Below are 144179 nucleotides of genomic sequence, written 5' to 3' on the forward strand. Positions count from 1 at the left end.
CATTCTCACATATATCTGAGTGAACATGCAGCCATCGTTAAAAGTTTCAATAAAACCGCGAAAAACTATGTTTAACTCTACTAACTCATGTGCTAAACTTCCCCCCTAACGATCAGCTGATTGCTTTCCCGCGCTAGTTACAATACGGCCTGGACATCACGAAGGCAGTGGCTGTGCTATTACTGAAAAGGTTCAAGCTTGCCTCCCGATTTTGACGTCACAGTATATTCCCAGAACAGTTGTGAGGCCTTATACATCTAGGAGGTGTTGCATGCACGATCTCCCTGTCACATCAACATATGCTCTCGCGCCAATTCGCTTTGTTTTGACAACCGTTAACATGGCTGCCCCTTATCAACTTGCTTCAAGCAGGGAGCGCTGATGTCAGGTATACAGCCCCTCTATGATATTCTAGCTCGTTGGGTAGAGTCTAATATATACAGTCGCGAAGCTCAGATGATATTTTCCTCCGAGGCGGCTACAGCGCTCCAAGCGGCGAGGTAGAGGCAACTTGATAGCAGATAACGCGGAATGAATTGTCACTACAGTCTAAAATGGTCATAACTTCTGAACCATTCGTGCAAATAATGTCCTGTCAAGGTTATTGTAATCCTTATGAAATAGTGGAGGAGGTCAAACAATTTATATCGATGAGGAGTTCGAGGATAATATCGAAATATTTTTTTAACCTTAAGGAGTCATTTTTCTTTACCGCGGACTATAACATAAAATCGCTTCTAGAGGGCAACCGTTTCGAAATAGGTATATACCATCGCGAACTTTTTTTGTAGAGTTTTCTATGCTCTACAGTTCGTACGCTTACACTTGGGGTCTATCGTTGACGGTTCACGCTGCGTAAGCCAAGAAAGCAAGTGACCGACCGACCGACCGATATCGAACCTGCCACGTTGAGCTAAAAAGGCCAGCGCTCTACCATGGTCCGTCACTTGCATTTTTGGCTTACGCTGCCTGAACCGTCAACGATACACCCCAAGTGTAAGGGTGCGAATTGTAGAGCATAGAAACCTCTACAAAAAATCCGGGATGGTATATACCTGTTTTGAACCGGTTGCCCTCAAGGAGCGGTTTTATGTTATAGTCCGCGGTAAAAAAAAAAAGAAAACATAACTCCTTAAGATTAAATAAATATTTCAATGCTATCCTCAAACTCCTCATCGAAATAACTTGTTTGCCCTCCTCCACTATTTCATAGGGATTACAATAACCTTGTCAGGACATTATTTTCATGAACGGTTCAGAAGTTATGGCAATTTTAGACTGTAGTTGTAATTCGTTCCCTGTTGTCTGCTAGCAAGTTGCCTCTACCTCGCTGCTAGAGGTGCTAGTGTCGCTCCAGCTGTCAAGTGGATGATTTTCCTCTTTTTAGAGCTTCGCGACTGTATATATTAGACTGTGGGAAGAAGTTGATTCGGATCTGTTGGTAACCCTGAGTATGGGCGTTATTGCTCTCGTTTTGATTCTGTTGTTTAGATGTGTTAAAGTCAGCTGATTTGTTTGTAAATAAAATATAGGTTAATTTAAGATGATGTCAGAAAGAGATTTTTCACCTTTAAGTTCAGCCTGTGTGAGGGCGCTTAATGATAAATTATACGAGAAACGGAAAGCAGCGGCACTTGAAATCGAGAAGTGAGTAATATAATTATCTAACCTTGATTCTACCTTGAAAGTATCATAGAAGTATGTAATCACCTTGATTGAGACGATTAAAATTTTATTTTGCTCCATAAAACAATGATTATTGTTGTGTTGTTTGAGTCATCAGTCCATAGACTGGTTTGATGCAGTTCTCCATGCCACCTTATCCTGTGCTAACCTTTTCATTTCAATGTAAGTAATGCATCCTACATCTGCTCTAATCTGCTTGTCATATTCATACCTTGGTCTTCCCCTACCGTTCTTACCGCCTACACTGAACCAACTGAACAAGTCCTGGGTGTCTTAAGATGTGTCCTATCATTCTATCTCTTCTTCTCGTCAAATTTAGCCAAATCGATCTTCTCTGACCGATTCGATTCAGTATCTCTTCATTCGTGATTCGATCTATCCATCTCACCTTCAGCATTCTTCTGTAACACCACATTTCAAATCTTTTTTTCTTTCCAAGCTAGTTATCGTCCATAATTCACTTCCATATAATGCCACACTCCAGATGAATGTCTTCAGAAATATCTTTCTAATTCCTATATCAATGTTTGAAGTGAGCAAATTTCTTTTCTTAAGATAGCTCTTCCTTGATTGTGCTGGTCTGCATTTTATGTCCTCCTTACTTCTGCCATCGTTAGTTATTTTACTACCTAAGTAAGAATATTCATCGACTTCCTTTAAGACTTCTATTCCTAATCTAATATTTCCTGCATCACCTGCCTTTATTCGACTGCACTCCGTTACTTTTGTTTCCGACTTATTTATTTTCATTTTGTACTCCTTACCAAAGTGGAGCCTTCTTGGCTCAGACAGCAGCACGTCGGCCTCTCACCGCTGGATACCGTGGTTCAAATCCCGGTGACTCCGTGTGAGATTTGTGCTGGACAGGTTTTTCCCTGTCATCTTTCATTCCAGCAACACTCTCCATTCTCATTTCATATCATCTGTGTATGTTGAGTCCTCAGCCCTAAGGCTGGTTGGATCCTCAACAGCTCTGCCATCAGCTGTCATAGATGGCCTAGGCATCACTGAAGAGGCGTACTAGGGAAATGAGGAGTGAGGTAGTTTCCCGTTGCTTTCCTCACCGAGCCAGAGTTGCTATTACATATCAGTCTGCCAAGCCCACTGAAATCCATGCACCAACTGACCCTATGAGCAATATTTTCACACCATTCATAGCAGGGACAGGCTGCATAAGGATTGGCATTACTAGCATCGCTCATACCTCAGTCACTTTCATATTGTCAAAGCCAAGGATAAGACAGAGACAGATCTATGAAAGTAACAAAATTGCTCTAGCCTATACCAGAAGACATAGTGCACTGTAAACACTAGATCCTGCCAGCAAAGGCATTCATATCATCTATCAGTCATTAATAAATCACTTGGGGAGTGGCGACCCCATCGTACTAACAGCCTATATCTGATTTATTCATTAGATCCCTGACCCGGTCAATGACTGGAAAACAGGTTGTAGGTTTTCAATTTTCACTCCTTACCCAAGACTTCGTCCATACCATTCAGCAGCTTCTCGAGATTTTCTGCAATCTCAGATAAAATAACAATATCATCGGCAAATCTCAAGGTCTTGATTTCCTCTCCTTGAATTGTGATTCCCTTTCCAAATTCCTCTTTGATTTCCTTTACTGGCCTGTTCTATGTAAACATTGAAAAGGAGGGGCGGACATACTGCAGCCTTGCCTCACTCCTTTCTGGATTGCTGCTTCTTTTTCAAAGCCCTCGATTCTTATCACTGCAGACTGATTTTTATACAGATTGTAGATAATTCTTTGTTCTCAGTATCTGATCCCGGTTACGGTACACAAGCCGGCTATCGCCAGTTCACTCGTAGGCGCCGTCATATGCTGTTAAATATGTTCATTAGGGTTAAATAGCTTGGTCCAATCAACATTACCGAATGCCTTTTCTAGATCTATGAATGCCATGTCCTTCTTAATTCGATCCTCTAGGATCAGACGTAAAATCAGGATTGCTTCACGTGTTCCTACATTTCTTCTGAAGCCAAACTGATCTTCTCCCAACTCAGCTTCAACTTGTCTTTCCATTCTTCTGTAAATAATACGTGTTAAAATTTTGCAGGCATGAGATACTAAACCAATAGTGCAGTAGTTTTCACACTTGTCAGCACCAGCTTTCTTGGGAATAGGTATAACAACATTTTTCCGAAAATTGGAGGGCACTTATCCTGTCTCATACATTTTACACACTAAATGGAATAACCTTGCAATGCTGGTTTCTCCTAAGGGAGTCAGTAATTCAGAGGGAATGTCATCAATTCCAGGTGCCTTGTTCCTATTTAGGTCTCTCACAGCTCTGTCACACTCTGACCTCGAAATTGGGTCTCCCATTTCATCAGCATCAACACCCTTTTCTTATTCCAGAACCAAATCATCTACATCTTTACCTTGATACAACTGTTGGATATGTTCCTGCCATCTTTCTGCTTTGTCTTCTTTCCCTAGACCGGGCGTAGAGCTAACCACTCTACCCCATCAATTGCCGAGGTTACAGATAGTGGAAGCCTTCACCTTCCACCCCTCCAAGGGCTTTCATGGCCTTTACAGAGATGACTTCTTTCCCTAGAAGTGGCTTTCCATCTGAGCTCTTAATATTCATACACATAGATTTCCTTTCTTCAAAGCTTTCCTTGGTTTTCCTGTATGCCGCATCTACCTTTCCTAGAACAATACAACCTTCGACATCCTTGCACTTCTCCTTCAGCCATTCTTCCTTAGCTACCTTGCACTTTCTATCCACTTCAGTCTTTAATCGCCTGTATCCTTTTCTAGCATTCTTGTATTTTCGTGTTCATCAATCAGGTCTAGTGTCTCCTGAGTTATCCACTGATTCTTAGTTGATCTTTTCTTCCTTCTTAACATTTCTTCAGCAGCCCTACTGACTTCATTTTTCATGACTATCCACTCTTCCTCTATTGTGTTTCCTTCAGCCTTTTCATTTAGTCCTCGTGCAACATGTTCCTTGAAACAGTCCCTCACACACTTTTCTTTCAACCTGTCTAGATCCCATCATTTTACTTGCTTTCCTTTCTTCAGTTTCTTCAACTTCAGATGGCATTTCATGACCAACAAGTTGTGGTCAATGTCTACATCTGCTCCTGGAAAAGTTTTGCAATCCAATACCTGGTTTCTGGATATCTGACTAATTATAATGAAGTCTATTTGATACCTTCCTGTGTCTCCAGGTCTCGTCCACATATACAGCCGTCATTTGTGGTGTTTGAACCAAGTATTGGCAAGGACTAAATTATGATCAGTGCAGAATTCAACTGTTGATTTCCTCTTTTGTTCCTTGGCCTACCACTGCATTCCAGTCTCCCATCACAATTAGATTCTAGTCACCTTTTACATATTGTATTAAATCTTCTATCTCTTCATATATTCTTTCGATTTCCTCATCATCCGCTGAACTAGTAGGCATATAGACCTGCACTATCTTGGTGGGCATTGGTTTGGTGTCTATCTTGACGACAATAATTCTTTCACTATGCTGGTCGTAGTAGCTTACCTATTTTCTTATTCATTATGAAACCAACTCCTGCATTTCCCCTGTTTGATTTTGTGTTGACAATTCGGAAGTTGCCTGACCAAAAATCTTGTTCTTCCTGCCAACGTACTTCACTTATACCAACTAGACCTACATTTAACTTTAGTCTATCCATCTCCCTTTCAGATTCTCTAACCTACCACAATGATTTAAACTTCTAACATTCTACGCTCCGATTCACAGAATGTCAGTATCTATCTTCCTGAGGATCGTCCCCTCTTGTGTAGTCCCCTCCCGGAGATCCAAATGGGGGACTAGTTTACCTCCGGAATACTTTACCCGGGAGGAAGCCATCATCAGTACATCATTCATACAGAGAGAGCTGCACGTCCTCGGTAGTTAGTTACGGCTGTAGTTTCCCGTTGCTTTCAGCCGTGTAGCAGTATCAACACAGCTAAGCCATGTTGAGTATTATTACAAAGCCATATCTAGCAACTTTCGAAAGGCTGCTATCCCCCTTTCGATGAACCATTCGTTAGTCTGGTCTCTCAACAGATACCCATCCGATATGGTTGCACCTGCGGCTCGGCTGCCTGCTTCATTGGGACATGCAGGCACCGCGGCAAGGTCACATGGTTCGCAGGGGAGGAAATAAATTATTATTGTAATCATTGTGGATGATATCTCAATAGGCCTAATTCTTCTAGTGGGTCGTGTATTCAAATGAACATTTTGATGTTGTCCTCTGATTTTAAATCTCTCTTTTTTTAAATTTATGGATGGCAAAACCAGACATGGAGAGGCTTTTTCTGACTTTCAAGTGTCCCTGGGGTTATAAATTATCATAGTCTTTTCTCGGAATGTTGTCTGATTTTCTATTCTCTTTAGAAATTTTGCATACTGCTGTAAATGGATTAAAACAATTTTGACAATGAGGGAGTGGTAAATATCCAAAGGGAATATTTTCCTCATCACAATAAGATGAAGTAAGATTGTTACCTATAACCACTTTGTGCTTGTTAATTCCAATCATACAAATGGAACAAGCAGGTGTACAGATATAAAGCATTAAAGGTAGGAAGCTAAAGCTAAGAAGGAGGATTTGACATCACAAAAAGATGAAACATACAGACTAGTGCGCCAGAGAGAGGTGTAGAAATTATAGATAACAACAAAGATGGGAACATAGCGAACAAGTACAAACTCACACAGCTTCACACACTGTTGTCTTCATAGATGGACTTGCCCTCTCTTCAGTACCAAACCTGCCAGATCAATTTCTAGTCAGCTAATTTCTGCTTCGCATCTTCATCAGGAGGGCATTCATTCATACTTACTGAGGGCATTATTCTTCAGAATTCTTCTTTCTTGTGGGACGTTTGGCATAAAGAGAATCCTGATAAATACAAGAAAGAGGAAATTTAAAAGAAAAATAGGATCAATCAATCATTCAATCAATCAGTCAATACTGATCTGCATTTAGGGCAGTCGCCCAGGTGGCAGATTCCCTATCTGTTGTTTTCCTAGCCTTTTCTTAAATGATTTCAAAGAAATTGGAAATTTATTGAACATCTCCCTTGGTAAGTTATTCCAGTCCCTAATTCCCCTTCCTATAAATGAATATTTGTCCCAGTTTGTCCCCTTGCATTCCAACTTTATCTTCATATTGTGATCTTTCCTACTTTTAAAGACGCCACTCAAACTTATTCGTCTACTAATTTCATTCCACGCCATCTCTCCGCCGACAGCTCGGAACATACCACTTATTACATGTGATAAATATCAATTTTGATCCATATTGATGATATTTGATTCAAATAATAATGATAAGTTAATTTATTAATTTGTATTTGTATTGTTTAGGTGGTCAAATTAATAAATTAACTTATTGTTATTATTTGAATCACATACCACTTAGTCGAGCAACTCGTCTCCTTTTTCCCAAGTCTTCCCAGCCCAAACTTTGCAACATTTTTGTAGCGCTACTCTTTTGTCGGAAATCACCCAGAAAAAATCGACCTGCTCTTCCTTGGATTTTTTCCAGTTCTTGAATTAGGTAATCCTGGTGAGGGTCCCATACACTGGAACCATACTGTAGTTGCGGTCTTACCAGAGATTTATATGCCCTCTCTTTTACATTCTTACTACAACCCCTAAACACCCTCATAACCATGTGCAGAGATCTGGATCTTCTATCCAGCTGTAATTGTAATGTGAATCTTTATGACAAACCACACGGTTCGTATTTGTTTGAACCAGATAGTGGAAGAATACATTTAACCAAAGCTGTGAGCCATAATTTTGGTTAAGTATTTTGCATGATATATGATCGTATGAAGATATTGAAGAACTATTAAAACTAACTAAAGAAAAATATAATGTCGCAATAATGGGCCATTTTAATGCAATAGTGGGATCCCATACAGGCAATAAGGAGTAGGAAATTTTGGTCTGGGAGAAACAAATGAAAGAGGTGAAAATTTGATAGATTTCTGCAGTCAAAATGATATGGTTATTACAAACACATTTCCGGTCTAGAAAGTCAAGAATAACGGTCGAGAGGATCTGTCGTGCTGACCACACGACACCTCGTAATCTGCAGGCCTTCGGGCTGAGCAGTGGTCACTTGGTAGGCCAAGGCTCTTCAAGGGCTGTAGTGCCATGGGGTTTTTTTTGGTTTTATTACAAACACATATTTTTGAAGTTCCTCTTAGAAGAAGGTACATGTGGGAGGCACCAGATAAAAGACAATTTCAATTAGATTATATACTAATGAAGCAAAGATACAGGAATCAAATAAAATCATGCCACAGCTACCCAGATCCTGATATAGATAGTGACCATACACTTGTGTTAGCCAAGTGCAACATTAGATTTAAAAGAACTAAAAGATCTATCAAAAAGAAGTGGAGACTAGAAGGACTGAAAGAAGCAGCAACAAAGGCAGCTTTTGAAGAACGAACCAATAAAGTAGATAATGGAAGTGATGAACCAATGCAGTGGAATATCATCAAGATAAGGATAATTGAAGCAACGAATGAGCTTTTAGGAAAAAGGAAATTGGAACCCAGAAAACCTAGGATGACAGAAGAAATACTAAACCTAATTCAAGAAAGGAATAAGCTCAGGAAGGAAAACAATGTAGATGACTACAAAAGGATTAAAAATCAGATCACAACCAAATGCAGAGAAGAAAAAGAGAAATGGACCAAAACATTGCTGAAGAGATAGAATAATATATAGAAAAAGGGAAAACAGGATCAAGTTTATAAGAAAATCAGTGCCCTTCAGTACAAAAATAGAACCAAATCTGCAGTAATAAAAAACAAAGAAGGAATGTTACTGATACAACAATAAGGTATGTGCTCGATGGAAAGAATATATAGAAGAACTGTATGATGATAAGGACTTCAAGAATGACAATAAGCTAATTGAAGACATCAATGAGTGTGGAAGAGAAATTCAAGGTCCTCCAGTCATGAGACATGAATTTGAACATGCCCTTCAGAGTGTGAAAGAAGGAAAAGCAACCATTGTAGATGACATCCCAGCAGAATTACTGAAAAATTTAGGTATCAACATGAAAGACCAGTTATTCAGAGTTATAAATAAATGCTACGAAAGAGGAATCGTGCCAGAAGACTTCACACAATGCAGAACCATTATCATACCTAAAATAGGGAGGGCAGTTGACTGCACCAATTATAGAACACTATCAATATTAACACATCCCTCCAAGATACTCCTTAACTTGGTTAAGAACAGAATAAAAGGAAAACTAGATAAGTATGTTGGACAAGACCAATTTGGATTTAGAGAAGGCAGAGGAACAAGAGAAGCAATTCTGACCTTATGCATGTTATTGGAGAGAAGGATGGAAATGAATAGAACAACTTATCTTACCTTCATTAACTTAGAAAAAGCTTTTGGCAATGTGAACTGAGAACTACTGTTTAGAACTATGAGGGAAAAAAAGGCCTGGACTGGAAGGATAGAAGAATGATTAATCAACTGTATCTAAACCAAAGCACAAAAATAATCATCAGTCAGGTAGAAGAAAAGACCAGGATTAGGAAAGGAGTTAGACAAGGTTGTTCCCTATCACCATATTTATTTAATATGTTCATTGAGGAATCTATTCAGATCATGAAGAAGACAAAGGGAATAAAAGTCAATGGTGAAAGGATACATTGTATCAGATTTGCAGATGACATCGTATTAATTGCAGACTCAGAAAAAGAAATGAATAGAATGTTGAAAGTCCTCTCAGGCACTCTTAAACTATGGAAATTAAAAGTAAACAAACGGAAAACGAAAGTAATGGTAATACGGAAAAAATATGGAAGAAATTAAAACCAATATAAAAATTGATGACTTCAGAATTGATCAGGTGAAACAATTCTGTTATCTTGGTAGTATGATAACAGATGATAATAGATGCTTCCTGAAAGTAAAGAGAAGAATAGCATTGGCAAAACAGGCATTTATGAGCAAGAAAAACATTTTAACCAGCACACACTTGAATATAGGTGTCAGAAAATCCTTTGCAAAATCATTTGTATGGAGTACACTTCAGTATGGAAGTGAGAGTTGGACTCTGGGTAAATTAGAAAGGAATCGACTTGAAGCTGCTGAAATGTGGATATGGCGGAAAATTACCAGAATGAGCTGGACGGAAAGGAAAACCAACCTGGAAGTCTTAAGGGAAGTTAAAGAAGAGAGAAGATTTTTAAATGAAATGGAAAACAGGAAATTAAAATTTATTGGACCAGTTATCAGACACAATACTTTCATCACTAACATACTTGAAGGGAAAGTGCTGGGAAAGAAAGGCAGAGGAAGACTTAGGATGAAGTATTTGGACGACATCCAGAAGAGGTTAGGTTGTGTGAATTACATGGAACTGAAACGAACAGCCAATGAAAGAAAAGAGTGGTTGCATTGACGAGGCATTAGCCTTTAGAATATTGATTGATATGATCGCAATTTGTAACATTCTGTGGATTCATCATACCATAGACTGAAGAAAGAAAAGAAAGAGATAAATTTCTTTGATAGGTTGATAGTTATATCTGTATCATAATTAAATTTAAGATCAGATTTTTGTAGTAAGTACCTGCTTTGATTCTAACATACAGAATATTTGTCATTGACACCTTGTTTCATTTGATGTCTGATCTATCTATCTCACTTCCAGCATTCTTCTTTTAACACCACGTTTCAAAAGCTGCTATTTTAGTTTGTTTTTTTTTTTTTTTTTTTTTTTTTTTCACCTTGTCTGGATTTCACATCCAGATAATGCCACACTTCATACAAAAGAAGTCTACTGAGTGAATTTGCTGTACAGTTCTGGTCATGTAGCTGTCAGCATGCATTTGGGAGATGTTCAGATGGAACCCCACCATCAGCAGCCCTGAAGATGGTTTTCTGTTTTTTCCCCATTTTTACACTGGGTTGTACCTTAATTTAGGTCACACTCATTTCATTCCCAAAGTAGCCCTTTTCTATCCTTGCATCATCAAAAACTTTGCATGTGTTCTTCTTATTACTAAAGTAAACAGTGCACAAATTTGCATTAGGTTTTACAGTATTCCACTAGGGATCTTTCTCTTTTGATGCATTTGCTGAAATGCTATCGTTCACACAAGGCTTTATAAAGCTTACATACACATTGCACAGACTGTTCTTGGAAGCCTGATCGGCTACATAGCATACAGTGAAATCCATATATGGCCAACCTATTTAAAGGACTCATAATATTGTTCGGTTCTGTCCATCTCCGATCGAGCATAGCGTCTGTCGAGTAAAAGTCTGGATCTATGATGGCTCTTTTCTTCTTCCAGTTCTGTAGAAGCTCTTGTTCCTGCCTCGTAGATGGGAGTATCATTCTGGATTTTAATTCCTCCAGTAGAAACTTGTATGAAGCAAGTTCAAATGCCAATCTTGAAGGAGACTTCTTGGAAATCTCAAGAGTTCTTTTCAAAAATCTAGCTTTAACATTTTCAATAACTCATAGGTCCAATTCTGATAGATACTCCCAAATGAGTTCCAGCCCATAAGTTATTACTGGAAGGACTTTGACATAAAATAACATCATGGCCGTATTCAGAGAAAGTTTTGTGGGATCCTTGATGTTGTATATAGTTCTAATAGCTGCCAAGGATCTCTCTTACATGGCTTTTAAAAGAGGTAGCTGTAAGTTGGAGGCCCTCTCCTTCACATTGTAGTCTGTCTTTGGTTGAAATTCTTCCCCCTTTCTGAAATACCATCTGTACTGTTTTGTTTTTGTTGATTTCCAAGCTGTTATTTACAGCATAGTCCTCAAATTCATCCATTACATTTTGTAACTCTTCTCTATTGTTTGACCCTATAACTACATCATCGGCGTTACAACATTACGACTGGGGTCGTGTGGGTGATCTTCATGATATCTGCCAAAGCAATGTTGAATAAAATAGGGCTTAAGGGGTCACACAAGGCTTTACTCTGAGTTATTGATTCTGATGTTATCTTGCCATCTTGAACTGTGATCCAATTGAAAGCAAGGATGTTGTTAATTGCTACAGTCAATGGATTATCGGATCCTATCATGTCCGCTAATTTCCTAAGGAACATTTCTTTGCTTAGGTGGTCAAACGCCTTTCTGAAGTCAGTGAAGATTGCATAGAAAGAGAGTAAGAGAAAAGCCAAAAATTAAATTTTGTCGTAGAGGAGACGAGGTCCCTGATACTGAATCTACTATTGGGTTTTTTGGTCTGTAATACCCTTTTAAGCAGGGCAATGCCCCCATCTGTAGATTGGGTAAGCAAGATCCGAGATTTCATCGTCTTTACGAGTTTCAGAATCTGCTGATAAAGTGTAGGGATATGTAAGTCCTTGTGAATTTTGATGTTGGACTTTTACCACGGTGTGCGAGACATGTGGCAAAGTACCTTGTTTTGCAGGTTTTGATTGTTGTTGCCAAGTCCATATCAACGCCAAACCACAAGAAACTTGGTGAACAGAATTTAATTAAAATCAGTATGTAAAGTATCGGAATGATGTACTGCAATCTAGGCTATAAATAATTTTATTCACAATGGATGAAATTGGAGTTGAGGGGATGGTGCCTAAAATATAATTTTTGTAATACCTACGTTATTGGTCCTATCGAAAAGTACTACATAACAAAAGTTATAGAGGATACAATTTCTGATCATTTATATCTTATACAGTTTTACCATACCGACTGTGATAATAGAATTCATGAATTTAGACTGTTGTTGCTTAGCCCATATCAATGCCAAGCATTGTTAAAAAGGAAATATTGTTAAATTTTGTTAACTGGCAATGGTTTTTGTCATGATTGCCTTAAGGTGTAAAATCACGTGGTCATCAGTCCATATCGACAAGGAAAATTGTGAAGATGATTATAAATAGTGAGAAAAAATCATAAAGGAGCGATTGCTTGCAAAATAAGACACAAGAGAGTCATGGACTCCCTTTACACTAGATACCGTAATATCAGAGAGTCGTAAGAAAATTAAATGTGAAGGCCTACAGCATCAAAAGCTGAAAAGACTGATCAAGAATAACATTACATTGACCATTGTTGTGATGTGATTTGTCTCTTCTGCTGCGACTCATCTCCAATAGATGGGATTACTGCTGTGTCCTGAGTAAAACAGCATGCCTAATTATTGGCAGAAATTAGTTGCAGAGTTAGATAGATGCTGTATGATTGTCCCGTCAATTACGGGTACCACAGCTAATATAATATATTGATAACAAAGAGAAGTGGTCCAAGTACTGAACCCTGTTGCCCTCCTGAATATTTCGTCACCCATTCAGATGACCTACATTGAAGAATTACGCATTGCCTACGATCAGTAAGATATGAGATAAAGAATCCTAGAGCTGTCTGTCCAAGGTGAAGTGAATTCAATTTCACCAACAGTATTTCTATATTTATGTGTCAGAGGCACTGTTAAAATCAAGAAGTGCAAGTAGCATCACCTGACGTTTGTCCATAACACATCTCGTGTCATCTGTAACCTTCAATAGGAGAATGGCTGTACTGTGTCCTGTTTTGATACCTGACTGTAAAGGATTAAATAGCGAGTATTTATTTAAATAGTTAATTCCACATGTACTGTGCGTTTGCAAGGCTGAGAGAGAGATGCAATTATACATTTTCTGTATCTATATATAAAGCAGAATGTCCATATGTCTGTTCTTTATACAAATCCATACCGTTCCATCAATCTGAACCAAATTTTGAATATTTACCTTTTAGGACCCTACAGGTAACCCCATATACAAGAAATTTTAACAGCCTCTCCATTTCCTAGATTTAGGCCCTTTGGCACATTAATATAGGTTAATATAGCCTAGAAATCAAATTTGTTGTACAAGGATGAGACAAAGCTCATTTTAACCTCATGGCACGAAGAACAAAACTCGGTAAGGTCTGAAAATCATAATTTAAGGGCCTAAAACCAACCGCTGAGGAGATATTGGAATTACACTACCCCTCTATAGGAAACGGATGAAGAAGTGACCAGCCATAACCATGGCAACGTTAACTCAAGGATTCTAACAGTAGAATACAGGCCTGGTGTTGAAAGTATGCACTGCGTGAATATAGGCTAGGCCAAGGAGAGATTCTGCTACACATGACTGTTCGGAGAAAAGCACTGTGGGGATAAGCCACCCCTAGAGGTGGAGATGGGGAGCGGGTGGCATATTAAAAAAAATTGAAAAAGTGTCAAATCCATAGGTTACAGGTCGCTGAGATGAACATCGACACCCTGCATGTCATTTAAGTCCAAGTTAAGGCCCCATCGGCATGGGGGTGAGAAGGGGTGGAAAAAGTACAAAATGGCCGAGACTATGAATGTATTTGTGTGCACCTTTCTGGGCAGGGGTGGAAGGGGGGGTGAAATATAAAAATAATAGAAAATGACTAATATTAATGTAGAATCCATAGTTTTCGAGGTCGCCGAGATTAATAGTGACATTCCAGATGTCATTTAAGTCCATGTTCAGCCCCATCGGCATGGGGGTGAGAAGGGGTGAGAAAGAAAATATTCAAAATGACTGAGATTACGGATGAATATGTGTATATTCCAATATAGCTCTCAACCAAATATAGTACACATATGGCTTACTATCTGGAAAAATAACTGTGGGGGCAGAACTTCCCTAACACCTTGACACTCTGGATGCCATTTAAGTTTTAATTCAGCCCCAGGCGGAATGGAGGTTGAGAAGGGGTGAAAAACAATGTCCAGAATGATAGAGATTATGGATGTATGTATTTGAGTATGTTCCAGAACAGTAAGATGCCCATAGCACCTCTTGGGGAAAGGGTGACATATAAAATAATCAAAAACGGCCATATTAGTCTCAAATTTGTAGTTTTCGGGGTCACTGAGATGAATAGTGACACTTCGGATGTCATTTAATTCCAAGTTCAGCACCCATCGGCATGGTGATTCAGAAGGGGTGGAAAAGAAAATGTCCAAACAGACAGAGATTAGTATTGATTCCATAGTTTTCGGGGCCCCTCAGCTGTTTGGTGACAGTGCCAGTGACAGTTGGAATCATTTACATAATATCTATAATGTGACACGTAAATACATAATAGTCTACTGTAACTTATTTTTATTATTTGTTTGAAAAGGATCAACTACTTCCCAGACAATCTGGGCTACCACAAAGAAATACTTCAATGCAAAACTAAATAATCTCAAGCTAAAACGTAAAAATATACAGATAACAATATTTCTAAATCTACAAGAGAGTTCATAAAATATCCTCAATGTCACAGTAAAGAAAAAAGAATCACTTCAAACAGGTAATACAAATCCTAAAATTAAAAGGAGTAAAAAAAGTAAATGACCGAGAATGTGTATAGTACGCAAACCGTTTCTTGAGCCCTAGTTCGCATTCAGCACTATGGAGCTCAGGGCTCAAGAAAAGGTTCGCATACTATATGTATATGTGTACAGTATCTTCCAGAATAGCTCTAAACCAAACTTTGTACAAATACGAATTACTATCTCGAAAAGATACTGGAGGGGTAAGACACCTCTAGCAACCTTACGGGAGGGAAAGACATACAAGAATTATCAAAAATTTCCAATATTAGCAACAAATCCTTAGTTTCCGTGGTCACTGAGATGAATCGTAACACTGTTGATGCCATTCAAGTACCAGTTCAGCTGCATAGCCACGGTGAGAAGTTGTGATGAAGAAAATGTCCAAACTGACCAAGATTAGTTTAATTAACAAGAAACAAAATAATCTATAACTAAAACTTGAAATTAAACACATACCAATAACTTTTAAACTGCAAACTAGTTCTTAAAACATCAATCAATGTCGCAATGAAGAAATCTACAAAAATTTGCTTCACACATAATTAACAAGTAATAAAATACCTAAAAGTAAACAATCAATAAATTGCCTGGGCAACGCTGGGTAATATAGCTTGTTATAAATGCAGCTGAGGAAGTTTTGGAAATAGGTTTTATAACACTTTTCCATATTGTAGGAAAGAGGCCACATGTGGGGCAGGTGTTGTATATATGAGTAATGACAGGAAGACTAGTGCTAATGATGTGTTTTGTTACGAATATGGATATTTTATCAGGCTGATTGTGTGATTTATAGTAGTTCATGTTTCACATCAACCTCTATGACTGAAAAATTCAAAGAATCGCTAATCTGGTGGTGATTGGTTCAGAAGAGAATTTACAATCTGAGATATTGTTTGCAGTTCAGGTTTAATTTTATTTTTAAAAAATTAGCATTTAATCTCTCCAGAGAGATGTCTGGATTACATGGCTGGAGCAATACTTTTCCCAGTTTCAATGGAACAAAGTTGTTTCCAAGTGCTTGCCACATTAAAAATTTCCAGCCAGGTGTCAGTAAAAAGAATATTTCTTATTTCAGATTATTACTTTAATTCCATTCCAAAGTGTCCGATACTGTTCTAGCACATTGCGAGAGAGAGTATGCATCTGTAGAGCTGACGTAATGCGTTGTGCTGATAAACTTAAGCTTAATCCTGTATTGATTTGTCTAAATCTATTTAAAAAACTATTTAAAGTAGTTTGTGTTGATGTGATGAACAAGTTACACTTAGATACAAAATTAGTAGAACATTATTCAATATGATAGAACATGATGTAGAGAACCATAAGGAGTTGAATAAGAATATTAAATTATTGAAGAAGAAGAAGAAGAAGAGGAGGAAGAAGAAGAAGAAGAAGAAGAAGAAGAAGAAGAAGAAGAAGAAGAAGAAGAAGAAGAAGAAGAAGAAGAAGAAGATGAGGAGGAGGAGGATAATAATAATATTATGACAAAAGCTGATAAACGTAATACTATTGTGTTGACAAAAAGACAAGATTATATTGAAAAGACTAAAAATTTCTAACCAGCAATAATTTTGAATTGGTAAAAAATGATCCCACGTCATCTATGCAGAAAAAACTTAAACGAATTCTTAATAACATAACTTTTATATTAGACTCCAAGGATACTTTAAGGGTGCTACCAAAACTTCATAAGCAAGAAATTCCTATTAAACCAATAGTTAATTTTAGAAATAGTCTGGTATATAAGATGGCCAAATTTATACAAAGATTTTCAAAATAAAACTATAAGTTTAATAGCCAGATGCACCTAATTAATAGGCCTACTATTGACTTTCGTAACAGAATCAAAAACATTGAGCTAACAGACAATTACACAATACATAGTTTGGATATCAAAGATATGTACTCCAAATTTCCTATCGCAGATACTATAAAAATAGTACAAAAGAATTTAATGCAACACAGCAGATTAGTTAAGGTGGAAATTGAAAAATTTTTAAGATTACTAGAATTTACTTTAGAAAATAACTATTTCATTTTTGACAACAAAATTTACAAACAGTGTAAAGGCCTAGCAATGGGTTCACTGGCTTCAGGTATTTTAGCGACCATATTCATGGATTACATGGAATATAATAAAATAATGGTAAAATAGATGGATTGATTACATGGTTAACACATGTTGATATATTAGTTATTATCAATAAACAAAAGGTAAAACGTTATGGACTATTAGAGTAGGCTTTGGATAAACAAGTGCCTTTTATGATGTGATCTGAAAATGATTTAGATTTAACAGTTACTAGAAATTCTGATCATTTCGATTTTCAAATTTTCAGAAAGGCTACTCGAACAGATACTATTATAAAAAACTACTCCAATCACCCAGGTCAGCGTAAAAAGGCAGCCTGTTTACAGCTTAAATAATAGAGCTATGTCTAAGAAGAATTATAATAGAGAGATAAATATAATCCACCAAATTGCTCGTAGCAATGGATACTCGAGAAAATTTATTAATAGAATGATACATAAAATGAAAAATGAACCCAAAACGACTTTAGTTACAGATCGAAAGGAGAAAAAAATTTGCAGTTCTAACTTTTCAAAATAAGCACTCTCATCAACTGGGTAAAATTTTCAGAAAAGGATACATCAATGTCGCATACAAAACTGATAATAATACTAAAAAGATAATTTTCAATTTAGATAAAATTGAGAATAAATGTATATTTGATAAGACAGGAATTTACAAATTGACATGCCAAACATGTAGGCAGCGATACATAGGACAGTCTGGAAGAAATTTGGTTTTAGGGTACAAAGAACATTTTAAGGCAGTCAAACATAAATGATATTCGGCAATTGTTGGTACATAAAAGTTACACATTATTATTAATATGTAACAGGTGCTTGGATGTTGTCATATATGGGTAGGTTGCCCATTCTGGATGGTTGCTTTATAGTTATTAGGCATGTGGCTTTCCAGGACACGATGGTTAATCAAAGAGAGAAACAGGAGGAATTCATTTGCCGTATTCTTGACGATTTGGATGAAGATGAGAGTGGGGAAGACAACTGTTTAGAAAACTAAATCTGACTCCATTGATGATCTGACTAATCACCCAATGATGATGGTTCCGAAGATAATCTCGACTGTGATCCTGATTTACGAGCTTCTGTTGAAAGTCAGCAAAATGAGCAGCCATCGAAAGGGAAGTCTCAAAAAGGAACTAGGAAAATAATAGCAGAAGTGACTACTTCAAACAACTCAGCTTCAGCCTCTCAACCTCTAGAACCGCTTTTTGTTGATTGTGAAGTGGATAAGCTCTTTGGTAAGGATGGACATACATGGAAAACAACAACTCATTCAAACACAGAAAAATACCAACAAAAAAAAAAAACAAAAAAAAAAAAAAAAACCAACAATGTAGTTTCTATCTGACCAGGACCTACATCAGAGGTAGAAGCTGATCCACTTAGGTGTTTATTATTGTTTACTAACAACATAATGCAAACTATTCTTCTAAGAACGAATGAAGAAGAGCTATACAGTCCATGGCCCGAGGAGTATTGTTACATTTCTATGGAAAATCTAAGAACTCTCATTGGTCTCTTCATATTTGCAGCAACTCTCAAGCACAATCATTTGCCCTTACGCATGAATGATGTTGGATGACCCACTGTGTACCGAGGTACCATGTCCAAGAAGAGATTAATTTTTTTATTCAGCTGTTTATGTTTTGATGTACAAGCGACCAGGCAAGAGTGAAAACAAGCAAGCTTGCTCTAGTGAAAGAGATTGGGGATATGTTTGTGGAGAAGTGCAGGTATGTACTATACGAAAGATGAACAGGATGTACGCGTGCATGGAAAGTGCCTATTCAAGGTTTACATTCCTACCCAAAACCTAATAAGTATGGAATTAAAATCGTAATGATGTGTAATAGTGGGACTTATTACATGATAGACAGTATACCTTAGCTGGGGAAAGATAGTACTCCAACGGGAGAAGCCGTGGCTTCCTACTATGTCGAACAGTTAGTACAAATAATAGAAAGAACTCTTAGAAATATCTCCATAGACAACTGGTTTATCGGTGTACCTCTGGTGAAGAAGCTTCTGGATGACTGCCAGCTCACGGTCATGGCGATGATAAAGAACAAGAAAGAGCTACCTCCAGAATTTGTTAACTTGAAGTACATAAATCGAGCTTCAGGAACATCTTTATTTCTACATTCAGAGAAATATATGACATGTATTTCCTTCAAGTCAAGGAGAAACAAGCTTTTAGCCATTGTATCAATCATACATGATGGCAAAAGCATCTGCAGTTCCTCAAGGAAACCGAAAATGGTACATACGTACAATGACACAATGGGAGTTGTCGACACATATGATCAAATATGTCAACCCAGGGTCTGTGGCAAGAAAACCAGACGATGGCCACTGTGCTTCTTTCATATTATGCTAAACATAGCTGGAATCAATGCTTTTGTAGTTTACATGCACCAGTTTTACAAACACAATCCTGGTGGGAAGGTAAATCCCATGAGCAGATTGCAGTTCCTGACCGACCAACATAGGATGGTTGTAACACCCTGGCAACAGAGAATAATTTCCGGATCTGGTGTGGGGATGTTTCAGCATCTTTAAGAGTATTATAAACACTGCCCTTGGTCAGGAATGAGCCACTGCAACAGTTGAACAACAGACAGGGAAGAGGAAATACTGCTCTGTCTGCAGTTACAAGATAAGATCCATGACTACAACCTACTGCTGCAAATGTGATAAGCCAGTGTGCAGGGAACACCAGAAAAAAGAAAATGTGTCCACAGTATTAGGTGTAACATTTCTGAAGACATCATTCGCTCATAAATTTAGTGAAGTGTTAAATCGTATGCTTTGTCCCAGGAAATTTTTGTATAGTAGTGATTTTTGAGTTATAAATTTAATGTTGAACAAAGAAAGTTTGGCTATGATATCAATCTTTTTTTTTTATTACAGTAGAAAAAAATTGTAGACATCAGTTGTTATATGAAATGTAAACATTGGTAATTCTTAAATAATATATTGCTTCTGGCAACATTGTGGAGTTTGCTTATTTTTTTTTAGCGTAGATATGCACATGCACGTAAATTTTATGTAAGTATTGGGCAACTAGGGAGTAATGTTAGTATTCTAGGGTTAAAACTTTCTAATCACCTCTGTTGGCAGGGTTGATCACTACAGCTGCATCCCCACTTCATCTGATCATCATATCTGTTTCATGTTTGGCCTGTTCTGTATCAACTGCATGTATCACGAATGACACAGTGATCTGTCTGGTGCTGTTCGTGCTAGGAATTTTTCTTTCACTTTGACATCAAAGGGTAGATATATGGTACAGATAAAACAATGTATATAGGGGTATTTCACAAATCTGTTATTTATACATGTACTGCACAGCCACCCAACTCCCTTCATATACTACCATAAAGCAGGTCTGTAAATTCCCATACGATTCTCTTGTTATCATAAAGTGCAGTACTATCATTAACATTTCCTGCAGCTGAATCAGTTTTCTTGGTGTTAACCTTTCCAGCCAAGGTTAATAGGTATTTGAATTCGGTCACTGACATATCAGTAATATTCTGGTACTGTCCGTTTACTTGTTGGAATTTCAAGTCACTTAAACCCTATGTCTTTCTTTGTTGACAAATACATGTTTCATCTATAATCTCTGTAATCCTTAATGATTCATTTTGTAGTGTGTAACGTATGAAGATATAACTGACAACAGCCAACATTCTTTGCCAGAGTTAACTTGTGGGTGGAAAACTGAAAGATAGCATAGAAGGTACAGAAACATGGTCTAATAGAAACATGGGTGTAGGCTAGCTTGTGGTTCAGAAATTCAGTTTGTCCTTTCTTAATTTTTTAAAAAAAATTTTATAGGATATCGGGGAAATAAATTAAGACAGTCCAGTTCTGCTGGACAGGCTCTCACAGCTGTGTTTTAGACATACCAAGTTTCTGTCCATGGCTTTTATAAATTTAAAATTCCAATTCATTTCATCCATTTATTAGTGTGGAGAGTGTACAGCAAATTACAGTACTGCTTGTAGCAAAAGTAGGTTAATTGGGGTGTGTATTTGTTGCTTTTTATTGCTTTAAGGACACTCACCACATTGTATGGTAGGAGGATAGCTAAAAGTCTGCTAAAACCAAGAAAATTATTCTTTAATCATGTTACCACCTTCATATGTTGTTCAGCTTCCAGGTTTGTCAAATTATTTAATGCCATTTTGCTTGAAAATTTGATATGTCTCTTTTACAGGATGGTCAAAGAATTTGCTGCAGTTGACAATACTGTCCAGATTAGAAGGCTCCTTAAGGTCCTCGGCCAAGACTTTGCTACATCACAGAATGCTCACACGAGGAAAGGTGGACTCATTGGATTAGCTGCTATTGCTGTAGCATTAGGAAAGGTAACTACAAATGCAGTTGCACAATGTGACAGAAAACTTCAGTATTAGTGAAGTTCTACGCAGTTCTTATTGTACATAAATTAATTCCAAATACAGTATAATTATTTGAAAGAATCATTGCAGTTCATATAGTAGGCACATTACACTAACATTTGTTGTAAAATGTTAAAATATAGAATACTTAGAATACATAACACATGGAATTTTCCAAAGTCATTTCTAAACTCCTAAAGATACAAAAGCCTATCAATGAGTTAGCACATTGAAATGGGTAGTTGTGTTATATAAATGTATCAGTCATGTGTAAATAAATCATATGTAACTTCAAGAGTCAAGAACATGGTATCTTCTAGAGATCATACTACAATTCATTCTAAGGGTTAATATTATTATAAATGGTCTTTAAGGGTGGATTCAGTTTGACATAAAACAATTGTGTAGAAAAGTGGGTTTAAGATAGCACACTCAGCCATCTTGGAAGGTTTTACACTGGTTGCCTGCCAGGTTGAGTAGCTCATATGGTAGATCCCTGGCCTACTGAGCCCAACTTGGCAGGTTTGATGCAGAGGTATTTGAAGTTGCTCAAATGTATCAACCTCATGTCAGTAGATTTATTGGCAGTTCAAAGAACTCCTGCTGAATGAAATTCTGGCACCTTAGCATATCCAAAACCCGTAAAAGTACTGTAGTGAGACATAAAATCAGTAACAGTATTATTACACTGGTAGCCCATTTCTATATCCAGACAGATGGTATTTAACATTGGCTTTTCCCTTCTATTTCTAGCCCCAGTTTTTTGTAACTGTACTGTATGTATTAGAGACATTATAACAGCACAGGTTATCAGAGAGATTTCACACTCATCTAACAAGGCTGTTAACTGTGATCTCGCTAGCCTCGTACATTCAACAAAAGCAACTTCTCGGATACTCATAGATGGCCTATGAAATACTGACCCAAAGTGAAGCGGTCGTCGGATGAGCCCCTTTAATACTAACACACATTAACATGCCTACTTTGCATGGTGTATTCCTTGAGTACAAACATTCACTTCCTGTAGCTGCAGCCTGAAGTATATATTGTTGGCTGCAGTCAATCAAGAAATGGCAGAAATGTTGTCAAAACCGTTTTTGATTTATAAAATTGATACATCACTCTCCACTTCTTAAGCATTGTTCCACCTCAGAATGCAGGGTCTAGTACTTTAATCTTGGAACTCCATTTATCACAGTCATGAGCATCCTCGGGGCAATGACCAATAATAGATTTCATATCTGCATCGACTGTGTTAATCCAGTGCTGTTTTGGTCGACCATTGGGGCACCGATCATTGACTTTGAAGTGATGAGCAGGACAGATGACAGTGGTTGGTGCAGCGTGAATTACGTGACCAAACCAATGAAGTGTCCTTTCTCGCATCTTGTCAGTGATCAGTACAATGCCCATCTGCTTCCTTATTTAATTGTTCCATATGTTGTTGAGTAGCGGGACTCCATCCGTATAAATGTAAAAGCACATTTTCATCAGAAGGATTTCCATGCTAATCTGTATATACACATTGAGTTTCTCTCATCAGTCGCCCGGCAGGCGTGCGGAGCCTCATCACTGCCTCCTCCATGGCATAGCAACAAGCATGGCGATTCCTTCACTTTCTGAGTTGTGCTCCGTGCTTACAACGTTGATCTGTTGCTCCAACTGTTCTCGAATACCTTCACGTGTGTACACAATACAGGAAAGGCTATTTATGTACGTTAGTTGTGTGGAAACAGAGTCTTTCAGGGAAGTCCTTAGATGATTTTTAACACAATCTCCCGATCTACGCCCTCCACATTAGAGATACCAATATAATTCCAATATAATTGGTCCATTATTGTAAATTATATATATTTTCCAGCTGGCTCATTCTTGGTTGCTAGTGTTTCCCCCTCCCTCCTTGTGCCAGTTTGGGTTTATCAGTTGGTAACTAGCACACATACTGAGACACATGGCTAGTGCATGCAGTGGAGCCCACTGATCAGGCTACTTGGAGCCTTAGGCAGTGCCAGTGCACTATGAGTGACCTGGTCTCTTTTACAAAAATTGAAGGCCAGCAGATGATACAGATTTCTGTTCCGATGGGGAACTTGAAATACTTGTCCTGAATGAGTAAATTCATAATTCCAGATGACATAGATTTTGATTTTCTTATAGGACTTGGAATACTTCATAAATACCATAAATACCAAATTGAGAGGAAAAGTTTTTTTACTCTAAAAGAAGTGAAGGGTAAGAAGAAACGTGATTAATAAAGAGAAAGTAAATGAAATCGCAAATAAATTAGAACATACGCCTACAAAATCCCTATGCAGGCTTGGACAAGGAACCAGGATTTCAAAGAGCTCAGCATGGTGAGCTACAAAACATATCAGTAGAGACGCAGCCTCAGTTACGGAAGACGAGTTAAGGCACATGAATCAAAATCCCTAACACACTGCCAAAAATGTGTGGATGCAGGAGGAGAATATTTCCAATATCTTATTTCATAATGTACATGCTTATTTTCATCATTTTAATTATTATGTCATGTCATGCACAAAGTGAGGAAAATGCCATGCTTGTTGCTGTGCCACAGAGCAGGGAGTGATGAGTCAATGGCAGGCACCACATGCCCACTGGCCAGCCGATGAGAGAAACTCTCTGTAATAAAACTGTATTGTTTTTCATTTTTGTATGTAATGTATGTTCCACCATAACTCTTAAAACTGCTTACATGATATATATGTATATTTTTCTTTGCTGGATATCACTTCTTTTTTTTTCTAAAATTTTATATTCCAGAATTCATGAACAACTTGATAGTGAATTTGGTGAATATCAGGGTGGTTTTCGTCCAGGACAAAGCTGTCCAGATCAAAATTATCAGTCTCAAATGGATTATAAAACATCAAAGGATTAGGAGCAAAAATTTAGTGTTCACTTTTGTTGATTTTCAAAAAGCTTATGATAGTATCCATCATGAATCATTATTGCATATCTTTGCTGAATTTGGTTTACATTGGAAACTTGTTAATGTTTTTGTGGTCACTCTTAGAAATACAAAAACTAAAGTTAGGTTCAGAAATAAAATCTCTGAGCCATTTGAAACTCATACTGGTCTTCAACAGCGAGATGCATTATCCAGGGATTGTTGTTTAATTGTGTGCTGGAATTTTTTTTGCGTGAATGGAATGTGGTACGTCCACAGACTGTTAAGATTGGAAAAAATATTTGACTAAATTGTCTCGCATTTGCTGATGATCTAGCATTATTAGCAAATAGTATTAAAAGAAGCTAAATTGGAACAATTAGCAGCGAAAGTTGGGTTGAAAGTTTATTTTGAGAAAACAGAAATGATGCCGTCTTTTCAAGTTGACACTTCACTTATTATGTTAAATAATACTCAGAAAATAAAGGTTGTAAACAAATTTAAATATCTTCATGATATTATAACTTGGAATGCTAACGAAAAAGTATCCATAGATAGTAGAACTCAAAGATTGAGATGAGCACAACAAATTACCTGGTCAAGTTACAAGAAACAGCCTCTTTCGATTAATGCTAAATTTCGACATTATTACTTCATCATTAAGCCAGAAGCAACATTTGCATGTGAAACATTATTTAAACTGAATACTCACTCAACGACGGACAAACTGCATAAAGTTGATAGAAGAATTCATCGGACAATTAATAATTTTAAAAAACAGTTTTATCATGCTAAGATAAGACTCCTGTACAAATTATCAACAAAACTTCTCTTTTTAAAAAAATATAAAATATACAGTGGGAATACAGCAAGAATTTATTTTAGTTAATTCATAGGTTCAACAATGTGCAATAATTACACCTGCAATGCATGTTATTATTGCTGTTATGTTTGGTAGTAATTTTATACATGGTTAGGATTTGGCGCATGGAACGAGGAGCACATTGGTAGTCGACAGTCGACATAGAAAACCATTGTCCTCATACATTTCCAGGATTTCATCATTTCGATTGAAAGGAATTGTTTGAATCAGTACGGTCTTCCGAAGCTGCAGACCCCAAAAGATACGGTATTGAATAAAGAGTATGCAGCTGAAACAAGCTACAGTGCTTCAGAAATGCATAATTTCATCTAAGAAAATTAACCAAAACTAACTATGGAGAAGAAAAATATAATCTCTCAGGTTGTAAATAAAGTTTGGTAAAATGGTTCTCATTAATGGGCACTGGATTTTCTTTTTTTTAATCTGATTTTGGCCAAGATTCGAGGCTCAAAATACCTGTTGATCTTGACCACATTGAGTGTTCTGTGCAGATTCTCAAAAAAAAAAAAAAAAGTGACATAGCAGAAGTGCTGCAAGATTGAATTCTCATTATGTAGAATGAGTACATTGTGGCAAACAGAAAAGGAGTAGAAGAGTTAATCACACGTTACAAGACATATGAAGCAATACCATATCAATGGGTGGAGTCACTTTCCTGTTTTCTGGTGACTTCTGCCATACTCTCCCTTACCAGAGGCTTGCGCACTGACAAGCTAAATACCGACCTGAAGGAGTCCAGTCCATCTTCTGGTCTCAAGTTTAAAAAAAAAATCTCTCGCTTCCCACAAATGAAAGAGCTCGTCTGGACATGGGTGATTCTCTTGCACTAGAGTACTTCGAACTATTTTAAGGCTGGGGAGGGTACACTTACAGAGGTCAGTGGTGACGTCTGGCTGCCACCTTTACTGAGCATGGCTCTCCCCCGGTCACTTAGCTGATCATTCAAGTGTATTACAACATAGACCATCGGTCAACCAAAGGAAACGGTCGGTCTTGCAAATGAGCTGTCCTCGCACCTAAAATTGACCAGGTACAATTAGTAACACCAGGGCCTGTTCAAGGTCACCGAGATGGTGTTCACATCGATCAATAGAGTCATCAATGAGGACAAAATTACCAGTTACCTGATCAGATTTTTAATCACTCTGAATGCTCCTGAATTTCATGACTTTTAAAGTTTGCACTCCTAAAATGTTGTTGCATAACCTGAGTGCTACCAAGCTTTGTCATGGGACACAGCTGTTGGTGAAGTGACTACAAAGAATTGTGATGGAGGCAACCATGCTGACAGGCAGCAGCCGAGGAGAGATCGTGTTCATCCTGTGTTTCTTAAACAATTGTACAAAAACTATTTTAATCTCCCTAGTCAATACAATTTTGTAAGAAGTTCAACCATCAGTATGGATTTAACATGAGATTCATAGTCTGTAATTCATCCTGTGTATTCATCTCGTCCCCAGCAACTATCCGTTCCTGTTCAAGTGTCCGCAGTTCCCTGTGAGCGTCTGTTAATCTATGACTATTAGCAATTCTCAGGGCAAATGCTCCACTCTGCAGGCTTCGTTGATCTACTAAGAAGCTGTTTCTCCCATAGACAGTTTTTTAATGTTGCTCAAGGGTGAGCAGCAGCAGCATTCTGTATGTCTGCATTTCTGGAAACAAGACACATAACAACGTGCACAAAGAAAATATACTGTATGGTAAAAATAGGGGGATCTGAGAGACTTCACAGCTAGGTGAGACGACAACATAAAGTGAGTAGCAGGCAAACAAAAGGAGGATCTGAGAGACGTCACAGCTAGGTGGGACGACATAAAGTGTGTAGCAGGCAAACGAAGGTGTCAGAACGTTAAAGACAGGCAGGATTGGAGATAGATGGGAGAGGTATGCACCGTGCATGGGATCAAAAGGCTGAATGGAGGGAAGTTTGGCATACATAGTGTGTAAAGTTGCGCTTAAGATTTTCGAAAAAGTTCTTCTATCACTCTGATATAAATTTATAAATTCTAAAAACCGAATTTCACATGGACCGAGTTGCAGGCATTGCTGGTTCTATAATAAATTAATTGAATCTTGATTGGCCTATGAATACAGAACTAAGAAACAAGGTATCTGTTGCAAATTAATGTTAATAAGTTTACAATCTATGCTAGTTAATGCAATCATTTTCTAGGTTTTTCCCTGATGATGAATACAAAAATAATTATATTTCTTTCAAGTATCTTTAATCTATGTTAGGACACTGTACTATGTTCACATTCTTAATAGCTCATGTCAGTAACTTTGCACTATGTATTCTGTTATGTTCTGTAACTGTTGTCTCTCTGTCAAACAAGTTTGCTTTTATCTTGATGCTGCACCAGATTCTTCTTTTGACTCTGTGGAAACTTACTCCCATTAAGCCACCTACACCTTGTCATTTGCTGTGTTACAGGAATCTACATATTGAATTAGTTGAAGCATTAATTATTTTGTCTTCTCCTTCATATACCCTATCATCAGTAGATATTGGCAATCATCTTGTTCCATAAGACTTGTACATGTTTTTTTTCTGAATAACTCAGCTGATTTATATATTCTTCAGCCATGAAGTGTACCTTCTGGGTCCTCTACTGTGTTGGACTTTCCCTTCATTGATGAACTGAAGAAATGGGTAATTCTCATTCCACATTATATTGTCAAGATGTCTCATCTTTCTTTTATTTGAAACTTGCCTTTTACATTATTTCTTCAAAAAAGCTTTGAATTATGGGTTTCCAACCTTATTGCTTTGATTCTAATTGCAGTCTGCTTCATATATTTTGGGCAAATATTTTTACCGTATTATTTGTTGGTAAGTACATGTTTAAGAAGAGCTATTCATTGGTATTTCTTCTGCTTGGGAGGTCCTGTATTAAAATTTACAATTTACTTGAAAAGAAACTCATAGTAGAATGCTGTTTTATTTCATTACATGATTACTCAACAGCATTCATACAAAAAGCCACTTCAAACTGTATTGTTTCCAAATCATAATTTATAGGAGTTGACATTCTCAAACAGATTGCTTTATAAATTATGGAAGGAAAGGTGCTTTCTGGTGAGGGTAGGCAATTGGATATATGACTTAAATTTTGGATGTATTGCTCACCAATTATTAGGAACATAATTTTTGTATTTCTTAATGAGCAATGTTACTATTTAGATTAACTTACAGGAATTACTGCTTAATGTGTTCATTCTACTAAATGGAAACTCCAATTATTTCAGTATTGACTTCTGTTGTTTTCATAATGATGTAAACATTTTTCAGTAATAAATACAGAAGAGAACTTATTGATTTTAATTGTTTAATCGTGCTAAGCCAGATTCTTCAAACCTCAATAGAAGTACTTTCAGAAGTTCAACAATACATTGTCATCTACCTGTTGAAGAAAATCATAATTGCAATTTGTTACAGATTTAATGCCTATCTTGTATTTAACTGTATTGTATTTTCTCTTCCAGGACACTTCACAATATACAGAGGAATTAATTAACCCCATTTTGGCCTGCTTTTCTGACTCTGACCTGCGGGTGAGATACTATGCTTGTGAGTCTTTGTATAATGTTGTGAAAGTGGCAAGAGGCTCTGTTTTAGTTCACTTCACAGATATCTTCAATGCACTTAGCCATCTTGCTGCGGATCCTGACCAGAATGTCAAGAACGGCTCTGAACTCCTTGATAGACTTATGAAGGTCAGGAACCTACTCTTTTATTTTATACATAATGATAGCATTTGAGGAAAATCTGCATTTCTCATATGATTAAAGTATTCTGACAACATTTTATGTTCTTATGTTGTAGGATATTGTCACGGAAAGCCCGTCGTTTGATCTAGTTGCCTTCATGCCTCTTCTGAGAGAGAGGATTTATACAAAGAATGCCTTTGCTCGTCAGTTTATTATCTCTTGGGTGTCCGTTCTAGATGCAGTTCCTGACATTGATCTCATCCTCTTTCTTCCTGAAATTCTAGATGGGTTATTCAGAATTTTGGAAGATCCAACACTGGAAATAAAGAAAATGTAAGTTTATTAGTTCACGTATCAGTTGGAAATGATTGACTTACAAGTATCATTTAACATCCTTATTAAAAATGCACTGTTATATCATCTTAGAAACACTGTCTTGAGGTCCCTGTATGAATTCATATGGAATGTGAGACATCACAAGGTAAGATGCATCAAGGTATGTCCTGAGAGATTCGTGGGGTGTTGGCAAATGGAAGCATTTATATGGTCAGTGAATTGGCCTTCAAAACTATTGTGAAGGTTTTATCCTACCTTCAGCTTTGAATCCAGTATCAATCAGCAGGTGAAATTAAAAAAAAATGAAAAAAGAGAGAGAGAAAGAGAAAGATCATTGAGTGTGCTATTGCTAGATGAATAAAATAAATATTATACTAGGGCAGGCTTTTACGGCCAGTGTAAACTAATAAGCTTTGATGGATTTCTGGGATATTAGACAATGTAGACATTTTAAAAGTATCAACAATTCAGCTATACTATGGTTGATGCAGGTCGTTGGGCGCCTGTTCTTGTATAGCATCTGAAGGCTAGGTGGTAGCACCATCATTGACTTCCCTTTCTCTCGAATTGGTGCTATTAACACCTGCACAGTTTGCCCCAATGTATTCGATCTTTTGTCGTCTGGCAGCGAGTAATAGTCACCTAACTCTCCTAATCTGCAGGCCCTCTTCTTTCCTGTTGAAATAGTTGTTGTGCTTCATTATCTCCACAGTTTCTTGGTAGAAACAAGAATGATACTGATGGGTGGTAGCCAGAACCAAGGTTTCCTCAAATTTCGCTTCATGATCAAGGGAAGTGAACAATATGAACTTGTACAACTCATCATCAAGGGGAAAATTGATCTTTGGGGAGATGAAGAAATTCCTTGCTTAAGACTTGTGCCCTGGTACGGACAGACTTCTGTCAAAATCTTTTGAGCTGTTGTTTTGCAAGTAATCATAGTCAGTTAGATTGCCGACCTTCATAGGGAGATGGTGTCCTAAGAAAAAGATCAAGGGAAGAGAGAGCTTGTTCCGTCACTGTAGATTTTCTACTTGAATGAGATGTCAGTGACACTTATGTCCTTTCAGCCTGGTGTTATGCACCCTGTGGTGGGAGTTAGTAGAATAACATCCACGGTATTTCCTGCCTGTCTTAAAAGGTGACTAAAAGGGTCCCCAGGATCTCTCAACTTGGGAGTGTGGGTTGATGACTACGGAGCCCTAAGTTGAGACCTGGCATTGCTTCCACTTACTTGTGCTAAGCTCCTCCCTTTCATCTATCCTGTCCAACCTTCCTTGGTAATCTCTTGTTCTTTTCTGACCTCAGTGCTATTGGGTTCTGACGGATGTTCATGCCCTTCGTGGCCCTTGCTTTCTTTGGCTGATAACTTTGTTTTTTGTTTTGTTTTTAAGTGTTAGACCCCTTGAATTTTTTCTCCCTGATTAGTGTTATATAGAGGTTGGTAGCCTAGTTGTACTTTCTTTTAAAACAATAATCACCACCACCTGTGTCAGCCAGATCTGTACCAGAGCAAAGTGGAGCATCTCTTATTGGCTTTACAAGCTAATCAAATCAAATCAAAATCTCTTTATTTGCAAATGAGGTGTCTACCTCGGTGGCAAATGGTACACTAAAATACATTATTGTCAAGCACTAAATTTTAAATTAACAAGAGACGAAGAAAATTTTCCTAGAATACAATTATATACAATTTACGCTAATAATTTGTTCTATTAAACACACACATCATCCTTAATAAATTTATATTGTTTACAAAATTCTACTTATAATATCTTACAAACATAGTCAACTCATATACAGTATGTGAAATTACTTCTAATAATAATATACAACTGGTATAAGATTAAAATTAACATTGAATTTATTTACATATTTATATTTTACCCATTTTGGAACCTAAGTAGCATAATGACCTGCTGCGTCTTAACCAGAGCCCCTTTTGCCACCACTTTTCAGAGTTCCTGAAGGGCCTTCACAGCTACCGTAGCGGTCCCAGGGCCCTCGAAGTCCCCACTGTACTTCACCCCTACAGGCAGTCCCCTACTTGGGCTGTCCAAACTCCATAGACCAGGGGATGGAATTAATTTAATCACACACATTTTTTATTTACAATATCCTGCACTGGTCGAATGCCCTCTAACATTTCATTTATTTTCTCTGTTGTTGTTTATTCTCTTCTTGAATATCTGTACAGATTTTGGAAAAGGATCAAACACTCTCCCTGGTAAACTGTTCCACTCCTTCACGCCCTTCCCAATGAATGAAAATTTACCCCAATCGCTTCTGCTAAAATTCCTTCTAATTTTGTACTTGTGGTCAGTTCTACCAATATAATTATTTTCCAACTGAAGCCTCTCACGGATATCTCTCCATGCTTCTTCTCCTGTATAGGCTCTATATAATCCTATAAGTCTAGTTTTCTCCCTTCTCTTACTTAAAGTTTCCCAACCAAGTTCCTTTAACATTTCTGATACACTACTCTTTCTCCTGAAATCCCCTGTTACAAACCTTGCTGCACCGGGCGAGTTGGCCGTGCGCGTAGAGGCGCGCGGCTGTGAGCTTGCATCCGGGAGATAGTAGGTTCGAATCCCACTATCGGCAGCCCTGAAGATGGTTTTCCGTGGTTTCCCATTTTCACACCAGGCAAATGCTGGGGCTGTACCTTAATTAAGGCCACGGCCGCTTCCTTCCAACTCCTAGGCCTTTCCCATCCCATCGTCGCCATAAGACCTATCTGTGTCGGTGCGACGTAAAGCCCCTAACAAAAAAAAAAAAAAAAAAAAAAAAAACCTTGCTGCTTTCCTCTGCACACCATCTAGTTCTTTTATTAGGTATTCTTGGTGAGGATCCCAAACACTGTTTGCATATTCCAATAATGGACGAACCATACTTAAGTAACTTTTTTCTTTTAATTCTTTGTTGCATCCTTTAAGTAGCCTCATTATGACATGTAACGATCTGTATGCTTTCCCAACAATGTCATCAACATGATCCTTCCAGTGCAACTTACTTTCAAATCTCACACCTAAGTATTTGCTCTTGCCATCTTTAGGGATAACTACCTCATCCAAAGTATATTCAAATTCAGTTTTAAAGCTCCTGTTTGTAAATGTTGTAACAGTTGATTTGCCTCCATTAATCTTCATATTATTTTCTTCAACCCATTCTTGGATACTGTCAAGGTCCCTTTGTAATTCTGAGCAATCCTCAATGTTATTTATTTCCCTATAAACAATTATGTCATCTGCATACAATCTTATTTTCGATGTTATATTGTTCCCTAAATCATTTGCATATATTAAGAAAAGTAACGGACCGATTATACTACCCTGTGCAATTCCCTTCCAAACTTTCTCTTCCTGTGATATATTATTTCCTACTTTGACTTTCTGAACCCTTGAATTTAGAAATGTTCTTATCCAACGTATAACCCTTGCGTCCAATCCTATTCCCTCCAATTTCTTTAATAATATTCCATGTTCCACTCTATCAAAGGCTTTGGAAAGATCTATGGCTATGCAATCTAACTGGCCTCCTGAATCCAACTGATCTGATATGTCCTGCTGAAATCCCACCAGTTGTGCCTCGCAAGAAAATTTCTTTCTAAATCCATACTGGCTCCTCATGAACCAATTTTTATCATCACATATCCCTCTGATGTACTTTGCTATTAAACTCTCCAGTATTTTACAAACTATACTGGTCAGGCTGATTGGTCTGTAGTTCTCTGGTTTCCTTTTATCACCCTTTCCTTTATAAATTGGTATTATTATAGATTCCTTCCATTCCTTTGGTATTACACTATTATTTATGACATAGTCAAAGAGAAATTTTAAATAAGGCACTATATACCACCCCATTGTCTTTAATACCTCCCCAGTAATTTGATCACTTCCTGCTGCTTTTCCTTAATGGACTAAGCATGTATGTAGCTGAGCGGTTTGGGTCACACAGTTATCAACTGGCATTTGGGAGATAGTGGGTTCAAACCCCACTGTCAGCAGCCCTGCAGATGTCTTTTCGTGGTTTCCCATTTTTGCACCAGGCAAATGCTGGGGCTGTACCTTAATTAAAGCCGTGGTCGCTTCCTTCCCACTCCTAGACCTTTCCTATCCCATCCTCATCGCTATAGGACCTATCTCTGTCATTGTGATGTAAAGCAAATTGTAATAATAATAAATAAAAATTTTAAAAACCAATGGGCTAATTGATACAGCAATAACAAGAAGCTTGTTGAATCTCTTCCACCATCTGAGGAGAAACAAAAAGAGACACATGAGAGAAAGTTAGTCTTTCCATACATCCCAGTGATTATAGATAGGGTTGGTAAGGTTTTAAAGCATCACTACCTCAAGACTAGCTTTACAACCACAAAGAAAATATTCCAGCAGTTATGCTCAGCTAAGGACCCTTGAGACCCTCTTTCCAGCACAGGTGTGTACCATATTCCTGTTCACATGGGAAGATACATATCAGGACCATCAAACACAGCAGTAACACCAGTGTTGAGAATAGAGAATCTATTTTTGTGACGTTCCCAACAACCAGGCTGAATGATCACTGTCATCTCATCTAAGCGGAAAAATATATGGGGGCAGAACACATTCTCTTTTACCTTGATCGTGAAATGGAATTTGAGGAAACCACGGCTCTAGTCACCACTCGCCAATATCATTCTCGTCTCTACTGAGAAGCTGTGGAGATAATGACCCTTGACAACTGTTTCAACAGGAAAGAAGAGAGCCTACAGATTGATAGGGTTTGGCAACTGTTACTCTCTGCCAAACGACAGAAGATTGAATGCACTGGGACACACTGCACAGTTCTTGATGTCATCAGTCTGAGAGAAAGGGAAGTCGATGATGGCTCTACCACCTAGCCTTCAGATGCTGTAAAAGTACAGCCACCCACCAGCCTGCATCATTTTGTCTTGACAAGGGTTACCATATTGCAGCTGATATGTCTACACTTTTTTAAGTGTCTGCATGGCCTAATATCCCAGAAAAGCTTGCAAGTACTTTTTTCCTTCCATAACATTGTGCCCAGCTAAGGAGCATGATTGAACCTATTTAGAAGATTGCTTTCTTTTCCCAGAATCTCTTAACCCTCGCTATGATTTTTCTTCTGTTTGTCCATCCATGCAGTGTTGGTTCCCTTCTTAGGATTTTGACAAAATGATGTTTGTTCATCAGTGTTCTGAAACTAGTCCTGCCCCATATAATTTCATCTGTTGTGTTGATTTCTTGAAGATCTTTTTTTTTTCTTTCAGTTTTGATGATCCAATTATTCTTGACTTTTAGTGAGGAGGCATGATTAAATATCCTGTTAATGTCTTTCATATTCCATTCTTTTTTTTTCGAATGGCACCCGACATTTTCTCAGAATGTTGGTATCAAGTAAATAATAATAATAATAATAATAATAATAATAATAATAATAATAATAATAATAATAATGTTGTTGGTTTGTTGAGTGGTGTCAGGGAAACTATGCTCAAATAACTATTTTCAGCACCAACAACAAATGTAATTTTAAACCTTTCTTAAAATTTATAGGTAATACATATATAATTTGTAAAACATGTTTGTGTGTAATTCAGTATTCACAGAGTCATCATTCTCCTCCTCCATTGCGCGCGCGCGCATGCAGTCAGCTGGCTTTATCATCTTTGTTCGTAAAGATGAGCACTGAAACACTTGTCACCCAGTCAATGGGATCAGTGACCATCATCTACCATTCAGCTGCAGTGTCATGGAGTTCTTTCACTTTCCACATATCTGGTGATAGATTGTTTGAGCTTGGTATTTTTGAGTTCTTCATACTGCTGATAGTATAGATGACTTCATCAGTTGTAACTTTCCTCACTGGCCATGAGGAAGAAAAGCCATAAGGGATTGAAGGATGTGGAAACTTATAATTTGAAATTTCATCAAAGTGCTGCTAGCACTGCAGGATCTGGTCACTGTCGTGCAGTCCACACCCGTGGTTGTCTTTTATGCTCATGAAGTGTTTAATATCTTTTATTACATTAATACATGCTTTTGCTAGTTCATAAATTCTCTCTTGCTTTAGTGTGCAGCTCACTGTGTAAATTCCAGCACTGGTCACTTTTGGCCATATTGACGACTGCCTTCCTGGTTACTCGTCATCTGCAAAAATGTTATTATTCAGGGAAGATTCATTCAAGGACAATTTCCATTTCTGCCTATTCTCCTACTGTTCCCCTCTGGCCAGTCTACACCTCTTCTTTCTAATAGTACTTCTAGTTCAATAATCCTCCTTTCACATAAAACTTGATGTGTGTTGCATGAAAGCTCTGAGCTGGCTTTATCATCTTTGTTCCTCTGAGCAACATGGCTGAGTAGTGGGTGTGTGACGGTAGTGCTCCTCAATATCTTGTGATTTTGGTTGTACGTAGTTTGAATAACGAAGTGAAACCGTGTGCCTCTGGATTACTAAGGTTTGAAGAATTGATGTACGTGTTACATTTTTATTAGATCTTAATTAGTGATGTATTACGAGCCAAGTTTAAGTTATTTGAGGAAGAATCTGTTAATGTAAACATTGAGGTGAAGTGCTACCAACTTGAACATATTTCCAAAGAGTAGTGAAGAGCAGTTACCGTCAACTTACACAATCGATTCTTATATTGATCGTGATACCATTCTTCGCCACCATGAGCTCTTGTGTAGCATGTCAGAAGGCTATTTCTAGGCAAGATATAAATTCTAAGATTCAGTGCAGTAACTGTCAAGGTTGGTTCCATTGCAAATGTGTTAATATAGGAGACGTTGAATTAAATTTCTTAAAATCTGAAAATCAAGTTTGGAGGTGTGCTCGTTGTGAAAAGGAAAGACAAAATAGTGTACATGGCTTGGAAATAGCAACAGCACCATCTATTGGCGACATCTATCAGCTCTTACTTGAGTTGAAGAAAGAAATTGCAGAGGTTAAGAAATCAAGTATAGAGGCTGAGCGAGTGTTAGGCAAAAGTTTGGAGTTAGCTCATGTAAAATTGGATGAGAATGCAACATTCATTAAAAAGCAGTCGGAAGTAATAAATCAGTGCATGGAGAAAATGGAAAAATTGAGAGAAGAAAATTTAAATCTTAAGAAGCAACTAAAAGACACACAAATACAGCTAGATGAACTTGATCAGTATGGTCATCGTAACACGGTTGAAATTTTAGGCATACCTGAACGAGTTAATGAGGATGTTTATGAAATTGTTAAGCATGTAGGTCGAGTATTAAATGTGGAGATCAAGAATGAATCGATTGATGCATGTCATAGGTTGAAGAGGCAATTGCATCAAGCTTCAGGTGCCATTGTAGTGAAGTTTGTACACCGTAGTGTCAAGAATGAACTCATTCAAAAACGCAAGGTTAAAAGGGATTTAAATGCGTCTCATCTCGGATTTTCTGAGTATGAGACGGTGTATATAAACCACAGTTTGACGTCCCTACGAAGAAAGGTCCTTGGCCAAGCTCGAAAAATTAAGAAGGAGAGAAGTTATGCTTTTCTATGGGTAGATCATGGAGGTAACATTAAACTCCGAAAAAGAGAGGGTGATCGACAGGTGTTTAATCTAAAAACCCTGGACGATGTGAATGGATTAAATGAGATTGTGTAACTTTTGTGTTTTGAGAAAAATTATTTTTAATGCAATTAATATTTACTACCAGAATGTAAGAGGGTTAAACACTAAAATTTCGGAGTTTTATGTTAACAATAGTGAATCAGAATATGATATTCTGTTGATTACGGAAACATGGTTACAATCTCATGTTGCTAACAGCGAACTGTTTAGTAGGGATTTTAATGTGTATAGAAAAGATCATGGAGGTACAAGGAAAGGAGGAGGCGCATTAATAGCTGTTAAAGGTTCTATAGTATCAAGACAAATAACGTTAGATTTTGCTAAAACTGAAGCAGTTTGTGTAAAAATTATAGTTAATGGTCACAGTTATGTAATAATGTCAGTGTATTTTCCACCTGCAACCATATTGGAAGCATATTTGGACTTCTGTAGATTGTTTGAAGTTAATAAGGACCTTTCCAATTTAGATCTTATTATAGCTGGTGACTTTAATTTGCCATTAATTACTGGTGAGCAAAGTAATCTTGTAAATTTTGGATCTGCATATAGATCCTTAGCTGAGTTTATGTCACTCTATCAGTTGCACTTGGTCAATAATATTCTTAATGCAAATGGAAATACACTTGATCTTATTATTACGAATGTTAACACATTAACAGTATATAGAGATGAGTGCCCCTTAATTAAGGAGGATACTTATCCTGCAATTGCAGTCACGCTACTGTTAAACAGAGAGCGTATCCATGTTTCACTACAACCTGAACAACCTAAACAGTTATTTGACTTTAGAAGGGCTAATTTCTTTCAAATGTATACAATGTTCGAGCGAATGGATTGGTCTAGGATTGTAGAATTTACAGACGCTGACCAGGGTGTTGAGTATGCTCAGGTACACTCTGTATTTTGTGAAACGGTACCAATTAAGAATTTTCATACAAAGAAAAAGTATCCTCCATGGTTTACTAAAGACATAATAAATAACTTGAAACTGAAGGAAATCCACAGAAAGTGAAGGAAACATTCAGAGTATAGTAGGGTAATATTTAACCAGTTAAGGAGAGAAACGAAACATATGATCAGTAAAGCGTATAAGAATTATATTTCTAGACTTGAAGAGAATATCAAAAGTGATGTTAATCAGTTCTCGAGCTAAATGAAATGCAAAATAAATACCAAGGAGGGTCTGCAACAGGGCATAAAATTTAACAATATCTTACTTAATAATAATAAAAGTATTGCTGATGGCTTTGCCACCTTTTTTGGATCGGTATATTCCAAACCTCCACCAACCTATGATATTCCTGATTCATCTGATGTATATGTTAATTATCCATTATCTTTAGAATTAGTGGATGAAAAGGAATATATGTTAGCTATTAAAAAATTAAAACCTAAAAGGTCATGTGGTGTTGATGGAATACCGCCATACGTACTCAAAGCATGCTCTAATGTGTTGGATTTTCCCTTACGAGCCTTATATAACATTGTGGTAAAAACGCAAACCTTTCCAAAAGTATGGAAGATAGCGGAAGTGTGTCCAGTTTTTAAATGTGGGGACAGTAAAAATATTGAAAACTATCGCCCTATCTGTATTTTGTGTGCACCGGCTAAAGTATTTGATCAAATAATGTACACGCGTATATTTAATCATGCGAGGGTCGGTATACATATCAATCAGCATGGTTTTATGCCAGGTAGATCAACTACGACTAATCTATTAAAATTTATACAATATGCGTATGCCGTTTTGAATAATCAAGGACAGGTCGACGTAATATACACAGATTTTTCCAAAGCCTTCGACAAATTAGATCACGGCATTTTAACGAAAAAATTGTCATGCTTTGATCTGACCCCTCCTTGGTTAAAACTGCTTGCATCTTATCTTAGTGCACGGAAACACTATGTTTACTATCATCAACATGAGTCTTTCACATACAATGTTACTTCTGGTGTACCACAAGGGTCTAACCTTGGTCCTTTATTCTTATTTTATATATTAATGATTTGCCCACTAGAATTAGGTTTTCTCAGTGTTTATTATATGCTGATGTCAAACTTTATAAAGAGATAAAAAATGTTGATGATATGTTGAAATTACAATATGATTTGGATTACTTATACGCATGGAGTATTGAAAACTGTTTGCAACTTAATATAAATAAATGTTTCCTTCAGATTTCAGATAAGAAAAATACATTGAATTATAAATATAAAATTAATAGAAGCCTCCATGGCTCAGGCGGCAGCGCGCCGGCCTCTCACTGCTGGATACCGTGGGTCAAATCCCGGTCACTCCATGTGAGATTTGTGCTGGACAAAGCAGAGGCGGGACAGGTTTTTCTCCGGGTACTCCGGTTTTCCCTGTCATCTTTCATTCCAGCAACACTCTCCATTCACATTTCATTTCATCTATCAGTCATTTATCATTGCCCCAGAGGAGTGTGACAGGCTTCGGCAGCCGGCACATTTCCTATCCTCGCCGCTAGATGGGGGCTTCATTCATTCCATCCCTGACCTGGTCAAATGACTGGAAACAGGCTGTGGATTTTCATAAATATAAAATTAATAATGAAGAACTCAAAGTTGTTCACTCTGTTAATGACTTAGGGGTAATTGTTACAAGAAATTTATCTTTCAAGGACCATATTAATACAATGGTTAATGATTCCTATAAGAAATTGGGTTTTATAATTAGAAATTCAACAGATTTTTCTAACACATATGCACTCACCTTATTATTCAATAGTATTGTCCGATCAAAACTTGAGTATTCATGTATAATTTGGTCTCCATGTTATAAATCTTATCAAAATCAAATTGAAAGGGTGCAGAAACACTTTTTAAGATATATTTATTATAAAAAATATAAGATATTCCCCTTTAGAAATTATGTTTCATATGGATTTTTGTTGAATGAATTTAAATATGTATCGCTAGCCAGTAGGCGTGTAATAGCTCAACAAATTTATCTCTATAAGATGGTTAATGCATTAATTGACGATAATAGTTCGCTTCACGAGTTATGCTTTAATGTTAGAAAAGGAAATTTAAGATTTCGGCAATTGTTTATTACTCCAGTCTCCAAAGCTGTATTTTTTAAGAACTCTCCGTTTATCAGTATGTGTGAAACATACAATAACTTAATTAATAAGTATCATATAGATCTTGACTTTGCTTATGAATATGACACATATGTAAATATAATAAAAGAATTTTTCTCGTCAAAGTGATTTGTTTATATGTATAATATTTACATGATTTTGTTACAATTTTTTTGTTTGATTTATTAGCAGGCTTCTGTATATGATATATTGTTTCATCCATTTCATACAGAGCATTATCATCTCATTTACATAGCGTTTTCACATTTTCTTCTTTTTGGTATTTGTTATTTGTTCAAATAATTTGTAAAAGCCACCTATAATTGGAGTGTGTCTCTGTTGGTGGCACATTTATTAAATAAATTATTTCTGATTACATTAGACATGTTTGTGAAATTACTAACTGGTTTGATAGAAGGCAGTTTAGGGTTACTAAAGGTTATTCCTGTGATGCTCAATTTCACAGAATTAAAGAAAAAGATTCAGGAGGTTAAATGCCTGTGTCACTATTGACCTATCCAATGCCTCTGACAAGGTAGATCATGGAAAATTATTGACAAATTTGAGGGTTATTGGACTAGACAGAAGAGTGGCTAAATTAGAGGGGAGGGTTATTGTACTAGACAAAAGAGTAGCTAAATTAGAGGGGAAGGGGGGTCCTGCAATGCAGTGTTATTGGAGCTATGTGTTTTCTTATATGTATTATGATATGAGTAAATAAATGCAGTGACAGATAAAGCTTTTTGTGGATGATGTAATGCTGTTTAGTGTAATAAATAAGTTTCAGAATTGTGAGTGACTGTAAAGAGACCTTGACAAGGTTGTAAGATGGACAGCAGACCAAGATATGATGGTAAACGGAGTGAAATGACAGGTTGTAAGTTTCACCAAGGGAAGAACTTCTCACAGTTGTAAATACTGTGTTGATGGGTTGACAGTAACTCTTGGGGATCACTGTAGGTACTTATGTGTTAATATAAGGAAAAATCTTTATTGGGGTAATCACATAAATGGGATTGTAAATAAGGATCTCTTCATATTGTTATAAGGGTGTTTAGGGATTGTAGCAAGCATGTAAAGGAGAGTGCTTAAAAGTCACTGGTAAGACCCCAATTAGTATATGGTTCTAGTGAATGGAACCCTCACCAGGATTACATGATTCAGTAACTGGAAAAGGTCCAAAGGAAAGCAGCACAATTTATTCTGGATGATTTCTGACGAACAAGTAGTGTTACGAAAATGTTGCAAACTTTGGCCTGGGAAGCCTTGGGAGTAACGAGATTAAGCAGAAGTTCCAAGGAATGGCATTAGTACACAAGTGAGCTTGAGTGGAGTTTTTAAAAGTAGGAAGGATCATAATATGAAGATGAAGTTGGTATTCAAGAGAAAATACTTGTTTATAGGATGAGGAAATAATGTTTGGAATAATTGATCAAGGGAGATGTTTGATAAATTTCCAACTTCTTTGATATCATTTAAGAATGGACTAAGTAAACAACCTATAAGGAATCTGCCATGTGGCCAACAGCCCTAAATGCAGATCAGTGATTTGATTGATTGATTGATTGATTGATTGATTGATTGATTGATTGATTGATTGATTGATTGATTGATTGATTGATTGATTGATTGATTGATTGATTGATTGATTGATTGATTTCTTTTAACATGACTAGACCACTTCAGGCTTCTGCTGATCTCTACTGTGACCTTTACTTCAGTATTATTTATTTCTCTCCCCCTCTCTGAAATGATTCCAATAATATCCTTTGTATAAGAGTACTGTATTAGTACCAGGTGAGTTGGCCGTGTGGTTAGGGGCACGCAGTTGTGAGCTTGCATCCAGGAGATAGTGGATTCGAATCCCACTGTCGGCAGCCTTGAAGATGGTTTTCCATGTTTCCCATTTTCACACCAGGCAAATGCTGGGGCTGCACCTTAACTAAGGCCACGGCCGCTTCCTTACCAACTCCTAGGACTTTCCTATCCCATCGTCACCATAAGACCTATCTATGTCGGTGCAACGTTTAAAAAAAAAAAGTGGTTGTGTGGGCCACTTTCACGAAGCTGTTTTTGTTGTAGTTAAAAATAAATGTAATAGGAAGGTTGTAAAAGTAGGGCTATTAGACAGTACCATATGGCTGATAAAACAGGCATGAGGGAGTTTAAAAAAAGTAACTATGATCGCTGGAAAATCGTAAATAAAAATGTAAACTGACTCTGGGATGGGTTTAAAGCAATTGTTGAGGAATGTGAAAATAAGTTTGTTCTTTTAAAGGTGGTATATTATAACAGAGAAGTAAAGAGACTAAGAAGGAGGTGCAGACTGGAAAGAAATAGAGTTAGAAATGGCTGTGGAAGTAAGGAGAAATTGAAGGAACTTACTAGGAAATTGAATCTAGCGAAGAAGTCAGCTAAGGATAACATGATGGGAAGCATAATTGGCAGTCATACAAATTTTAGTGAAAAATGGAAGGGTTTGTATAGGTACTTTAAGGCAGAAACAGGTTCCAAGAAGTAAATTCCAGGAATTATTAATGAACGTGTATGCAACGATGCACAGAGGGCAGAAATGCAAAGATTGTTGGTTACAAGGAAAATGTCCAGATAAAGTGGTGCCTAATACTAATGAAGTATTGAAATTTATGTACGATAACAAAGAATTTACAGTAAGATAGAAAAGTTAAAAACTAGAAAAGCAGCTGGAATTGGTAAGATTTCTGGGGATATACTAAAGGCAATGGGTTGGGATATAGTACCATATCTGAAGTACTTTTTTGATTATTGTTTGCATTAAGGAACTATACCAAATGAATGGAGAGTTGCTATAGTAGCCCCTGTGCATAAAGGAAAGGGTGGTAGACATAAAGCTGAAAATTACAGGCCAGTCATTTTGACATGGTCGCCTGAGTCGTAAAAATTTTAACAAAACCGGAATCTTGGTTAAAGTCGTTCATGTTAGGGTTTGAAACAGTTTGAATATTCCTTTAGAAAGAAGCATGGTTATGTTTTAAGGTCAAAGCGTGTAAGTAGGATACATATTGTTGATTTCATTCATTGCTTATCAGATAAAAATATTTGGAAAATTCCGTCATTCTTGTTGATGGAGTGAAATTTCCTTATGGGGATCATTGTAAGTACTTAGATGTTAATATAATGAAAGATCTTCATTGGGGTAATCACATACACAGTATTGTAAATAAAGGGTAATTACAGATCTGTGCAGATGGTTATGAGGGTATTTAGGGGTTTTAGTAAGGATATAAATGAGTGGGCATACAAGTCTCTGGTAAGACTCCAACTAGAGTATGGTTCCAGTGTATGGGACCTTCACCAGGATTACTTGATTTGAGAACTGGAAAAAATCCAAAGAAAAGCAGCTTGATTTGTTCTGGGTGATTTCTGACAAAAAAGTAGGGTTACAAAAAGATTACAAAGTTTGGGCAGATCAGTGGTGATTGAGTTGAGATCATGAATTCAAGTCTGGCTGAAGTAGCCTGGTTTTTGAAGGTTGTTAAAAAATTCCATTTGACACTTCATGTCTAATGATGACAGCATGTAAAAGATATGGTAACACATTTGATGTTTACCCAACAAATTAATTTAAGCTCAGTCATAGATTGTCCAGTAGAGATCTGGTGTATTAAACCATCTGGTAGACTAAACAAAACAGCAGTATTGACATGCAGGATGCCTAAATGACATCAGTGTAAAATGCCTGCACATGGTAGCTGATGCTAGAGGATTATCATTATCATTCCACTTCTGTTTCCTTGTCACTACCATTAATTTACTCTTGTCCTTGCTCATTTTTGTACTGTAACTATTATTATTAGGGAGCGGATTTTTATGTGCTAAAAATGTGAAAAATATTTATTTTTTATGTGATGAAAAACTTTAAAATATGTGATTAAAAATTGAAATTATTTTCCTTTAAATATCACATAACTACTCGCGCTCAAGAAATAAATAAGTATAATGTTTTGTATTAGAATATGGTGCTACCAAACGTGCTCCTTAAGGCAAAATGGTGTCTGTGTATGGAAACGTGCTGTATGGTATATTAATTTTTGATATGCCAGAGTAGATATTATGAATGGTTATTTTTTTAAAGGTAATGTTTTGTTTAAATATGGCAAAAGCAACCTATCATCTTTGAAAAAATAGTACCAGTTCGTACTCACCCATCACACGCTGGAATATTAGTTGCTAGAAGTAGTCTCAGAATGCAGTGAACAACAAAGGTCATCTCCAAATTGTCCATCACAAATGCATGCCGATTATCTCTAAAGAACGCCTCATACTGCGAAAACGATCGCTCCACATCACAGGATGTCAGACGAGCGTAGTTAAAGAGAGGAATGTCACCAACAATAACGCCATCAATTTCGCCAACATGAGCACCCTCTAATACACTAGAAATTTGGCACATTGTTTGAAATCCTCTGTTTTTCCTGAACAAATTTTGATATTTGACCTTTAACAGTCCCTGTACCTGCGAAGCCGGGAGTGAATCTAATTTATTTTCAACAGCGCGCGCTTCCTTCACTGTTTCGGACAACAGGTTAGTGGATTTTTCAAGTATGTCTATAGTTTTACACAAGAAGCTTAGATTGGCAGATATAAACGCCAAATCATTTTTCAAAGAGCTGTCTTTTAGTATCTCTTGAAGAATCTCAATTGACGACGCGTCGTTTTTATCTAGCACGTTCACAACGGATGCAAAACTTTCGAAATTGTCTGCGTAGTATACCACAGCACTAAGCCAGGTACCCCACCGCGTAACAATAGGCAGAGGAGGAAGCGCAAGATCCGGGTTTTTCTCTTTAAAGAGGTCGATTCTTGAGGGTGCTTTTACGAAGACCTTTTTGCCATTAGACACTAATTTATCCACTTGAGGATACTGAGCCCGCACAGTTTCACATAACCTGTGTAGAGCATGAACAACGCAAGTTACGTGTATCATTTTCGGAAAGCTCACAGAAAGGCCTTCGGCTGCCTTTTTCATGTAAGCTGCACTGTCAGTAAGGAAAAGCAATACATGGTCGTATTTTATACCTTTTGGCCAAAGTAAGTGCATGGCTTCATTGAATAACCTAGCTACAGTGATATGGTTTGCAGCAAGCATTTCTTTACACGCTAGCAAATAAAAACGTTCACAAGCAGTTTTGTCATTCTTCAACACACCAACTACAACATTTCCTACTTTTCTGCCACTTGAATCAGTGGTTTCGTCAATGCTCACCCACAGTTTTTCGCCATCACATATTGCCCGAATTCTCTGTAAAGTTTCTTCGTAACATTTTGGGAGATAGTTTTTCCTTAATGTGGATTCGTCTGGAGGCTCAAAATGAATGTACTTTGTTAGGAAATTTCTCAGTCCCGGATTATTTATTTTACCAAGAGGAATGTCGGCGCAAACAAATGCTCTGCACACATCTAAATAATACTGGGAATATTTAGATGGGCCTGCATTTGAAGTAGCTGGTTCAGCTATTAGTAATTGTCGCGAACGCACACGCGAAGCAGCCGCAGTATGCTTATTTCCAGACAAATGCTGGATTACTTGAGAACGTTGATCTGCACGTACTGTTTTACCACACGGTTGGCAAAATAATACTTTTCCGTCGGTAGTGAAAATGCTTTTAAATTCCACTACATATTGTTGAAGACGCGACCTTGTACTCGACTTCGCTTTTGGCATTATTTTGCAGGTTACGACACACGCATTTACGGTGAATCACTGTTTCAATAAAAAGAATAGCAGCGTACACTGAAGGAAATATTTCTTATAAGTCCATACAAAATCACACAACCACAGGAATGATATATGGACCCGAACAGCTAACCTTACTCTTAGGAGTGATGAAATTCCACTACCTAATGGTGGGGCAATATTCGTCCGAGTTTCCCATGTCGTAACGGAATTACGTCACCTTATCTCTCCGTGATTGCCTTTCGCTGATATTCTATAAACAAAATCTGAGAGCGTTGACTCATAAAGAGTTGGAATGACATCATGCAAGGAAACATCTTGTGCAGCAAATCAAATCGCTGTTTAAATGTAACGACGTAGCCAGAGACCAGCAAGTTTTAGAACTTATGGAGGGAAGTCCATAAATAGCCGAAACATTCAGATACATTATGTTAAATACACTGTTAAAAACAATACCGTAATCGTAAAATGAAAATATGAGCATTGTTTTATAACACAGAAGCATTTTAAATTTTATTGATCAACAAATATTGCCGATTTATGTGCTTATTATAGATTTTCTTAAAATATGTATTTACATTTAAAAGATGTGAAAATATGTGTTTTTATGTGAAATAAGATTCAGTTTTTACACTTGGGGATGCACAATAGGAATAATGAACTTCGTAACTTGCGTTAAAACTTACGCAAAAAAAATATGTAATTACATAAAAATCCGCTCCCTAATTATTATTACTGGCACTTTACATGTATTCATGCCAGTTTTACGGCCCGACGCCTTTCCTTACGCCGACTCTCTGTGGATGGATACATTTACTATTACTTGTTTCTGTGGTGGTTTGTAGTGTGGTATGTATGTATTGAGACAAGCATAAATATCCAGTCCCTGAACCAGAGGAATGAACTTTATCCAGTTCAAATTCTTAACCCTTGCGGGAATCAAACCCAGCATCATCTGAACTGAAGACCAGTACACTGACCATTCGACCAAGTAGCTGGGCATACTCTATTCTTTTATTATTTCCCTTAAAATAACTAGCTGAATCTATACTTTTTTCCTACTTTTGCCACCATATTACAGTATCGCCACAAACAACCAAGATCTCATGACTCAAACTCCAATTTCTTTTTCACCACTTTCTGAATTTCTTCCATTACAGTAACAAATAATGAAGGTGATAACACACATACTTTATATATCTCATTAGAGAGTGGGGTGGTTTTTTTTCCAGGTGTGATACGGTATTGGGTGAATTTCTTCGTAGCATCAAGAATGATCCATCAAGAGTAGATTTTGCTGGGATGATTAATATACTGACCATGCATGCCCAAGCTTCTGACGAGTTGCTGCAGGTAAGTATAAGATGTTCTTAACATGTAATTTTAAAGTCACAAGTTGTTGAAATATTGTTAAACTGTTCTGTGAACTGCATGTAGTGTGTATTATAATTTTAGTTTACAGCTATCACATGGATAAAAGAATTTGTGCAACTTTCTTCAAGGATGATGCTTCCATTTGCTTCTGGAATCCTTACAGCAGTCCTCCCATGCCTGTCGTATGACTGTGACTCAAGAAAAAGTATCCTTTCAAGATGTGTGAAAAGGTCAATTTACAGTTATAAATGTGATATTCATGGTACAGGATTTGTGGGGAGAAAGAATGTATATAAAACCCTCTGTCATTTTTAAGAGCAAAATTAAATTTACCTTTTTTTTTATCTCTGAGAATGTGTGTATAATAGTGTACTAAAATACATAGGTTTTCAGTGACTGTATGAATGTACTGTAGAATGATTCTTTTGGCACCCCGTTCAATAGGTCTAGGACCATATGGAAAGCTGTAGTAATATGCAATTATTCCAGTAATTTTAACAAGGATAATGACTATCAGCTAACCAATACCTGGTTGTCAGCTATTAAAGATCTGAGTAGATAGTTCTTTTTCATGCCCTTCATTGTCTGCATTTTGCTTTGCAAAATTTGTTTGCTCGTGACTACTAGATGGTTGATTCAGTGTGTCTGTACATTGGTATGTAAAGCAGTTCCTGAAGCTATATTCCAAGAAATGGACACAATTCATAAATCTGTATCTGTATATACTGGGTACTTAATTTTCTTTCTCTTTCATCTCAACTTTTTATCTTTTCTGACCCTCTCTCTTAATCTTGATCTTACTTCTGTTCTTCTTCATCTTATATACCTGCCTCTCGTTCTTGATTTTCATGAGATATTTGCCTTTTATTAGTCTGACAGTTGACTGTCAAAAAGAGTCAGACATTGGTGGAAAGATGGCAACATGAACTGCTTTTCCGAACCTAATAGCGCATCACGTGTTGTCTGGTGACCAACATTTCATCAACAGAAATTTGGTGTGATACAGTATTGGGTGAATTTCTTTGTAGCATCAATTGAATTCTAACCTTTTGACGGATTCACAGTGTATATGCACGTAGTGTCATAGACATTGTGACAGATACCATGCCCTTAGATGCAAGAAATTTTAGTTTTCTTTGACTGAACTAAGCACAGATGAAATATGTGCACATGTATCTGAACATGTGTTAATTTTTCATAGTTCATTGTTTCACTGAACACTCTATTATATAAGGCAACTGGCTGCAGTAACTTAATGAAAAATTGTTCTTCCACTACCACATTTTACTCAGTTTCTTCTTCCATCTCTTCCTCTGAAACAGCTCTCTTCCTCTTCCTAGATTCTCCCCTTGGTCTGTACATTATTTTACCAACCTGTTTATTATATCAACCTCAGTTTGCAGTGCAAATCATCTTCAGATATTTGGTCATTGTCATTACTCACAGGTCCTCTTTATAAGTTCAATATTGCATTTACTGTATGACCTACTATTATCAGTATCACTATCTTTTACAGAAAATAAATCACTTCCCTATTCTAAAATACTCAAAATAGTAGCACTACTATCCAGTACATCTACTCTCTTAGCTGTCATCTCTGGTTACTAAATATTGTATTGTCTTGCCTGTGTCATTCTATGGACAGAATAATATCACAGGAGTTAAGTACAGAACCAACGTTCTCTTTGTAATCTCTCTGATGAAGTAGTTCCGTAAGATTGTCGACAGTTGCACTGGCTGTCTGAAATTATGCTTTTATCTGCAGTCAGTTTCTTGATGCTAGCAGTACAGAAACAAAAAGTGGGTCAACATTTCCAACTGTTAAAATAAAATAATATTATGCTTACTATATTACCATCATGCATTATACTTTGAATAAAGCTGGGCTGTGTGGCTCAGATGGTTGAGGCGCTGCTGGCCTTCTGACTCCAACTTGGCAGATTCCATTGTGGCTCAGTCCGGTGGTATTTGAAGTGCTCAAATACATCAGCCTCGTGCCGGTATATTTATTGAGATGGAAAAGAACTCCTGTGGGGCAAAATTCCAGCACCTCAACATTTCCAAAAACTGTCAAAAGCAGGTAGTTAGTGGATCGTAAAAACAATAACATTATTATTACTTTGATAAAATAAATAATATAACTCCACGATAGCTGTATGCGTGCACGCCTACCCCTTGGTACAGTTTCTTGTTACGGGGTCAGGGAACCACGATAGCAATAATATAATGTGGCAATAACTTGACATACATAAAAATAAATAATTAAATATTACACACACAAATATAATTAAATAAATAAAAATAACTGAATGTGTGTTTCTGTACACATTCCTACTCCAGATATTTCTGGATGAACACCTCCCCCCCCCACCCCCCTCTTGTTTTCAGTTACACTTCAAAAATAATTTCTAATATTTTGCTCTACTTGACAGTTGGTTTAGGAAGTTTTGTTCTGCTTTCTAAACCAAATTCTTTTTCCTTGGTCAGGGTTCCTTCAGATGAAGGACTAGGATTTGAATAATTACTCTCCTCTTTCTGGTGTTTGGTTCATGAACTTCACGACCAGCTAACCACAGTCGAAAAAGGAAAGTTATGGTTATATTATGATTATCACATTTTTTATGCATGGACACACAACACTCACAGTATATGTTTCCTACTTCACATCCAAACAACCTGTAAACTCTGACAGTACACCCTCCCAATGGGGGTTGTACCATTACTGATCTTTGTTCACTGTCACTATACGTCAAGACAACTAAGTAGGGGGTGGAGAGGTCCTTTACAACTTCTTGGAAACAGCTATGTCTTAACAAATCCAGAAGTATACACCATATTCTCGTGCATGAAATGACAGAAAAGATTGTTTTTGTGACCATATTGTGCCATTTCACCGTTCTATAGTTGCAGTATTAGGAACAAAAATGGCGTTCCAGCCATTAAAGAATTAAAATAAAAGCAATTAGCAGCGGTACGAGCCGAAGAGACAATAAATTCAACCGGCAATCACGAAAAGAACCACTTTTAGAAGGCGGTGCGAAAGAATGACGAGAGCGGATTATTTAAACCGATTATTGAAAAAAAAATCTTCCATTAGAACAAATCTCAATTCAGCACTGCATCGAAGAAAGGACGGAGTCGAGTAAAGAAACCAGTACTTATCAGATTCTTTAATCAATTATTGGAGAAAAGATCAAATCTACGATAACCCGCTTAACATCAGCTGTGGTTGACACGTATACGTGAGATTATAGACCAGCTGTTAGGAAACGTCAAGTTGGATCTGTACTACGTCACAGTTGGGCTCAGAACATTGTATTTGCCCGATACTGCACAACGTCAAGAGAGCTGGATTAAACGGAAAATAAAGTGCAATTCTAAAAGCACGTAAAATTCACACCGTTTCGGCGAGCAAGGCAGTGGAAATAAGACTATATTTAGAGCTGTTATAAGCAAATTAGACGGACCAAAATACATATATACTTTTCGCATTAGCACTACTAAGCAGATTACAGCATGTATAAATCAACTAATGCCTTGTGTTATTCTGTCCTTGACGCAATGAAGACCACTATGATGTTCTAAGAAGCTGAGGCAGAGACTACTCCGGCTATGGTCGCGCTTCACGAGATTGATGACCCAGGAGGGCGGTAATCAGCTGTGAGGACGAGATGGACCCGATTACCTAAGCCGAACCATGGAGCGAGGCCTACCATCCCATGACGATTAACAGCGAGATGGAAGTCAATACCCAATAAGCAAAGCTAAGTCCCCATTTGAGTCGTGTCGTAAGTAGAAACCTTTATTCTTTTGGTTAATATATAATGTGCATTATGACATTGTGTGTGCGTAGTTAATATACGAGTGTACTTATAAGGAAATAGGTATTCATCTGAAGTTACCGTAAATCCCACACATAGGTGTAAAATACCAGTGAATGCCGTTCGTAAGTTTGTCAATATGGTAGTGGAGAAGTGATTGATATTTTTCTTAATTCGTTGTCAGTGAAGTGTTAGAGTATTAAGAGGAAGCTAATATTTATATGCGTGATGGCTTTAACAAAATAACATGCGTAAAGATCGTATTTAGGGAATGTTACAATAAAATATAGTGGCACAGTTTTAAGGTTACGATGTGCTGTTCTTTGATACTATGACAGTAATGATAATGATTTATATATGTGTAGGTTATGGCACATATGTTGCGTATTTTGATGAAACGAGTGCTTTGATTATGAATGCTACGCGATAATTGAATTGTTAAATGGTGAATGTAATAAGCATATGAGTTGATAGTATATTTTGATGGTGATAGTTATTGTTATTTAGGAAGTTGGTCATAGTATTCTTCGAGAGATGGTAGTATGTGTAGGTTGCACATGCTAAGGTATATGTATTGAAACGTACTGTTTCCGATCGCTATTTTATTCCCTAATATATATATAATACAGATTAGGATACGATCTCAATGCCATCAGTATGGAATTAATTGAGTATGTAGGATCATCAGAAGAGCCAAGAGGCCACCTACGTCAATATTTAGGCCTTCACTGACATACCTATGATTGTTTTCATGTATTCTCACAGACGGCAATTTAACTTGTGATTTTATGGGAGCAGTTTAACACATCACTGGTAACTTAGTCTTTCATATGTGGATTTTAGATGAAGATAGAGTCTTCATATGTGTCAATTTTTCCACCTATGGTATTATTTCGTTGGAAGTTAATTAATTACACTTGGTAATGCTATATTAAGTCATATACACACTTTAATTGAATTTCAACCATGAATTAAAATAATAATTGAATGATTTAGCCACATAAGCCTTACAATGGAATTAATTTGAGATTGCTTACGACTTAAAGTGGACTTAGATTTGCTTATATGGAGGTCAGTTGAAATGAAATATGAAACATACAAAAATTTGAAACCTCAACTAGAGAAAATCCCTAATGGACAGACATTAATTTTCTCACACGATTTTTCTACTGTGCGTGGACATTGATGTGAAGTGTTCAGCCGAGTGATATGCATTTCTTTAATTGCATGTGAATTTAGGTTCAGACGATTGAATTTTGGTAATTTTAAGAAGCAACCCAGCTTGAATTGGAAAGATTCCAGATCTTAATTAATTAATTAATTAATTGATTGATTAATTATTAGCCACCTTCTTTGCGTTTTCACATTTTCAATTGAAACTCAATTTGAACATTGTATATAGTAGGGAGTATAGTTTGTTTTACTTAAACCATTTGGATGCATCCAATTATTACAATTATGTTGAATAATTTTACTTAATTATATAATTTATTTTTTTTTCTTTTCATTTAATTTCCTTGGATACTACTTAATTATGATACAGTTCTTCGACAGGCCAGGATTAGGATATAGATGAATGAGGCCTAATTTCATTTATTTATTAGAGGTTTCTCTAAACCTGTTTTCTCCAATGCTACATAATTACATTATTTAGAGATGCTGATTGCGTAAGAAACCAGCCACAGTGTATAAATAATTTTTCAAGATATTCTACCTTTATCTCAAGTCATACTTAGACCAATTTATTAATAAAAGCTGAGTAGTGAAAACATTAAAATTCTTTCAATGTCTACTTAGAATAAGTACTAGATATAAGCTTATAATGACCAATTCTGATTGCGATTATGATGATGACATGTATGGAATTCTTGACAAGCCATGATAATCTGATTTTTATGATAAATTTCGGTATCATACAAGTACGGTATCCGACTGATAGCGTGTTGAAGACGTTCATCTACGTAGGTTGGGATTTACCGTAGACCATCGGTGTACCTTCTCACGCGGAACTCACAACCCAGCAATATTTGGCAGATGGAATTATTATTAAGAGCTAGTCTGGAACTCGTGTATCCCCACCTGGACGCGGGAGTGGTGCAATATCTTTGCATTTTTTAATTTAAATACTTTTTTTAAATTTCTCTATACTTCAAATATATTATAACAGAGTTAAAAATAGAACAGATTAATATTTTTTTAAAATGTTGCTATACACTAGAGTCCCATTAATCCGAACACCGTTAATCCAAACTGAAATATTCTTTTTTTTTTTTTTAAGTTCTCCTTATTAAAATGAAAGAACATATTATAGAATGAAGATTTACTTGCATTTTTAGTCATATTTTACTAAAATAACGTAATGTAAACATAATTACACTTCATAAACCATCAATCACTGGGCGTTCATCTTTACAAAGTCTGTTAGTTTCTTTTGCCGTTGTGATTGGGACCTACTCGAAGATGCAGTGTTAAACCAGAATCTCATAAACATCACATCAATGGGTGTAGTAGCGGAGTGTTGCTCGACATAGCGTATGGCAAGTTCTAGGCAGCCGCGGCATCTGAATATGAGACTAGTGTAAACCGTTACCTATTTTAGCAGATTTAAGAGACAAGTTTTAACCTAGTTTTAGTCGTTTTCCCCTCTACGGGTTCTTAACTACCGTACTGTAATTTTATACAGTATGTTATTAATGTAACTCCTAAATAATGGGCATTTGAAATTACAGTATGTACTGTCCTGTATTGAAGAAACTATTTTCCTCAAATGGTTGAGGCGCTGGCCTTCTGACCCCAACTTAGCAGGTTCGATCCTGGCTCAGTCCGGTGGTATTTGAAGGTGCTCAAATACGTCAGCCTCATGTAAGTAGATTTACTGGCACGTAAAAGAACACCTGCGGGAGAAAATCCTGGCACCTAGGCATCTCCGGAAATCGTAAGAGTAGTTAGTGGGACATAAAAACAATAACATTATTATTAGTAAATATTTTCCGGTTAATCCGAAAATTTCATAAACCGAACAGACTCCGGTCCCAGTTAGTTCAGATTAACGAGACTCTACTGTATTTTTTTCTGTATTCAGTCAATCAATCAATCAATCAATCAAAGATCTGCATTTAGGGCGGTTGTCCAGGTTGCACATATCATACTTTCAGAAATTTTCCAGTTCAGTGGAGGTATAGGAAACCATTCAGTCCACATATATCATTTAGATATTAATTAAGGCTCACTCAAAGTCAAATTTATATCTAATTTTGGTAAAATATATAATGCTTTTGAATTATTTTTTTTTTTTGTAACTTGTGGTTTTCCTGTTGTAACATAGTCATTAAGTTCACATAAGAATTGTGCTTCACATTATTATTTCATAATATTTTTGTGTTGAAGTGTGTCTTGTAGTGCTATTTCCTTAACACCGTTTTAGATATAAAGGAAACTGCTAAAATTGTTAATTTTAGCTTCATGAAACTGATATCATCAGAGGACGATTGTGATGTTCCGGATAATTGTAAGGAAGAGAAGTCATCTGAACGTCCAGAGTTAGATGTGCCTTCAGTTGTCGATGTTCTCATTAAACATTTGCTCCACACCTCAGTTCCTACCAAAGTAGCAGTACTGCAATGGATTCATCATCTGCATATAAAGATACCAAATAAAGTAAGATGTAAGGAATTTCTGAAACACTTGGGTAATCATATCTTATGACATTAAGGAATTTAAAGGTTTTCAAAATATTTTTTTTTTTTTTTTTTTTTTTTTTTTTTTTTAGAGGAATGTACCGAGGCTCAATGCTATTAGAGGGTGTAAGAATCATGGAAATATCTTTAAGTTAATATTTATGAGGATGGTTTGGGGTATATTATCATTTCTTTGAAAAGATATAATATGGAGTTGTTCCCAAAGTAACTGTTGGTTTAAATATTTGAAAAATGGAAGTAAGGAAACAGATCTGCACAAAACCTGTGAATACTGAATTAATTAGAGAGACTTGTTTTTTATGTCTAAGAAGATGGATGGAATCTTATGAAGCTACTACAGCAAGTAGAGACATCTTTAGCGTAGCTTTTGACAGTATGCAGTGATTGCTGGACAAGCAGGAAACATACAGCACTTGAGGATTTCATGGCCTGCGTTATGAAGAATGTCTGTATTTTCCGGGCTTGTAGGCATATGATGGTCCCGACGTTTCACCGAAGACTGCGTTCAGCATCTTCAAGGGTTCCGAATGACTTGGATGGCTACGAACTCATTGGAATGGAGTGGTGTCAGAATCCACGTCGATATATAGTGCAAGCTGTGGTCCGTCATGGTTGGAGCAGTCTCTGATTGGCTGTTCTTTGGCCAATGGTAGTGCAGGCCATGGTGCACTGCTCACTTATTGGTCCACCATGGTGGGGGTGCAGTCGCTGATTGGCTGTTCTTTGTCCAATGTTTAAAGCAGTGTGCAGCCCAGTGTTGGTCGAGCTGCCGTGGCGGAGACAGGCAACTGATCGCCCCATTGCTGGGCTAGGATTGTGTGCCATATTCAGCACTGGAATTCATCATAGGTGTCTGTAAGGTGTCAACTCGAAAGACCTGCACCAGGCCTACCTGGAGGCCACACACCATTATTATTAATGGCAGATACATTTCCTACCTCTTCTTTTTCTGCCACTTGGGAGTTTTCCCATATTACTCATAATAATCTTAAACATCCCACTGTCGGCAGCCCTGAAGATGGTTTTCCTTCACTTTTGCTTTGTGGTGTAGTTATACCATTTCAGAAGTCGGTAAAAAATCTTGGAATTATCATAAGTGACGCACTAGATTGGAGTGAGCACATAACAAGCATCTGTAGGAAAATTCACTCGTCACTTCACCCTCTCAAAACTCGCCAATCACTTCTTCCACTAAGCTTGAAAATTAAACTTATCCAGACCCTCATATTTCCCATACTTAATTATTGTGATATTGTAATGATAGATGCCACCATGGAACAGACACTAAAATTACAGAGGGCAATGAACTCATGCATTAGGTTTATATTTTCAATTAAATTTTCAACTCATATCTCCCCCTATTATGAACTTCTCTCCTGGTTAAAAATCGATAAACTACAACATCTTCACGTTGCTACTCTCGTATTTCGTCTGCTGAATGAATCTAAACCCCAGTATTTATCCTCAAAGTTTAATTTACTCTCTTCCTCTCATGAACACAACACACGATCGACTACGACACTCTCAATTCCTGTGCATCGCTCATCTTCATTTAACCGCTCCTTTCAAGTGTCTGGTGCAAGGCTATGGAATTCCCTTCCAGTTAGTGTTAGGAATTGCACTTCCTTAGCTTCTTTCAAGCGGTCTTGCCGAGATTACCTATTAAATGTATAACCAGCTTGTATGAATGGAAGAATGAATGAGGTTAGGATTTATATTTTGTTAAATTATTTCATATTCTGTTTTATAAAGTTTATTAGATATGTAGTTAAGTGTAAGAGAGGGCCGTGAGCCTTAACTTTGCCACAAATGAAGGCATGAAATAAATAAATAAATAAATAAATATTAATGGAAGTGTAGTTGCTTAGCAACCTGCTAAGTACAGAATGTATTGCGAGTTAGGGTAAGCCTTCGCCTGCAATTATTGGAGAGATCATTTAATGAATAGATTTTATGATTACGTTGGTTGAACTTAAGAGACCTATCAATGTCTCATAATCACCGCCAGGTAATTCCGGAGAGAATAAAATAAAAATGAAGCAAATCGGTCCAGTAGAATGGACAGACGGATTTGCCAAAGCTGTTTTTTGTAAACTTTTTAATATATAGATATTTACATTGAAATATTGAATTGGAGTTAACTCGCCTGATGTCCACAATCATTAAGATGTCAAGTTTTTATTGTCTGGTACCATGATTAGTTGATTCGAGTCCTATTGGCGGAAAAAATCACAGTCAGAATGTGTTGGCCAGCAGGCTAAGTATACAATTCTTAAATCACTAGATTGCATGCCAAATGCCAGGGTTCATTTCCAAACTCCTCTGCAGTGTTCATGTGGATTGAGGGCATGTGTTGCTGTTGATGGTGATTTCTCCGTAGGGTGGAGACGCTGATCAAAGATGTTGCATATAAATAAATGAAGATTGCAAAATGCCTATCATCACAGCTAGTGCCTGGGCATTAGTACACACAACCACACTTATTCAGCTGGAATGTGACATCAGTATTGCTTGTTTTATAAACGTATTTTACCAAGCAAGTGGCTGTGCGGTTTGGGTCACGCAGCTATCAGCTTGCATTCATGAGATAGTGGGTTCAAACCCCACTGACAGCAACCCTGAAGATGGTTTTCTGTTGTTTCCCATTTTCGCACCAGGTAAATGCTAGGGCTGTATCTTAACACTCCAGTGGTCGCGCGGATCACAGTAGTGATCCAGCCGTTTAGTTTTTTCGCTCCTGGATTTTGGTATGACTGTTGACCTTGAGCATCTGTGTACCTTCCTCGCACCCCATCCCCTCTTTGATAATGCAGTAGTCTGCTAACCTTGACTGAAGGTTGTTGCGTTATAAAGCAAATTAATTATTGTGGAACACAACTGTGATCCGTGCGATGACTGGCGTGACTTCTTTTGACTTTGTTTGTTTTCTTATTACAGTGTCTAATCTCAGTTCATGTGCATATATCTACTTCGCTTTATGAGTTTATATCAATTGTTGATATATCAGTACAAAATGGATGACTATGAGAATATAAATCGATGACTGAATGAACCAGACAGTGAGGTACGGTACCTCGAAAACATTATGGAGGAAGTAAGTGAGACAAATCACAATGTCCAGTAATTTTTCAAGTATTTTTTATAAATGCATGCATAATTATATTGTACAGAAAATAAAGTTCTTTTCACAATGCATAATCATATTCATTGAATAAATTGTATAGAATAGACTTATATTACAAAGAAAGTACGGATCACAATTGTGATTCACGTGACCAGTGACATGACTTTTCTTCACGCAACCACTGGAGTGTTAATTAAGACCACGGTCGCTTCCTTCCCACTCGTAGCCCCTTCCCATCCCATTGTTGCCATAAGACCTTTCTGTGTCTGTGTGACAAAGAAAATTGTAAACAAAAAAATTTAAAATATTTTAGCGGATTATCTTTTCATCCTATATTTATTTTTAATAATAATGGTTAGATAATAATAAAATACCTATGTTCCCAGATGTTCCATCATGTGGATGAACTCTTCCCAGTTCTTCTGCGTGTACTGTCTGATACTTCAGATGAGGTTGTTCAGCAAGACTTGGTGGTGCTTGCAGAGATCATTTCTTCTCCAGCTGGTAGAAATACTGACGGCAAAATTGATGGTTTATCAGGTAAGCATATTCTTCTAGAAAGTTATTCAACCTTTCTTAGTCATGTTTCCTATTTCATTCAGATGTTATGTTGTATTAAACATATTGTTTTTGCCTTTGCTTTTATGTTGCATAATCAGTTAAAGGAATATTGCCAAGTTACAATGTCTTTGAACAAAGAGGAAATGAAAATTAGAAAGTTTGCATAAAAGTGTGTGTATGTTATTGAAGACAAAAGTTTGTATTTCATTACTCAGATTGTGCATATGTAGCAATACCTCTTTTCTAATGGATTCCTTCTTACTCCCTATTATGTGTTTCCTGTATTAAGCTCCTTGGCTGAATGGTGAGGATAGCAGCCTTCGGTTTAGAGGATCTCCTGATACACTCCAATTGAAATCATCTTGCCCTTTCCACAGAATCGGAGTTTATTTTAACCTCTCATCTGGTTGTCTCCTGTTTATTCTCCACAAATTTTTGTTTTGTTTTAAAGACTTAAACACATAATCCAGTAATAAGTTGCCAAACTTTGTCTTAGCTACAGAGAAGCATCATCATCATCATCATCATCATCATCACCACCACCATCATCTTCCAACTTTTAATTCCCAGGTATGGTACACAATCACTTGACACCACCACCACCACCACAACTTCTTCTTCTTCTTCCTCTTCTTCCTCTTCTTCTTCCTATTCTTCTTCTTCTTCTTCTTCTGCTTCTTCTTCTTCTTCTTCTTCCTCTTCTTCTTCTTCTTCTTCTTCTTCTTCTTCTTCTTCTTCTTTTCCTTCTCATTTTTTGTTCTTGGACATCTTGCCATGTGAGCCCCTTTTCCTCCACCTCCAACTTCACTATCTCTAACATTTCTTTGGTCTTCCCCTGGGTATTTTTCCTTCCACTTTGAGGTTGAAGTATTTCCTTGCATTCCTCACATTGTCTATTCTCATTACATTTAGGCCTACTGAAGTCTACACCAACCCCACTGTCGGCAGTCCTGCAGATGGTTTTCCGTGGTTTCCCATTTTCACCACCACGCAAATGCTGGGGCTGTACCTTAATTAAGGCCATGGCAGCTTCCTTCCCACTCCTAGCCCTTTCCTATCCCATCATCGCCATAAGACCTATCTGTGTCTGCGCGACGTAAAGCCAATTGTAAAAAATTGAAGTCTACACTTATTTATAACACTGACAATAGGCACCTTTCATTCCTGTCCACTTTATTTCTGATCTTATCCCTTCTGGTATTTTGATTCATAGTCCTGATGAATCTCATTTCTGTTGCTTGGATTGTACTGAGATCTTTGTTTAGTAGAGTACATGTTTCCAAACCATAAAAGGGAGTTGGTAAAAAATAGGTGTGAGGCATAATTATTTTGGTTTTCTGGGGTATTTTGCAGTCCTAAAGTAGGTTTCTGACTTGATTGTTAAAATTAGATGCCTTCTGGGTCTTGTTGAGTATTCTCTGCTTGACTATGTTATCTTTTGAGATTATAATTCTGAGGTACTTGAAGTGGGAAGCAGATTCTAATTCGGCTTCCTCCAAATGGATGTTTGAAGTTGTTCCTTTTATGTTCTAGTTATTTCTACACACTTTGTTCTTCTCACTTTCAGTTCAAATTCTTTGAACATGTTCTGAGTTGCTAGTTTTTCTTGTACTTCTGCTTCTACCCATATCAATACATTATCAGCAAATACCAGGGTGTTTGGTTTATTGTCCTTTTCCTTTATAGATTTTATGATACTGTCCTTTACAGCGATGAACACAGGTGGTAATAAGGCAGTTGGATTACTCTCTCTGCCTCAAACCACTCAGATATTCCATTGCCTACCTGATACAGCTGTAACAATTCCTGTAAAGTATCTTTACTTTGTCAGTCAAGAATTTTGGAACCTAAAGACCTTCAAGGTATCCCCAGATATTATTTCTAGGAACAGTCATAGTAGATCTTTTCAATGTCCAAAAATACCATCAGAGAATTTTTACCGTGTTCCCAGTATTTTTCTGTCATTCACACCACAAAAACAACATCGAGTGTGCTTCATTCATTCCTGAAACCACATTGTTCTTCCAATAAAGGTTTCATTATCATTGTAAATCCCTTTCCTGTTATCTTTTCTAACAGCCTCAGGGAGTTTAACACCAGAGTGATGCCCCTGTAGTTTCTGCATATCTTTCTTATTTTGCTTTTTGAACAGTAGAATGATGAATCTTTTGTCTAATTTTCTGAGATCTTATTCTCTTCCCAAATGACTGAGAACACTCTGTATATCCAATTTAGGCCTGGTGTTATGGCTGCTTTCATCATGTCTGAATTGAGCTCATCGTAACCTGAAGACTTCCCGTTTAGCAAGCTCTTCAGTGCCGTCTCCAATTCCAGCCGTATTAAAGGATGTTGGACCTCATGATTTTCGTCTCCTCTACAATCATTGGTACTGTTCATCAACCTCCATTTAATATGTTGAAATATTTCTTCATTTCTTCCCTTAATTCTTTTCTCTGTTCTTACCTGGTGGTCATAATCGTTATAGAGTCAGGTCTTACATGGTCTGACACTGTGGTTAGCCAGTTCGAGTCCCGTTGGTCAAAAAGAATTCATCACCAGAATGTTGGCCGGCAGGGTAGGAGAGGTGGTGGTATACAATTTATAACCATTATGTAGCAAAATACTCTGCAGTGTTCATATGGAGTGAGGGCATATGACGCTGTTGGTGGTTATTCATCCATTGGATGGGGCCTTTAAGTCTTAAGCAGGCCCCTTGGTGCTGTTCGACAAGAATGGGCTATTTGCCGGCACCGTGTTTCACCCTCTCCCTCCCTACTATCATATATCATGTGCGACTCCATGGCTAAATGGTTAGCTTGCTGGCCTTTGGTCATAGCGGTCCTGGATTCGATTCCCGGCAGCGTCGGGAATTTTAACCATAATTGGTTATTTACCTTGGCATGGGGACTGAGTGTATGTGCCGTCTTCATCATCATTTCATCCTTACCACGATGTGCAGGTCCCCTATGGGCGTCAAATCAAAAGATCTGCTCCAGGCCTCTCCGGAGGCCACGTACCATTTATATCATATTTCACGTCACTGATTTCATCTCATTAACTGCTCTGATGAAGCTAACATCAGGAAGGGCATCCAGTCATAAAAGGTCACTATGAAGATTCATCGCACTTCACACCCGATTCCGTAGAGAAACGGGACAAAGGGTGGATTACTATCCGCTGTTTCCAGTGCATGGATATTTCCATGTTATGTTTATGTAATAGCTTCATATTTCCTTGACAGTCTTTTATTCTCTTTCTGAATCCATTTTCTGGTTTCAGTATTCCTGTGCCACATATTTAATTTTAGCTTCATTTTGTATGTCATCCATTTCTTTTTTCAATCTAATTTCCTTTTCAGCACTCCTTCTTTCACTGCTGTCTTCATCCTTTCATTCAGCCATGGTGTTTCCGTCTCCCTCTATATAGCATTTGTCTTTCCACAAATTTTCTTGGCTTCTGATAATAATAACTTCATATGGCTATTGCTAGCCTGGTGCGCTGTTGTAAGGCAGACCTCCAAGGAGGTTGGGCAGCATTTGCCACATTTAGGGAACTGGGTTTTGTGGTGGAGGATAGTGTTGTGTGTGGTATCTGAGTTGCAAGATTGTTGGGGACAGTACAGACATGTAGTTCTAGGGCTGAGGAAATTAACCATTTAAGATTAAGATCCCCAACCTGGCCAGGAATTGAACCCTGGGCCCTCTGAACCAAACGCCACTGCTCTGTTCATTCAGCCAAGGAGCTGGGCTAGGCTTTAGATGTTAGGTTCTTTGAATAGATTCCACTCTTCTTCAACTCTTCTTTTCTTGTCTAATGCTCTCTTTTCTTTGGGGGGGGCACTTCAGCAGTTAGATTTTGATCTCTGGCTTTTTCTTATGCCACTATCAAGATTTTCATGTGGAATAACTTTGACATCTGACTGATTAGCTTGTTTATCAGTGATTATCTCCTGTCACAGTTTTGAGCTTTTTGTCCCAGCAGTATTGTGTTATTTTATGACTCTCTTTTCTGATACCATGTGTTCTGTGTGGTTAGGTTATTTCACATACAGAAGTCTATCGGATAATCTCTTTCAGCTTTTCCATTGATATTTTCAAGACCCTGTCTCTCTTTACCAACTTGAGCATTCAGATGACCCATAATGGTAGTATTGTTGTCTATTATTTAGTCTTCCATATCTATCAGGAACTGTTCTTTCTCCTCTATGGTACATCCTGCTTGTGGCACATATATTTGGAAGAAGGAGTGGCATACATTATAAATATGTAAACTCATTTGAATGATCCTATTGCTCACATAGTTGACATCTGTCTGTATGCCTGTGTCTTTGTGAAGGAGTGGTGCAACTCCAATTTTGACTTCCTTCAGGTTTGCAGGAACTTCTTAGCAGGAACTTTCCACTTTATTTCACGCGATAGCAGAGCCTATAAAATATAGAGCAGTTATAGCAGTTTGTTTTTAAGGTTTAGGTGGTCTTACCAGTTACGTATTATCTAAAATTATGTTTTTTAAAAATTTTTAGACATCCTTCAAATCAAGCATTTTATAATTTAACCTTTATAGAAATCATCATCATCAGTGTTTAAAGGCAATGCCTTATCTATGCAACCATTCTTTCCTGTCCTCAGCTCCTCATTTCATTTCATAATAAGAGCCATAATGGAAACTCTGTGCTAAGTCTTGAAGGAATTTTTTCCTCAGTCCTCAGCCTTTCTTCCCCGTGATTTTTCCTTCCAGCAGATTGGAAAGAAAGGTGTTGTGTCGCAAGATGTGGCCAGTTCTCTCTTACCTTGAATTTCTTCTAGAACGCTTTTGTTTGTTCTCTTTGCAATCCATTTAATCCTGAGCATTCTTCTCCAGACCCACATCTCGAACGCTTGCAGTCGTTTCCAATCCTGATCTCTGATTGTCCAAGATTCACAGCCATACAATAGCACACTCCATACAAATGAAAAGAACTTATATAACTAACTGGTGATAATCATTAGTGCCCACCATTGAGAAAAAGACTATCTGACAATATATCACCAATGGCCGCTCTAGCTTTAAAAAGACCAGCTTGTGAGAGATAATTGGAAAATGTTCCCTGTTTTGCATTTCATGCAAAAAAGGTAGTTTTCCTCAACATTTTGGGAAAATATTATATTGAAACCTTTCTCAGTTTCTCGAAGCAAACATTTCCTCCCTTGAAGCAAAAAATACTGTATAACTCGAAATTTGTGCAACAATAACTGTGCAATTCGGCATTTGTGGTTTGTGAGGAACAGTTAACAAGTCAAGAAAGAATTACAATAATGCTGGGAGCTAATATGAGGGGAACAGAAAAACTAAAACTTCTAGTAATCGGAAAATAGGCGAAGCCTCGCTGTTTCTCGGGTGTGAAATAATGATATAAATGTTGATTCCCATAGGGAACCTGAAATTACCGGTCACGTACGAAAGCAACCCCCAAAGTCGCGGATGACAAACTCCCTTTATGAATCTCGGCTACCGAGTGAGTTAGCCATGCGGTTAGGGGCACGCAGCTGTGAGCTCGCATCCGGGAGATAGTGGGTTCGAATCGCACTGTCGGCAGCCCTGAAAATGGTTTTCCGTGGTTTTCCATTTTCACACCAGGCAAATGCTGGGGCTGTACCTTAATTAAGGCCACGGCCGCTTCTTTCCCATTCCTAGGCCTTTCCTGTCCCATCGTTGCCATAAGACCTACCTGTATCGGTGCGACGTAAAGCAAAATAGCAACAACAACAACAACAACAACAACAGAATCTCGGCTAGGTGTATTGACGAGAAGTTTCAACGTGAAGGGAGGAAAGGTTAACAGTTAACAAACAGAAGAGACTAACAGATTTTTTCCAAAGGTGTTAACGGAGGTATGTTTCTTGTTTCACTACTGTATGTACTGTATCCTGTCTTCTAAAACGTTACTATAATAACAGTTATAATTAAAGTGATGCCGTAAAATAGAGTTTGTTTGTATAATTTTAAATACTGTTAAATGTAATATATTCAGTACAAGCTCGCAGATACATATGATTCAATTATGTGCTATACATGTTCAAGAACGGTACTCTCTATATTTTGAAATTTTGATAACTCAAATTAAAATTTAGCTCCCGAGATGATTCGAAATATTAAGGTTCCACTGTAAATTGGCTTCTCCCCCTCCCCCTTTTGTTATCTCTTTCTGTTTCTCTCTTGGAACTGATGATCTAGATGTTACACCCCTTTAAACAAGAAGCATCATCATCATCATCATCATCATCATCAACATCATATTTCTCTCCCATCTCACAGTAACCTGTTGGTGTATTATATGCTCCTTTTGATATTCTTATCTTGTATATTTATTTATTTTAATTTTTTAGCCAAGATAGGACTACTTTAGTCAGGTTTATGGAGGGTTTTCTTCTTTTTGTCAGCCCAATACTGTTTCATCCTTTCTGAATGTAATTTTCTTTCTGTTTCTGGAATCACTCTTTCTATTCTCTGCATGTTGATTTTCATCTGTAGTCTAGTGTGTTTATCTTTCAATATCTTGAGTGTATTTTGTTTTGTATTTTAAATCTTCTATTGTAATATGTAACTCTCTGATGTCTTCTTTAAGTTCTGTGATCCATCTAATATTACTCTTACTTCTTCCATAATTTTTCTATTATTTTTCTACGGATTGTATTTTCTGATATCCGTATTATAGATGCCCATTGTTTATCTTGTACAAGGTGTACAACTTTGCTTCCGCCGTTTGCCGATGGATGGCGACAACGGTACGTAGCGGTCGAACGAAACAGATCGCAGATGTCAGGCAGTTAGCTTGGACCTCGGTCAACATAACCCCATTCAAACTTAGTTGAAGTGTGTCTGCATCATAAAGTTGTTCTCGATTGAGCATGGTAGTGTATAAGCCAAATTCTCGGCATTTGCGGGAGATGTTACTGTTTTGTTTCAGTACGAAGAAAACAGCAGCTGAGTCTCATCGAATGCTCTTACGTACGTATGGTGAGGACGTTATTACTGGAAGAATGTGTCGTAAGTGGTTTCAACGCTTCAAGAACGGTGATTTTAACGTCGAAGACTGGCATAGTGGTGGAAGGGAGAAAGTTTTCGAAGATGCAGTATTGGAGACATTGCTGAGTGAAGACTCGCGTCAAACTCAAGAAGAATTGGCACGATCAGTGGGAGTGACCCAGCAAGCCATTTTAAAACATCTCAAGACCGTGGGCATGATTCAGAAAGAAGGAACTTGGGTCCCGTATGAGTTGAAACCAAGAGACGTTGAACGGGGACGAAAAATGGGTTCATTACGGTAACCCTAAAAGCAAAAAATCATGGGGATATCCCGGCCATGCTTCAGCGTCAACGGCAAAACCGAATATTCATGGCTCCAAGATCATGCTCTGCATTTGATGGGACCAGCACGGCATCATGTACTATGAGGTGTTAAAACCTGGTGAAACAATCACAGGTGCTCGTTATCGAATGCAATTGATGTGTTTGAGCAGAGCATTGAAAGACAAACAGTCGCAATACAGCGAGAGGCACGATAAAGTGATTTTGCAACACGACAACGCTCGACCCCACGTTGCAAAAGAGGTCAAAACATGCCTGCGAATGTTAAAATAGGACGTCCTACCCCACCCGCTGTATTCTCCAGACATTGCTCCCTCTGATTATCACCTGTTTCAATCAATGGCGCATGGCCTGGCTGACCGACACTTCCGATCTCATGAAGAAGTCGCAAATTGGATTGATTTGTGGATCGCTTCAAAAGATGAACAATTTTTTCGACATGGGATTCGAACACTGCCTGAAAGATGGGAGAAAGTTGTGGCCAGCGATGGACACTACTTTGAATGATACATGTGTAAGTAATCTGTTTCATTAAAGCCTCCAATGTTGGGGACAAAACGGCGGAAGCAAAGTTGTACACCTTGTATATATGACTTGATTTGCACCTTTTTTTTGTTCTTTTCCATTAACTATTCTTTTAAGATGCTTTTAAATAAGTCCAGCTCTAAAAGGTTCAAATAAAATATCTTGTGATAATCTGATCCCCAATGGATTAAATAAAGGATTGTATTTTTTTAAAATTGATTGATTAATGTATAGAGTATACATGAGTATATATGAGTGTTAGAGAGTTGGTCATACTGATAAATAACTTGAAAAATGTATTCGATATTTCACGGATGAAATCAGATGGACTTTGCTAGATGATATTGCTAAATCTGCACGTGGTTTAACCCTTTCCACTCAGCCTATATGCAGGGGTTTGTTCAAAGAAGTTCAAAATAATTTCTATGATTTTCCAACCAAATCACAAAAAATCAACACGTAAACAGTTTAACACATAAAATCACACTAATACAGGAAACAATGAGCATTTCAGAAATGAATATACCTTGGACATATTATTATTATTATTGGTGAAATGAAAAACCTACAACCTGTTTTCCAGTCATTGACCGGGTCAGGGATGTAATGAATGTAACATATATATAGGCTGTTATTACAATGGGGTCGCCACTCCCAAGGTGATTTATTAATGAGTGATAAATGCTATGAAATGATAATGGAGAGTGTTGCTGGAATGAAAGATGACAGGGAAAACCGGAGTACCCGGAGAAAAACCTGTCCCGCCTCCGCTTTGTCCAGCACAAATCTCACATGGAGTGACCGTGATTTGAACCACGGTATCCAGCGGTGAGAGGCCAACGTGCTGCCGTCTGAGCCACGGAGGCTCTTATTATTATTGGTAAAGCCGAAAAAAAAATTATTAAACTTTGAAAATATATTTTTTTAAATAAATTATGTTTTTCAATGACAGCAAGATCAGACATTATTGAGTCTTTCTTCTTTGCTCTTAGACCTGAATGAACATTTGATTCTGAATAATTTGATATCAATATGAAGTGTGTGCTACAATTCACTCATGAAGCATGGCACAAAGATATTCACTGTACAAGTAACTGCCATCGATGTCAGGTCCTCGCGCTCTGATGCATGGTGAACAACTGTGACTGTGTCACTTTCCACACAACGGGAATCACTTTCGGCAAAAGAAGGTCGTTATTACTGTCTAAATCATCTGAAAATTCAAGTATATTAGCCTCATTCGGCCTTTACGATAAAAAGATGACGCAAGCACGTGCAACGACGGAGTAATGAGAAAGTGTAAAATTATAGTTTGCGAAGTACAGCGAACACACGATATACCAAAGAAACGCAATAAACTCTAAACTAAACTGATAGCAAGATCAAGTTTTTGTATTCATAAGCCAACCAAAATACATCCACGCAATAACAATTTTGAATAATCACAACATAAATATTCACAGTCAACAGATTTAATTTGTCGGAAATAAAAATATTTTGTAGGGCTGGTGGATATATCTGTAGAATAAAATGCAAATTCAATGCTTTAAGTTACTGTCACAATCAACTGTTACCATTTAACAGCCACGCAAATTACCGAAATCCCTAAATGGAACAGAGCCGATGTATCGGCACCGTGAGTGTTCTCATCATAACCTCTCGTGCCGATGGATCGGCGTGCTGAGTGTGAAAGGGTTAAGACCGTCTTGAGAGCCATGCTGAGAAATCAGCATCAAACAGAAACGCACCGTTGGTTCCTGTCGGTGACACCATAGTGATCTTACTATGACGCAATCCTGTCAGCTCAGAGGTCCGTATTTAAATTCCTCCCCTAGAAAATTTCATTTCTTCGATTGGTGCTCTCAAGGCGGTCTTAAGCCACGTGCAGATTTAGCAACACCACCTAGCAAACCCCGTTTGAATTCTCCCGCGAACTGATATGATTGGCTAACTTCAGCAGCCAATAAAATGACAACAGGACAGGATATCAGATTATTTTTGTCAGATTATTTATCAGTATAACCAACTCTCTAACGCTTTTATATCCTGTTCACAATATTTCCGACGTTCCTATATATATATATATATGTGTGGAATATTGGAGTTTAAGTTTGAATTTGGTGCTAATACTTAACATTTTGCTAATGCCTAATTGTAATATTGAAATTTCTCTTTCAAGTGCCAAGTAAACTTGAAAAGATCCTTGACAAAAACCAAGAAACAAAACACACCATGAATCCATACTTCTCAAAATTTATTGTGAGCCTATTGAAATTATTCTGCACAGACAAGCATCTCCTTGAAGATAGAGGTTCTTTTATAATAAGGTAAGATGTCCATTTATTCCATTTGAAGGCTGAAGAATGTCGCCAACAATACTAACATCCTTTTTATAAAATAAAATGTAAAATCTGAAACACAAAAGCAACCAACAAACCCCATGGCACTACAGCCCAGATGGTTCTTGATGTACCAAGCGACTGTGGCTCATCTCAAAGGCCTGCAGATTATTGACGTCCGAAACGGGGGAGGAGCTTACGGTCAGCTGTTTCCAATATGGCGGCGAGATAGTGACGGGAAGTAAACATGACAGTGATCGGGTGTGCGTCTGTAGGATTTATTAAGTATTCAAAATGTCTTTGGTGTCGTATACGCAACTGTTGAGAGTTGTCGGAGATTTCACGCGTCCATTGGTGGAAGGGGAAGAAATATTCAAGCGTAATTACTTGATATGTGTAGGTAAAAAGTTTGAAACGGAAGATGAAAATGGTGTTGTAGCGTTGTGTTTACAATCATCCCACATCGATTCAAAACCGCACAAAGTTAATGTTGTCTTGAACAAGGGGGTGAAAATGTGAAGTGCAACTGTATATGTAAAGCGGGTTTGTCAGAGAAATGTTACCGTTGACACGCTGATTCACCTTAACAGTTAAGCTACTGTAATTTTCCACTATTAGAGGTTATGGAGTAATTTCTTGTTGATTTGGTCCATGCCAAAGCCTTAGCCAGGTGACGGGGGAGTTACCTGTTTTGTGAACTGTAATCTTGGGGAAGAAAGAAAATAATAATTCCACTAAGTAAATGTTGTAAAGCAAATAAATCCTAGGCTTTATACAGGTTTGTGTTGGAACAGCCCACATAAACTTAATGTTCGTCCATTTTTACCATCAGCACAAAATTTAGAACTTAGAACCGACAATAATAAGTATAAAAATTATAACTACCTACAGAATATGCAGACCAAAGTTGGAAAATTATAATTTAAGAGTACTATAACCTCTACAGTCACAGCTGTTTGGGGTTGAAGAATACTTGGTTTGTGCAATTCTACCAAATAATTAGGTTATGGCTTCTAATTTAAGATGACCGGGCGAGTTGGCCGTGCGGTTAGGATCGTGAAGCTGTGAGCTCGCATCCGGGAGATAGTGGGTTCGAACCCCACTGTCGGCAGCCCTGAAGGTGGTTTTCCGTGGTTTCCCATTTTCACACCAGGCAAATGCTGGGGCTGTACCTTAATTAAGGCCACGGCCGCTTCCTTCCCATTCCTAGACCTTTCCTTTCCCATCGTCGCCATAAGACCTATCTGTGTCGGTGTGACGTAAAACAAATAGCAAGAAAAGTTAATTTATGATGGAAAAATACTACATATTTTCTTTCATTGTTAGAAGTATTTTATAGGCATTTTTAATGCAGCGCTTAATTACTACCAGTTAAAGATATTACTCACATGTAGATAGTTAATTTACTGTCTGCTGTTACACATATGAAGAAGTTTACAAAGAGCGGATTACATTCTATGTGCGGCACAGAAGTATTAGGCTACAAGTTTATTAGTATTTTTGATGTAGCTAAATCTTTGTGAATACAAATTACAGACAATAACTATCAATGAGTACAATGAACAGTACCGGTACCTACGCTGTGGAAAGAAGTCGTCTTCACGAGAATGCAGACTGCACACTGTCATGTATCGCGTAACGCGTTTTCCAATTAACAGCGCGGAAGCCCATCTTTCTCTCTGAACTTTTTGTACAGGAAAGTAGTGAAGAGATTTCGCATCCGTTTTATACGATTTGCAACCGCATACAGAGCAGTACCTCCTCAAATTTGACAATTTTCTTTCTGTTTCCATCACGACGTCAATGCTTCGCCATGTAAATAAATCTCACCAGTCACTATGTTGCAGCTTCAACATTCTACCGCGTGGCTGCGCCATCCAACTTTTCTGACGTCAATAAGGTGACATGTGGTGAATCCCCTTGGCTGATATTCTTGACTTTCTAGAGCAGGAGCGCTATCTCACCGTCAAATAATTCCTCAGTTGGATGGTGTTATGCATCATTTGACCAAGTGTAAACATGTATTTTTTTAGATTACCTTGCTCCATCTAGTAGCTAAAGATGTAAACTTTATATAAGTGTCTTGTTTGTAATTTGTTTTATCAACATGATTTTGCAGAAACTGAGTTTTGAGGAAAATTAATTTTGATCAGACGTCAACCTCTCGATGATTAAATTACAGTTTTGTATCAAGTGACTAACTACTATTTCAATAGAGTAAAATAATATATTATTATTGGTCCACCTTTTCAATACAAAATGAAAATTACATAGGGACTAGTTTCGACCTAGTAATAGGTCATCATCAGCCTGAAGTAAGTCAAAGATCGAAGAAAACATAAACAATGTAAACACAAGTACAGTCTCTTTAAAGGTACATACCAAGTGGGAAGTTGAGTAGAGATATATGAAAAATAATAACTCATCCAAATTGACGAAGCACTGAGCGGAATTTATGTAAAGTTCGGTGCGACGTATATTATAAAAGACCACTGTGCACTAAATGATGCAATAAAGAAGAATAGTAGGTTGAATGCTGGCTTCTTCTTAGCTGTTGTATAATCGAAGAAATTTACGTCGTGTTTTATAAGGTATTGATAGACGTCAAAATACATGGATGTTGGAAGGCTCTTCAGTTTTTTTTTTTTTTTGAACATGGCAATAGTTGCGTGTGGAGGCTTAGGAAACCAGAGAAGCGTTATATTATGTTAAAAAATAGAGATCCTTAAAAGAGTCCCGTGCGTTGTATAAATTGTGGAAATGGAAATCGAAAAAACTTGGTTCTTAAGCGATAATGTTGTTCATTCAGAGATCGATTGAAAATAAAGAATCGTAACATAGTCTTCTCAAGATGTTCATAAACCAGAATTAATAGACGATGCGAAGTATGATGCTAGGAGAAAGCTCTTCTGCTTCTGGAATCTTGAAGGACGATGGATGTTTCAAGAGGTGGAGCAACATATATGGAGTTAAATAAAGGTGGAAATAAATTCGCAGTTCAATGCGGACCATAAATTTGATTCTGAATAAAAGACAGTAAGATTTTTTTTTAATATGTCAAAAGGAAAACACAAGCGTGATGTGATGAGCTGAAGAGAGAAACGGAGGTAGGAAAGGATCAAAGGAAATTTTGAGGAGGTGAGGGAAGAAAAATGAAGGCAGGAGAAGAATATATATATTTATTTATTTTTTTTTTTTTTTTTATAGCTGAAGAGAGAAACGGAGGTAGGTAAGGATCAAAGGAATTTTTTTTTTTTTTTTTTGAGGTGAAGGAAGGAAAATAAAGGTCTGAGGGTTTTTTTTTTGTTTTTTTTTGTTTTTTTTTAGCTGAAGAGTGAAACGGAGGTAGGTAAGGATCAACGGAATTTTTTTTTTGAGGTGAAGGAAGGAAAATAAAGGTCTGAGATTTTTTTTTTTTTTTTTTGAGGTGAAGGAAGGAAAATAAAGGTCTGAGAATTTTTTTTTTTAAGGTGGGGCTGAGGGATGTGGGAATATGGAAGAATGATTAAGAAAAGTGCTAAAAATAGAATGAACAATCGGACCTTTAATATTAGATTTTGATTGTCTGAAAAGTTGAATTAGCAGGTCAAAAAGAATGTTTGATTTTTCGGAAATGTCATTGAGATTGAAATTGGGATTGAAATATTGGTCTAAATTTATAAAGCAATTTTCTGTTATGTTAAGGAGGGGTCCTTTATTCATAATTTTGAGAATTGTCATATCTTGTTTAATGTCAGTAAATTTATGATTACAATCATTCATGTGCTGACCAACTGCAGAAAATTTATTGTGTTTTTGGGCATTGACATGTTCAAGGTATCGAATTTTAAAGTTTCTTCCTGTTTGTCCGATATAAGAAGAATTGCAGCTGTTGCATTTGAACCTATATACACCAATTCTTATATTCTTCTTATATCGGACAAACAGGAAGAAACTTTAAAATACGATACCTTGAACATGTCAATGCCCAAAAACACAATAAATTTTCTGCAGTTGGTCAGCACATGAATGATTGTAATCATAAATTTACTGACATTAAACAAGATATGACAATTCTCAAAATTATGAATAAAGGACCCCTCCTTAACATAACAGAAAATTGCTTTATAAATTTAGACCAATATTTCAATCCCAATTTCAATCTCAATGACATTTCCGAAAAATCAAACATTCTTTTTGACCTGCTAATTCAACTTTTCAGACAATCAAAATCTAATATTAAAGGTCCGATTGTTCATTCTATTTTTAGCACTTTTCTTAATCATTCTTCCATATTCCCACATCCCTCAGCCCCACCTTAAAAAAAAAAATTCTCAGACCTTTATTTTCCTTCCTTCACCTCAAAAAAAAAAAAAAAAATCTCAGACCTTTATTTTCCTTCCTTCACCTCAAAAAAAAAATTCCGTTGATCCTTACCTACCTCCGTTTCACTCTTCAGCTAAAAAAAAACAAAAAAAACAAAAAAAACCAAAAAAAAACCCTCAGACCTTTATTTTCCTTCCTTCACCTCAAAAAAAAAAAAAAATTCCTTTGATCCTTACCTACCTCCGTTTCTCTCTTCAGCTATAAAAAAAAAAAAAAAATAAATAAATAAATATATATATTCTTCTCCTGCCTTCATTTTTCTTCCCTCACCTCCTCAAAATTTCCTTTGATCCTTTCCTACCTCCGTTTCTCTCTTCAGCTCATCACATCACGCTTGTGTTTTCCTTTTGACATATTAAAAAAAAATCTTACTGTCTTTTATTCAGAATCAAATTTATGGTCCGCATTGAACTGCGAATTTATTTCCACCTTTATTTAACTCCATATATGTTGCTCCACCTCGTGAAACATCCATCGTCCTTCAAGATTCCAGAAGCAGAAGAGCTTTCTCCTAGCATCATACTTCGCATCGTCTATTAATTCTGGTTTATGAACATCTTGAGAAGACTATGTTACGATTCTTTATTTTCAATCGATCTCTGAATGAACAACATTATCGCTTAAGAACCAAGTTTTTTCGATTTCCATTTCCACAATTTATACAACGCACGGGACTCTTTTAAGGATCTCTATTTTTTAACATAATATAACGCTTCTCTGGTTTCCTAAGCCTCCACACGCAACTATTGCCATGTTCAAAAAAAAAAAAAAACTGAAGAGCCTTCCAACATCCATGTATTTTGACGTCTATCAATACCTTATAAAACACGACGTAAATTTCTTCGATTATACAACAGCTAAGAAGAAGCCAGCATTCAACCTACTATTCTTCTTTATTGCATCATTTAGTGCACAGTGGTCTTTTATAATATACGTCGCACCGAACTTTACATAAATTCCGCTCAGTGCTTCGTCAATTTGGATGAGTTATTATTTTTCATATATCTCTACTCAACTTCCCACTTGGTATGTACCTTTAAAGAGACTGTACTTGTGTTTACATTGTTTATGTTTTCTTCGATCTTTGACTTACTTCAGGCTGATGATGACCTATTACTAGGTCGAAACTAGTCCCTATGTAATTTTCATTTTGTATTGAAAAGGTGGACCAATAATAATATATTATTTTACTCTATTGTAATCACAGTTCAATACGGATCTATCATTATGAAACTTATTTCTTTTAATAACTACTATTTCTGAACTGAATTGCTCTATTTCAAGTTATATGCTGTTGTCAGGTAGAATTGTTTTAGAACATTTTATATGACTAATTTATCGTGTAAATCTAATGTTTAAAAGCTTCTGTTCTGTTTAGCCATACAATTGTAAAGGTGCTCAAATACGACAGCCCCGTGTCGGTAGATTTACTGGCACGTAAAAGAACTCCTGCGGGACTAAATTCCGGCACCTCAGCATCTCCGAAGACCTTAAAAAGTAGTTAGTGGGGCGTAAAGCAAATAACATTTTTATTATTACAATTGTAATAATTTGTAAAAGAGGTCCATAGAATAATATGTTAAGTACAACACACAGTGTGGTATTTGACAGAATATAATCCTGTACTTAAATCTATATATTAAAAGAGTTTACTAAAAACAGCTTTGGAAAATCTGTCCGTACGTTCTACTGGACCGATTTGCTTCATTTTTGTTTTATTTTCTCTGGAATTACCTGCTGGTGAATCATGAGACACTGATAGGTCTCTAAGTTCAGCCAACTGTAAATAATCATAAAATCAAGTCATTAAATGATCACACCAACAATTGCGGGTGAAGGCTTACCCTAACCCGCAATACATTCTGTACTTAGTAGTTTGCTAAGCGACCAACACTTTCATTAATATTCAGATACTCTTTGATTCTCTAACATTTCACAGCTTTCAAATATATTCAAGAGATGGCAGAGCGTTCCTAATAACTTACATGCAGCTAAGAGGAAAAAGTCTACGTACAAACAGATCCCATCATGACATAGGCTATGCCTTAGACATTATCTGGGAACACCTATTTAAAAATAACCTAGCTACACTAAAAAGAGCGAAGGCCATGTATCTTAAAAAAGTTCTCTGCCTGGCAAAAGCGCTCCTTCAAGATTAACCTATGAGCTCACAAGACAACCGTTCTATATAGAAGAACTGCGATTAAAAATACCATTGCCTTCTATGACACAATACCAACTTTACATCAAGAAATGCAGGATAAAAAAAGCAAATATATGGAAATATTTTTTATCAAACAGACCACATGATGACATCAGAATGGATGAACTCTGACTACGAACTGCAGCATACCACAACGCACTTCTTGTTAAATGTTCATAAAATCATTGAAAATGGCAGACAATACAATACGACTATGTCGTGTATATCAAGATGAGTTATCTGATCTATTTATAATGAATGCTGAGGAGCAGCACGGGTCCTCCAGTGAGCAATAAAATGTGTTAAAAAGTACCATATTCTACACTGCACTGAATTTTTAAAAGTCAAATGGAATCACTAAATGACAATTTTATTGGTTATTCAAGTGAAGCAAAACAAAAAACTAAAGGAACTACGTGAAAGACATCTCATTGCAAGAAGAACTGCAGTCTTTGGACTATTGATCCCAACACAGTTTGAAGTATGTTATCAACAGCATGACAGGACCTTGACCTACAGGAGCTAAGTAGTAGTCTTCACAAAGAATGGGTATGCTGCCCACTGCAATCATCAGCAACCTTATGTTGAATATGGATTGCTCTTGTAGGATTTGTGTATCATATCCTATATAAAGTGCAACCTTCACGCTTTGTTACTTAGAAGGTCGTCTGCATCAGCTAACATTTTTCGCTAAAGGTACATTTTCCCCCTTTATTATGATTTATTTTTTCATGTCAGAGCATTGATACAACATGAACATTACAAATATACATAAGCCATAAATTACATGTTACATTATATAAAATACACGGCACACCAAGCTACAGATGTGATTGGTACATTCACGTTGAATCCATGGATAGGGCATAGTTGACAGATTTTTCTCCTGTTTCTTTGTTATGCATATCTGCTTTACTGGTGTCAAAATGATTGTTTTGTAGTATGTGTCGTATGGTATTCACAACAAAAATACTCTGCTTTCATTTTACCCTTTTATGTTTGCACGTCAGTCTAATTTTGCGCTTAGACCCATTCTCTTATACTGTCTGCTGACTAACTTTCCACTTCCACTTGCTACCTTAGAATATGGAGGAATGTGATGAAATATCTGATCAGCATTGTTAATTTACTAATTATAATTGACAGCCAAAACTTCTGTAATAAGTTAACCAACATGATCAATAAGTATACAGTAGAACCTTGATTATACGTTCCCGGAAACTATGTTTTCCCATATTATTTGTTCATGTTACGTGGTCCCACGAGCATCCTAATTAAATCACGTTGTAAAAATCCCGCATTTTCCATTCCTTGAAGAAACTATTTCCTGGATCAACCGTCCAGAAATTTCAGTTCCATCAACGCTAAATCCTCAATCACGTGCTTCTCAAGAAACTTCATCTTACAAAAGGATGGATATGGCATACTTAAGAATCTTGGTGTTGACGTCCCGTCATTGCGGTAATTTGAAGTATAATAGTACTGTACCTACTGGAAAAGCGATCGGCGGTGAACTTGCGTAAGAGATCATCTTAGCATCGCGTTCGGGTAGCACTGTTTAGAGAATCCTAGGAAATCATAAAGCAGAGAGGGCCCACGACGATTGGAAGGAGACAGAGCGCACTTCGACAGCTCTATTTGAAGATGGAACGAGTTTCGTCAAATGTTCGTACTTGCAAAACGTCTGCATTATGTCCAGGGTTAGATGTTTATCTTTTTACATTTTTTGAGTGTACCGCCGAACAGGTTTTCGGCATTACCCTAAGGGCACTGTATAGTCACTGGGCTTTCGGGCAGGAATTGAAACTGCTCCTTCTTAAGTAACACAAATTTAGTATTTTAATATTATCGTATACGATTATGTCATCGAGACCAGAACAGATGTTGCACCTTACATACATAAAGCCATGGGAGGTTTTGGGATTACCTATTACTGTTTTCATACTAATATAAGACTGGGAATTTCGTGTTTTTGTGTTAAAATGTTATAAAGGCCGCAGTCATTTTATTTGCGCACGTTACATTAAAAAATTGTGTATCATTTCGCACTCATACCGACTTCTACAGCAAGCGCGCTTTCCAGCTCCTTTTCCAATTCGATTGTGGTTAGTGATGGGCAGAACTAAATATAATGCATTTGAGAACTTGAGGATTGATACTTTCGAAATCATATTCTCGAGTTCAACATAACCTTTAAAAGTTGATGTAGGCCTAATTTACGCGGTACAAGATTTCCATAAACTGTCTAGGTACAGTATACCAGTGACCAAATTGCAATGGAAGATTTAAAAAAAGGATTTTGCTATCATGTTGGATAAAAGTAAACTCGTGTCCTCATCCCGAGGTGGTGCAGCTCTTTTCACGCACACCCCCATTGGAGGTGAGCTGCATGTACCATTTCAACCACATACCAGCCCTCCTGCCATTCTTAAATTTCTGGCAGTACTGGGAATCGAACCCAGGCCCCCGAGGACGGCAGCTAATAACACGAACCGTTACGCTACGGGGGCGGACATCATGTTGGATGCTTTTGTATCTAATGTGCTTTATTTTATTAGATTAGAGAATGAAAAACTACTTGTGGTCGATTGTTGTTTGGCTTGGCGTTACGGGTATTAGATTTTTCGAAGAGTTTGGCTGATCGAAGTTGCTGAACTGAAAGTTTTCATTGGAATATGATGAAGTTTTCAGAGGAAACTGACGAAGTTTCCCCGTTAAAACTGAATGTAAAGTTTCGAGATTTTTAAGTCGCGTACTGGTAATAAATGTTTCAAGCCAGCCCCGCGGTCCAACTTGCCTGCCTCTCACCCGGAGGGCCCGGGTTCGATTACTGGCCAGGTCAGGCATTTTTACCAGGATATGAGGGGTGGTTTCAGGTTCAGTCATTCTACGATTACGGTACCTTTAATTGAGGAGCTATTTAATGGTGATATGGTGACCCCGGTCTAGAGAGCGAGGAATAACGGCCGAGAGGATTCATCACACTGACCATGCGTCACCTCATAATCTGCAGGCCTTCAGGTTGAGCAGCGGTCGCTTGGTAGGCCAAAGCCCTTCAAGGGTTGTAGTGCCATGGGGTTTGGTTTTGGTCTGGGTGTTTAGCCATATTGTTGATGGTTCATTCATTCCCGGATTTTCCGTTTTCCCGTGTTGTATGGTGTTTTTTTTTCCGTGGTTCCTCCAAAAACAGAGAATCGAGGTTTCACTGTAGTGGAAAAACAAACTATCTAAGGCATTCATGGTATTGCAGATGTTAACAGAACATGTGAGTTGCAAAAGAATAAACAGTATATATTCTGCAGTATTTTTATAATTAATATAAGTTTAAGTACCATCTGGAATGAAAACATTTCATTATTTATAATCTATTTTCCACTCACTAGGTAAGTGAATCATATTGCACATTGAATACAGTCTTGTAGATCTGATTTGTCATTGCATTTATACTACTTTTAACTGCTGCTACTACTTCTACTGTTCATTCTCATTTTCAGGCAGTTGTGTGTATTGCTAAATTCTGAAGATATATACAAAACACTAGCAGAAATTCTTCTTTATGAAGAAAACTTGAGATTTGCCAGTATTATGGTTGAAACTCTCAATACTATTCTATTAACATCATCTGAATTGTTTGAACTAAGGACAAAACTGAAGGATATAAAGACTGAAGTAAGTACGTTATTTTTGCAGTTCTAAAATAGCATATAATAATAATAATGTGTTTGTTTTATTTTGTTTTATTTTTGTAACATAGTGAGTGATTTTGATTATAATAATTCAAAATGATTTCTGTTCGGAAGTAATTGCTTCTGGTGAACTTGGTTAATGTCACATCCATAACTTTTTTCTTATGATGCTTGTCTATACTGACATAACTTCAGATTTATTTTCTATTATTATAACTGAACTTCCCGATCAGCTTCATGGCTGAATGGTCAGCATACTGGCCTTTGATTGTGATGACCCCGGGTATGATTCCCAGCCAAGTCAGGGATTTTAACTGCATATGGTTAATTCCTCTGGCTTGGGAACTGAGTGTTTGTGTTTGTCTTAATACACTCTCACCGAGCTCGATAGCTGCAGTCGCTTAAGTGCGCCCAGTATCCAGTATTCGGGAGGTAGTGTGTTCGAACCCCACTGTCGGCAGCCCTGAAGATGGTTTTCCGTGGTTTCCCATTTTCACACCAGGCAAATGCTGGGGCTGTACCTTAATTAAGGCCACGGCTGCTTCCTTCCCACTCCTAGCCCCTCCCTGTCCCATCGCCGCCATAAGACCTATCTGTGTCGGTGCAACGTAAAGCAACTAGCAAAAAAAATAAAAATAATACACTCTCTTTATTTTCACACATCACACTACCAACCACCACAGAAACATGCAATAGTGAATACATTCCTCCAGATGTGATTGGCTTCAGCAAGGGCGTCCGGTCATAAAATGGCCAAATCCATATCGGTTGCCAATGAAATTAACAAGAAGGAAAAGAAGAATTATAATAACCTCTCCACTAAAGGTCGGCAATTTTTTTACAGGGTTGCGGCTTGGGTCACGTAGCTATCAGCTTGTATTCAGGAGATAGCGTGTTGGAACCCCGCTGTCGGTAGGCCTGAAGGTGGTTTTCTGTGTTTGCCCATTTTTACACCAGGCAAATGCTGGGGTTATACCTTAATTAAGGCTGCAGTCACTTCCTTTCACTTCTACCCTTTTCCTACTCCATTGTCTCCATAAGACCTATCTGTGTTGGTGCGATATAAAGCAAATTGTAAAAAAAAAAAAAAAAAAAAAAAAAAAAAAAAAAAAAAAAGTAAATAAATACAGGGTTGCTGTGATGTTAGCAACAGAACATTTATGAAAGAATGCAAATTTTGTTTTCTAAAACTGTATTACTCAGTTTATTAATACTATTTAGTTTAATCATTTATTTTACATGTTATTTTACAAACCGGGCTATTGAAACCATTGTATTGGGCATATGACATACTGGCACCGTTCATATAATAATACAATAATTTCGTGTGGCTATCTCTAGCCGAGTGCAGCCCTTGTAAGGCAGACCTTCCGATGAGGGTGGGCGGCATCTGCCATGTGTAGGTAACTGCATGTTGTTGTGGTGGAGGGTAGTGTTATGTGTGATGTGTGAGTTGCAGGGATGTTGGGGACAGTACAAACACCCAGCCCCCGGGCCATTGGAAGTAACCAATGAAGGTTAAAATCCCCAACCCAGCCGGGAATCGAACCTGGGACCCTCTGAACAGAAGGCCAGTATGCTGACCATTCAGCCAACGAGTTGGACACCGTTCATATGAGTGACTTAAATAGTAGACTGCAATAATCTTTTGAATTATCTTCTAGAACTGAAAATCACAGCAAGGATAACAACTATAAAACAACTTGCCCATACTGGAGTGAATATACATGTAAGCTTTTCTCATCCAGAAGTACATAGACCTAACACTTTTCACACTTTCTAGGCTACCCAGAACCTGTACAACATGCATCTCATGATGATTTCTTAAACCTGGTTTCTGAAAAAACAATTCAAAATAATGCTCCTACTAGAGTCAGAGTTAAATAGATAAATGGAAAGGTATTGTACCAGTAAAAGAGCCCGACTCTCAGATTATATTTTAAAGTAAGCAAGTATATAGTTCTCAGGGCAAAAACTGGGTGACTAGTAGCTAGGGCTCGGTACAGGAGGTAGGGTCCTATCTACAAGAAAACTTTGACTGAACATGAGTTTATTCATATAAGACATGAAATTGCACATCACCTCCAGGTAGATATAAGTTGTCTTCCACATAGTCCTATAATATGGCTCGGATTCTCCAGTTCACCAAGCCGAGCAGGTTGGAACACGTTCCAGAAGATTCCAGGGACTCCGTACAGAAGCGGCTGGACTGTCTGGGTTGGTAGAAGGTAGAAATGCCTCGAACTTTCGAGGCCCAGGCTGAACCCCGATGATCCTGGTGATGTTGCAGATAATCATTTGCTACCTCAGTCCAATGTGACTGAGAGGGTTGATGTCTCCAAGGTCACTCGCAGTACTGATAAATCTGAGTTCATAAAAACCTTGGGTGATTAACCTATTAGTGAAGTCACTGGTTATTATTCTTCAAGACTTTCAAAATTTAACACTCGTAAAATGATATGTCTCTGTATACGAGGGTTATGAATACTTTCAAAGTTCACCACTAGCAAAAGTCTTCGTCTCTGAATAAATACTGGCAAAAATAACACAAGTCCCTTCTCATGAAATTATGACCAAATTTAAAGTTCATCACTGGCGAAGGTACAAGTCTTTGAATGAACACGGACGAAAAACACAAGTCCATCCACATGAATAAATTTACAGTCTATCACTGGCAAAATTTATAAGTCTTTGAATCAACACTGGCGAATGTACAAGTCTTTGAGTGAACATGTACGAAAACACAAGTCCATCCACATGAATAAATTTACAGTCTATCATTGGCGAAATTTATAAGTCTTTGAATAAACACAGGTGAAATCCTAAATTTATGTTTTAAAGACGTTGAATGAAGTTAGAGTTCATCACCGGCAAAGTTTATAAGTCTTTGATCCAGTACCAGCAAAATCACAAATTTATGCTTACGGGAACTTAAAGCACATTCAGAGATCATCACTAGCAAAGTTTATAAATCACTGTTTATTAGAGGAATGAGTCTCTTAACACTCGCAAATATTGCAGGTTCAATTTATGAAGAATTCGTTCTTTAACACACATAAATAATACAAGTCCAATTATGAATTTAGCACACGTAAATAATACAAGTCCATTTCATGAATAATTGGAAAAATTCCAATCTCGAACACCCGTAAATATTGTCAGTTCAATTATGAAGACTTAGAAAATGTTCTTTAACACTCGAAATATTGCAAGTCCACTTGAGAATACTTGGAAGAATTCGTTCTCCTACACTCGAAGAAAATACAAGTTCACTTTATGAATACTTAGAAAATTACAGAGTTCCTTGTCGGGACTGTCACTACACGACGAAAGTAGCAGCGAGAGTGTCCACGCTGACTACTCGGCTGTAACTGAGTGAACAGGCTACAGTGGGCCCTCCTTTTATTTGATCCGGGGCGTCTACGTCACAATACGGCTTGACTGAATATCTCCTGAATCCCTTGATGGATTTACTTGAAACTCGAGCATTGCGGCGTTCAGGTGATCCCAAACAAGATGACATATCGCTCAAGCCGCTAGCATAATTATTACGGGAGTTACAAAATTTTCCTCGTCAAACAATCTGGAAGATGTGACGTGGAATCTAGAATATACGAGTCCAGGCTGGGAACACGTGGTGTGACGGGCGGGCGGTCTAGCTAGCCCCTGTGGCTACGTCACAGCTGTCCTTCACTCGCTTGCTTGCCCCGCTGACGGTAAACAAACCAGGCGTGCTCAGAACATTACGCGTGATAATTAAATGTCATTTATACTCATGTACAGGTCGTAACCGGTACAGTATATGATGAGGACAAAAATTTTGAAAGTGATATGATCGACAGTTCAGTAAATCAATACATGACTTGAAGTTCCTTATCTATTGTTACTCATCTGTATGCTCACATACATCCAGCAAAAGTATATTTGGAAGCCAACAAAACAAACGATGATGATGATGATGATGATGATGATGATAATAATAAAACAAGAAGAAGAAGAAAAGTTTATTGGCACGAACTAGCCACCATACACAGAGGACTAATGAAAATCGTCCACTAATAATTTTGACTGTTTATATATAGTAAATATCTCATAAATATCTGTCAAGTCTATTTGTCAAGAATGTTAAGTACTTATCAATGTGTATGAAAGCATATGTGCGTATGTACTAAATAGTACTTCTTCCATGTACATTGTCCCGAAGAAGCTCATAAACCCAATTATAAAATTGTGAATTATATATAATGAAATATAATAATAATAATAAGAAGAAGTTACTGTGATTTCTGTGGAGCAGAAGGGGAAAGAAGCGTGAATGGCTAGACAAAGCATGAACCAAAGTTTAAGTTTTGATAACGAGATCTACTGGAAAATTTATTTTCTTTCTTTTCTTATCTTTTCAAGCGTGAACAACAAAGATTAGACAACAGAGAAACCTTGACAATAAATATAGGGTAGCTTATAAGCTCAGAAAATTTGCAATATGGGGAGAATGGACTCCCATTTCATACAAGTCATCAGAGAACTCAGACTAGTAGGTCTCCTGCTCCCTCTTTGGACTTTATTTCATTTTTCTTAGTCACCAAGTACTATGGCTTATCCACGTCTTTGAGCCACGTGCCCTGTTAGGTGTTATTTTTCGTATTGTTCTCGGCCTAGTGAGAAGTAGTGGCATCGCTTGGCTATCATGACATCCTAAAGAAAAGTCATCCAAAACGTTAAACAGAAGACTGCTTCATTATAAAAACACCTATTGACACCCATAATCACTTTACAGAGGTCCTCTCAAAGGAAAATGAAATATCCTCAAACCTAGTGAGGAAGAGGGCCCACATAAGTGAACCAATATTTTTGAAATTCACGAACCAATTGATTAATTTTACTTGAAATCTTATCAGTTGGATTGGATCAAAGTGGTGTGATTTGTGATAGACGCTCATGGAACTATCCAAAAGCAACACGCCGCATGCTTCAGAACACTAAGTTTACTGGGCGAGTTGCCCGTGCGGTTTTGGGAGCACGACTGTGAGCTTGCATCTGGGAGATAGAGGGTTCAAACCCCACTTGTCAGCAGCTCTGAAGATGGTTTTCCATCGTTTCCCGTTTTCACATCAGGCAAATGCTGGGACCCTCTTGCACTATACTGTCTTTATTTTTGACTGTGACTACTTCATTACTCAGTTCTTTATAAAACTTATCTACATCATATCAACTGCTTCTTCACATGGTGAATACACTGAGACAGTCCTGGTCCTCATACTTACAACCAACCTATCTACCTACATCATTCGTTAAATTACGTGCCTAACAGAAAACCTATGGCATGATTTTCCTAATGGACAATCCCACTCCACATTCTCTCCCTCCCCATATCTGAATATCCTCAGTCCAAATGGGCTCTCTTTGCTAACTCAGCCAGTTTCATTGCAGGTGAAAGAGAAAAACTAAAATAATTTTATTTTTATAGTTTAGAACATCATAACATATTATAATTACAATGATTAACATGGTTTTCTGTTGTTATTATTAAGGTTCGATGATGTAGATGTTAGGTTCCTTTAAACAACAAGCTTCATCATCATCATCATGTTATGATTAAAATTGTTTGATTTAAATTTCATTCAGAATTGTGCTTCCTTCTGCTCTTATTCTTACAGTGAGTGAAAAAATGGAACAGTTCTCTGTAATATACTATTCCCCTCCATTTCTGCATAATATGAGTGATATTTAATCTAGGTTTTTCTTCATTTTTTAATACAGAAATGTTTGCAAAATTTGGTAAAAATTCATTCAGGACAGGTTTTTACTTAATGTACATGTCATTCTAATTAGACTTTAACTCCATCTATTTATTATTTCTGCCTCTGATGATACAAAATTTGAGTGACCCCAACCATGGAACAGTAACTTCCAGAGAGTGTGGTGTTGTAACAACCATGCCAGAAAAATGCTGGAATATACCCTACTCCAGGGTATACCCTACACATACTACCTCAGAAATCACAATCGCAGATTATTCAAACTGACTGCCATTGTGTTCGTCCTATTACGTGTATTCCCCTCTCCGTCTCTCCAACTTGATTTGACACCTGTTTGTTCCATTCTTATACTTACAAGGAGAGGCCAGACCCTGCATCCAACTGATTTCAACGAGTTTCAATGTACCTGTTGGCGGACATTCAACAGTAACTCACGTATAAGGATTTAGATCAATACGTTTTTGAAAAAACTGAGGACAAAATGGGGATGCAGAGTCCGCTTCAGACCAAGCGGAGGTGATAGAACACTAAAAGGCAAACATATTTTACTTAAACGTGTCAGATCCACAACCTATTAATTTCCGAAAAATTGATGAATCCCCGATTCCAATGCAGTACATAATTATATACTTGGAGAGTTACAACACAGTCGAGCGAAGCGGTGGCCAAGTGGTCACTGTACTTGTCTACAAACCTTGACAATGTGAGTTCTAGTCTCTCAGTGATTATACTTTTTATACAAAATTATGATTTGAAGGAACGTGAAAATAAAAATACGAATAAAAATATTAGGCAAACTGCAGTCAACTTTATTTTCTACCTCAAATTAATATATACAGTATTATGTATTGTATCGGGAAAAGATATGGAATAAACAGTAAGGGCATGATATTCAACAAAGAGGGTGAGCGATCTTTATGGAGCAGGTACAGAGAGAGGTATATGCTGATCAAAATAATAGTTGATTTTTTTAAAGACAAAATATATTCATTTCATTGAGTAGGACTTGCATTTTCCCTATTATTTGCTTGATCAAAAGAAATATTTTAATAAACGGACTTACTTTCGTCTTGAAGTTTTAATATCAAATTAATTGTGACGAATGTTTGTCATTCCAAAATGAATTTCATTTCAACGTACAATCTCTTCTATTAAAGTTCTTAAAGTTCTTTCTTGAACTCATTTGAATTATGGGAAAAGAGAAAATAATGTAATTTAAATTAAATTTCCTTCACTTGAAAATATGGAAATTTTCCCTAGAGTCTTTTCTAAATATTTAGCACTTGAAATTGTGAAAATCTCCTCTAGAGTCTTTAAATGATTAACACTTAAAACTTCACAAAATATCGGAAAATAATTCGTCTTACAAAGTTCGGTCGTATTGTTTCTTTACGAATTGAAGTTTAAACACTATGATAATACTGTTAGAATATAATGATTCCCAGTAAGAGTCAATAAATTGTTTGTTGAACTGCCATTCAAAATCACTGATTCTAATATTCCACCAATGAAAAGTTAGTCTTGTGGAATTTTAAAGAGAGTCTAAAAAAAACACTCATACGACCTCTAATCTGGAACTCAGGACTGCATTGTGAAGATATGCGGTTCAGCAGCCGGTGTTGTGATGTCATTACCCATGGTACCACGTTCAACTTTGTCGTTGAGACCACGTCCCACGTCCCTCGTTGAGACTTCGTCCGATGTCTCGCGTTGAAACCACATCTTCAATCCCACGTTGACAGGTAGACATGATTATAATAGGCACTCGTCAGGTTTTAATGTGTTTTTGTTGGATTTAAAAGCACAAAGAAGTTCAACTGACTAGTAATGATTATTGAGTGTCCTATCTAACCTATTTCAGATTTATGAATCACACGACGAACACAGCATCATGTTAAGTGCACACGTACAAAGTGTAGCAGTAAATTGTTAATGATTGTGGCTCTGGAAATCGCCATTTATGAAAGCACAGTTTGAGAATATTTACAAGTGTTTTTGCACGTAGATCACAGTTATATCTCGTGAATGTTTACAATTCTTATTGCGGTACAATATCACGCACTCGCAACGAAAGATTAAATACGTTGATAGTTCAAAATTGCTGGACTTCTATGCTAGTATGGTTTTAGCAGTTACGAATACATTCTTCAAGCATAAGGCTATTCACCGCTACACATGGGAGGCTAGAGGTACCAGATCCATAATAGACTATATCTTAACCGACTTTGAATTCAGGAAATCTGTTACGAATGTACCAGTTTTCGGGGGATTTTTCGATGATACAGACCACTATCTGATCTGTAGTGAACTAAGTATCTCTAGGCCTAAGGTAGAAAAAGTGAAATCTGTCTGCAAACGAATAAGGGTAGAAAATCTCCAGGACGAGGAAATTAGACAGAAGTACATGGATATGATTAGAGAGAAATTTCGAACATTCGACAGTAAGCAGGTTCAGGATATAGAAAGTGAATGGGTGGCATACAGGGATGCTGTAGTAGAAACAGCAAGGGAATGCCTAGGAACAACTGTGTGTAAAGATGGGAAAAGGTGAACATCTTGGTGGAATGATGAAGTGAGAGCAGCTTGTAAACATAAAAAGAAGGCTTATCAGAAGTGGCTCCAAACAAGGGCCGAGGCAGACAGGGATTTGTACATAGATGAAAGAAACAGAGCGAAACAAATAGTTGTTGAATCTAAAAAGAAGTCTTGGGAAGATTTTTGTAAAAACCTGGAAACGCTACGTCAAGCAGCAGGGAAACCTTTCTGGACGGTTATAAAGAATCTTAGGAAGGGAGGGAAAAAGGAAATGAACAGTGTTTTGAGTAATTCAGGTGAACTCATAATAGATCCCAGGGAATCACTGGAGAGGTGGAGAGAATATTTTGAACATCTTCTCAATGTAAAAGGAAATCATCCTGGTGGTGTTGCGAACAGCCAAGCTCATGGGGAGGAGGAAAATGATGTTGGTGAAATTACGCTTGAGGAAGTGGAAAGGATGGTAAATAAACTCTATTGTCATAAAGCAGCAGGAATAATAGATGAAATTAGACCTGAAATGGTGAAGTATAGTGGGAATGCATAGAGTAATAAAATTAGCATGGAGTGTTGGGAAGGTACCTTCAGATTGGACAAAAGCAGTAATTGCACCTATCTATAAGCAAGGGAACAGGAAGGATTGCAACAACTATTGAAGTATCTCATTGATAAGTATACCAGGCAAAGTATTCACTGGCATCTTGAAAGGGAGGGTGCGATCAATCGTTGAGAGGAAGTTGGATGAAAACCAGTGTGGTTTCAGACCACAGAGAGGCTGTCAGGATCAGATTTTCAGTATACGCCAGGTAATTGAAAAATGCTACGAGAGGAATAGGCAATTGTGTTTATGTTTCGTAGATCTAGAGAAAGCATATGACAGGGTACTGAGGGATAAGATGTTCACTATATTGGGGGACTATGGAATTAAAGGTATATTATTAAAATCAATCAAAGGCATTGATGTTGACAATTGAGCTTCAGTGAGAATTGATGGTAGAATGAGTTCTTGGTTCAGGGTACATACAGGGGTTAGACAAGGCTGCAATCTTTCAACTCTGCTGTTCGTAGTTTACATGGATCATCTGCTGAAAGATATAAAATGGCAGGGAGGGATTCAGTTAGGTGGAAATGTAGTAAGCAGTCTGGCGTATGCTGACGACTTGGTCTTAATGGCAGATTGTGCCGAAAGCCTGCAGTCTAATATCTTGGAACTTGAAAATAGGTGCAATGAGTATGGTATGAAAATTAGCCTCTCGAAGACTAAATTGATGTCGGTAGGTAAGAAATTCAACAGAATTGAATGTCAGATTGGTGGTACAAAGCCAGAACAGATCGATAATTTCAAGTATTTAGGTTGTGTGTTCTCCCAGGATGGTAATATAGTAAGTGAGATTGAATCAAGGTGTCGCAAAGCTAATGCAGTGAGCTCGCAGTTGCGATCAACAGTATTCTGTAAGAAGGAAGTCAGCTCCCAGACGAAACTATCTTTACATCGGTCTGTTTTCAGACCACCTTTGCTTTATGGGAGTTAAAGCTGGGTGGACTCAGGATATCTTATTCATAAGTTAGAAGTAACAGACATGAAAGTAGCAAGAATGATTGCTCGTACAAACAGGTGGGAACAATGGCAGAAGGGTACTCGGAATGAGGAGATAAAGGCTAATTTAGGAATGAACTCGATGGATGAAGCTGTACGCATAAACTGGCTTTGGTGGTGGGGTCATGTGAGGCGAATGGAGGAGGATAGGTTACCTAAGAGAATAATGGCCTCCGTTGTGGAGGGTAAGAGAAATAGAGGTAGACCAAGACAACGATGGTTAACTCGGTTTCTAACTTTTTAAAGATAAGAGGTATAGAACTAAATGAGGCCACAACACTAGTTGCAAATCAAGGATTTTGGCGATGTTTAGTAAATTCACAGAGGCTTGCAAACTGAACGCTGAAAGGCATAACAGTCTATAATGATAATGTATGTATGTATGTATGTATGTATGTATGTATGTATGTATGTATGTATGTATGTATGTATGTTCAAAATTGTCACTAGACGTGTATTTTAAAGCACTATTATAAGATAGTCTGCTTCAGTAAACGAAATATTATTTCACAAGAAAATGTCCTTAACTTGCACACGTTTACCAGTTGTAAATGTTTTAAGTTATTCTGTCTCGAAGAAAATCACAAGTTTTGAAAATTCAAGTTTAGTTGAGTTAAAGTAAGTTACTATCACCAGTACTGTTAATCACTTTAAAAATGGTGAGATTACCAAGTTTTTGTAGTAATAATTGAAAAGTTTCCAAGTCCGACACTGTTCACTGGACTACAAGTCCGAAGGTAATTGAAGCAGAGTACTGCTACGCGATAACTAAGTTTGACTTTCGACGTGTATCTCCGCGTTCAGCAGTATGCTTACACAATTGCTGTGAGTTGAGAACTGTCTAACCAGGACAAATGCCTGCTCTTTTATATCATGCAGCTGTGTTAGCTTTCCTCCCCTTCTGATGAAATTGCATTTCTTTACTGTGGAATAACTTTTAACTTCGTGGGCAGATTTTAATGAAATTTACACATGTTGATATTTAAGTCATGGGCTACAAAATGGTGTAGGTCATTATTTGATATCACAGGATAAAAAGTTAATAAAAATACTTCTCGTATGTTCTAAAGCAATCCTGCGTTGTTCACATGATCATTACGTCAGTTAGAGCATGGAAGTTCTGACGTAGATAGCTCGCTCTTTGCCTGCCTGAGCCATGCCATTGCAGTTCCTCGCACGTTAGGCCGTGTCGTTGCATCTGATTGACATTACAAAATAATGTTCCAGGCCATTAATGGTTCCTGGTACAATATATATATAGAAAGAGAGAGAGAGAGCGAGCGAGCAAGCAGTAACTGTGAGAATATTTAGGCCTATATTAATTTCAGGTAGAAAATAAAGTGTATTTCATTTGCATAATATTTTTGTTCCCATTTTTATCTTCGTGTTCCCTCAAATATTAATTTATTTTGTACAAGAAATATAGCTGCAACAACACTCGAACTCACGTCTTTGAGATTCACAGACTAATACAGTGACCATCAGGCCACCTCTCCGGTTGACTGCAATGTAACTCTCCAAGTATATATGCGTTGCATTGGAATCAGGGATTTATCTATTTTTAAGAAATTATTAGGTTGCGGACCTGACATGTTTAAATAAAATTTGTTTGCCTTTTAGTGTTCTATCATGTCCACTTTGTCCGAAGCGGATCCTGCCTCGTGACATTTGACCTCATATTTTTCAAAAACAAAAGCATATTGACCTAAACCCTTACTGGTATACACAAGTTACTGTTAAGTGTCCCCCCCACAGGTACATCAAAGCTCAGTGAAATCGGTTGGACACAGGGTCTGACCTCTCCTTGTTATTCAAATAGTTTCTACCCACTGGTCATATTAAGAGTAATCACTTCATTTTACCGTATGTATATGATTTCTAGGAATAGAGTAATGGATCAGTGATGGCATTAGACACATTGTCTGTACATTTATTTTTTTGTTTCAGGAGAGCTGCAAGTTATTTCACTGTTTATACGAATCCTGGTGCCACAATCCTGTGGCCACTGTTGCTTTGTGTCTCCTGACTCAGAACTACAGTCATGTCTGTGATCTCATCCGTATTTTGTATCCTTCATGAAAGATGATGTAATATATTTTAATTATTCCATCATATAGAAAGGTAGATCCACTCACCAGGACAATTTCTAATATACGAATCAGCAGTGGCCAGTCCAAATGGCAGGTTTTTATAGTGCCACAACACCAAAGGCGCACCTTGGTGTTCTCTCACTAATATATGCTTCAAGGGAACACCCGTCGATGTTACCCAGACTTGATTCCTCCCAGTCTGTTGGCAAACTACTGCCACAGATTGGGATCTTTAAGGTGAACTTGAGAATATTCTTCCATTTTCACTTAGGTATTTCAAGTTCTATAATATTACGATAAATATTGCATATCCTACCACTACCTCTACAGTCCTAAATCCACTGTAAAATGCTTCAGTAATGAGTACCATATGTTCTAAATTTCAATCAGTAACCATAACAGTGCATGTTTTATCTTTAGTTTTATACCCTTGGCATGAAGTCTTGAGAGTGCTAGGACTCTAACGTTGCCAGGCTCTTGATGTGATCTGTATCGATTACTAGAATGGAATGCTTGCAATTTCATTTCAAGAAGTAAATTATAAGTAAAAATTATATTTAGTGAAAAATAACAGTTACAGTTAAAAAATTCTTTGAAACCTGGCCAGTCTGTGGGTTTTACTTCTGGACCAAGGAGTGGAATGGGATTCACTCAGCCTCATGAGACAAACCAGCTGTCTGACATAAGAAGCAACAGACCTGGTCAAGAAAGCCAATCAAAACGGCTGAGGACGTCGCCACACTAACCACATAGCACTCCAGTATCTGCAGGCCGTTAGGTTGGGTAGCAGTAAATCAGCTAACCCTCAATGTGTCAAATACTTTGACCCATCGGTGTACTTTGAGTATAGGAACAATAAAAAATCCTGGGTGAACACTGTCAAATCGATGATTGGATCAAAGTTTTCAAAAATGACATGAGAATAAAGGCTGTAATGTGTTTCTCATCCTTGAAAATGTGCCATGTCACAAAATTCCAGTTAATTTAAGCAAAATTAGGATGGAATTTCTTCCATTTCAGTGCACTGGATATCTTCAGCCTTTGGATGCAGGAATAATCAAAAGTTTTTACAGCACATTGTGGATGGCATCAAGTGGGGAAAAGAAAAGTCATTCAAGCGATTGATGATGACAATTCTGTTATGTTTGTCGTTAAAGGATGCCCTGCTCTACATTGAGGAAATTTTGACTATAACAATAAGGAACTGCTGATCCCACACTAGAATCATTGCAAGGGATGATGCATCTGAAGAAGACCAATCATTTCAAGTATTAGAGAAAACCCTTGATCTTCTTTCTAACAGACCAGATGGAGCAACCATCACAGCAACCACTGTCAGGAACTGTATTCTACTGAAATCATTTTCAGGCTTGAATCCATGTACTTTACTGTGCAAAATATACATACAGTTTTAAATTAGTTGTTGGATTAATACTATTCAAGAAACTCGTGGTACATCATAGTCCATGAAAAGTGATATTGATTTAATGCTACAGTCTTTATTGCACCAACTGCCTTTGGGCTGAGCAGTGGTCACTTGGTAGGCCCTTCAGGGCTGTAGTGTCATGGGGTTAGTTAGTTAGTTAGCAAGTTAGTTAGCTATTACCTGTTGGTATAACATCCCATCCCATTAGGCCCTTGGGCTGCTAACACGACTGCTACCCAACCTAACGGCCTGCAGATACTGGAGTGCTATGTGGTTAGTGTGGCGACGTCCTCAGCCGTTTTGATTGGCTTTCTTGACCAGGTCTGCTGCTTCTTATGTCAGACAGCTGGTTTGTCTCATGAGGCTGAGTGAATCCCATTCCACTCCTTGGTCCAGAAGTAAAACCCACAGACTGGCCAGGTTTCAAGCTGGGGGCTTTGCAGAGCAGATCTGGCATATTTTTACTATTGGGCAATATAAAATCTCCTTTACACCCTTTTTAAGTCATTGTGTTTTTTTTTTTTTTTTAATGTTCTGTAATACCAATGAAATGTCATGTATTACAATGAGAATTTTTGTGATAGTATTTGAAAACATTTGAAAGCAAATAGTAGCCTGAGATAGTGACTACTTTTTTCATTTTTTGATCCATGTCTTTATTTATTATGTCCTCTACCTCCACCTTTCTTAAGCAGTTTAAATCTGTCATGTGCCATTTAAAATGTTGGTAAACCATAACGCTGCTCATGTTCGAAGAATCGGTGGTTATGGATGTGCTGTTGTACCATACATACTCAGAACTATATTATGAACTGTATAATATCCTTCATTGTAAAATGGTACTATAGTGGGCGATTTTCTACTGCTGGCTTTTTCCTCTTATAATAATTATTTTATTCTAATATTTCTCATTGACATAGATAATGTTCTTAACTCCATCTCAGTGGCAACATTGAAGTGACTGTAGAGTTCCTTACAGAGATAGATAAATTAGTGCAACTTATTGAATCTCCTATATTTACATGTGAGTATGACTGCATCGTTTCTTAATAATTCCAATGTTTGTTCTTTTGAATATTTTGCTTTGTTACGATTTGTTTAGATTATAGCATCTACATATAGTACAATTATAACACATAAGAAGTAAACCCAAAAAAGAAAATATTTTAAAGTATATTTCATGCTTCTGTGGTTATCCGGATATGTTTGTGTTCCTGTCTTTACAAGTGCACTGTAAGGTTTCATCTTATTCCTCCTTTCTCTCTTATGCTGAAGCACTGACATAACATAATTTCCTTTTCTTTTATTTCACCTGCTACAGATCTTAGGTTGGAATTATTGGATGTCCCCCAAAGTCAGCCTCTCATCCAAGCCCTGTACGGTCTTCTAATGCTGTTACCACAGACCGAAGCATTTCATACATTGCGTCAACGTCTAGATTGTGTCCCAAGTCTGCACTTGCATTGTAATAACATGTGAGTAACATAGTACCATTCTCTTTGTACTTCATATATAAAGATTTTATTTTCAAAACTTCACTCAGAGATTAATGTCATGCTGTTTGGAATTCTTTATGTTATTTCCATTTGTAATACAAAGATAAGAAATAAGTGCATGGTACACTTCCTGGCCTGTTGACTGGTGAGGTTTGTAGATTACGGTATTACAGTAAAACCTCGTTAATTCTAAGTTGTTGGGATGCAACAATCAGACTTTGAATTACGTGATTTCGAATTAACCGCCAACTCGTAATTCAGAAATGCCAACCCTTGCCGCATCAAAAAATATTCTAAGACCCATTACTGCACACAATTAACCTTGATTCTCAGTGTAAACCTTTCAAATGCCATGGAAAAAACTATTTCCAAAATGTATCCAACAAGGTGCATTTACAGTATTCAAATAATGCACTTGAATAACTCACTGACAAACATAACCCCATGCAACGAAAGAAAAATAAAGCATGATTCAAAGACGAGGGGAAATCTATGCTGGATCCCCTGTGCAAGTCCTGTATTCATTGGAGTACTGTGGTACTGAATGCATTTTAGATGTCCTGTACTTGCACGGAAAATACCCAATGCCCTTAAAACATCATGGTTTAACAAACTTTCTTGTGACGAGGGGAGAAAGTCTCTCACATCCATCTGCATTACAACACAGTACAGTGACTATCCTTGTACTATTTCCCACCACGGTACTTATCTCGTAATTCAGAAATGCGAAACCTTGCTGCGTCATAAAGTATTCTAAGACCCATTAATGCATGCAGTCATCTTGATTCACAGTTTAAACCTTTCAAATGCCATGGAAAAAACTATTTCCGAAGTGTATCCAACAAGGTGCATTTACATTATTCAAATAATGCACTTGGATAAATCACTGGTAAACATAACCTCACGCATCGAAAGAAAAAAACACACGATTCAAAGACGAGGACAAATTATGATGGCTCCCCTGTGCAAATGTTTTATTTTTTGGATTATTGTACTATTTGTATTTTTTAGATGCCTTGTACTTGTACAGATACCCGGCTGGCACTTCCCTCCTATAAAACTGTAAGTTTGTTCTCTTTGGTTTGGGCTCAGCATTAAAAAAAAAAAACTGTTGCGTGATACTATGGCGTTCCTTAAAACACTGAATACAAACCTCTATATCATCACACTGTAGACACACCGAAGTGAGTGAAAGTACTGAAAGCTACCCCAGCAAGTTTTGGAAGGCGCGTTCTGTCATGACGCGGATAAATTTTGATATTAACCCAGATCTGCCCACTGTCCTATTTTAAGGACAGAAGACATACCCACCATATTTTACTACTGCCTAAGCCGTCAGGCAAAAATTGGTGCTAATTGTTATGTTGGTAGCACACTAAAGATATAAACTGTCATTTGTTTTGGTTTCAAGTAGTTTAAAGAATTTTCTGTACATTGTTGATAGCTTTATAACAACCAGACTTTGGCATAATGGAAAAGCTTCGTGCCCCGGAAGAATGAAAGGTAAGTTACGCAGTACCTTTTGTTGATATTTATAACGCAATTGATGTGATATGTTGGTCAAGGTACAAGTAATGAATATATGAACTCTCCATTCTTGGTGGCGAATAATTGACTATGTGATTTATATTTATATTTGAGTATCCTCTTTATAGGACAGTGGGCATAAGAGGTACTATTATATAGTTTCTTTCTCCTCTATTCCAGCTTGTCTCTGAACGAGATTTTGTCAATTCTGGAGGAAGAATCAGACTGCAATGTGGCATCTGTTGCTGTGTTACCACCTAGTTCCATAGATGACATCGTCACTGACGAGGAATCTCGTGAAGAGGACGATTTGAATGAGAATCATTTTCCTAGATCACAGTTATGTGCTTATGTTGAAATGATGTAACATGAAAAAGTCGATGTAGTAGATGAAGAAGTTGTAAATAACACTTCCTACTGCGACATTACTGAGGAAAACCACCCGAAATTGGCCATGTCTTCTAAAATTGCATACGTGTGGACAACACACGACTTGGAACCTGAAACGGCAAAAAAGCGCAGTCGTCCATCGCGCTAGAAAATGCTGATTCCCGATATGGCCGCGTAGATCACATGATTGAATCCCAATGGAAGCAAACAAGGTGCAGGGTAAGGGATAAAAAATTGTCTGTGAGGTGCAAAAAGTGCAACAATACGCTACATGTGAAGTGTTTTGAGAAGTACCACCATGCCGTGTAGAAACACCAAGGTCCTTTGAAGCCTTACATTTTACTGTATCCCCTTCAGTTCAAACTCTAACAGTTCATTCTGTAATCAGACTGTTTGTATTAGATTTGAATTAAGAATAAAATGACATTAGAATGACACACATATGTTTCTTATTATCATACCCCTTTTGTCCACTGTCCTTTTTATAGGACACCCCCTCCTGTCCATGCAGCGTACCTGGTACTGAAATACTTAACATTGGGAATCATCATACAACCTATAGGTCAGTTATATACCATTAATCTTCAAATTCAAGCAACAAAATTTTTTTGGGCATATCTGGGTTAAATTACTCTGAAAAAATACTATTTTTTTATTTAATGTAAAGGCAGTTTTAAATTAAAAGTCTGAATTTCAGTAATGAGACCGACATTGTTCTTCATATTACAAATTAGTTGACTTAAACATGTAAATAACATGCAAAACCGTACCTCATGTTTCTGGGCTTCGAATTAGGCGGGATTTTGAATTAACTGATTTTGAATGATCGAGGTTCTACTGTATATTCTAATGAGTATGTAAGCCTGTCTTCGACAGTCAAAATAAGTATGTAAGATGTAATTGGAAAATTGAAATGAATCTGTTAATGTTTATATTTTATGAAAAAATTTACACTTTCCATGCTACATACGTTGTATAGAATCATGGCAGGTATTGTGAAATTTCCTTATGAACCATACTGAGTGTAGTTGTAGATGGCAGTTGTGTTCTGATGTATTAGGATCTGCAAACTCTTAAGAAAGTTGCATATACTGTAGTAGTTAATGCTAAACACCAGAATGGAGAGATATATCTCACTGAACTAGTTGGTCATGCAGTTAGGGCGCTCAGCTGTGAGCTTGCATTCGGGAGATAGTGGGCTCGAAACCCACTGTTGGCAGCGCTGAAGATGGTTTTCCATGGTTTCCCATTTTCAGGCCAAGAAAATGCTGGGGCTGTACCTTACTTTAGGCCATGGCCGCTTCCTTCCCATTCCTAGCCCTTTCCTATCCCATTGTCGCCATAAGACCTATCTGTGTCAGGGCGACATAAAGCAGCTTGTAAAAGTAATAATAATCTCAACTCTACGTAAAGTCTGTACCTGTTGATTGTGACAGAAAAGGCTGAATTTAGAGCAAATTATCTCCATTTCAGGATAAATGATATGTCAGAATTTCCAGATCTATTCTTGGAATAAAACATGTTCTTCTTAAAGTTGAGTCCATTAGAATTTTTTGCATGAAAAATATTTTTGTCTATATCTCGGTCAATCTCATTCCATTTCATAAACCAGCATTAGTATTTACCGGGCGAGTTGGCCATGCAGTTAGGGGCGCGCAGCTGTGAACTTCCATCCGGGAGATAGTGGGTTTGAATTCCACTATCGCCAGCCCTGAAGATGGTTTTCCACGGTTTCCCATTTTTACACAAGGCAAATGCTAGGGCAGATGCCACAACCGCTTCCTTCCCACTCCTAGGCCTTTCCTATCCAATCATTGCCATAAGACCTATCTGTGTCAGTGCAAAAGCAAAAAGCAAAAATCATCTCCATATAGGCCATGAAGGCCCTTGGAGGGGTGGAAGGTAGGCTTCCACCGTTCGTAACCTCGGCACATGATGGGGTGGAGTGGTTAGCTCTACGCCCGGCTGTCTTTGCCCCCAGGAATTAACCTGGTACTCATTTTTGGTGTAGGCTGAGTGAACCTCAGGGTCATATGCACCTCCAGAAGTGGAAATCTCGTTTTTTAAATTTTACGACTTCCTGGCAGGGATTGGAACCCACATCCTTCCGGGCAAACCGAGCACGCCTCTACCGCCTCGGCCAGGCTGTGTCGGTGCAACGTAAAGTAAAAAAAAGGTAGCCTTAGTATTTAGATTTTGAAGAAGAATATTATGTCACATCCAACTTTTATGTCTAACTTGTTTGGTGGCATGCCTAAAGGATGGCGAAGTTTGAGGAATTTAGTAGCATAATGTACCACTTCATAAAACATTGCATTTTACGGAAGCAATTGTAATGTATACAGTAGTCGCTCAAAAAAAAAAAAAAAGGAGCGCATGGTATTGTATATCCTTTGCATTTAATTGTTACAAAAATATGATTCACACACTCCCCTCCCCTACCAATGCGTTACTTTAGACTGTCATTAGACATTTGCATTTTAAGTGCATTTTACTATGTTTGTTAATGTTTTAATTGTTTATATAATTTTAACAAATAGTTCAACACATATTTCATATCATCTGATATAATTATTGTCAATACGAACGTAATATTAATTACTATATATGTGCCAACTAAGCATATCTCATACAAGACCCAAACATCTTTGTGTTAATACAACACTCTTTTTTTTAACTGACAAGGCACAACGCCTATCGCAACTATCACAAAGCTGAGCTCAAGCATACTCTTTGTATGCATAAGATATAAGATAGATGACGAACTCATTCAGTTATACTTGTTTGCTAATTTCATAACAAGATAAATGTATATTGTGTCATATTTTATCATGTATCTTGAGCATTTTAAATTGTCTATACATTCAACTGTTTATAGATAAGCTATAGAATTTAAACATTCTTAAGCAAAGCATAAGCACAACTACAATGATATTAAATTTTAGGGTTTATCACTTTAATTGGTGAGGCAGAATATAAAAGATGCAAATAATGTAAGATTCTAATGAGGCTGAAGATGACCTTGCAAGAGGTCGAAACCGGTCCTGTTATATATGTTATAATAAATGTGTATTGATTAGGTGGAACTTTTCTTTCTTTCATGACAAATTTAGCCAAATCGATCTTCTCTCGCCAATTCGATTCAGTATCTCTTCATTTGTGATTCGATCTATCCATCTCACCTTCAGCATTCTTGTGTAACACCACATTTCAAAAGCTTCTATTCTCTTTCTTTCTGAGCTAGCTATCGTCCATGTTTCACTTCCATACAATGCCACGCTCCACACAAAAGTCTTCAAAAACATCTTTCTAATTCCTATATCAATGTTTGAAGGGAGCAAATTTCTTTTCTTAAGAAAGCTCTTCCTTGCTTGTGCTAATCTACATTTTATATCCTCCTTACTTCTGCCATTGTTAGTTATTCTACTACCCAAGTAACAATATTCATCTACTTCCTTTAAGACTTCATTTCCTAATTTAATATGTCCTGCATCACCTGCCTTCATTCGACTGCACTCCATTACTTTTGTTTTGGACTTATTTATTTTCATCTTGTACTCCTTATCCAAGACCTCGTCCATACCATTCAGCAGCTTCTCAAGATCTTCTGCAGTCTCAATAAAATAACAATATCATCGGCAAATCTCAAGGTTTTGATTTCCTCTCCTTGGATTGTGATTTCCTTTCGAAGTTCTTCTTTGATTTCCTTTACTGCCTGTTCTGTATAAACATTGAAAAGGAGGGGGGACAAACTGCACCCTTGCCTTACTCCTTTCTGGATTGCTGCTTCTTTTTCAAAGCCCTCGATTCTTATCACTGCACACTGATTTTTATACAGATTGTAGATAATTCTTTGTTCTCTATGTTTGATCCCAATCACCTTCAGAATCTTAAATAGCTTGGTCCAATCAACATTGTCGAATGCCTTTTCTAGATCTATGAATGCCATGTACGTGAGCTTGTCCTTCTTGATTCGATCCTCTAAGATCAGACGTAAAGTCAGGATTGCTTCACGTGTTCCTACATTTCTTCTGAAGCCAAATTGTTCTTCTCCCAACTCAGCTTCAACTTGTTTTTCCATTCTTCTGTAAATAATATGTGTTAAAATTTTGCAGGCATGAGATACTAAACTAATGGTGCGATAGTTTTCACACCTGTCAGCACCGGCTTTCTTGTGAATAGGTATAACAACATTCTGCTGAAAATCGGATGGGACTTCTCCTGTCTCATACATCTTACACACTAAATGGAATAGCCTTGCCATGCTGGTTTCTCCTAAGGCAGTCAGTAATTCAGAGGGAATGTCATCAATTCCAGGTGCCTTGTTCCTATTTAGGTCACTCACAGCTCTGTCAAACTCTGACCTCAAAATTGGGTCTCCCATTTCATCAGCATCAACAGCCTATTCTTGTTCCAGAACCAAATTATCTACATCTTCACCTTGATACAACTGTTGGATATGTTCCTGCCATCTTTCTGCTTTGTCTTCTTTCCCTAGAAGTAGCTTTCCATCTGAGCTCTTAATATTCATACACCTAGATTTCCTTTCTCCAAGGGTTTCCTTGATTTTCCTGTATGCAGCATCTACCTTTCCTAGGACCATACAACCTTCGACATCCTTGCACTTCTCATTCAGCCAGTCTTCCTTAGCTACCTTGCACTTTCTATCCACTTCATTTTTTAATCGCCTGTATTATTTTCTGCCCTCTTCATTTCTAGCATTCTCGAGTTTTCGTCGTTCATCAATCAGGTCTAGTATCTCCTGAGTTATCCACTGATTCTTAGTTGATCTTTTCTTTCTTCCTAACATTTCTTCAGCAGCCCTGCTGACTTCATTTTTCATGACTATCCACTCTTCCTCTATCGTGTTTCCTTCAGCCTTTTCATTTAGTCCTTTTGCAACATGTTCCTTGAAACAATCCCTCACGCTCTTTTTTTTTTCAAATTGTCTAGATCCCATCTTTTTGCATTCTTTCCTTTTTTCAATTTCTTCAGCTTCAGATGGCATTTCATGACCAACAAGTTGTGGTTAGAGTCCACGTCTGCTCCTGGGAAGGTTTTGCAATCCAACACCTGGTTTCTGAATCTCTGCCTAATCATAATGAAGTCTATTTGATACCTTCCAGTGTCTCTAGGTCTCGTCCACGTATAAAGCCGTCGTTTGTGGTGTTTGAACCAAGTATTGGCAAGGACTAAATTATGATCAGTGCAGAATTCAACCAGCCAACTTCCTCTTTCGTTCCTTTGTCCTAATCTGAATTCTCCTACTGTATTACCTTCTCTTCCTTGGCCTACATCTGCATTCCAGTCTCCCATCACAATTAGATTCTTGTCACCTTTTACATATTGTATTAAACCTATCTCTTCATATGTTCTTTCAATTTCCTCATCATCCGCTGAGTTAGTAGGCATATAGACCTGCACTATTGTGATGGGCATTGGTTTGGTGTCTATCTTGACGACAATAATTCTTTCACTATGCTGGTCGTAGTAACTTACCCGCTGCCCTATTTTCTTATTCATTATTAAAGCAACTCCTGCATTTCCTCTGTTTGATTTTGTGTTGATACTTCGGTAGTCGCCTGACCATAAATCCTGTTCTTCCTGCCAACGTACTTCACTTATACCAACTATATCTTAGTCTATCCATCTCCCTTTTCAGATTCTCTAATCTACCACAACGTTTCAAACTTCTAACATTCCACGCTCCGACTTGCAGAATGTCAGTATCCATCTTCCTGATGATCGCCCCCTCTCGTGTAGTCCCCACCCGGAGATCCGAATGGGGGACTAGTTTACCTCTGGAATATTTTACCCGGGAGGAAGCCATCATCAGTACATCATTCATACAGAGAGAGCTGCATGTCCTCGGGAGTTAGTTACGGCTGTAGTTTCCCGTTGCTTTCAGCTGTGTAGCAGTATCAACACAGCTAAGCCATGTTGAGTATTATTACAAGGCCATATCAGTTAATCATCTAGACTGCCGCCCTTGCAACTACCGAAAGGCATCTCTTATTATTGCGGTTGTTACATTTCAATGACAACAACAGTCAGCCTGAAGGTTACCGGCTGTATAAAATAAAGCCTATTATTGACCATCTCAGAAACAAGTTCAGAAAACGTTTACCCCGTTTGAAAACATTTGCATTGATGAAAGTTTGACGCTTTTCAAAGGCAGGCTTTCATTCATACAGTTTATCCCATCTAAGAGACACAGATTTGGAATAAAGACATTTGTTATCTGCAATTGTGAGACCGGATATGTGCTGGATTTTATTGTTTACACAGAGTCAACTACAGAAATAATTCCTGAACGTGAATTTGGGGTATCAGGTACAGTTGTCTTGACGCTAATTGAAAGGTACTTGCAGAAATGCCATACATTGTGGATAGATAACTGGTATTCAAGTCCACAACTGTAAGATCACCTACAAAAAAACAAAACCAACACATGTGGTACCATCAGGAGAAACAGGAGGGGTATGCCGAAATTTACTACAAAATTGAACAAAGGACAAACTGAATCAAAAGCGACAGATAACATGATTGCCATCAGGTGGTTCAGTCGTAGGGAAGTTTGTATGTTGACCACACGACATACAGACAACATGATACCTACAGTGAAGACGGACAGACAGACAAGACTGCCTGTAGAGAAACCCCATTGTGTTGTTGACTGTGCGGAAGTCAATGAAATGGTACCGAAAGTTCTGTTTCCACCAGCTGGACATCACTGTTTTAAATTCTCATGCCCTCTTCAATGTCAATACTGGACAGAACATATCTCTAGCAGATTTCAGCTACAGATCACAAGGGAACTCATCCAGAAGTACCACATATCTAGACAAACCAGTAAAAGACGACGTCCTACATCTGGTGACCAACCATTCAGACTGACAGAGAGACATTTCCCATCCCCTGTACAACCTACTCCAAAGAAGAAATTTCCTACAAGATGCTGCCATGTCTGCTCCAACACAACAACTGGCGAAAAGAAGAGGCGAGAAACCCAGTACATGTGCATCAAATGTGACGTAGCCCTCTGTGTTCACCCCTGCTTCAAAATATACCACACATTAGTGAAGTTTTGAAGACGGGCACATTGGAGTGTCTCTTGTAAATTATGAAACAATTCGATGTAAATGAGGTGAGTTGATATTTTAGAACTTCTTGTTTTCACTACATTTCTTATTTTGGCCAACCCTGGCTTAAATTTAATTTTTTTAACATTACTGTAATAGTGAAATGTTCTTTGATTGCTTTTTATTAGGAAATGATTAGTCATAACCGATCTATTCAAGGCGATGACCAGTGAGTACTTTGACTATTATGGACAACCCTGATTTGAAAAATAGCTAAAATGTCTCACATTCGTAACTGTTGAAAGAGGGTTGTCCAATTTGGTGAGAATTTAGCACTTGTGAAAGAGGAATATAGAATTTTTTATAGGAAAGTGTATTTTTGGCTCACATGGACAACCCTGACTTTTTTCTGTTAATTTTTGTGAAAAAAATAAAACTGAAAGCTGTTCTGAAATTTTTTGCCAGTTCATGTGAAATATCTTGCAAAATTTTCATATTTTTCATGTATTTTGAGGCATTATATTTTTTTTAAATAATTCAGCACGGAGGGTTCAGATAGTCGCTCACAATATTAGCAGCAAAAAGGTTAATTAAGGCCACTGCTGCTTCCTTCCACTCCTAGCCCTTTCCTATCCCGTTGTTGCCAAAAGTCCTATCTGTGTTGGTGCAACATAAAGCAGATTAGGTTTTTTGTTCTTTTTTTAAAATCAAAGCAGATATCAAGTTGCTGTAGACTCATACAGTATCAGAAAGAACTTAATTTAATACGGAACTCCGTCATAAAATGTTAAATATCTTATATTCTCATCTTGTCAATTTATTTCGCTATTGATTTATTCACTTGTGTGTGCATTTTTTTTTTTCCCCCTTGTTTCCTTACACAGAACATTAACCCTCCTTCCTATGTGACCCAGGAGACAAATTTGTGTGAATGGAATGGATTCAGATTTCTTTGATTGCCAGATTCATCAATAATCTTTACGAGATGAATACAGGACAGTCTCATGTGACATGGTGATTTCATAGGTAATGTTATCTGGTATAATTATATTTTAAATTTAGTTTTTGTAGAAGATCATTGTTGGAAACAAAATGTAGTCAAGATACCTATTATGTATCATATTATTATAACTACTAGAGTAACTGCCATGGTCAGCATGCGCAATAGCAGGCAGGCTAAAAGTGGCTAAGCTAGTAGGTTGTTACAGATATCTGGAGCCATGCCATGTGCAGAGTATCCAACAACTGCTGGAGGACCTGTAGTGCAAACATGATGGTCAAGGTGGTACCTGTGATGCTTAATTGGGTTCAGGCATGGGGAATTAGGAGGGCAGGGAAGTACTTGAAAGCATCGGTTGTGCTCTTTCAATCACCGTCAGATATTTCTAGCCATATGAGATACTGCATTGTGTTGTTGGAAGATCCTATATGCTCCAGGGAAGACTCAGAGTGTATTGTTCATGATCTACAAGGATAAATTCATTACCAAATTGGTTGAAGGTGCCTTTCAGATCAATAAGTGCCCCAAGGGAACACTTCAAACCATAATGCTGCCACCACTAGGTTATGTTCTTCCAACACCGGGCAAGTTAGCCGTGCGGTTAGGGGCGCGCAGCTGTGAGCTTGCATCTGGGAGATAGTAGGTTCAAATCCCACTGTCGGCAGCCCTGAAGATGGTTTTCCATGGTTTCCCATTTTCACACCAGGCAAATGCTGGAGCTGTACTTTAATTAAGGCCATGGTCACTTCCTTCCCACTCCTAGCCCTTTCTTATCCCATCGTCGCTGTACCGGGCGGTACACCTCCACGTCGCTAATTCAAACTTTGCGCCAGTTGAAACTCCCCTACTGGAAGAAGTCTGAACTTTATCTAAGGTGTTAATTTTCAAGTTTCTCAGAAGATGTCACTACTTGGAAATTTTGAAGTTTCTGAACTGGGTCGTTTTCGATGTATTTTTGTTTTGCCTGTAGTAAGAAGTGTGAACTTTCTCTTCTAGAGGACACTACTGAAGAACTACAATGGTGCACCCTAGTGCGAAGTGAAAGAACTGTTTTTTGGAGAAAATTTGAATTCATAAGTTTGTTCTTTGTTAAATTTCTTGCAGTCATGGTTTAAGTTGGCAATATTAACCCTTTCTTTCCCCTTGTTTTGAATTTAGCCAATCCCGAATTTCTTTAATTAATTTATAACCAATCAGGTGTATCTTCCCCAAAGGGGATATGTTGCTTAACCCTAGCCAATAAAATGATTGTGGGCGGGTGTACTCATTCCTGAAACGCCTCGAACTTTCCGCGAGAGTATATAAACTGCTGATTTTCGGGTCTCCGCGCCACTCCAGTAACATCTTTTGGTGTGTAAAGTACATAGCAGGGGGCGGGAAGCGCCTCTTTCTTCGGGCAGCAGTTCAACAACCAGGTAATGGCCGTTTAATAACTTCTTTTCTTGCTAGCTCAGCAGTTTAACTCTCGGGGCAGGTCCGATGCTTTTCCACCATGTAACCTTTCCCTAAAATGTAAAGACTCTTAGTATCTATTCTCTCTTAAGCTGCATTTTGGGATAGAGAGTGCTTAACCCTCTCGAGCTCCCACTCATATTGCATTGAGGTGAACTTATTTTTTTCTCAACCGTTTCTTCCTTAACGTAATGTAAATTGTTTCATTCTAAAGTCACCTCTTTAGTATGGGATTAGCCCTTGCATTAGCGGCCTAGAGCCAGATTAGGTTTTAAACAAAATGTATTAGGAGTGCAGATCGCCTCCTCTCAAATTGGTATTTTAGAGGCCATGTAATTAACCTTTTCTCTCTTAATAGGCCTCAGTAGGTTGGGTATTTTACCCCTGTGTTTATGTCCTTAGAGGACAACTTGAAGTTGGAGTTTGGTGTGGCCTTTTATAGGCTTGAACGTTGAGAGCGGTTTGCTCTTTTGAAATTTGGTTCTGCGTGCCTCGAGGAGACTTTCCTGTGTAATTTGGAGCAAGTGCTCCTGGGCATGAATGGGGTTTTCTGCCCCTCTGTTGAAACTTGTTTTGGGGTAAAGCTGGGCTAATTGCTCAAGTATTGTGAGTTCGGGGCTCGAAGCCCAAATCCTGTAAATACTGTAATTGTACTTTTGTTGCCTTGCTACTCTGTACCTGCCATGCTTATTATTTCTTGATTTTGCAAAGAAAATATAACCTTGTTAAATTTTAAATTAGCTTTAATTTCGCAGCCTGAGACCTGTTCACCCCCGCACCTTCTTTCACCTCTGCTGTTCCACAGATACCTCGGAACAGTCGCCATAAGACCTACCTGTGTCGGTGCAACGTAAAGCCACTAGCAAAAAAAAAGTTCTTCCAACAGTAGTTGCATGGTGTTTGTTATCCACTGTGACTCACACTATATGCTAACTTCTATCCATAAATAAAGCAGAAAACTATACTCATTGCCTCACTAATCGGCAGCAGTCTGATTCTAATTTTTACTGTGCAAATTAATGTTAACATAGATACAATTTCCATCTGTTTGCTTTGGAGTAATGTAACTGTCAGTTTAGACTCACATCTGGTACCCTCATGGTTCATTTTGATGGTTAGCTGTGCTACTGTAGTGTGTTGGTTGACCCTCTTGTACCTTTGTAGCCAACATTCAGCTGTTGGCACGTGGTACTGCAGTTTCCACATCAGTTATTCGTAATGGTGCTTTTTGTTCACTCATAATACACTTGCACCACATCAACATGGAAACAGTTCACAGACTGTTTCAGAAATACTACCACCATTGGCTCGAAAGCCGATAACCCATCCCCATTTTGTAAAACAGATAAATCATCCCTTTGACTTATGACAGGAACATGTGATATGTGTACAGACAGCCAGTCACACACCTTATAAGAGGTAGTAATTTCTGAGGTAGATCTTATAGCAACAATGGGATTGAAAAGGGTGAGAAGCGGAAAGGAAGTGACTGTGGCCTTAATTAAGCAAATTTTTTGCAAGTTGCTTTATGTCACACTGACACAGATAGGTCTTATGGCGACATGGGACAGGAAAGGGCTAGGAATGGGAAGGTACAGTCCCAGCATTTGCTTGGTGTGAAAATGGGAAACCACGGAAAACCATCTTCAGGGCTGCCGACAGTGGGGTTCAAACCCACTATTTCCCAAATACTGGATACTGGCTGCACTTAAGCAACTGCAGCTATCGAGCTCGGTGCCTTGATTACTGGTTATCCACTGTGACTCACACTATATGCTAACTTCTATCCATAAATAAAGCAGAAAACTATACTCATCGCCTCACTAATCGGCAGCAGTCTGGTTCTAATTTTTACTGTGCAAATTAATGTTAACATAGAGACAATTTCCATCTGTTTGCTTTGGAGTAACGTACTTAGCAAGGTTTGTTAAACTGTCATTTTAGACTCGCAGGTACAGCCTGGTGTGAACATGGGAAAGCACGGAAAACCATATTCAGGGCTATCGATAAGACGAGTTCGAACCTACTATCTCCCGAATGCAAGCTGATAGTTACGCGACCCAAACTATGCAGCCACTTGCTCGGTACGGGAAGAATTAAAAGTTCAAGAGATAAGTCACGAAATGGAGAAAAATTTAATGAGATGGCGTAGACATATTAAGCCAAGGATACAGCAATGCTAAAGAAATAACGTACAAGGTATATTACTGTATATATCTGAAAATGAAAACCTACAACCTGTTTTCCAGTCATTGACCGGGTCAGGAATGGAATGAATGAAGCAGATATAGGCTATTAGTACGATGGGGTTGCCACTCCCAAAGTGATTTATTAATGACTGATAGATGCTATGAAATGAGAATGGAGAGTGTTGCTGGAATGAAAGATGACAGGGAAAACCGGAGTACCGGAGAAAAACCTGTCCCGCCTCCGCTTTGTCCAGCACAAATCTCACATGGAGTGACCGGGATTTGAACCACGGTATCCAGCGGTGAGAGGCCGACGCGCTGCCGTCTGAGCCATGGAGGCTCACTGTATATATCTCTTATGCAATATAAAGCAAGGACATGGTGAATGATGAAGAAAGTTGAAAATCAAAAACAGGCAACAGAAATTAATTTACTGAAAAATGTGGTAGAGAAAGTGAGAAATGAAGACATGGAAAGAATAAAAATTGAAGAGAGGAGTGATTGACTGGAGAAAAATAAACTGAGATATTATAGATTTATTAAACAACTGAATGAAAAACAAAGAATACATAAGCAATGGTATTACGAATGAAGGACAAGCAGAGGAAGAAATTACAGTGATTACACCCAGTTAAGAACAATATAAAGCAACAGTGCTTGGATCAGAACACTGTAATGGATGAATGGTTGTGAAAGGAGGAAATGTATCTGCCTTTACCCACCTGCATCTGTATAAGGGGAGATGATGATAAATGATAATAACAATAATTATTGCTTATTTTTAAACAGTATTCCCATGTTGAAAGTATTTTTTTTTCTGTGTTTTTTCCAACTGCACAGTACAGTAGAAGAATCACCTCTAACACTGTATAATTTATATGCACAAAAATAATAAATACTGTAGTTTGCAAAATTATTTCGTGTACATCATATTCAGATATGGTGACTGACATTCTGAAGAGTTCTTGTTAGAGTGATATTATTTTCATAAAGTGTATTTTTAATTTAAGAAACAACACTTTCTTTTCCTTATGTCGGTCATTAACAGCAAGATTCTCATATATTTTTTCTCTTAATTTTGCAGAAAGCCAGGAGCAACGAAAGATGTGCGGAATAAACTCGACAAGCACATTGACTTTCACCAACTATTGCAGCATTTTGTTAAAGTTCAGGAGAGACATAAACTACAAAAACAAACTAGTAGGGCAGTAGCAATTCTGGAGAAAGGAATGGCAAACCTTGATACGTAATAATTGTTGTTGTGTTATTGTAGAAAAGACTGCATATAGCTTCTGGTTTGTATCCTTGGTGGAGGTTGGAGGACATTGCTTCAGATCCAAGTAGCATTTCTCTCTGGGGGTTTTTCAGTGAATCATCATGGAACTGACGTGTTTTTACTGCAAAAAAACTATTTTACACATAATCGCTTCAAGAAGCCCTAAAAAATATCCATTTGATAAAGAAAGTAAGGTTGTTTTTCTCAGGTTTAACTTCTCCTTTTGTTATGTTATATGTGACAGTATTCAATTTTTGTCATGGACTCTTAATTGTAGGTTGGAAAATATCTACTTCTTAGTGGTATGTTAAATGTCTCATGTCAGTGATACAACTCTGAAACATATTATAAAAGTTTGGGATTTTAAATGGGATAATTTGGCAATTTCAACAATTCAAGCACTCTCAAAAGAAAATGAACCAAGGTTATGCATGGACACCTGCATTATTACCATATGCAGAGATACTTCTAAACACAACCTTCGTGTTGTGCCTATGCCTTGAATGAATATAGCTCCTATCCTGTCAGATTTCTCAATCTTCTGTCATTCTGCATAGCATATGAAAATCCAACCTTGACAGTCTTGTAAGACTTTACCTATGAGTAATTTGTCAATTTTAGCTCTGACTGTCCATATTACCTAATAATATCAGCCATAGGAACCTGTCCTAGAAGAGATGTCTTCTATTTTTGACAATATTAGTCAGTAATTCTTACACCTTGCACACTCCAAATGATCCACACGTCAAATAGTATAGCCCTGTGTCATTTTTCAGTGTCCTTATTGCATTGTCATGGAGGAATGATTGACAGGCCTATATGAAGCTAAAGGCATAAAAACAAAGAATGTCAATTTGTAGTTATTTCACAGCATATGTTCATTCTGTTGGTTTCAACTGGCTCTATAATACTGTAAAGGTTCTGGTGAAGGGTTACAAAGTAGAACTGTGAACATAATTTAACACTGAAATTTCTACTTGAATTTTAAAAAAATAATGTCTTTCAACCTGTATTATTTTTATTGTGGTTAGTTTGCATTATTTCAGCAGTTATGTTGCCTATAAGTAATAAAGCAACCCTCCATTTAGGCTAGACTGCTTTTGTTGAAGTCTGATTTATTGTGACAAAATGGAGCATTATTTCACACCCTTCTCAAAAATGGTTGAAGAGAATTTAATTGAAGCAAGAGTCAAAAGAAAACAGGAAGAGACAGAGGACATGCAAATGACATACATTATGAAATGAAGTGCTCAATAATTGCAGTGCCTCTGGCATTGGGGTTGAACCTGCAGTCTTGGGAGCAGAAGGACAATTAACTGGGAGGGCCAACATTTTCTACAAAGATTTTTTATTGCGAGTCGGGATACAATCTCCAGAGCATGTTCAAAAATCTGTTAGAAGTGATGGAGTTTCTCCCATGTTTTGTTTTTAAGATATTAACACTCCACAAAACATGCTCAATTTACTGAAAATACACAGTATAAAATTCAGGAGCAAATTACTTCATCCAACGAAGGTTATGGCCATACTGTTCATGTAATTCATTAGAGAAGAGTTGAAAGTTGTTTGAATTTTTTTTTAAGATACTTTATATTCAGTACAGAGGTGAATAATGTTTTCTTTAGATAATTTAAAAGAATAACATTGATACTATTGAAGATATCATACAAATGTAGAGAATTAACTGCTGATTCAGTGAAGCCTTCAGCTCAGTACAAGGGCATAAATACTGACACTGAGGCATCACCATAGGCTTTTCAAGGTAACATCTCAATATCTAACATACTCACACTCACTCACTCACTCACTCACTCCGTAGGCTTCTGAGGGACGTGAAGTTCCCGTGCCGATCTCACAATCCTCTTCCATCCTTTTTGATCTTGAGCCTGCTCTTCCCAGTTATCAATTTGCAGGGCCCGGCATACCTTGTTGATCTCCTTCCCGGTGCTACGGGGTCTTCCTGAAGGTCTTTTTCCATTAAGAGATTACTTGTATAGATCTACTAGTGCTCTGTTATCCTGCATCCTCAGTACATGTCCAACCCAGTGCAGTCTGTTGGATTCTATCACATATCTATCATCATAGTCAATATTTATTGCTGAAAATAGCTCTTACGGTACTCACGCAATGTTCATATATTTACCTCTGACTATATTTTGTTCCCATGCAGAGTTTGAAAGACTCATTCAGATGAAGTCTCTTGATTTTTATACTGTTTTCAAGTAACTTGCCCCACTACTTTGTATTTCAGCTGATGGTTAGAATTAGAATTTCATTCTTGTTCGAATAATACTTTTTTGCAAGTTCCACAGGAAATGGAACTCCATTTTAATTTCACCATGTAAGGTCCTTTGTATTCAGAATGATGATAATAACCATATGAGAAACGTATAGGATAGAGTTGCTATAAATCAGCTTGGTCAATGTACAGAAATATGATAGAAAGGAGATCGAATTCTCTGTAGTTGTATGCTGTATGGTTGTTTATTGAGTAGTTTTACTGCTTTTCAGAAAGGGAAAAATGTGATAAAACTCTAAAAATAGACTTGAAACAAAATTGTAAAGAAGAGTTCAGATTTTCAAAACACTGGTCTCAGAATTAAAAAAAGTGTTAATTTTACTATATTTTGTCTCACAGATAAATGGGTTAAAAATCAGTGCACCTTAGTATTAATAAATTGAGCAGATAAATTTTGAGACCAGGAAAGCATTCATTGTACTTGTCGCTCTCACACATCTGCTTTAAAGAGCTATTATGTTGACGGTAAAAGGAAATACTGTAGAGATTTTTTAAAAAAAGGACTGCAAGAGTATTGGTTCAGGCACTTGTATAACAGACTAACATCTGCAGGTTATCTGTACATTTAGCTGATCACTTCCTACTAACTATATAATTATACAGAGTAGTTGTACCAGCCCCTTATAATTCTTGAATATATGTAACCCATCTAACACCATTAGTCGTTAGGGTCAACATTGGTCTGTGAACTGTCTGTATCTCAGCAACATAAAATGTCCTAACTCCGCACTAGTTAAATGGCTGTATACAATCTTTGTGCCAAAAGGAAAGGATTATTCCACAAACATGCTGTTAGTTTACATGTATCAGTAATAATAATAGTGGTGGTGGTGGTGATTATTGTTTTAAGAAGAAGTAAAAGTAGGCAAGCATCCTCTATTAACACTAATTAAAGGGGGGGGGGGGGAATAGAAGGGACCTAACACTTCAAAAAATCAAGGTATTCACCAAAGAATGGCAAGGGCCACGGAGGGTGTGAAAATTAAAAACTCCCTAGGCCTCGAATGCTCTAATACCATCGGGTCAGTAAAGAACAAGGGTTGACTGAGGGAGATCAGATAGGATGGATGAAAGTGAGGAGCCTAGCACAAGTAAGTAGAAGCAATGCCAGCACTTAGCTAAGGCCCCCGTGGTCACCAGCCCACGCTCCCAAGTTAAAAGCCCCTGGGGCTGTATCAGTAATATGAACAAATAATAGGTAATACTGGTAGGTTATACAGAGTGAAGTTTTGTAGAATGCTAAATGAATGCTGTAAGCCATGAACTTCGGAGATAAGTCATGGTAATTAAGTATCAAGGTGGTAGTGCATATGATGAGAACAAGTAGGGCATTGTCTTTGTAGCTGACTCAGTAAGGCACAGATCATCTTATAAAATGGTATGGAGAGTTCAAATCTTATCCTATGCAGATATTTTTGGAGGTATTCATAGCTTCATTGTACGTTTGTATGGCAGAGCATGTTGCTTTGGAACAATGACACAGTGTTAAACTTCCTGAACTTCACACACGTGAATAAAAATCACAACACAAAGCTTATTCATTCACTCATTTAGTGCAAGCAAACAAAATAATGTTGTTATTAATGTATACTCGCAGTTTATTCCAATGATGCATTCGTTGATATGTTACTCATCTGTGGAGAAACAAGACAGAACTCATTACAGTCTCAATGTCTGTGTCACAAGTCACAAGCAATTTCCAGAAAGAAGATAATGGACAGGCAATATATTCTGGAGCCTTGAATGACACTTGTGTACAACTGAGATACTTGGAAGGACACTTGTTGTTGGAGATGTTTCTGTAACATCTGATTGTAATGAAGAGGTCTTTTAGATATCTGGAAAGGCCCTCGTATTGGTTCACGCACTTGTATAACATGTATAAGATCCACAAACATGGAGTAAATTTGACAACACCAGCAGAAATTACAAACAGATAGGAGGAACGTTTTAGTGACTTGTTAAGTGTAAGAATGTGCAGTATTGAAACAAAGGGGGATACTCAGTTGTTTTGAGAAGACACTAATACAGAAATTGCAATAGCAGAGCTCATACTTGCCAACCCTTCCGATTTACCAAGAAACTTTCCATTTTTTAACTCGTCTTCCAATTTTCTGATTTCTTTTTAATTCTTCCTATTTTTGACCAATATAACCTCCAGTACAGTCAATACTCTTCCCCTAGGATAAAGGCTAAATTCTTATGTGCTTGTGTAATTTACCCAACCTCATTTTCAAGCTTATTTATTTGATGCTTTATTTTGCGAGTGTATTGTCCATCGCCTTCGTGTATCATGCTCCCTGCTTGCTACAGCAGCACATGTGCTTTACGGCTGGGGATTTGGGATAGCAATCATCCTACAAGCATGTGCTAGCAACTAAGTTAATCGGGACAAAAGAATGAGTTTCTTAATGTGTGGTTCACGCACTGTTAACATCATTTCTATGTCTAATTTCGTTGGAGCTGTAGGCCACGTGTTTTTTCTAGCAGTTCTGTGCTTTTCCCCGTGTCAGAGTTGCATGTTAATAATGTATGAGACATACCGATCTGTTTTGTATGTGGTAGTTTCACATATTTCAGTGCATTTTTGTTCATTCTTACTTCATAATTTTAATGAGTTGAATGAATTTCACGGAGTTGTGTCTGTGACAGTTTCTGCTATTTTCTCGTCAAGTTATGGCCAAAAAACATAACAAACGTTATCTCAAAGTGTTCAGAGATACCTATAAAATTGAATTTCCATTCAGTTTACAGTCTAATAAAGGAAACTATTATGCATTTTGTTGCATGTGTCAGTGTGATATAAATACAGTAGAATCTCGATATCTCGAATCACCTTGGGAGATAAATTTTATTTCAAGTTATCAAAATTTTGAGATATAGAGAATACCGTTTTTGAGCATGTATAGCACATAATTGAATCATATGTATCTACGGTCTTTTACTGAATACGTTATTTTTAACAGTACTTAAAAATATACGAAGAAACTCTATTTTACCGCATCACTTTAATTACACCACTTTTTATAGTAACGTTTTAGAAGACAGGATACAGTACATACAGTAGAGAAACAAGAAATATAGCTCCGTTAACACCTTTGGAAAAAAATCCGTTAGTCTCTTCTGTTTGTTGCGGTTAACCTTTCCTCCCTTCGCGTTGAAACTTCTCGTCAATACCACGCAGCCGAGTTTCGTAAATGAAGCTTGTCATCCACGACTTCTGGGCTTGCTTTCGTACGTGATCGGTAATTAATTGACACCTGAGAAACAGCGAGGCTTTGCCGATTTTCCGATCACTAGAAGTTCGAGTTTTTCGGTTCCCATCATATTAGTTCCCAGCTTCACTGTAACCCTTTCTTTACTTGTTAACTGTTCCTCACAAACCACAAATACCATACTGCACAGTTAATGTTGCACAAAATTAGAGTTAGAGTATTTTTTGCTTCAACGGAGGAAATGTTGCTTCAAGAAATCGAGTAATTTGTGCTACCGAATTTCGAGTAATAGAGAAATAAATAAATGTGAAGAATAGGACAGATGGCCGAGAAATGTATGTTACTTCGAGATACTGAAAATTTGAGTAATGGAGGTTTGAGATATCGAAGTTTGACTGTATTACTATTTGTATGTATATGTCATAAATGAGAGTGATTTTTTGTGCATTTTTTAGTTTAAGATTTTAAATTTAATGGTCAATTCACATTGTAACTGTAGATATGTGTGCCTTTTATCCTGTCCTTTTTTCACTTAGACTGTGATGCAATATATGTGATGAAATCCAAGAATTAAACAATCTTCCTATTTTTTATTTCTAAAAGTTGGCAACTATGCAGAGGTAGAACTGATAATTAAAATGATGGAAAACTGTTGAAATAATATAGGCTGCTGGACCTTTGGGACTGCAGTGATCAAAGGTGTAGAGGAAGAGAACCAAATACCAGTAGATTGACAAAAGCAAATTATAAAACCTACTTTTTAAGAGAAGATAAGTATAGAGGAATCACAATATTCTATGATTCCAAGATAAGGGAAATAATGAAAAGAATCCAAGAAAAGGTTCAATTGCAACTGCAAGAACAATTCAAAAGTGGAGGATCAAGAGTGGAGCCCTTTTTCAATATGAACAAAATATGGAGGAGCTTGTGAATCTGGGAAAATATGATAATGACATTTAGTGATTTAGAAAAGAACAAGAACGGTTTGATGCTGTGTTGATGGTGGTGGTAGTGGTTGGTACTGTTTTAAGGAAAGTAGAACTAGACAATCCTCTCTTCCTAATACTTAGAAGAGATTCAACTCCATGAAGAACGTAAAGTATTGGTAAAAGAGGGAAGGGCTATAAATGGCTGAAATGGAAAGATTCCCTTGGCTCACAAACCTAATACTGCTAGTGTCAGAAGAGAGCAAGAGAACAAGGCAGGTCAGAAGGGACAGATAGAGAGAGGAGCCTGGCACAAATTAGTGGAAGCAGTGCCAGGCCCAACTAAGGTCCCTGTGGTTGCTAATCTACACTCCCAAGTTGAGAGTAAACCCCTTGTCATTTCCTATAAACTGGCAGGGGATACTGTGTACAGTATATACAGGATGTAAGGTAAAGTTATACCAGAAACATGGGGGGTGGGTGATGATTATGTCATCTGTTGAGTCAACTCCAACCTTAGACAGTACCATGAATCAGTGCTCTCCAAGTTGTTTTGTTCCGCGTTGTCTCCTTTAGCACTTTAATAGCATCTATCCAACATATCCTCTGGCGGCCAGGTCTTCTTGTTCTGCTGATCGTTCCAAGCATGATTGCTTTTTCCAAGGAACCTGATTGCATTACATGACCAAGTCTGAACTGAATCATCTTACCAATCTGTGACATTTGTGGTTTTACAACCTCTGAAACTGCCTTGTTGGCGACTTTTGCAGTCCATAATATTCGTAAGAGCCTTTGCCAACACCAGACCCCAAAAGCGTAATCTTTCTCTTGTCTTCTTATTTCAACACCCAGCTCTCACATCCATACATGAATAATGAAGATGATCACATGGACTAATCTGTATTTTATAGCTAATGTGATAATGCTACTCTTCCAGATTGGGGACATATTTGTCATAGCGCTTCGACCAAGCAAAATTTGTCTTTTAATTTCAGGACTGCAGTCTCCACTTTGATTGATTTTGGGCTCATAGAAAAGTGAGGTCTTCTACATTGAGCTTTATACAAGTTGAACCATATTCATCTGTAGTCAAAACTTTTGTCATTTTAAATTTTATATAAAGGTCTATTTTTTCACTTTCATCTTTAAGGCAAGAGATTATGAGCTTTAAAGCTCCTGTTTCTTCTAATAGGGTTGTATAGCTCTTCCTCGAGTCTTCACACCAATGTTTAATTCCTCTAAATTTAGCTCATAATCATTTCTACATACAGATAGAAAAGGAACAGAAATAGAATGCAGCCTTTACAGATGTATAAGAAGTGTATTTGTTATAACATGGTACAGCTGTCAACATCCTGTTATTGTCGAGAAGGACAAAAATTAATGTTCTACATTTTTGCGCTACGTCGCGCGTGTGGCGTGTGTTTGTAAACACCTACGTACTCATTGTACGTGGGTAACTGTCAGACAACCCTGGTATTGATGTCTGTGTCTATGACATACAGTGAGTGCTTGTAAACATCAGGTTACATAACCAGTTTGTGTGCTTGTTGTGATTCAGTCTACTGCTCTGACCCGTCATCCAGGTGTGTTGTGTTTATCACTTGCCCTGGCGACTTACCTGTTGCATTACCTTACATAGAAGTATTGTTTTTTTACAACGTACCATCACAGAAGCTACAGCATGTCCGAAAAATAAAAATAGTATATGCCTTGCAAATATCATTGTATGTTATCCCGAATATCGTGGTACAGTATTCCCTTTCACCCTATATATTATGCCCCCGCCCACAGGAGTGACTTTATGCAGTAAATAGGAAGATGAATGGGAAATGAGAATCAGTGTGGAAAGAAGTAAAACATGTTGATGAGAGGAGGAAAGAGACAAAGGTATTGAAGTTAGTGCACAACTTGGAAAGTACTTGGAAAGTGAATTTAAGCCTAGATGTGGTAAGTGACAGATTTTCTATAAAAGAGTACAAAATATACTATGGAACAAAGGATTAATAGTGAAATCTAAGAAGTAATGTACAATACATATTCAGTTCCCATTATGAAAAGAGGAAAACAAAACTTCTCAGTCTAACATGAAGTAAATTATTTCTGGAACAATTCATTATCAGCGACGGCGGTGGCTTAGCTCATTTCCGAGTAGTTATCTTCTTGCAATAAATTCACTTCTGTCTGTGGATGTACTTTCAGTGATTGAACAGACCAATTCTAGCATGGAACAAGCATCCACACAGATTGCACAGAATTGGTGGAGGAGGGTGTGGTTGTGTTGCACAGAGTTTTCTTCACATCTGTATTATTCCCCTTCAAACTGATTGACAGCAGTAGGGATGATGATCCGGTGCCAAACTGAATGGTCTTGAGCAAGTGTGTCCCAGGTTTGTGGATTGAGTCCTGACATCTTCATAGTATGCTTAAAGTGGTCCTTGTAGCACCTCACATTGGATCTATGAGGTCTGATGCCAGAACGAAGTTCGCCATACAGAATTTGGCATGGAAATCTTGTACCACTCATCCGACAGGCATGGCCGACTCATCTAAGCTGATGACCAGTGATGGCATGGGCTTTCTCATGAACAGCAATGTTGGTGACATAATCTTACTTTCGATCCTAAGAATGAATTGAAGTTTTTGTTGGTAGAAGCGCTCAAGCTTTCTCAAATCACACCAGTAAATCCAAGTTTTGTGATATCAACAGCATGGTACACAATGAGCTTCATGTTCACGGTCAAGTTTTTATTCATGAATACCCGGTGTGATGGGCAGCACCAAATATCATCTCCACATCTTACTCACAATTACAGCGCACAGATAGGATATCTCCTAAGTACAAAAAGTGGTCAACCTGCTCCAGTGAAGTATCTGAGATAGAGACATTGAAATGTGGAAGAGTTGTGCCTGGTGAAGGTTGTGTATCACTGTACAAACAATCTTATCGCATGGTACGATAGCTGACATAATGAGACATTTATACTCTAATTAATACTTTAGCCCGGCTGTCAAGATTTTCACACCTGCGCAACGATTGTCATTTGACATTCACACCTGCGTAACGATTGTCGTTTGTTTACACGCTTGTGGCCTTCTAGGGAAGGATGTTGTTAAATGGTGCTCAGTGCTGACAACCTCTGTACATAGGAACTAGTCATATTGACAAAGATAATAAGAATTCACAGACATAGCACTCCTATTCGTCGGAGCTAGCCCTGGACCTCAAGAAAGTTCTTGCCTTGCGGTCGGTTAAGAATAGGATCTGGACAAGACCTATTCTTGTGCTTTTATTGTGCTGGGGTTGGTAACGGATTATGATTAACATAATTGACTGCAACGACATCACGTTGCACTTCACATTAGCCAATAGGGATGCAAATAGCTACTTCTGAAATGAAAATGGCATGTAACAGTCTTCATTAGTTTATAAAAGTAAATATACTTCTTCGGGTGGGATGGTGGGTTCCTGGACTTCGCAGTGATCACATCTCTTCTCTGAGATGCTCTCCAAGCAAGATTTCAATATTTTCCATTTAATATAACATTACAAATAACATGACAGCCGGGTTACATTTTTACCATACACTATTTTTGTACTATCTAAACAGCATAATACCCTAATTTTATGTCTTAATTATATAAATATTAAGAAGTCTTCATCAGATAGCAAATTAATCATTTACCTTGTCATGACCATCACATATAAATCCAGTATAGACTATTCTGGACCATGTGGTATAAATGTTGTCCAGCTCCTTGGCTGAATGATCTGCTTAGTGGCCTTTGATTCAAAGGACAATAGGTTTGATTCCCAGCCAGGATGGAAACTTTTAGCTGCATACAGTTAGTTCATTACTCTGACTCGGGGACTGAGTGTCTATGTTCATCTTAATACCTATCTCTTCATACTGTATATACACAACACAGCACACTACCAACCACCACAGAAACACACAATAGTAAACGTATGGTGATAAACTATTATCACTGGCATTTTCTTTCAGACAAGTCAATACAGAATTAATATGGTTCACTTGTTTTCTTGTCCTCCTTAAATAAGCTGTACCGTATGTGGTCTATTGTTCTGTTATTGTTTGATCCTATGACAGGAGATATTCTACCATTTACAGAACAACACAATACATGAGTTCTCTAATCCCTTCCATATATGTAAATGTATCTCTCAGAATTTGTTGGTTGGTTAAAAACTTGTTGATTTTTGTATGGATTGCTACATATTGCAAAATTCAAAATACATTATCCCATTCCCATCAGCCAACACATTTTGAAGTGTTCTTTTCTACAAGTCATTTCAAACTGTACTCCAGGTCTATACTGGGACAGCATTATCCTTCCATTTGGGTACTTTGAGAAATGTGCATGCCATAAAATGTCTTGTCACTCAAAATGATCACATTCATTACTTCAAGAAACATTTACATTATCTTATTTATTTTCGTAAGTTTTATGATTTGCAGAACTATTACAGGTGGATTTTTCCATAATTGTTATTGCCAAGTGGATGCACTGGATCAGAATTCAAAGGCTTTGTTGTTTGATTTCACCTAGGGGGCTGGATCGATTAGAATATATGAAGTTATCTTCATTATGATTGGAATTAAAAATGAAAACTCATATTTCTTTCTTTCAAAACCTTGGTCAAATTTTATATAGGTATATAACTTGTGACAATAAAAGTCTGAATTGTATAAACCTAAAAGCATGTGTGATATTGCATATATTCCTTTTCATTTCTTGTAAATAGTCAAATTTATCAACCTTACTTTTTTATTTATTTCATAATTTTTAGAGGAATAGACATGAGGAATTACAAAATCATAAAATTAACCCCATTATCTCTTCTGTGTAGCAGGAAATAAGAACAATGATATAGGAATTAATAATCTTGTTTTCTCATTAAGATTTTGAATTGTATTTTTTTCTCAGCACCTTTCTCTGTCAGAAGTCTCAGAAGCCACTGTCCAGTCACTGAAGCGCAGATTACCTGGGTGTAAGGTTTAATGGTATCTGATAACACAGAAACGCACTTACATGTCTGGGCTAGACCATACACTGAATCTAGAGAGAGCAGAAATGGAACATTCATATATTTCTGGCAAATGTATTGGCAGTATATTTCTAAAACTTTCCATAAAACTAGGAAAAGAAATCATCATCCTCTTCTTCTTGCTGACCTTTTCCCCCAGTTAACTCAGGTTGGACACTTTAAATGGATTTAGCTGAGTTTTATGGCTGGATACCTTTCATGGCGCCAACCTTATGTGGAGGGACGTATTCACTATTGTGTATTACCAAGCGATTTGGCCATGCAGTTAGGGTCTCACAGCTGTGAGCTTGCATTTGGAAGGTAGTAGCTTTGAATCCTACCATTGCCAGCCCTGAAAAATATTTTCCGTAGTTTCCCATTTTCACACTGGGCACTTTAAGTAAGGCCACCACTGGTACCTTCCCATTTCTAGCCCTTTCCCATTTTTCCATCGCCAAAAGCCTTCAATGTGTGCAATGCTAAACAAGTAGCAAAAGAATTGCATTTTGCTGTGGTGGCTGGTAGTGTAATGTATTGTATGTAGATGAAGAGAAGTGTATTAAGACAAACACAAACACAGAGTCCTCAAGCAGGAGGAATTAACCATACGCAGTTAATATCCTCAGCCCGGCCGGGAATTGGATCCAGGGCCCTCTGAACTGAAGGCTAGGACACTGCCATTCAGCCAAAGAATTGGACCCAAACCAGAAATGTCCTTAATGAACTGAAATCTTGTGAGGTAGTAGTCGGCATTTAAAATGTATACTAATGATTAGAAATTATATCGTTAACAAATTGCTGCATTGTTTCATACCTTCTGTTTTCAGTTTTGTGAGCACCACAACAGCTACTTGCTCCTTTCGTTCTCTTACCTCACATAAATAATAGTGCACAGGCTTGTGCTATCAGATAGTAATCAAGCTCTAATTGCAACTTGAATAAGTCAACATGTGTTGTCCCTTTTCAGTTTCGTTTCCATGTTTATTGCAAATTAAATTTTTACATTGTAGTATGTTTTTAAATCTGGAATATTTGTGTGTGACTTTGATTGTTCCTATCTGTACTTATATTCATTATTATGTTGTTAATATTAAATTTTTCAAAACATAAACTTGTATATAAATGTTTAAGTAAAGCCATGACATTCAAAATGTATTATACAGTTGTAAATATTTATGTAAATATACAAAATTAAAATTGACTTAATTTCATTCAAATATGCATAATATGTATTCTTTGTATACTGAAGTATCTTTCTTTTATAATTTTTTTTATTTTTTTTTTATTTGCCAGGATGAGTGACTCAGACTGTAGATCCTGGCTTTCTGAGCCAAAGTTGGCAGGTTTGTTCCAACCTCAGTCTGATAGTATGTGAAGGTGCTCAGATATGTCTGCCTAGTGTTAGTAGATTTACTGATGTGCGTAAGAACTCCTGTGGGACAAAAATCTGACACTTGGCATTTCCAAAAGCTATAAAAGAGCTAGTGGGACATAACCACAATCATATACAGTACTGTAATTATTTTACGAGTTTAGGTTTCAGCACCTACAAATGAATTATAAATATTCAAAGGAGTCCAAAAATGAAGCATAATCAATTCACATGCTCATTTGTTGTAAAGTATTTGTCAGAATGATATAAATTTCATGAATCTATATCCAGAGTTGGGAAGAAATTGAGTGAAAATAAATAACTTGTAATGGGTGCCTCTTTAGTAATCTTTACTTGCAATTGTGACCTTTTACCAAATGTAATTTTTATTCATAATTTACTTCCTGAAATAAATTGTAATTGTTACATTCTAATAACTGATATACATTGCATTGAGAGTTGGTCAACGTTGGAGCCCTAGCTCTTGCAAGGTGTTATTTCAAGGACATAAACTGTACAGCCAAGGATACATAGGGGCATTGCAATACCACGTATGATACAAAATTTTGATATCGATACTCAAGGCACAAAAATATTGATACTCGAATAATAAAACAAATATTGATACCAATACTATCTGTACCGGGCGGTACACCTCCGCGCCGCTAATTCAAACATTGCGCCAGTTGAAACTCCTCTACTGGAGGAAGCCTGAACTTTAACAACCATGTTAATTCTAAAGTTTCTCAGAAGATGTCTCTACTGTAAATTTTGAAGTGTTCTGAACTATGTCAATTTCGATTCGTGTTTGTCTGCCCCATAGCAAGAACTTTGAACATTCTCTAACAGATGTCTCTACCAAAACTGATAACGCTCTCTGGTGTAAAGGAATGAACTGTCCGGAAGAAATTTAACATAAGTTTTGTTTTTGCTAAATTTTGTTCTGTGGTTTGAGAGTTGGCAATATAATCCTTTCTTTCCACCTGTTTCGAATGTAGCCAATCAGGAATTTCTGTAATTAATTTTCCACCAATAAGGTGTTTCTTCTTCGTCTGGTGTATTAGTTTTTGCTGTTATCCAATAAAATTTTGTGGGCGGGTTGTAATCATTCATGAAACGTCTCGAATTTTCCGCGAGGGTATATAAACTGCTGATTTTCTGGTCTCCTCGCCACTTCAGTAACATCTTTCCTAGTGTGATTATATAGCAGGGGGTGGGAAGCGCCCCTTTCTTCAGGCGGCAGTTCATCCATCAGGTATTGGCCTTTTAATAACTTCTTTGTTTGCTAGCTCAGCAGTTTAACCCTCGGGGCAGGTTCAAAAACTTTTATTATGTAACCTTCCTTTAAAATGTAAAAGATACTTGGTATAAATTCCGTCTCTTTAACTACAAATCGGGATAGAGAGTGCCTAACCCTCTCGAGCTCCCTGTCATATTATTTTTGAGGTGACTACATTTTCATAACTGTTTTTCTTCGCTTCATAATGTAATTAATTTTCCTATCGTGTCACCTCCGTAGTATTGGATTAGCTCTTGCATAAGCGGCCTAAGAGCCAAATAGGTTTTAAAAAGGTGTATTAGGAGTGCAAGTTACGCCTCCATTCAACTCAGAATTTTGGGCCATGTAATTGACCTGTTTCTTTCCTTAATAGGCCTCAGTAGATTGGGTATTATTACCACTGTTCTTGTGTGCCTGGAGGGCAGCTTGAAGGTGGAGTTTGGTGTGGCCTTTGATGGGCTTGAACTTTGAGAGCGGGTTTGCTCTTTCTTAAAAGTAGATTTTCTGTGTGCCTCGAGGAGGCTTTACTGGGTAATTGGGAGCTAGTGCTCCTTGGTATGATTGGGGTTTTCTGCCCCTTTGTTGAACCTTATACATAAGTAATGTTGGGCTCATTGCTCAAGGATTGTGTGTCTGGGGGCTCGAAGCCCAAAACCATTAACAAATTGTAATTGTACATTCTTAATTTGTTGATATACAACTGAGTTACTGTTATACTTGTTATTTCTTGATCTCGAAAAGAAAATATAACCTTTGTTAAATTTTAAATTAACTTTAATTTCATAAGTTGAGACCTATTCATCCCAGCACCTTCTTTCACGGATAACTCTGTAACACTATCATTTGATATTGGCAGTTTTAAGCCTTGTGAAAATGAAAGAGCAGTTATGAATTAACGATCAATAAATCCTTCAAAACTCTATTATCATATGCAGAGGCATTGTTGTAAATATTACAAACAACAGAATACTGACACAAAATAAAAGTATAAATAAACTAGTAGAATGTACTCATCGTCGATGGGCCAAAAGTCTTTTTTTTTTTTTTTTCTTTTTTTTTTTTTTTTTTTTTTTTTTTTTTTTTTTTTTTTTTTTTTTTTTCCCTGGCAATGAAATGAGTTTGGTTAACAACTCTGTGAATTAGTTTCCATAGGCCCCTTTGTACCCTTTGTAGACTATACATCAATCCGCCTGGAGCAAGAACCCAGCCAAATAGCATTAAGCCTGCTGTTGCTCTGGAACGTATGCACATAAAAAGCATAATTTCCTGGAAAACCATTAGTTACGAAGAAAATGTGTATGCCCTTTAGTTTTGTAAGAAACAGAATTTTTAAATCACATCGATACTTGAGTCACAAAAATGTTGATACTCTGATAATATCTTAAATATTGATACCATTAGTATAGTTCAAAATTAGCAGTTTTAACCCTTGAAAGAACGAAAGAGCAGTTATGAATTAACGATCAATAATTTATTGAATCCATTTACCCTCCAGGGTTGGTTTTCCCCCTGGGCTCAGCAGAGGATTCCACCTCTACTGCCTCAGGGCAGTGTCCTGAAACATGAGACATTTGGTCAGGAATACATCTGGGGAGGAACACAAGTATCTTGCTCAGGCGGCCTCACCTGCTATGCCACCTTATGGCGGATGGGAAGATTGGAAGGGATAGGCAAAGAAGAGGGAAGGAAGCGGCCGTGGTCTTAAGTTAGGTACCATCCCGGCATTTTCCTGGAGAAGAAGTGGGAAACTACGGAAAACCACTTCAACGATGACTGAGGTGGGAATCGAACCGCCCCTCCACTCAGTTGACCTCCCGAGGCTGAGTAGACCTGTTCCAGTCCTCGTACCATGTTTCAGATTTTATGGCAGAGCCAGGAAGTGAACCCGGGCCTCCAGGGGTGGCAGCTAAACACAATAACCACTACACCACAGAGGTGGACTGAATTAATGATCAATAAATCCTTCAAAACTCTCGTATTATAAGCAAATGCATTATGTGAATGTTATGAACATTATTTTGTGATAGGGCTAACCTTGTCTTGGATTTTAGTGGATGAAACATTTGCAAGTTCAGTAACTATGTACAAATTAATGGATCAATAAATCCTTCAAAACTCTCTTATTATATGTAAATGTTATGAGCATTATTTTGTGATAGGACTATCCTTGTCTTGGATTTTAGTGGATGAAACATTCGCAAGTTCAGTAACTATGTACAAATTAATGGGTAACATCTCTAGAACCCATGCTTTAACACGTATAAGTGTAATTTCCTGGAGAACCCTTTGCTTAGGGTGAGAATTTTAAGAACTAATTATTTTACGAAGTAAATGGCAAATTATTTGAAATGCTAAAAGTCACTAATTAAAATAAAAATTATGAGTGTCAAATGGAAAAAACCAGTACCAAGCAGCATTAAAAGCCAAATAAATAAAAATAAATGGGAAAGAATTATTTTGAAAGTTTCACAGTATTATATCATGTTTGGTCTCACTTAGTGATGACAGCCACTTAAAGTTTCTATGATAAGTTGCTTTACATCGCATCAAGACAGATAGTTCTTGTGGTGACAATGGTACAGGAAAGGGCTAGGAGTGGGAAGGGAGTGGCCATGGCCTAATTAAGGTGTGAAAATGGGAAACCACGGAAAACCATTTTCAGGGCTGCTGACAGTGGGGTTCGAACCCACTATCTCCCGAATACTGGATACTGGCTGCACTTTAGCGACTGCAGCTCTCAAGCTCGGTTTTCTGGGATGAACATAAAATGAAGTAATATCTTTTTCCTTGCAAACTCTGAAATCATTTCAGCCCCATGCAGAAAAAAAAGTCGATTTCCTTAAGACTGGTGTTCTCTGAAGTACTTTTATTGATACTTGTTGAAAAAGTAATTTTAACCGAGTAAAATATTTCTCAGGTAACTGTCAGCCCAATTACTTTTTCTTTGTACTTTTCCCATCACTCCCTCTATCACAAACTGTCCCCAACACAAAAAAAAATTAATTCAGGGTAGTCAAGAGCATTGCAACTGGAACTGAAACAGCAAAGAATCATAGTTTAGTTTACAACCTGAAGAAGGATTTTTAAAACCTCAGTAGTGTCATGAAAAGTGGCTGGTGGGGTGGTTTGTGTGTGTGTTTCATGTTCTCTGCATAATGCTGGGGCTGTACAAAGGCCACGGTCGCTTCCTTTCCATTCCTAACCCTTTCCTCTCTCATCGTCGTCATGAGACCTATCTGTGTCGGTGCGACATAAAGCAAATTTTAGAAGATTTAATGTTTTGTGTGAAAACTGAGCTGCTTATCTCTGCTAGAAAAGTGACATATAGAGTTTCTTCATATACAAAGTTTTCATTCAGTTGATGCATTAACTAAGACTGTTCAGAAGATTCAGTTGTAGCAAAATTTCCTTAGAGAAGGAGGTAGGGGTGGGGAGCTAACAGTATGCAATTTACGTACCTCAGGTACCCAAAATGTTATTGTATTTGTATCCAGAGATGTTACTAACTCCTCCATGCATTATAATACACAAATAAGGAATCTAGACCCGCTGCACCTCTGAAAAGTCTCACCTGAGTTTGCAGTATCTCGCCTCCATTTGTTAGTATTGACTATTTCCGGAAAAGTTGTGCAGCTCTGCATTCTTATCCAACATGGTGCTTGCACTAGTGATGGGCAGTCTGAGACGAGGTCTCGGGATTTCTCGAGACTAGCGCAGGTACTATTTCTCGCGAGACATTTCGAGAGATCTCGAGAGCGTTGTTCCCGCATTGTGCGGCGAGCAGCGTGTCGTAGGCCTACAGATAGTCGGAGCCAGTAGCGTAGCCAGGATTTCAGTTTGGGGGGGGGCCCATTTATTTTGATAGGTGTCCAAACTTCCTGAGTTTAGGTGGTATAGAATACCTAAAAAGGAAATGAGTGTCCTTGGATCCAAGTAAGAATGGTGGATTCGTGTGGATTCCGGAAGCTAATAGTATCATCATCTTCTTCTTTTCTTATTATTCCATTTTCCCCACATCTGTGGGGTCACGGGTGCAAAGTGTGTTGCACATGTGAATTTGGCCCTGTTTTACGGCCGGATGCTCTTCCCGACGCCAACCCTATATGGAGGGATGTAATCACTGTTGTGTGCTTCTTTGGTGCTTGGTTGTGTAGTATGTTGTCTGAATATGAAGAGGAAAATGTTGGGACAAACACCCAGTCCCCAAGCCAGAAAATAAATACGGTAATTTTATTATAATAATGGTCATGTGATAAGCTATAAAGAAGTGACATTTTATACGATTAATGCGGCAGAGAAACACACACATACACGTCGAATAAAGGTTTCTTGCCCTTCATCTCCATGGCTAGATGTTGAAACCAAGAGAATGATGGCCCAACGTGACTTGTTATTTCGTCATTATAAACAAACCTTAGATGACACAGACTTCGAATCTTACCGCATCTTAAGAAATCGCACAAAGCAGTTAATCAGAAATTTAAAACATATGCATATTTCCGGAATTTACCTAACAACTTTAATTCCAATCGCGCATGGAACCAATTTAGAGCTCTGCGAATAGGAAAACATCAACAGTGCCTGACAACTCCTGACATTCTAGTTGACGAACTGAACGATTACTCTAGTAGAATAAATATTCAACCTACCCCAATAAACTGCACCGACTCACCGCCCTCCCCTCCAGCCAATCCATCATTCACATTTCACAGTGTCACAGAAAATCAGATTAAAAAGGCTTTGTACTCGATTAAATCAAAGGCCATGCGTGTAGATGATATTCCTATTACTTTTATACATAACATTATGGGTGCTGTCCTGCCTATACTGACGCACATACCGGTACTGAACTACTGTTACTAAACGGAATTTTCCCTACTGTCTGGAAAACAGACAATATTGAATATTATACTGGTACCTAAGAGTTTAGACCCACAATCACCTCTGGCATTCGTCCTGTGTCCATACTCCCTGCGCTTTATAAAGCCTTTGAACGTTTAGTATACGAGCAAGTTCTGGAATACCTAAATAAAAATGCTCCTTTGGACACTTTGCAATCTGGATTTAAGAGGGGTCACAGTACCGCGACAGCACTTTTCAAGGTAAGAAGAAACGCTATAGACAAACGACTGCTCACTATACTTACCATTCTTGACTTCAGTAGCACCTTTGACACTATAGAAATTCCGACTATGATAAAGTAAATGGAACTGCTAAATTTCGACCTGGCTGCACTTAAGTTTTTTAGTTATTATTTGAGTAACCATCAACAGCGTGTAACTGTAAACGACAAGGCCTCTAAATGGAAAATGAAACTTAGTGGTGCCCCACAGGGCAGTATTCTAGTGCCCTTACTTTTCTGTATTTATATCAATGATATACCATCCGTGACAGGAAATAACATATCGACACTGCAAGACAAGATATTAACAATGACCTCCGATGACTCAGTATATTATATGCGCAACGAAATTCTCTTATAGTAAACTCCACAAAATCTCAGGCAATCATAATTGGATCACGAAAATCACATAGCTGCTCAAACAATGTCGCAATCCAGCCTATTCTACTGAATGGTAACATTATTCTCTACAGTAAAACGGTTAAAAATCTCGGCTTAATTATGAATGAAACACTTGATTGTTCTGGTCACACGAAAGAAATACGTAAAAAGACTTTTGGAATGCTTCACCCTCTTAAACGGCGAGGGATATATTTCCATTTGAGCTAAAGGCCAAACTAATATAGACACTCATTCTCCCTGTTCTTGATTATTGTGACGTTTTAGTTGATATGGCGAGAGAACAAACACTTAAACTTCAGCGAGCACTGAATTCCTGCCTGCGATTTATTTACAACATCGGGTACGATGTTCATACCACCCCATACTATCAGGCTGTCTCATGGCTGAAGCCTGATAAACGCCGGCAGGTACACATTTTAACGATGGTGTTTAGGAGTGTTAGCTGAAAGTCAGCCATTGTATATTTCTTCTAAATTCACCTTTTTATCATCATTTCACATCTTAAATACACGTTCTAGATCCTTTCTTTCTATTCCACTGCACCGCACACGTAAAATTAATAGATCATTTGTGGTAATCGGCGCCACATTATGGAATTCCCTGTCAGCTCAGGTCAGAGATAAAGATTTAAGGTCACCTGCCGAGAATACCTGCTGAGGACAGCTGACTGAATGGTTGAAGTGTGAATGTGTGCGTGCCTGAGGATTAGTCATTTTTAAGAGTTTTTAATATTGAAATGGAATGGCGTATGGCTTTTAGTGCCGGGAGTGTCCGAGGACATGTTAGGCTCGTCAGGTGCAGGTATTTTTATTTGACGCCTGTAGGCGACCTGCGCTTCGTGATGAGAATGAAATGATGAAGACGACACATACATCCAGCCCCCGTGCCAGCGAAATTGACCAATGATGGTTAAAATTCCCGACCCTGCTGGGAATCGAACCCAGGACCCCTGTGACCAAAGGCCAACTCGCTAACCATTTAGCCATGGAGCCGCACTTTTTAATATTAATTCGTTTTAATATTAATTTAGTAATTTATTTAGATGTATTTTTAATTATATTAATTTATGTAGTTTTAACTGTTTTACGTATCTCAGTATTTTATTTAAGATTTTGATTAGTGTGTGGTTAAGTGTACGAGAGGGCCTCGAGCCCTAACTTCCCCACTGTAAAAAAGGCACTAATAAATAAATAAGTAAATATAGAATGTAAGGGTATGGGTATAGATATTTTGTTAGTTGGTAAAGAAAAATATACGTCACAACATATGCTAGGGAGTGTTTACCTTGTCCCATTAGTTTCCCTAGCGGTTAGGGCAGCGCAGCTGTGAGCTTGCATCCGGGAGCCAGTGGATTCGAACCCTTCTGTCGGCATCCCTGAAAATGGTTTCCCGTGGTTTCCCATTTTCACACCAGGCAAATTCTGGGGCTGTACCTTAATTAAGGCCACGGCCGCTTCCTTCCCACTCCTACACCTTTCCTATCCCACCGTCACCATAAGGCCTATCAGTGTCGTTGCGACGTAAAGCAAATTGTGAATTCGTTTCCCTCGCAAGCGTGGGGTGCAGAATATAGTAGTATAAAGTTACAGTTTCATGACGCCAATATTCGTACGTATAATTTTTATTAACGTGCCAGAAACCAACGACATGGAGCTGTTGCCATTTCAACACCGTTTTGAGGGCCACCGACCAAAGTCGGGATTTGAACCTGCGAACTCGGACTCAGAAGGACAGCGACTTAACCAACTGAATCACATGAAAGGAGGCGTTTGTGATTATTGTTATAAATAGATTGTTATTATGTTTACATAGGTTTAATAAAGAACATTATTAGGGCGTACGTTTTCCAACTGTCCTAAATGCACGAGACCGGACGGAAGAACTAGCTGGAAGCTAAAGAGCCTTGCAGGAGTGTCGCTTCCTTCTCTGTACACTTTTCCAAACCAAACTCCATGGCATAACAGCCCCGAAGGGCCATCGCCTACCAAGCGACCGCTGTTCAGCCCGAAGTCCTGCAAATTACGAGGTGTCCTGTGGTCAGCACGACGAATCCTCTCCGCCGTTATTCTAGGTTTTCTAGACCGGGACCGCCATCTCGCCGTCAGATAGCTCCTCAATTATAATCTCGTGGGCTGAGTGTACCTCGAACCAGTCATCAGATCCAGGTAAAAAACCCTGACCTGGCCGGGAATCGAACCCGGGGCCTCCGGTAAGAGGCAGGCAAGCTACCCCTACACCGCGGGGTTGGCTTGTTACTCTTAGGTCTTCTTATTTTAGAATTAGATTTAAGGCATCCTGCATTCGATGCCCGCCACTAACAGAGTTAAGAAAGGCATGGGATTGGGAAGATACAGCCTTGTTTGTGGGTGCAATAGAGTTGGCCATGAGTCTCCCGTGATCGAAGTATCTACGACCTGGCAGGTAGTCATCTTCACGGGGCGTAGTACCAAAGTGGTTCCTTTTTTTTAAGAAACAAATTAAATGAAGATTCTACTTCTTCACAAACGAAGAACGATATTATCAATTTTACGAATAGTTTCAATAATGCAGACGGTTTAGAGTACAGAAGCTATGATTTCGATTGCTTGTGTGCTTGCATCCTTTCGAAGCCCACTGTCGGCAGACCTAAAGATGGTTTTCCGGGGTTTCCCATTTTCAGACCTGATGGCGGAGCTCTTGAGGATCCAACCAGCCTTAGGGCTGAAGACTGAACATACAGCATACAATTAAGGCTACGGCCGCTTCCTTCCCACTCCTAACCCTTTACTTTCCCATCGTTGCCATAAGACCTACGGTGTGACGTAAAGCAAATTCTAAATACAAAATAAAACATCTTTTCACAACCCCTTCCAAGGAAAAATTGTATCCACGCTACTGTCCTAGACTTGGCCACTGAAATTATTTCGTGGGTACGCCACTGCACCCTCTCACCATTTAAGGTACAAGATAAGCCCGCAGAATGATTGATACTCAAAATACACCATCATAAATGATGCGGTTATGACTCAAAAGTACTAAAGAAAGGTAAGGCACGCGACCTAGTGTTTTAAGTAGAATCTGAATCAATAGAACGTGACTTCCCATTTTAAAAATGTTTCATGCATCGACTGCGACTCAAGCCTCTTGATGAGAAGATAGAACCATTGGAACTGAGTTATCACGTCCGCTAATTACAAGATAGTTACATGCACTTTTGATGGTGCCATTTGAGGTTCCAATCAGTCCCCGAGCATTTGACAAAATATATAGACCTACCTATAGAACTAAGGCACGCATCTGCGATCTGTCTTGCTACTGTTAGAATTTTTTAAAAAAATAACTTACCAAGGATGCACATTATTTTGCCCTTAGTGACAAAACGGTCCGTCTTCAAATAAAGTTACTTATATGGCACAAAATGAGGAACTAACGTGCAGCCCACAATCCTGTCACAGTCTTCCGAACGCTGCAACTTAAACATAGCACATCTTTCAACCACGGTACAACCCCAGTTTCCTGGAACCGATCTGCAAAAGCTGGCACGATGTTGTAAGCTTTGAACTGTTTCTGGCCGTGGACACCGTTACCTCGGTGATCACGTTCCGGCCCCCTATTGAGTAATCCCTGGCTAATTGCCCTTTTCCTCATCTTTTGGCATTTGTCAACACACAGTTGCATTCCCAATACTGAGGCCTCTACAGTGAAATATCACCGCGCATCACAATCCTAAGTGTTTTCCTTTTATTCAAGCAGTACAAATATGGAGAATTATGAATGGCCGTATTAAGCCCTGCTAGTAGATTCTTTGTCGCTACGTTAATTTAATATTTCGGCGTAAGTTTTTAAGTTGTTCGTACCGTACGTAAAACAACGGCTGATCCTCGCTCTAGTTCAGGAAACATTTTGGTGGGGGCCCAGCCCCACTGCCCCCTCCGCCCCCCCCCCCCCCTTGGCTACGCCAGTGGTCGGAGCTGAATGTTGTTTGTGCCGAGTATGCGAATAGCCAACCACGGGCCTTCTCCATTTCGTAAATACGTGTCAACAAGCGACTAGGGCGTTCATTTCTACCGAAGTCTTTTGACCCAGTGTAACGTCATTATAAAGGACACGCATTCTGGCACTGTATTCACTGGTAGTAGAGATGGGCGAAGTTGTTCTTTTTCTGGAACAGTTCCGGTTGTTCCTGTTCTGTAAAGTTATTATGCTCCGAATAACAGTTACAAAATAACAGTCAAAGCTTTAGGCACTGGGAAATTAGAAAATATCAACGAACCTCATAAATGCTAATTCGGAAGTTTTTTTTAAAATTTGCTTTATGTCGCACCGACACTGATAGGTCTTATGGCAACGATGGGACAGGAAAGGCCTAGGAATGGGAAGGAAGCGACCGTGGCCTTAATTAAGGTACAGCCCCAGCATTTGCCTGGAGTGAAAATGGGAAACCACGGAATACCATCTTCAGGGCTGTCGACAGTGGGGTTCGAACCCACTATCTCCCGGATGCGAGCTCACAGCTGCGCGCTCCTAACCGCACGGCCAAATCGCCGGTGAAAGTTGTTTCCTCACTGCTAACTTCATCCTTAATTTTGATGTCTCTAGAAAATACAAAAACATGGTTTATCACAACAAATTGGGCATTAATAAAATCTGAAAAAAGAAACACCTTACTTAAATTAATTTTCAGATTTCTGTCGTTAATTTTTTCAGGTATTTTATAAATTTTATTTAATCATAAATTACTTTTGACAGACAGAAGAACCTAACAATTATAGATTAACTAAGGTTTTTATCTGGTAAAGAAAGCAGGTATTGGAAAATATGAAACATATAGGCGTAGCTCAATAATGTTTGGTATATTGACATTGCCATGTTTTTATATATTGGTATGTACCGGTATATAGTCTATTTCTAACACTTCTAATGAACAAATTACACTGGATAGTATAATTCAAACAGCCGTAAATCGCGGTAAAATAATGCTTCGACAATGCACGCAGCGAGAATTCATACGAACAAAGATTTTAAAAAATCAGTGTCATGCATACTTACCGCCTATTCGCCGTCTGTCAAAATGTTGACTAAGATGCGCGCCCCTTTGCCCCTTACAATTTCATATTTCGTAGGTTCCCTTCTACCCTTGATACTCACCTTCAGTTCATTGCAGCCAATGACTAGTGAAAAAAACTACCACCTGTTTTCCAGTCATTGACCTGGTCAGGGATATAATGAATGAATCATATATAGGCTATTAGTACGATGGGGTCGCCACTCCCAAAGTGATTTAGTAATGCTATGAAATGAGAATGGAGAGTGTTGCTGGAATGAAAGATGACAGGGAAAACCGGAGAACCCGAAGAAAAACCTGTCCCGCCTCCGCTTTGTCCAGCACAAATCTCACATTGAGTGACCGGGATTTGAACCACGGTATCCAGCGGTGAGAGGCCGACGCGCTGCCGTCTGAGCCACGGAGACTCCCAATGACTAGTATCAATGAATATCAAAACCAGTTTAGAGAACTAGCATTCACGTTCGCCCGGAGTCGGAACAATCAGCCAACCAGCGGAACATGCGCGGTTTTCAAATACGTAGACCAATCAAGACCGCTGGATTCGCTCTTAGACCAATCCAGAGGAGTGCAAGCGATATGGAACACTGTTCTTTTGGAACAGGATGTTGCTAGACCTATCTCGCTGGAGTGCAGACGACACGGAACACTGTGCTTTCGGAACAAGGTGTTGCCAGATCAATCCCGCCGTGTGCAGGCGATACGGAACACTATTCTTTCGGAACAAGGTGTTGCTAGATCTAGATCAATACCGCCGAGTGCAGGCGACGCGGAACACTGTTCTTTCGGAACAGGATGTTGTTACACCAATCTCACTGGAGTGCAGGTGGCACGGAACACTGTTCTTTCAGAACAGGATGTTCCGGCGCACTGTTCATTTAAAGATCAGTTCCGAGTTCAGAACAGTTCCAAAGTAACTGTTGTGTTATTCTTTGCCCATCTCTAACTGGTAGGTACATGAATGAGTGGTTTAAGTACAGAAACTGACGGCTACTGTAGGTACACGGACCTGCATACTAGAGGCGTGCATTTTTCGAACTTGAGACGAAGCAAGATGCGCCTTGCTGCATATGTAACCACCATTACACATGAGTGGAGTGTGTAATCTAAAATGCTTCAGTTTGCTCCAGTTCTTTCGATAGTTAGGTCTACATCGTTATCAGACCCCACATTCAATATCATATGACCACTGCTTGTGTTTACCGATATTTTGGTGACGAAGGAAATAATTCCTTACAATGTTATAGAGTGTTCGCGTCATAATTGGGTACTTCGATATATGACGGTGCAATGTGAAATTGTGTCTAGTCGTACGCGACACCGTGAAGACGATGTACGAAACGTAACGTAAAGTCGTGCATATCGGTTATTTTGAAGAGATGTCACATAGCACAGCCTGCTGTGTTGCTTGTTCAAAAGAAGTAAAATACGTCGGCAGAAATACTTCTGGGATGAAACGGCACTTACAAACGCATATTATCAATGAAGAGGAAATGAAATGGCGTATGGCTTTTAGTGCCGGGAGTATCCGAGGACATGTTCGGCTCGCCAGGTGCAGGTCTTTCGATTTGACTCCCTTAGGCGACCTGCGCGTCATGATGAGGATGAAATGATGATAAAGACGACACATACACCCAGTCACCGTATCAGACAAATTCACTAATGATGGTTAAAATTCCCGACCCTGCCGGGAATCGAACCCGGGACCCCTGTGACTAAAGGCCAGCACGCTAACCTTTTAGCCATGGAGCCGGACAATGAAGATGAATCGTCACACAACACCCCCGGCCCGGTCTGAATCACAAGAAGCTGCCCTGCCGACAACGATTGTGAGGCATCCAAATAGGTTTGCATCCTAATAACAGTTATTAACAAATTATACGGGTTATTCAGCTAAGAAGTCCACCTGAAATAACTCGAGAACAGTTTAAGATACTGGCATTCTGTCTTCACTTTCGTTAATGGTATTAAGAAGCTCATAGTTCAACATGTAGTGTTTATCTAGGCTTTTGGCAAAATTTATCGTCACACACGTTTCCACATGAGAACTGCTGATGATAACTATCAAGCTTACACTCGTAGTTACTGGGACGTCACACAGCTCGCACCACACGAGAATCGGTCTCGAGAGCGTTGCCCATCACCCCAGCTGAAAGAATTGGATCAAAGTCGGGCATTTTAGATTACACGTTCCACTCATGTGTAATAGGGGTTGCATATGTAGCAAAACACATCTTCCCCGTCGCAAGTTCGAATAATGCACGCCTCTAGTATCCAAGTACGTGTACATCCTATCTACAGTTATTCACAAATTATGCAGGGTTATTTAGCTAAGATGTCCACCCCAAATATGCCGTGAACAGTTTAAGATACTGACATTCTGTTTTCACTTTCGTTAATGGTATTAAGGGGTTCATAGTTAAAACATGTAGTATTTTTCCAGGCTTTTGACAAAATGTATTGGCTCACACGTTTTCATATGAGAACGTTATTTCACGCAATGACTGCCAATGATATACTATCAAGTTTACAGTCGTAGTTACTGGTACGTCGCACAGCTTGCACTACAGGAAGATCGGTGGCGACGTCAGTCTCGAGAGTCTCGAGCGAGAGCGTTGCCCATCACTAGCTTGCACACACCAATATTCCTCTACTGCTAAATTAGTCGTTTTCCACAATATTCATGGGACTATAATGAATCTTTTGTTCTTCCCAGGTCGTCATATGGTAGGAATCAGTTTGTAAAATGAATCCGGAATCGTCTTATAACATCATTGCTATACCTGATCAGGGTCCAGTGTTGATAATTCCACTGTACACATACATTCTCTCAAGTATAACCCACAATTTATAATTTTAAAAACTTTCTTCCACTTATCCCATTTATTTCTGGGGTTGCTGGAGCCATCCAAACTTATTTTAGTTTTGACCAGGGGTTTGAGGTGCCACGTGATTATTGAGATGAAAATCTCTAGCTAGGATCGACCAGGATTTGAACCTCAGCCTTCTGGGTGGGAAGCCAACAAGTAAATCATTGAGCTAATCATACCCCATAACTCACCACCCGACTGAAGTGGACCGAGGAAAGGAAACAAGCACACAGCCAGAAGATGAAAGCTTTCTGGGAGAGAGGAAAAACAGAATTTCCGTACGAGTCGAAACGAGCCCCGTGGTCCTCAGTAGGCCCAAACGACAAGAAGAAGATAGCTTGTATGGGAACTCAAAGCTCCTAAAATGCATGATCATTGCTACTGGGAACACAGCTTGTGTGTGCCCTACTATACGCTTTACCAAATGGTTGATAGATCATCTTTGTGTTCATGCAGTTTGTGTATTACAAGTCTGTCCACTACTGTATATAACCCTATCAAATTGTTTCCAATCATACCAGTCCATATGTTGGCATCAAATCGTTGCTGGAGCCTTTGGACATAGCTTACATGAGGGGTTTTCTTTGCTCACAGCTACAGAGTTTTGATCTAGAGTTTTGATATCAATGTCTTGAAAAATATAAAAAGAAACTAAATCTATTGAAGCAAATGCTGAAGAATAATGTGCTTCACTTTTCTGAAGAAAAATATATTGATTTTGCATTCGACTTACTGAACTGTTCTAGATTTTGGTCATAAATGTCATGTATACTTGGAGTTGAGTTTTTTTAATAATCCCTACAAATATGAAGATCTACCAACCAGAAGAATTTCAGAATTGTGTGATTCTTTCTCCATACAAGAGTCAACAGGCAGCTTCACCAGCACTTCATATCGTAAAGATGTCCAATAATACACTTCTTTATTGAGGTATAACAATAATAATATTATGTGACTAGCATGACTTACGTGCAGCACTTCTTACGCAGACACTTCATGGAGTGTGGGTGACATTTTCTGTGTGAGGTTATGCATGTAAGTGTATTGAAGAGAAGTGGTGAAACCGTGCAAACACCCAGTCCTTGAACCAAAGAAATGAATCATCTATGGTTAAAATTCCAGAGCCAGGTCAAGAATTGAGTGTTGGATCCTACGGGGCTTTTACCCCAGTCCGACATGGCTTCCACACCTTTAATATTTCCTATCACACCTCTCTTGGTCAACTCTTGTTTTCTTCTGACCCCAATGGTATTAAGCTGTGAGGTCTAGGATTTTTTTTTTCCATTTCCAGGACCTTTGTAGCCCTTCCCTGTTTTTTGCCAGTACTTCAATTCTTCAAAGGATCAGGCCTCTCCCCTTTTTCCTCTAATTAGTGTTACGAGAGACCAGTTGCCTTGTTGTAGTTCTCCTTAAAACAATAATCACCACCCTCTCTTGGACGAACAAGCAGCATGCTACCACTCAGCCATGGATGTAGATTTTAATGAGGTCACTTGGGAGTAACAAGAAATGACATTCATCACAGGATAAGAACACAAATGGCTATCAGGAACAGCTTCTGACAGTGTACTGAGGGGTGTCGCCTCTTCTGCATAAATATACCATTCATATTTATTCAGTTTTTATTTAAATTTTTATTTTAACGTTATATTGCAATACCTCGTTTTGCTGCTAAACACAGCCAATGCTCAGGACAAAGCTGTACTTTTTCTTCTCTGTGACTGTGTGGGGCAATGGGAACGTACAGCTGCTGCTCTGTAGTGCTGGGAACGGAGCAGTTGCTCCTATGATTGCAATCGGTAGTGCAAGTGCAGCGCTACATCTGGTATTCTCCGTCAGTAAACTGCTGCTCAGTAACCAATCGTTGCTCTGGAGAGTGAGAGGAGGACAGAGGAACAGAACTGCGTGTGCACTTACTTGCAGTGCAGTAGTGGTGAAGATGTGTTACCGACATTCTAAATACTGCTTTATACATGTGAAGAAAGCGAATATACGAAATATGAAACATTCTCAATTATCATTAGTGTTTAATTTGTCGATTGCATTTTTTAACAGTTTGCTTTCCGTCACACCGGTGCAGATAGTTCTTACCGTTATGAGAGATAGGAATGACCTAGGAGTGGGAAGGAAGTGACTGTGGCTGTGATTAAGAAAAAACGTGGAAAACCCTCTTCAGGGCTGCCAACAGTGAGGTTTGAAACCACTATCTCCTGAATGCAAGCTGACAGCTGTGTGACCCAAACTGCGCAGCCACTCGCTTGGTGTGTAGATTACTAGAACACTGATTAAAATGCCAAGAAAGCCGGTTGATAACTGGCAAGTTAAGTGAAGATGTATTATGTACAATCTTGTTACTCTTACATATATGAGTATATGCACCTCTTAAAACAGACGTTGCAAGAGATATGCATTTGAATTTCCCACAAACTGCAAAATGGGCCATACCCAATGGGTGTGTCAGGGGGGCCCCTCCCCCACCCCCCTTCCAGAATAAAAGGAAACTTGACAAATTTAAACACTACATATGGGTAAATTTAAGCCATTAAATCAATACTATTAGGAAATCAAAAACAACTGAATTTAACCTATAAAAACTGTGCCATCTTTAAATATTTCTCTATGAAAGTAGTTAACATTTTTACTGAAAAGATTAATTTTTAAAAAATTGGTTAGAAATGTAGACTGTTGAGTTTTCATTGTGTTTGAGGTTCTCTTTGCAAGCCTTATTTCTGTGCTACTGAGTCAGGGTTTAGCCTCATGATAATTGGCTGACTCAAGGGTTTTACAAATGCAGTTACTGAGAGCAAAATTCAAAATGATGAAATAATGTTTTCATGACCACCATGAACTATTAAAAAAGCATGAGCCCAACAGCTATTTGGGACGAAATCTCATAGGACATGAAAAAAATTGGAGACTACAAAGTGCATTCGTTGTTTAAAAATGAAAGCATTTGTTTGAATTATATGGAAAATACCTCTGGTTTCCTTTCTTCAGACTCTTTAGGTATATCTGAAACATGATTTGCATGAACTTATAAGAGGTGTGTCAAAAAACAGAAAACAAAAAACTTCTACAAATTTTTAGTTCTGTATGTTTTGCTCATCTAAAGGGTCATTTTTGCAGTAATTCAATGGAGAAATGAAGTGAAGTTTGTCAGCCTAAAATTGCAAGTCTCACCATCACATTGTTCTAACTCCCAGATAACTGCTTAATTAATCCATATTGATAGTTTGATCATGAAGTTACGAGTTACTTATTCTAACATTTACAACAGACCTACAAGTTTTATGAAAACATATTACAAAATATATAATAAATAACAAATAATGAATGTTAATGAATATTGAATTTTCACGACCGCATTGTAATCGAAACAGACTTTCAACGTATTAGGTCGTGTTACGTACATGTAGTACGTGTTGAAAAGATGTTAAGTACACAACAAAAAATGGCCAGCCGGACACCAGTGGGATCCGAACCCACAACCTCTTTTCAACACGTACTACATGTACGTAACACGACCTAATACATTGAAAGTCTGTTTCGATTACAATGCAGTCGTGAAAATTCAACATTCATTGACATGCCCCACAACGGGCGACTTAAACGCACTCTACAGTGTGCTAGCAGCAGTGCCAGACCTGTAGCTCAGATCCTTTCAAACAGAACAAAGATGGCCTAGGCCACCATAGCTCAATTGGTAGAGCAACCGACGCAAAATCGGGAGGTTGTGCGTTCGGATCTCACTGGTGTCCGGCTGGCCATTTTTGTTCTGTACTTAACATCTTTTCAACACGTACTACATGTACGTAACACGACCTAATACGTTGAAAGTCTGTTTCAAATAATGAATGTTATTGTAATATACCGGGTGGTACAGCTGCCCCTATTCATGCAGTTTTATGCAACCCGCAGATTATAGTCGAACCTAAAAATATTGACCTTGACTACTCACTACAATGTCTGCTCTTACAACGCTTTCCATAATTCGTTTATTCGTGTCAAGCAAATTAGCATTAATGATAAAATACCGATTGATGGTAAAGAATCGTGAAAATTATGTGTCACAGAAACGTCCTGTACAGAGAATATTATTGGTGAATGACTAGAAGTAGCAGCAACACAACAGCGCTAAACAGCAACCCGTGATAGCCGAGCTTGCTAAAAGTTAGAGGAGAGTACCGGTGTTCGTTAGTAGGCGGTTCGAGTCCTGTGTACACGAATATTTTTATTGCGTTGTTGATGTTCGTGAGAGTCGTGTTGTTGACGACAAATCTAAATCATGATCAGTTCTCATATTGCAGGTACTCAGCTATGTTTGTTTTTTAAGGAGCTCTTAAAAGAGCTATTTGCAATAAAGTGAGATTGTACCGACAGCGGTGCGATGGGCTTATGCATGGCCATTCGATTAATGAAGCAAATGTTCAAAATGACCACCTGCTTCGTTAATGCACATCTGAGCACGGTGGAGGAGAGACATTCTTGCTTGCTGCAACATATGTGGTGGAATCTGCCTGCAGGCTTCCGTGATGAGCCGCCGTAAATGATTCGGGCTCTCAGGCTCCTGCTCATAGACTCTTTCCTTTAAATAACCCCAGAGGAAAAAGTCGAGTGGAGTAAGGTCAGGTGATCTAGCCGGCCATGTGACCGGACCCCCTCGTCCAATCCATCGTCCAGGATATGTCCTATGCAAGTGGTTCCGTACTGCCAACGACCAGTGTGGGGGAGCTCCATCCTGCTGGAACCACATCCGTAACCGTGTCATAAGGGGCACATCCTCCAATAAGAGTGGGAGGTACTCACGAAGAAACTCTAGACAGCGTCGTCCCGTGAGGTTTCCTTCGAAGAAATATGGTCCAATTATCTTGTCACCTAGTATCCCGCACCACACGTTGACCCCCATTGTACCTGAAATCGAGCTCCCCTGATCCAGTGAGGATTTTCAACGCTCCAGTAATGGAAGTTGTGACGATTAACAGTTCCGTTGTTGTGAAATCTGGATTCATCACTAAAGAGAATGTCCATTAAGAAATTCGCATCAGCTTCAACTCTTTGTAATATCCATTGCGAAAATTCTATCCGTTTTGGAAAGTCATCTCCGTGAAGTTCCTGGTGCAGCTGTTGATGGAAAGGGTGGAATTTATGGCGGTGCAATATTCGCAGTACAGATACATGACTGATGTTCAGTTCATTTCCTATGGCCCGTGAGCTTGTGTGCGGGTTGTATGCAATTGCATTTTGAACAGCTTCGTCGTTATTTCCAGACGTCACTGGAGCATCCCGAACGGGGGGTAATGTATGAAATGACCCCGTTGCACGCAACCGTCTTTCAACACGTCGAAATGTATCTGCAGTTGGCAGCCTTCGTCCAGGAAATCGTTCTTGATACAAGCGTCTGGCTTCCCGTGCATTTTGCCTTGCTTCTCCATAAAGTAGTACCTACCATATTCACATAATCATCCCGTGAATACATAATGTTTGCTTTCGTGCTAACCGTACAGTACGTGCTCACACGTTGCTGCTAGGATTACGATATGCTGTTTCATGTGCCCTACGTATGAAGTGTAGACCGCTGTTAGTTGGTCTTCGAGTCGAACGTGCGCAGTTGCTTGGTTGAATGGGTGGGTCAGAATGTTGACAAGACGTGCACTGCGCTTCATTCCCTGTAGTCGTTTGCCATATGGAAGTCGCATGTTATTATTCCTTTCGTATGTATGCTTTCTTTGTAAAGGTGGCAAATTACTTTTGAGACTTAAGAACGTTAAATATTTATTACGAATGGCCTTATAAGTATAATATAAAAATAAAATTGAAAAGCTCGTAACTAGATTCGAACTCTAAATGCCTGCTAACATATCGTATGCTCGCTGCGATTGGTGCCATGTAGCCACTGCAGGCGACCAAGAATTGGTCTCGTAGCTCTGTACTAATGGAATTACCTAGGCTATCGCTTCGATACTGATCGTTGATGTTAAAAGTTCTGAACTCGAATGTGCAAACACCACAGTGAACTAAAGAATCGCGTCTCTCTTACGCCCAGATAGTTGCAACCATTTTCTACGCGTTACTTGGTTGAATGAGTCCTGCGTTATGTTTCAGGTGGTATTCACAATCGGTGCGTATGTGGCGATATTTATGATACCTGTTTATTATAACTTCCGTCGAAGAATATCGGAGACTTCAGGAAGGTCTTCGTAAACGATGCCTAGGCGAATACGAAATGACATTAAAAAATGCATGACTCAAGAATGGTTGGAACCCTTCCTGCTTCAAGTAACCTATCGAGGTACGTCTTCCATACGTAATTCCGCGCAGCTATTTGCAGCGTACAAGCGCCATCCTTGTAACTCTGTATTCACGAGGAGAGCGGAAGTTCCCGCTTCGACAAGTTACTGATGAGTTACAGCCTTATGGTCCCGTTTTATGACTTTTTTGATCGTTCTAACGGTAGTAATTACATGGCGTAAGCTATCACATCTGCTGTACAGCATTTGCGTGCCACAGATTATAAACTACAGTGCAAAACACGTTTCTATCAATTTCGATGTGATGAGACTGTACAAAATGGTGGTGCACTGACATGTCTGTAATTGGTCTTAACCTATCACGTTTTCTATGATACCACGACCGCCCTTTCTATCAAAAGAAAATGGCCTCTTGGACCAATCAGGTGCGCAATTCTCTACCGACAGCTATAGGCGTGTTTATGGTTTGTAAAGTATAGTAACATTTCGTAAAAATTAGTAGAGTATTGGACACCGCTCTACATAAAATGGTACAGTGTTTTTGAGATGGACCTCACTTACTGCCTCTTGTACCATTTTTCCATTGTGCGGAGAAGTCTCCATCGGGTTAACTGCACATAACATTGCTGTAAGGTGTTGCGCAAGATGGGACTAAGAGGCATTTACGTCCTAGCTGGTTGCATATATTCGGGAAAAAATAGGGGCAGCTGTACCACCCGGTATATTTATTTGAGTTGGGTGTTATAGTTTGTTGGTATGTTGGGATGAATAGATTTTAAACAGATTTCATTCAGCAATATACTTACGTATATTAATAATTTAAGATTTACTGAAGACACTGCTCTCCATCACTCCAGGCTGAGTGGCTCAGACGGTTGAGGCACTGGCCTCCTGACCCCAACTTGGCAGGTTCAATCCTGGCTCAGTTTGGTGGTATTTGAAGGTGCTCAGATATATCAGCCTCGTGCTGGTCGATTTACTGGCACATAAAAGAACTCCTGCAGGACTAAACTCCGGCACCTTGGGGGTCTCCGAAAACTGTAGTTAGTGGGACGTAAAGCCAATAACATTATTATTCACTCTCCGTGCCGAAGACAAAGTTGCTGACTTACTAGCAAGAGTGAAAAATGTGAGCACCGTGTATGGACTAAACATGAACATACAAAGGGCACTAGGAAAGTTTTGCAATACGCAAAAACGGTTGGCTGGACACCCCTGTTATTGTGAGGGATGAAAAGAGGGGTGAAAACCGGTCTAGAAGACAGCAAGGCGCGACCTTCACACCAGTTGTTACCACACAGTGGGACTGAAAGCAAGTTAAGATGCCATTGTGGTCTAAAGGTGAATATCGCGCAATTATCTGCTATTTTTTTGCTCATGAATTAACTGTTGACCAGTGCCTCATTCTGGGCGACCGTCTGAATTAGTGACTGAGGAAAATGTTTCAACAAGAGAGGCGGTTGACATATCGGCAGGTATAAGAGACCCTCCACATCCCTGCACCAGCTATTCATTCAATTCTACACGACCATCTCCATGTTAGAAAGGTTTGTTTCCTTTGGGTGCCCCATTCACTTTCAGAGGATCAAAGGGCAAAGTTGGTTCAGTGACTAGTTTTGACGTATGGAGAAGCGTATTGAGTGTGGTGGAAATTAGTTTGAAGAAGTCTAAAG

The 144179-nt window shown here is 38.0% G+C and overlaps 1 protein-coding gene across 1 annotated transcript; it reads left to right on the forward strand.

Annotated features, from left to right (window-relative positions):
• The first annotated feature begins 1491 nt into the window (after positions 1-1491).
• On the forward strand, positions 1492-110276 carry LOC136873810 (protein VAC14 homolog). Its single transcript, XM_067147062.2, has 14 exons — positions 1492-1647; positions 21370-21520; positions 28834-29064; positions 29174-29391; positions 47050-47170; positions 47273-47396; positions 54437-54669; positions 58221-58374; positions 68447-68594; positions 78669-78843; positions 90699-90817; positions 93212-93291; positions 93589-93742; positions 108488-110276. Exons 1-14 carry the CDS (start codon positions 1544-1546, stop codon positions 108651-108653), a joined length of 2178 nt encoding a protein of 725 aa, XP_067003163.1. The 5' UTR covers positions 1492-1543; the 3' UTR covers positions 108654-110276.
• Positions 110277-144179: the final 33903 nt, after the last annotated feature.

This window comes from Anabrus simplex, chromosome 5 (assembly GCF_040414725.1).
Source record: "Anabrus simplex isolate iqAnaSimp1 chromosome 5, ASM4041472v1, whole genome shotgun sequence".
In the NCBI taxonomy this organism is placed as follows: Eukaryota; Metazoa; Arthropoda; class Insecta; order Orthoptera; family Tettigoniidae; genus Anabrus; species Anabrus simplex.

Bases quoted from the DNA above. Each gene is read 5' to 3' on its own strand.
- LOC136873810 (XM_067147062.2), top strand. From the start codon at position 1,544: ATGATGTCAGAAAGAGATTTTTCACCTTTAAGTTCAGCCTGTGTGAGG. The intron at 47,397-54,436 runs GTATCCTTTCAA...ACACCGTTTTAG, and splicing joins TGACTGTGACTCAAGAAAAA to ATATAAAGGAAACTGCTAAA. The intron at 78,844-90,698 runs GTAAGTACGTTA...TTTTTGTTTCAG, and splicing joins TGAAGGATATAAAGACTGAA to GAGAGCTGCAAGTTATTTCA.